Below are 144,179 nucleotides of genomic sequence, written 5' to 3' on the forward strand. Positions count from 1 at the left end.
CCAAAATACTTCCCAAAACCCTGCACCCCACTTCCTGGACAAGGTTTGGTAAAAAGCCTCACCAATTTGCCTAGGTGACTACAGACCCAGACCCTTGGATCTTAAGAACAATGAACAATCCTCCCAACACTTGCACCCCCCCTTTCCTGGGAAATGTTGGATAAAAAGCCTCACCAATTTGCATAGGTGACCACAGACCCAAACCCTTGGATCTGAGAACAATGGAAAAGCATTCAGTTTTTTACAAGAAAACTTTTAATAGAAAATAGAAGTAAATAGAAATAAAGAAATCCCCCCTGTAAAATCAGGATGGTAGATATCTTACAGGGTAATTAGATTAAAAAACATAGAGAACCCCTCTAGGCAAAACCTTAAGTTACAAAAAAGATACACAGACAGAAATAGTTATTCTATTCAGCACAATTCTTTTCTCAGCCATTTAAAGAAATCATAATCTAACGCATACCTAGCTAGATTACTTACTAAAAGTTCTAAGACTCCATTCCTGGTCTATCCCTGGCCAAGCACAGCATACAGACAGACACAGACCCTTTGTTTCTCTCCCTCCTCCCAGCTTTTGAAAGTATCTTGTCTCCTCATTGGTCATTTTGGTCAGGTGCCAGCGAGGTTACCTTTAGCTTCTTAACCCTTTACAGGTGAGAGGAGCTTTCCCCTGGCCAGGAGGAATTTCAAAGGGGTTTACCCTTCCCCTTATATTTATGACACGCCCCCCAAATCTCAGCTAGGGTGAAACACTGGCTGGGATTTCTTCCTGGAGCTCTAGGAAAAACAGAGTTAATAAGACACATGCATCTCTAAATATACTACCAAGTACATAAAGACTAACAATATTTTCCACATCTTAAGGACGATTTTAACCAGTTGATTCTGGGAAACTTTCACGGGAGAGTGCATCAGCCACTTTGTTAGAAGCTCCTGAGATGTGTTGGATGTCGAAATCAAAATCTTGGAGAGCTAAACTCCACCGAAGAAGTTTTTTGTTAGTTTCTTTGACGGTGTGAAGCCACTTCAGTGCAGCATGGTCGGTTTGCAGGTGGAAACGCCGTCCCCAAACATATGGGCGTAGCTTTTCCAGAGCGTAGACAATGGCATAACATTCTTTTTCAGTGACTGACCAGTTGCTTTCCCTCTCAGACAGTTTTTTGCTGAGAAACACTACAGGGTGGAATTCTTGATCAGGTCCTTTCTGCATTAAAACTGCTCCCACACCACGCTCGGATGCATCTGTGGTTACTAGGAACGGTTTGTCAAAGTCTGGGGCCCTTAGTACAGGGTCAGACATGAGTGTCGCTTTAAGCTTGTTAAAGGCCTTCTGACACTTTCCGGTCCACTGAACAGCATTTGGCTGTTTCTTTTTGGTTAGGTCTGTCAGTGGGGCAGCGATTTGGCTGTAGTGCGGTACAAATCGTCTGTAATAACCAGCCAAGCCTAAGAAGGATTGAACCTGTTTCTTTGACTTTGGGACAGGCCACTTTTGGATAGCATCCACTTTGGCCTGTAGGGGGCTGATAGTTCCTTGACCCACCTGGTGTCCAAGGTAAGTCACTCTGTTTAGGCCTATTTGACACTTCTTAGCCTTAACAGTTAGTCCTGCCTCCCTTATGCGCTCAAGGACTTTTTGTAGATGTTCCAGGTGGTCTGCCCAGGAATCCGAAAATATGGCCACATCATCAAGGTAGGCGACTGCATATTCTCCTAATCCCGCTAGGAGACCATCTACAAGTCTTTGGAAAGTGGCGGGTGCATTTCGCAGCCCGAAAGGGAGTACATTAAATTCATACAGCCCGAGATGTGTGATGAAGGCTGACCTTTCCTTGGCAGATTCATCTAGCGGTACCTGCCAGTACCCCTTTGTTAAGTCCAAGGTAGAGATGAACTGGGCCCGTCCCAGTTTCTCTAACAGTTCATCTGTGCGTGGCATTGGATAGTTGTCTGGGCGAGTTACAGCATTTAGCTTACGGTAGTCCACGCAAAAACGTATTTCCCCATCTGGTTTGGGAACTAGAACCACTGGAGATGCCCATGCACTTTCAGAGGGGCGGATTACACCCATCTGTAACATATCCTGGATCTCCCGTTCTATAGCAGTTTTAGCTTGAGGAGACACCCGGTAAGGTTGGACCCTAATTGGGTGAGCATTACCTGTGTCAATGGAGTGGTATGCCCGTTCAGTCAGTCCTGGGGTGGCTGAGAACGTTGGCGCGTAGCTAGTGCACAGCTCCTGGATCTGCTGTCGCTGCATACGCCCAAGGGTCATGGAGAGGTTCACCTCTTCCACACCACCAGCACATTTCCCTTCGTAGTAGACACCTTCAGGCCACTCAGCATCATCTTCTCCCTGGGCTGTAAACTGACAAACCTTTAATTCTCTGGAATAAAAGGGCTTTAGAGAATTAATATGGTACACCTTAGGCTTTCGGTTGGAGGTGGGGAATGCTATGAGATAATTAACAGCTCCCAGGCGCTCCTGGACCGTGAATGGCCCTTCCCACGATGCTTCCATTTTATGGGCCTGGAGCGCCCTTAAGACCATGACCTGGTCTCCTACTTTGAAGGAACGCTCTCTGGCATGTTTATCATACCAGGCTTTTTGCTCTTTTTGAGCATCCTGTAAGTTTTCTTTAGCAAGGGCTAAAGAGGTTCGGAGGGTGTTTTGTAGGTTGGTTACAAAGTCCAGAATGTTAGTTCCTGGAGAAGGTGTAAATCCCTCCCATTGCTGCTTCACCAACTGCAATGGCCCCTTAACCTCACGGCCATATACAAGTTCAAATGGGGAAAACCCTAAACTGGGATGTGGTACAGCTCTGTAGGCAAAGAGCAACTGCTGCAACACTAGGTCCCAATCATTGGAGTGCTCATTTACGAATTTACGTATCATGGCCCCCAAAGTTCCATTAAACTTCTCCACCATGCCATTTGTTTGATGGTGGTAAGGAGTGGCAACCAAGTGATTTACCCCATGAGCTTCCCAAAGGTTTTTCATAGTTCCTGCCAGGAAATTAGTCCCTGCATCTGTGAGGATGTCGGAGGGCCAACCTACCCTGGCAAAAATGTCTGCTAGTGCCTGGCATACACTTTTAGCCCTGGTGTTGCTTAGAGCTACTGCTTCCGGCCATCGGGTGGCAAAATCCATGAAAGTCAGTATGTACTGCTTTCCTCTGGCTGTCTTTTTCGGAAAAGGACCCAGAATATCCACAGCTACTCGCTGAAATGGAACTTCAATGATGGGGAGTGGTTGTAGAGGGGCTTTGACCTGGTCTTGGGGTTTTCCCACTCTTTGGCACACCTCACAAGACTGGACATAGGTAGAAACATCCTTGCCCATTCCCTCCCAGTGGAATGACCCCCCCAAACGGTCTTTGGTCCTGTTCACCCCAGCATGGCCACTAGGGTGATCGTGGGCTAAGCTCAAGAGCTTGGCCCGGTATTTAGTTGGAACTACCAACTGTCTCTGAGGATGCCAGTCTTCCTGGTGTCCACCAGAAAGAGTTTCCTTGTATAAAAGTCCTCTTTCTACAACAAACCTGGATCGATTAGAAGAGCTGAGAGGCGGTGGGTTGCTCCGTGCCGCTGTCCAAGCTCTCTGGAGGCTTTCATCTGCTTCCTGTTCGGTCTGGAACTGTTCCCTTGATGCTGGAGACATCAGTCCCTCATTGGATTGTGGACCTAGGCTTGGTCCCTCTGGAAGCAATATAGGGGATGGAGCTGTTTCTGTTGACTGTGAACCGCTCTCCGCTGGTGCACTATGTTGGGATTCAGGCTCCGGCTGAGCCTCTTGTGTAGGGTTATCGGCTGCTGCCAGTTCAGGTTCAGTGGGGCCCTCTGGTGTTGAGGTTGCAAGTACTGGATTCAGTGCTGACACAGGGTCTGGTGTTGGTTGTTCGGCTGGTTCCGGTTCTGGGACTGGTTCCGTCTGGGTCTCTGGGACTGGATCCACTACTGCTGTTGCAGACATTGGCCTAAGGTCCAGGTCCATCACCTCTGACTGGGTCCTGATAGCAGTTTCCGGAACAGAGCTAGGCCTCACGGCTTGTTTAGCCTGGCTGCGGGTGACCGTTCCCACCCTCTTGGCCTGCTTCACATGATTGGCCAAGTCTTCCCCCAACAGCATGGGGATGGGATAATCATCATAGACTGCAAAAGTCCACATTCCTGACCAGCCCTTGTACTGGACAGGCAACTTGGCTGTAGGCAAATTGAAAGAGTTGGACTTGAAGGGTTGAATCGTCACTTGGATCTCTGGGTTGATTAAATTGGGGTCCACTAAGGAAGCATGGATAGCTGACACTTGTGCTCCGGTGTCCCTCCACGCGGTGACCTTCTTCCCGCCCACACTCACAGTTTCCCTCCGCTCTAAGGGTATCTGGGAAGTATCTGGGCCTGTGGACCTCTGGTGTGATTCCGGTGCAATGAACTGTAATCTGTTGGGGTTCTTGGGGCAGTTGGCCTTTACATGCCCCAGCTCGTTACATTTAAAACATCGTCCAGCTGACGGGTCACTGGGGCGAGGAGGGTTGCTGGAGAACGGGGTGGCAGGACGATAAGGGGTCTGGAGGGTTCTTTGGGAGGTAGGTGGGGCCTTGGGCGGCCCCCGGTAATAGGGTGTGGTCTGGGGTGGTCCCTTCTGGTCTCCGCTCCAACTGCGACCAGTTTTCTTCTTCTCTGCCACCTCCACCCATCTGGCTCCAATCTCTCCTGCCTCGATTACAGTTTTGGGTTTCCCATCTAGGATGTATCTTTCTATTTCCTCAGGAACACCCTCTAAGAACTGTTCCATTTGCATTAGGAAGGGCAAATTTACTGGAGATTCAACACTTGCTCCTGATATCCAGGCATCCCAATGTTTCACAATGTGGTAGGCATGTCGGGTAAATGACATGTCTGGTTTCCACCTTAGGGCTCTGAACCTCCGACGAGACTGCTCGGGTGTTATCCCCATTCTGACTCTCGCCTTAGATTTAAACAGTTCATACTTGTTCATGTGTTCTTTAGGCATTTCAGCTGCCACCTCAGCTAAGGGTCCACTGAGCTGCGGCCTCAGCTCTACCATGTACTGGTCAGTAGAGAGGTTGTATCCAAGGCAGGCCCTTTCGAAGTTTTCTAGGAAGGCCTCAGTATCATCGCCTGCCTTGTAGGTGGGGAACTTTCTGGGATGGGAAGTGGTACTTGGAGAAGGATTACTAGGGTTTGTTGGGATATTCTGCTGAGCCTTTATCTTCTCCATCTCCTCCACATACTTCCTCTCTTTTTCCTTCTCCTCCAGTTCTTTGTCCCTCGCTTCCATAGCTCTCCTGTGAGCAGCCGCTTGGTGTTGTTCTGCCTCCCTTTCTTGTTCCTTCTTCAGCCGCATGAGTTCTATCTGTCTTTCATGTTCCCTTTGTCTTTCCTCAGCCTGAAATTTGGCTAATTCCAGCTGTAGTCGAGCTGAGGATTTGGTCATTCTAACCTCTCTGTTTTTAACTAACTTTACACCCGAGGTTTAGAAATAAACAAACAAAACTTGGCTGTAAAATTTTGCTGTGCTGGAATAGAATACCTATTCTCTGATAGTGATTGTCAGCCTACAGAAAAAGACAATTCCCTTGTCTCTGTTCTGGGCCCAACTTAAAGCAAAAAACCTCCAAACTACTTGGAAACCTGCTTACCCAGCCCAAAGAAAAAGCAAATGGGTAGAACACACACCCCCTATTTACTTTTAGGAAGAAAAGAAAAAAAAAAACCTCTGGGTTGGAAGACTGTGAATTTCCCTGCAGGAGTTAAGTACCCTGCCTCCAGGCAAAGAAAACCTGCAATTCACAAGATAATCCCCTTTTGTCTCTGCTTGGCCACAAAGCAGGGAAAACCCAAGATGCTTTCAGTTTCAAAGCTGCTTCAAAGCCACAGGAAAAAAAAATTCCTTTTTAAAATCTGTATTTCTAGTTCAAAAAATCTCAACTGGATCTCAAAATGATTTCAGGTTAATCCCACCACTATGCCACCATGTCAAGGTTCCTCCCCCACTCTGAACTCTAGGGTACAGATGTGGGGACCTGCATGAAAAACCTCCTAAGCTTATCTTTACCAGCTTAGGTCAAAACTTCCCCAAGGTACAAAGTATTCCACCCGTGGTCCTTGGAATGGCCGCTACCACCACCAAACTAATACTGGTTACTGGGGAAGAGCTGTTTGGACGCGTCTTTCCCCCCAAAATACTTCCCAAAACCCTGCACCCCACTTCCTGGACAAGGTTTGGTAAAAAGCCTCACCAATTTGCCTAGGTGACTACAGACCCAGACCCTTGGATCTTAAGAACAATGAACAATCCTCCCAACACTTGCACCCCCCCTTTCCTGGGAAATGTTGGATAAAAAGCCTCACCAATTTGCATAGGTGACCACAGACCCAAACCCTTGGATCTGAGAACAATGGAAAAGCATTCAGTTTTTTACAAGAAAACTTTTAATAGAAAATAGAAGTAAATAGAAATAAAGAAATCCCCCCTGTAAAATCAGGATGGTAGATATCTTACAGGGTAATTAGATTAAAAAACATAGAGAACCCCTCTAGGCAAAACCTTAAGTTACAAAAAAGATACACAGACAGAAATAGTTATTCTATTCAGCACAATTCTTTTCTCAGCCATTTAAAGAAATCATAATCTACCGCATACCTAGCTAGATTACTTACTAAAAGTTCTAAGACTCCATTCCTGGTCTATCCCTGGCCAAGCACAGCATACAGACAGACACAGACCCTTTGTTTCTCTCCCTCCTCCCAGCTTTTGAAAGTATCTTGTCTCCTCATTGGTCATTTTGGTCAGGTGCCAGCGAGGTTACCTTTAGCTTCTTAACCCTTTACAGGTGAGAGGAGCTTTCCCCTGGCCAGGAGGAATTTCAAAGGGGTTTACCCTTCCCCTTATATTTATGACACCTGGCTTTTGCAGATGTGATGTGAATGGTATGGTACATGCACCTATTCTTCTGTTTATCCTTCCTCTTTTCTTTAAATTACTACATGGTTCTGTCTTTCTAACCCTCTCCCAGTGTAGAGAGGAATGGAGTTTTCTTCCCACCTGTTCCCTAGGGGCATTCCAGATGACAGAGTGGTTCATTGTAGCCACAGCTCAGCAAAAGCTAATAGGAAAAGTTAGCATTTCCCAGTGAAAAGAGAAAGCCCCATATTCATTTGTATTTCTCCTTTTTTTCAGCCCAGGGATGGAGAAACTACTGTACTTGGTGAGGAAATAGCAGTGGCTTCTTCTCCCCATCTTGATTCAGAGAATCTGGAGCTGGTCTTCAGCCACTCTCTAAAAATGACTGGGATTAGGTGAGAACCAACCCAGCTGTAGCTTGTGTGAAGAGTAACAGGTACAGCAACAGCCAACCAAGTGGACCTGAGAGGGCTCGGGAAGTCTGCTGCATAAAACAGACTTATAGCAACAACCTAGGGTCCATCTCAAGCAGGAAAAAGGACAGGTTGTGGGGAAAGTACCAGTAAAGCCTTAGGAGCTGAAGTTACAGCTGTTACCTGTTACACAAGCAAGCAGCAAAAATCTGAAGTAACTGTACTGAAATCAGTGGTGTTATTGCAGATTTACACTGGTGTACAGAGATCAGACTCTGGTCCTGGTTATACTCTGAATTGCGGAAAGCTATAATCCGTCATTATTGTATTTTCCTGTTCATGAATGTTTGCCTTGTATACCTCACCTCGACTTGCTCCGAGCTATCTCTTTGCAAGCTTCCTCCATTGTCTTGCCTGGTAACGCTGACTGCTTACCCATTCTTCTCTGATTGCACAAGTTCCTTGTGCTGACCATGCAGGAAGGGTTTCCTGAGGTAGTGTTTCCTGATGACTTCTTGACTAACTTGTGAGGAAAATCAGCCTAGAGAGTGTGAGGATGACTCTTTCTTTTTTTTAAATCTTTTTAAAAATTCTCCTTTCTACTATTTTTGTTCTTCAAAAAACTAATCATGATAGAAATGTGTTTTCTTTTAAAGGCTGCAAATTTGGGTTCTCCCTTTTTTGAGGAGAGAGTAATATACATCAAAAACCCCTATTTGTTTTCTGCTGGGCTGATATTCGCCTTTTAAAAAGTTTTATTTGCCAATGTTCAGCATCTTGTGTTTTGGGGGTTTTTTATTATTAATTAATTTATTATTATTATTATTATTTGAACAAGGGTTTTGATTATTAGAAATATGGATAGTTAGGTTTGTGATGACCGGGAGAAACACATTGTGAATTGCTTGGTGGGTGTGAAGGTTGTGGAGCTCTCGAGACATCTAAACAAACTTATGTGCTGTGCCGGGGGCGGAGCCAGTGGATGTGGTACATATAGATCCCAGTGACATAGGGAAAAGTAGGAGAGAGGTCCTGGAGGCCAAATTTAGGTGGCTAGGTAAGAGATTAAAGTCTTAGGACCTCCATGATAGCATTAACTGAAATGGTTCCAGTTCCAGGTGCAGGACCAGTTAGACAGGCAGAACTGCAGGGTCTCAATTTGTGGATGAGATGATGGTGTAGGGAGGAGGGCTTTAGATTTATTAGGAACTAAAGAACCTTTTGGGAAAGAAGGAGACTATACAGGAAGGTTGGGGTCCACTTAAACCAAAAGAGAACCAGATTGCTGGCATGTAAAATTAAAAAAGTTTGTAGAAGAGTTATTTAACTAAGGGCTGGAGGAAAGCTGACAGGTGCAGAGGAGCACATGGGGAGGATCTATTAATGGGGATTCTCTGTATCCTAAACAGGAGAGGATAGAAGCAGATAAAGTACAGGTAAGAGTTAAAGAGAAACTGTCAAGTGAAAAAGAGTCCCATTCAATTACATCACATGGGGGTTAGACTAGGTGACCCTTGTGGTCCCTTCTGACCCTATGATTCTATGAAGGCAGACAGCTAAATACTGACAAATTTTGTAAGTACTTGTGTAGAAATGCAAGAAGTATAAATACTTGAGTCTCTGGTATTAAATGAGGCTATTGATATAATAGGCATCACAGAATCTTGGTGGAACCGTGATAATCAATGGGACATGAGAATACCAGGGTATAAAATATATAGGAATGAAAGAGTAGGTCGTACTGGTGAGGGTGTGGCACTATATGTGAAAGAAAGCACAGTGTCAAATATAGTAAAAATCTTAAATGACTCAAACTGTACCAGAGAATCTCCAAGGATAGAAACTGCATGCTTGAATAATAAGGATATAGCAATAGGAATATACTACTGGCCACCTGACCAGGATGATGATAGTGATTGTGAAATGTTCAGGGAGATTAGAGAGGCTACAAAAACAGAAAACCCTGGAATAATGGGGGATTTCTACTATTCTCATATTGACTGGGAACATGTCACCTCAGAATGGGATGCAGAGATAAAATTTCTAGACTCCATTAATGACTTCTTCTTGGAGCAGCTAGTCCTGGAACCCACAAGGGAAGAGGCAATTCTTGATTTAGTCCTAAGTGGTGCACAGGATCTGGTCCAAGACGTGAATATAGCTGAACTGCTCAGTAATAGCAATCAGAATGGAATTAAATTTAACATTCTTGTAGGGTGAAAATAAAAGAAACCCACCACAGTAGCATTTAACTTCAAAAAGGGGAACTACACAAAAATGAGGAGGCTAGTTAAACAGAAATTAAAAGGAACAGTCACAAGACTTAAATGCCTGCAGGCTTCTTTAAAACACCATAATAGAGGCTCAAACTCCATGTATACCTCAAATTTAAAAAAAAGTAACAGGACCAAAAAACACCACCATAGCTAAACAACAGAGTAAAAGAGGCAGTTAGAGACAAAAAGGCATCTTTAAAATTGGAAGTCAAATCCTACTGAAGAAAACTGAAAGGAGCTTAAACGCTGGCAAGTCAAGTGTAAACATATAATTAGGCAGGCCAAAAAAGAATTTGAAGCACAACTAGCAAAGGACACAAAAGCTAACAAAAATTTTTTTAAAAGTAGATCAGGTGCAGGAAGCCTGCCAAACAATCAGTGGGGCCATTGCTTGATTGAGGTGCTGAAGAAGCACTCAAGGAAGACAAAGCTATTGCAGAGAAGCCACATTGATTATTTGTATCAGTCTTCACTGCAGAGGATGTGAGGGAGATTCCCACACCCGAGCCAGTCTTTTGAGGTGACAAATCTGAGGAACGGTCCCAGATTGAGATGTCAATAGAGGTGGTTTTGGAAAAAAAATGATAAATTAAAGTCACCAGGACCAGATGGTATTCACCCAAGAATTCTGAAGGAACTCAAATATGAAATTTTAGAACTACTAACTGTGATATGTAACCTATTGCTCTCTACCAGGTGAGTGGTGGAAAGCTAATATAATGACAAAGTTTAAAAAAGGCTCCAGAGGTAAGCCTGGCAATTACAGGCAGATAAGCCTAACTTCAGCACCAGGCAAATTAGCTGAAACTAGTAAAGAACAGAATTATCACACACATAAATGAACATAATATGTTGGGGAAGAGTCAACACAGCTTTTGCAAAGGGAAATCATGCCTAACTCATCCGCTGGAATACTTTGAGAGTGTCAACAAACATGTGCTCACGGGTGATCCAGTGGATATAGTGTACTTGGATTTTCAGAAAGCCTTTAACAAGGTCTCTCACCAAAGGCTCTTCAGCAACATAGGCAGTCATGAGATAAAAGAGAAGGTCCTCTCATGGATCAGTAAAAGATAGGAAACAAAGGGGAGGAATAAATCGTCAATTTTCACAGCATAGACATAAACAGCCTGGTCCCCAGAGTATCTGTACCAGGGCCAATGCTGTTCAACATCGTCATAAATGATCTAGAAAAAGGGGAAAACAGTGAGGCAAAGTTTGCAATGTTGATAAATGCAAAGTAATGCGCACTGGAAACATAACCCCAACTATTCATACAAAATGATGGGGTGCAAATTAGCTGTTACCACTCAAATAAAGAGATCACGGCCTCAGTTATGGAGAGCTCTCTGAAAATATCTGCTCAACATGCAGTGGCAGTCAAAAAAACCTAACAGAATGTTAGGAACCATTAGCAAAGGAAGAGTTAATAAGACAGAAAATATCCTAATGTCACTGCATAAATCCATGCACACACCTTCAATACTGCATGCAGTTCTGGTCGCCCCATCTCAAGACAGATATTAGAATTGAAAAAGTACAGAGAAGGGCAAAAAAGAAAATCATTAGGAGTATGGAACAAATTCCATATGAGGCGAAGTTAAAAAGACAAGGATTGTTTAGCTTAGAAAAGAGCCCACGAAAGGGCGATATGCTAGAGCAGGGATGGGGAACCTTTTTTCTATCGGGGCGATTGACCCACAGGAAAATCAATTGCAGGCCACACACAGCCCCGTGGCGGGGGCGGGCATGGAGGCTCGGGGCTTCCCCCTGCAGCGGGGCAAGCAGGCGCTCATGGCTCCGTGCAGAGGCTCAGGGCTTCTCCTAGGCTCTGGGGTGGGGCCAGAAATGAGGGTTTCAGGGTGTGGAAGGGGGCTCTGGGCTGGGGCAGAGGGGTTTGAAGTGTGGAAGTGGGCTCAGGGCTGTGAGTTGGGGGCTGAGGTGTAGAAGGGGGTTGGGGTGCAGCAGGGGGTGCGGGAACCGGGAGGGAGTTAGGGTGTGGGAGGGGGTTCCGACTTGGGGCAGAGGGTTGGAAGGCAGGAGGGGGTTCAGGGTGTGGGCTCCGGCCGGGCTGTGCTTACCTCAGGTGGCTCCCGGTCGGCGGTGCAGTGGGGCTAAGGCAGGCTCCCTGCCTGCCCTGACTCTGCACTGTTCCCGGAAGCAGCCGGCATGTCTGGCCCCTGGGTGGAGGGGACAGGCCGCGGTTCCTGGCCAATGGGAGCTGCAGAGCTGGCGCTGCGGGCAGCATGCAGAGCTTCTCTGATTGCCCCTTTGCCTAGGAGCCTCAGGGACATGCTGGCGAGCTGGCCCTTGTGGCTCTAGCCCGATGGGGGGTGGGGACACTGAGACTTGGGGCTTTCAGCCCATGGTGTGGAGACTTGCTGTGGGCCAGATGAAATGAAGCAGTGTGCCAGATTCGGCCCTCAGACTGGAGGTTCCCTACCCCTGTGCTAGAGGTCTATACAATCATGGAAGGTTTTGAGAACCTGAATAAGAAAATACTATTTACTTCTTCACATAACCAGGGATCACTCAAAGAAATAGGCAGTAGGTTTAAAACAAACATAAGGAAGTACTTTGCCCAATGCACAGTTAACCTATGGAACTCATTGCCAGGGGATGGTGTGAAGGCAAAAGTATAACTGGGTAAAAAAGAATTGGATAAATTCATTAATATAGATCCATCAATGGCTATTAACCAAGATTGTCAGGAACACATCCCCATGGTTCTTGGTGCCCCAAAACCTCTTGGACTACCAGAAGCTGCAAGTGGACAACAGGGGATGGATCATTTAATAGTTGGCCTTTTCTGTTCATTCCATCTGAAGCATCTGGCACTCGTCTCTGTTGGAAGACAGGATACTGGGCTTGATGTACCATTGGTCTGACCTGGCATTTTTATGTTCTTACTAAGCTGAAAGAACATTTTCTAAGAGGCTAGTATTTTTTTAAATACTCTGTTTAGAGGAGCAGGATACTTGTTTAATAGGCTATTTCATATTTAGGATGCCAGCTTGAATCCTTCCCAGATTGGTAGTAGCCAAAGTAATTACAACAGTGTCTCCTGAAATTCAGTAAATCACAAAAACCATTTCTGATTAACTACAATGATTAACTGGAAAAATATGATAACAACAATAATGAACTAAGCGAGGTCCTTATTTACAAGCTATACCCAGCCACCTCCATTCTTGGGTTCAGGGTCCAAAAGTACCTGCAACTGCTGCCAAGTGACAACTCTTTCAAACTCTGACCCACAGAATTTTCCAGAGCTTAAAGGGACAGTGACCTCCTCAGAATATCCAAAGCTCCATAGATCACAAAGTCTATGTGAATTCTGGTGAGTGCTGTGCGAACTGTGTTGTTAGTCTCTCCAGTTCCCAGTGGATAAGTATTCATGTAACAAAAAAAATATAAACCCCATGACCACAAATGATGCCCTAGTTGCAAATCTCAGCAGACAGGTCAAGAATTAAATGGAATCAAACCGATTCACTTCTTGTCGCTAGAGCTGGGCTCTCCGGTTGGCCCAGAGGTCCACTGGTGGGACAGTGGAGGGAAATCGCACATTGCTGTATTTCTGCTCTAGATAAAAGGAGAGCTCAGATAAAATATTCAAAAGTACTTAGTGATGTGTGGGGCTTCAGTTCCCAACCTGAGGCACCATAAAGCAGCCCAGTTTTCAGAGGGCGGATGTGCAGCACTTCTGAAAATTGAGACATTTTAAGATGTGTCAGTTTGGTAATCCAGGCATGGCGACACCCCAAAATCACAGGTCCCCTTGGAAAACCTTGGCTCTTCTGTCCCTAAAATGGCTAGTCTGGTATCCTTCCAAACATTACATTGACTTGATTTTTTTTTTTGTCAAATGGAGCCCAAAAACATAAAGGTCCCAGAGATTTTATGATTCTCTATATCCCTCAGTTCTCCATTTCTGTCCCGGGAAACAGTCTGTCCCAGACTGTGCAAAGGGTTGTGCAGAGGGCCAGTCCTGAACTTTGGTCTAACAATCTGGTGTCAAAAGCTGTGTTTGCCTGCTGGCAACTCCTCCAGCATGGGCAGGTTGCCTTGCGTGCTGCCTTAATTGGATGCTTGGTCATTTCCATGGCCCTATCATTTTCCAGAGAACAGCTGTATTCTGCAAGAAGTGTCCTCTCACCGTGAAAGCTGCATAGCCAGCAAGCAAAGCAGCTTTCTTGCTAGGTCTCTATTTTTTTTCCTGCAGGAGAGGAAAGATGAAGTTGTGCAGTGTAGGTCTCCTTCATCACTACCTGCTGTTCTCATAGGGAAGGAGGTTATACTAAAATAATAATACTACCCTCTGTAGACTGTGCTTACAATAAGCAAGTGCTACCTTTTTCCAACCAGGAGTTGAATATATCTCTGAATTAATCCTCCCTCCCCCAACACATTTCATTTGTACAATCTTGAATATATGCAAAAGGCTACATCAAGTCCATTGAAACCTATTAATAGTCACCTGTTGGACAAGTATATTTCTAGCAGTTTTACTAGGTGGTTTTTTTTTTTATTGTTGTACAGTATGATTAATTTACCAATTACTTTCCCAAGCACTTAGATTTTACTAGCTTTCACAATGGTAACTCATTCATATTTTCTGACTATTAGCACAGATCTTGCTGTCAAATCTTAAAGGAAATCAAAATTTCAAAGTAAAAAAAGAACAGTAAATTCAAGGCTCTGTTGTTCAGCGTTTGCTCCTGTTTTACACCACATCCCTGTAATCAGCTCCCCAGTTGAAACATGGGTTGCAGCATTACCAGACTTCTTTTTTTAAATGTCTTGATACTGAGACACACACAGATGGATTCCCCTAAATATGACTCCGCAACAGATCTTCTATACTGTCTGTTCTGAATAACTGGCAGGGCTGCTTTGGACTCTCTTTGAAAAAGAAAGCTTATCTTAGGACTTGTCAAAACAGTTTTTGTGGTGCTTTAGCTATACTGGTGTGAAACTGGTGTAGTTACATTGGTACAATGCTGAGTGTGGACACAGTTATAGGGGAATAAGCTGTAGCAATATAAGGCACCTTTATACTGTTATAACTGCACCCACTCTAGGGGCTGTACTGATGTTTATTTATTTATTTTATTACTGAAATAGTTACAACAAATAAAAAAATCACAGCCCTAACATGAAAATAGTTAAATCAGTACAAAAACTGTGTGTTGAGAAAGCCTTTGGATTCAGTTCTTCAAAGTGAAGAGGAAAAACTGTTTCGTAATAAATCAGTGAAGGGGGATAAAGCATTTCCAGGCAAGTCATAGCATCTCCACCTTTTTGCTTGTAATATGACATTGGATGCGCATGGGAATGGAGAAAGGTTTGCACTGTGCAAAAATAACCTGGATTTGATAACCCAGCAGTTCACTGTGCGTCTTTGTTCTTCAGCAGATTTGTAATGGATGTTTTGGAACTGCAAAAATGTCGGTAAAGAAAGGTGGCTAATCTTTACCAGATCATTGTATAAATCCAGCCGTGTGAGACCTTTTGATCTGTGACTAGCAATCAACTTCTCTCTGCGTCACTTATCACCACTGACTATGTACAGTAGGTAGTACGTTCCTGGGTTAATAAATAGTTTCTGGAGTTTGGTACCAGCCCAACAGCACATTTCTCCTAATGTTTAGTCATTAGATTCAAATTCAGAGATGTTTAAGGCCAGAAGAGCCCATTAGATTATCTAGTCTGCCCTGCTGGGTAACACAGACCAGAGAATGTCACCAATTACCCCCTTATGGGGCCCAATAAATTCAGTTTGATAACTGTTTAGATCACTCCTTGGCACGCGTACCTGAGTTTTCATCAACATCACTCTCAGCTCTAATAGTCCATGACTCTTATCAACAGCAGAATGGGTATCTAGCAAGGACCTACAGTTCTCAAAATAACAGGAGCTCTAAGTAGCCAGTAAAATATTTTCCAAACCTTCTCATCATTTGTGAATATCTAAAAGGGATCCTAATGTTGGGACGCTTGGACTTATCTTGTTTTGGCCTCAGTGCTCCTCAGATATGTATGTTACAATGGTCCCAATCTTGCCAGCATTTTGTGTGTGGAAATCCCATTAAAAACAACAGGAGTGCTGAGCGTCGATCGATTGCAAGATTAGCCCAAATAATAACCACACTTTCTATTTAGGCCCAGATCCAGCAAAGCATATGCTTCACTTTAACTTCAAAGCATTTACAAGCAGTTAATTTGTGTGCGCAACACCCCTGTTTGGTCAGTATTATTCACATGTTAAAGGTGCAGGAACTGAGGCCGAGAGGCTATGGCCCAGAGCCTCAAAGGTATTTGGGCACCTAACACCCACTGAAATCAATAGGAATTAAAGGTATTTAAGTGCTTAACTCCCACTGATTTCAGTGGGAGTTAGCTGCCTAAATAACATTGAGGATCTGGGCCAAAGTGACCTACCCACGGTCACCAAGAGAAGTCAGTGCTGGAGCCAGGATTAGACCGAGGACCTACCCACCACCATTTCTGCCTCTCTCTTTCCCAAACCACCCGCAAATGATACTTCTTATAAGTTGTTGCACAAAATCAGTTTGCAGACAGAAGATGCATAAATGGAATTTACCATGAACCTTTCACATGCTAACAGGAAGAAAGAGTATTTAAGAGAATGAATAAAAAAAGTGGAAGGGGGATATTTCTCTGAGCAGTCTAGATAATCAAAATCACTAAAGATCAAGATTAAATTTTATCTTAGTTTATTAGAAAAAAAGGAACACAGTTTAATGTGCAAATATATACAACAAACATCACAATGAAACAGCAGGAAGACAGAGTCGCTCTCCTCTGTTTAATGACTTTTAATCCTTCATACCAGAGATGACTGTTTTAATGCTTTCCCAAAGATTTACATATACAAAGTGTAATGCTTTGTTTGCACAAGACTTCATTTATTTATTTATTTTTATTTGAACAACAAATACCCTGGCTTTGAAATTGAAAAAAGTCTGTTATTTTGGTGACTTTTTTTTTTTTTAACCTGAGGAATTCTGCAGAACAGGGGAACAAAGAAAAGGCATTGCCCTGCACTTCATTCTGATCACAGCATCTGATGGTCTTTTAATTCCTAAGCCACTGAATTATTTAAAATGAATGCAGTCCCCAAACCCACATCTATTACAGCACTAGAAACAGTGAAAAGAAGGAGCTCTACCCCTGGCTGAAGTGAACTGATTGAAAACACTGGTCTTGAGTTAGAAACATGTTGAGATTTTTCAGTTATAATGCAATCATTTCTGCTTCTAATGTAATTAATGCTGCTGCATGTGATGGTGGCCTTAGAAATAAGTGAAAAATATATTTTATCCTTCTGAGCAAAAGGGTCCTGGGGTCCTGCAAATCCTTGCTCAAATCATATAGACTGCAGAATATGGCTTAAGCCCCACACAGGAAAGAATCTGAGCATGTGCTTAATTTTAAGCAAGCACTTAAATCCCTCCCTGCTCAGCAAAGGCCTTAAGCATGTGATTAAACTGGGGCTCAAGTGCTTTGTTGAATGAGCACCGTATTGTATTGTAGCATACAAGGGATGTCTATGCTGCAGCTGGGAGGTGTGATTCCCAGCAAAGGCAGACAGACCTGTGCTAGCTCAGCTTGAGCCAGCATGCTAAAAATAGCAGCGTGGATGTTGCGGCATGGGCAGCAGCTTGGGCTAGCTGCCCAAGTCCAAGCCCATTTGCCCCAGGGTTCTGAGTTCAGATGGCTAGCCGGAGCCGCTGTCAGTTTCACACTGCTATTTTAGCGAGCTAGCGTGAGTCTGTCTGCCCACACTAAGAATCCCACCTCCCAGCTGCAGTGCGGACATACTCACAGAAATTGAGAAACAATAGTTCAAATCTGCTGTCTGTACTGAGGTCAGCAGAAGTTCTGCCTGAGTAAAAACAGCGGGGTTTGGCCCAAATTAAGGAGTTAGAATTGTATGGTCCATCCTGTATCAGCCTGCTATTCACAGAGGCAGATCAGCTTACGCTAACAAAGATTTACAAATGGGATGGCAGATTCTTCAGAGCACCGTGTGGTTGATTAGAAGGGATCCTGCCTCGTTAAGGGATAGCACTCTCAGGCAAAGGAAGACACTGGGGGAAACAGTTTTCCTTTTTCTGATGAGTAGACATTAATGCTCTCGCTCATAAACCTGCTGTGTCCAATTGCTTGGAAAAATACAACTGATCAACATAACATTCCAACCACGTGGATCTCTCATGAGAAGCACATGGACTAAAACCACTTTGCTTGTTTACTTTTCACTTTGCCATGCTACTGAACTTCATCTGAATGCTATATTGAACCAAGCTACATTTATAATTAAACAAAAGTCTAATGCTCCCCTCTGGCTTAAATAAAAAAAAAAAAAGTGGTTGGATAAGGCACTGCTGAAGGACATGTGCCGGACCATGCCTTCAGCAGATTCCCCCCAAAAGACAATTCAAAAAGAAACTACAGCCCCAGCTGTTGTTAGCTAGATTGCCCCACCGAGGGCCACACCTCCCTCTTCATCTGTGTTCTTAATTTTTTTAAAATAAATAAATAAAAATAACGAAATAATAAAGAATTAGCCCCTAGTCAAGGAAGGGTGCATTCTGTGCTTCAGTAAGCTGCGGTTTGGCTGATTCCATAACTAGTACTAAAGAAGGATTCTCAGACTAGGTAATATTTTCAGATGTGTCACTGTTAAAAGCTAAACCCATTTCCAGGTGCTTTTCGCTTCCCTCTCTTCTTTGGCTGAGGGTCAGTGATGAGAGTGTTAAAGTAAATACGGGCTCCTGCTTTCACTGTAATACCTTTTTCTCCTGCCGTTAGGTCATAGTGATGCCAAGAGTTCTGATGGCACAATAACACACTGTAATGCCATAGTAATTACAACTACCTAACAGGTGGAATAGCTGATCTACAAGGGGGCGCAACTGTATTCAGATTGGAACCTTGAACAATAGCAGGTTAATACACAAGTGTACTGGAAAATAACGCTGTTACTCTAGTTTGTCACATTGTGGAATTCTCCGTTTGAGTAAGAAGGAAACACCCAGTTGTTTGCAAAAACACGTTTCATTGTGATCAAGGTGCGGTCAGCATTGCTTTTAACTTTCATCAAAACCCAAACTCAGTTGCTTTCCCCACATTATACCCACATGTTAATGCCGATGAGAGTTACCACATATATCAGAGGGAAATGGATTGCTACACTGGATCATGGGGGGAAAAGTTACTTTCTGGATAAAAAGTGAAGGTTAAAAGCAGCACGGCCTTGCAGGGTCAGGTGTGGTGCCAGTGGCAGGCAGGAGGTACTAGATATAGACACTAGATATAGACCCACGTTCAGGGATATTCAGATCCAGGTTTATGGTTGGGGCCCATCTCTCAGAAACATTGATGGAAAAAAGAACAGGAGTGCTTGTGGCACCTTAGAGACTAACAAATTTTTTAGAGCATAAGCTTTCATGGGCTTCAGCCCACTTCATCGGATGCATAGAATGGAACATATAGTAAGAAGATACTGTATATATACACATACAGAGAAGGTGGAAGTTGCCATACAAACTGTAAGAGGCTAATTAATTAAGATGAGCTATTATCAGCAGGAGAAAAAATCTTTTGTAGCGATAATCAAGATAGCCCATTTCGACAGTTGACAAGAAGGTGTGAGGATACTTAACATGGGGAAATAGATTCAATATGTGTAATGACCCAGCTACTCCCAGTCTCGATTCAAACCCAAGTTAATGGTATCTAGTCTGCATATTAATTCAAGCTCAGCAGTTTCTCGTTGGAGTCTGTTTCTGAAGCTTTTCTGTTGCAAAATTGCCACCCTTAAGTCTTTTACTGAGTGGCCAGAGAGGTTGAAGTGTTCTCCTACCGGTTTTTGAATGTTATGATTCCTGATGTCAGATTTGTGTCCATTTATTCTTTTGCGTAGAGACTGTCAGGTTCGGCCAATGTACATAGCAGAGGGGCATTGCTGACACATGATGGCATATATCACATTGGAAGATGTGCAGGTGAACGAGCCCCTCATGGTGTGGCTAATGTGATTAGGTCCTATGATGGTGTCACTTGAATAAATATGTGGACAGAGTTTGCATTGGGCTTTTTTGCAAGGATAGGTTCCTGGGTTAGTGTTTTTGTTGTGTGGTGTGTGGTTGATGGAGAGTATTTGCTTCAGGTTGGGGGGCTGTCTGTAAGTGAGGACTGGTCTGTTTCCCAAGATCTGTGAGAGTGAGGGATCATTTTTCTGGGTAGGTTGCAGATCTTTGATGATGCGCTGGAGAGGTTTTAGTTGGGGGCTGAAGGTGACCACTAGTGGCGTTCTGTTATTTTCTTTGTTGGGCCTGTCCTGTAGTAGGTGACTTCTGGGTACTTTTCTGGCTCTGTCAATCTGTTTTTTCACTTCAGCAGGTGGGTATTGTAGTTTTAAGAATGCTTGATAGAGATCTTGTAGGTGTTTGTCTCTGTCTGAGGGATTGGAGCAAATGCAGTTGTATCTTAGAGCTTCGCTGTAGACAATGGATCGTGTGGTGTGGTCTGGATGAAAGTTGGAGGCATGTAGGTAAGTATAGCGGTCAGTAGGTTTCCGGTATAGGGTGGTGTTTATGTGACCATCGCTTATTAGCACAGTAGAGTCCAGGAAATGGACCGCTTGTGTGGATTGGTCTAGGCTGAAGTTTATGGTGGGATGGAAGTTTTTTTCTCCTGCTGATAACAGCTCATCTTAATTAATGAGCCTCTTACAGTTTGTATAGCAACTTCCACCTTCTCTGTATGTGTGTGTATATCTATATATCTATATCTATATCTATCTTCTTACTATATATTCCATTCTATGCAGCCGATGAAGTGGGCTGTAGCCCATGAAAGCTTATGCTCTAATAAATTTGTTAGTCTCCAAGGTGCCACAAGTACTCCTGTTCTTTTTTCAGATGCAGACTAACACGGCTGCTACTCTGAAAATTGACAGAAAAGACACTTTCTAGACTCCTCAGTGACCCTTCAGTGCATCTGCCAAAGTTTAAATATTTCAAAGAAGTAAGAATAGTGGGGGAAAACATCCCCTTCTATTTTTCTTTAAAACTTTTGACTTTGTATTTTTCTGCTCCAGAGTATTTTTCTTACATCATGGAAGAACATATTCCAGTAAAACACAGAATGGTTTTTATTAAAGTTTTACTTTAAAATGACTGAGAAGCTATCTCGCTATCACTAAGCATTTGGGGACCAAGGCAGTGTAATGCAATTTCATTCCCCCACTTCTAGGGTAGCACCTACTTTGATTTGTACCTCTCACTGCTCCTAAGCGTGCTGCTCTCTTGCTGTAAAGCTCACCTTGTCTTGTGTTTCCTTGTCAGTACTTCAGTATGCACAAAGCACATTCAGCGACTGACCATTTGCATAGCCCAGTGTTTCCCGAGGGACGTACCGGCCGCTGCTTCCCACAGCCCCCATTGGCCTGGAGCGGCAAACCGCGGCCAGTGGGAGCCGCGATCGGCCGAACCTGCAGACACAGCAGGTAAACAAACCGGCCTGGCCCGCCAGGGGCTTTCCCTGAACAAGCGGTGTCCCAAGTTTGGGAAACACTGGCATAGCCCAATAGACACAGGCCTACCTCCTCAAAATAAAGGGAATGCTTTTGGGCAGGAAGGCAAACCTCTTTGTAGGTGTGGTACTTCGGATCCGTGCCAGCCTCCACAGAGGTGTGCTCTGTACCACTGAGCACAGGCAGGCTCCCTGAATCCTGCCTCTCATGCAGCAAAACTGCATCCAGGATAAAGCTGGTTGAAGATTTCCCTCTTTCTAACCTGTTTATCAACAGAAAATTGGTTTTTCAACAAAATTAAAATTTTCACTAGACGCGTGCTTTCTGCAGAAAATATTGAGTTTTTGTCTATATCTTTCTGGCCAAAATTGGCATTTTTCAGCCAATTTTTTTTTTTTTGGACAAAAAGTCAACCTTTTCTGCAGAAGGCAGAAACACCCCATTTTCCAGTCAGCTCTAATCCATTACACTTGGTGCCTGCAGACTGGGGTGTGTGATTTGCCTCCGAGTCAATAAATGCACAGGTAAACCCTGTCATTCTCACTAGCAAAACTGAACAAACATTCATCGCAGAGTCACAAATGTGTTTTGCTCTGATGAAGCAGCAAGAACTGCAAACACTTCAGCTATCTTGAGGTAGGAGAAAATGATGTTTCCATCAACTAAGCTGCCCTCTACTAGCGGTACAGTGAGAATCAGGTAGTCATCGCTTTCAACCTTCCTATGGGCCCAAATGCGTGACAATAATACAAAATGCATGAAACGTATGACAGAAGCTTGAAAGGACATCAGAGTCATTTCTTTGACATAAACAACATTTTTTCTAATCCCAGTTTGGTAATTCAGCATTTTTTGGATGTCAATAATTTACAGTAACATAGTGTGATATCAGCAGGTATGAGGAGGAGGAATGTGGGTTTGGATCCAGCATGAAGGAAAATCCTTCATAAAGCTCCTGATTCTGAGGTCCTTGCTCACAAGAGTGGTCCCAGTAAAACCAGTGGGATCTCTTGCATAAGTAAAGACTTCAAGACTGAACCCAATGAGATAACTGAAGGGTGCTGCACTTTCTTGATTTGAACTGCCTGTGCACATCTTGAAATAAGGATTTTAAGCAAACTAATAAAGTTAAATACATTATAAAACATATACTTATCTGATCCTGAGATTGTCCCCATAAGAAATACTAAAGAAAATAAGCTTCCTGAATACAGGTCTTCACATCACTGAAGTGTATTAAGTGGCTGTTTTACAAGGCAGAGTTGCTCGCCTAACAATGCTCCTTCCCTCATTATTACCTGAGTGCCCGACTAAGACTGTGTTTCCTAATTACCTCTTTTGCTAGGATGAGGCTAACAAAATGCTCAGGTCGATCACCGTTATCAGGAATTTTGTTTGCATTTCTTCTTTTGCAGTTCAGACAAAAACATGCTTGATATTTTGCCAACCTTTCCAAGGCTTGTAGAAACAGGCTCACGCACAGCTTCCTTTTTTTTATTTTTTGGCCAGCGAAGAATTGTGTGTCAGCAGTTTCCTGTCAGAGGAGCTGCCGTGTTGTGCTGAAGAAAGTCCTCACACCAGAGCGAAAACATCGGGAGCAATTGGATGGAAACGGTGATGACATGAACCGCAACAGAAAGAAGAAATTCAATATGATGAACGTCAGTCGGGGTGCTGACTACCACGCATTCCAGTTCCATCAGTGCAAAGACCTATTTATAGTCTCTAACAGTGTCACTCAAAGTCAGACATTATATCTGGGGGAAAAATATTCTCCAAAACTCTGTTTGCTTAAGCACTCTCTCTCTCTCTCTATATATATATATATTAAAAAGTTCTGCTTTTATTATTTCAGTATTTTAGCCCTTGGTCGATTAGTCACCAACACCTGTCCGATACCAGAAGCTATAAGCAGCCTTAGCACCTGCATATTTGTAGAATATCAAAAAACAGCCTTAGCAACAAGGAGTTACATAATACAGGGAGAAGGCGGGGTTAAATAGATAAATGCAACATGTAGTGGCATTTGTTACCATTAAATGTGTGGCTCCCGCAATCAGGCCATAAAACTGTACCATGTAACTTGCTTGCAAGGGGTGGCAAAGAAGATTAATGTGTTACTTTAATAATCCTATAAACCACTCATTCAACATACTATTTCCAGCTGAACTTGAAGGTTTTCCCTTAAAAATGTGATTCCTGTAGAGACCACCAGGTTCTTACACTCTGTCTGCCTTTGAACTCTGCTGTTACAGCTGTTTGGTTAACAATGTTGTTCCAGTGCAAAAAACCAAACCCCAATCCTTCCTCCTTTAAACTTTAGATTGCCTCACATCTGTCCATTCCTGTTTAGTGTTCTGTAGGGCTTGAGTCTTCTGTTCATCTACCTGGACATAGTCTACTCTCTGCTCTTCCGAGAGAAAAGGTTTCTGTAGGACAGAGGAAGAACAATTGTCTTATATTAGAGAGAACATGGATGCTAGTAAAACTGGTTTTGTTTTCTATTCCTCCTTTTCTTTCTTTCCTGGTTGTTTCATTTCACCTTGAAGTTACAGTGACATCAGCTGACAAGAGCATTGCTTTGCAGTTTGCTTTACATAGAATAATCCATCTGTCACCTTGTCACCCTGCCCAGCATAGTGAGATATGGAAACACGCTGTATGGGCTAACTCCATCCCAGAGCAAGGATAATTATTCTCTTGCCTTTAGTAAGATCCTGCTACACTGATGACCTGCATGGATTTTAACCATAAGAGAGTTTAAATTAAAGGAGGCCTAGAAACCTCAAGTCAATCCCCCCAAAGGAATATTAACAAAACTGATGGTTAAAATGATGTAAAACAAAAACTCAGCAAACTATCAAGTCTATACACTTTATAGTAAATTTATTTGCTTTTCATTGTATTCTTTCTTTGTCCATCATTGTCTATTTAAATTGTAAGTTCTTTGGAGCAGGGATCTTATCTTCGGACTGTGTCTAAAGAATCTAAGACACTTCTATAATGACATAGATAATATTAATAAATATTTTTGCCTTGTTACAAGATCTCATATCATGTCTTCCTGTGACCCTGCTCATACTCACGTCACAGAAAGTTACTGCAGATGTGATTTGTGGGAAAATTGGCAGGAAAGTTTTGTGGGAAACTGTCTCTTTTGAGAATGAAAAAAGAGCTTGCAGAATTCCTGCAAGCACCTACAAATTTGCCCACATGTTCTTACTCCTGTACATTCCATTGGAGCCATTATGCCTAATGTGAATGGAATCACATTAAGGCATGATACTGGTACCACTGTCATAACTTTAATTGTGGTTTTATCACGTTACCAGTATGTTCATGTTGAGCCTGTTATGAATGCAATCAGCTGGAAAAGCATGATGGATTTCATTGTATTGAGGATACTCAGAAGTGAGAATCTCTGTCTGTTTGCCTCCATCAGAGAGAGACACCAGGATGTACAAAAAAGGGTGGTATTTGCATAAATGATTCTTACCTTCTGTACAGGGGATGGGGAAGCGGAATTAAAATCCAATGCTAAGTAATCAAGGTTGGACTTCCTTGACCATGGGAAAGCACCACTGCATGGAGATGTTGCCTGGCTGTGCTCCTGTTGTGGAATGAGAGAAACTTTTAATGAGTAATTCAAAACCCTTAAATCATGATCCTAAAAGGAAAAAGACCAGACTGTTTAGTATTATTCCTAATCCAGCAGTAAGCAAAGAAAGAGAGCTCTGGCCCACATCATTTGTATAGTATGTCAGGGGATGCATGCATCAACTAATTGCAAGATCCTAACAATGTCTAATTATGTGACTGTTCAAAGAAATTCAGGAACTCTGATTTGGGGTAATTACAGTAATATGGGCAAAATGGGGCGGGGGTGATTTTCATTCAGGTTTAGCAAAACATCAGTAAGGATTTTGTTTTGCAAAACCAAAACCTGGGATGTTTTAACATCTGGATCCCATTTCATCTAAGCCATCAAAGGTCTGGGGGTATGGATAAATGGTTCTGGTTCATCTCTCGCAATTGAATATCAAAATGGAGAGTTGCAGACGATCACAAACATGTTAAAGGTTTTAGCTTTTTGAACAATACAATTGGAGTGTGATTAGGACTAGAGCTGAGCTGAGTAGCTATTGTGTAGGTTCAGATCAGCTTCAGGTTTAATCTGGAGCGAGGGGGTAAGATTTCTGTTTGGAGCAGCCAACCGTGTAAACTCTTTGTGCAATCATTCCCAAACTGGAAGTGGAAAGCTGGCCCCTTCGGGCTTTGGATTTGGAACCAAATCTGCCAGAGCTGGCTCAGATCTAGGCATCCTAGATCAATCCCCATCTGAAATTCGAAGGGGATTAGGTTCTGGCCTATTTCTAGACATGGCCAAAGAATGAATGAAGAAAAGGAAGCCACAATGTTTTTGTTTTATGTAATGGGAAGTAGGGTTAATGCAACTAAGACTTTAATAGGCGTTCTCGTTCTATACAACCTTGTGTGTGTTCCTTTAGGAAGTGCACTGAAGATTGTCTGTCATTTCCCAGGAGATTCTGCAGGGGGCCCTTGTAAAAGGTGAAAGGACTTAGTTGTCCTTTGCCTTTAATGAGCTCTCATGTAAGTATGCCTGATCCCAGTGATCTCTTGCAACTGCTTGGCAACATTTGTGGGGGAACAGCTGAGATCTGCACAGCAGAAAAAAGGCTTCCCTTATCTCTTTGTAAATCAGACCCAGTGTCTTTAGTTTAAAACCATTTGATTTTTTTTAAAAAGAGGGCAAAGGACAAACCTGCTGAACATTTTTCTTAGAAAATGAACTTGGGAATTCTCAGGGCATGTGACAGAGCAGAACAGAGCAAAGGATAGCTGTGTGAAAATGAAGATTACCATTTGAATGTAACTTTCTTCCTCTTCTCCGGAAACGGAATTGGCAAATATTCTTGCTGAATTAATACCGTCTCTATCTGGAGAGATAAAGCTTGTTCGATTGCTAGGAAGAAAAACACAGGAGAGGTTAGGGAAGCAAATAACAGATGCTCTGAAAAGACGCCAAAGTCTGACATGGCCCATATGGCGAATAAACTCACCCTAATTCTGAAGCCTTAATGGAGTGGCCATCCAAAAATGGTTTTTAGCTATAAAGCATGTTACAGTTACATCAATAACATCTCTGGTGGATTTTCTGGGATTTATCTTGACACTATAAAAGTTTGCCAGCTATGGCATGACAGAAAGCAGGAGATATCAGAGCAATTCTCCAGCAAGGAACGCAAATGAAGGCAGACATTCATCTGTGTAATCTGTGCTGATGGAGCAGTTACTTTGTTGTATGGGTACCACCATTTCTGAGATTGAAATGAATTAATCAGCTACTGTAGTTGCCTGCAAAGCAACTTGGCTGGCTCTGAATGCAGTACAAACACATGTTATCTGTGCTTTGGAGTTGTCTGCAACTCAGTTCTTTTAAAAGAAAAATGTAGCTGCTAATCTAACTGTCAGAAGCAGTCCTTATAATGTAATTCAAACCTACTGCAAATCATCACTAAATTACTGCATCTTGGCCAGTACGACTAGTTAACCAGAGATTAGCTGTGTACTTCACACAGCATAAACAATTTAATCCAAACAGGTATCCCTTTGGGTTTCACTTTATTTGTTCTGAGCACATTCGGTCATTTAAACTTGTTTGGTTTGTTTAGTATCAAAAAACTTGTTATTTAGTTGACAATGAATGAACTCCTCAATGCTCCTCTTCCCTGCAGACCTTGTATAGCAGTTGAATGTGTCAGAGTTCATTAACCATGGCACGCTAGCAGGGATGTTCATGCGGCAGCACTGAATTTGTGGGATTGTCGAATATGCCAAATACAAAGCACCTCAGGGGTTAGCCAGATTTTAACTGCTAACCTGGAAGCCTGAGGAAGATTCTGATTGCTGGCACCAGATTACCTGGCCCTGACAGACTGTGTCAGCTTCTCCCAGATAGCAAGCCCTTCCTCTGAGTACCTGCCATGTTAGCGAAAAAGGCAGTGTTTGGCATGCCACTGTTAAAGTGCCAGGCACTAAAAGGATCCACACAGGAAGGCTTGTGAGAATTCTCTGCTCACTCAGGTATTTTCAAGGGGAAACTGGCAAATCCCTTCAAACTTTCCCCATCAGCTCTGAGAACTTACTGTCACCATTCCCCATGCCAGCATGCTTCATCCCACATCACTGCTTTGATCATACCAGCTAAGAATTCCTGCCTGTGACTCACTTTGAGGCCCACTGATATTTCATCATCATTTGGGGAGAGAGATCCGAGGCATTCCCTCCACCCCACAACTGGTTTGCCGTGATATTAAATAAGGAGCAGGAATCAAGTCTCCATTTTGTCATGGCAGCACAGAACGTTAGCCCCAGATCATCAGGCCAGCCAGGCCTTTAAATTGGGTTTGTTTTCCCTTTGCCACATTAATCTTCTAGAACAAAGATGTCTGCTCTCCTCTGGAAAAATATGAGAAGTCATGAGGGCTAACATTATGGCAGCTGTACCAGAGAACAGAGTAGCTCCAGCCTTCTAAAAAGTTACATAAGGAGGCTTCACAAGAGACAATTTAGGCTTTGAGGTAGTGCTAATTTGCAAGAGATTCAAACCACAGAATTTCTCACAGCACAGTCTGAAGGGAGTGCACTGTGTCTGTCTTTAAAAGAAGCCCTTTTTTTATGGCAGCAAAAGCCTGTAAAATGCTGGAAGGAGTCCCATGGAATTTGCATAGCATGTTTGTTTATAGACTTTGCCAACAAACTATTTCTTGCGGAATGTGATAAGTTATTTATAACTCCATTTCACAATGCTTATGCTTCAGGAGGTTTCAATGTCAGGATTCTCATCCACTTACTAAGGCACAGTCCACATCCTGGTCAAGGTAGCGTGTTCCCGAATGGTGGAGAGGTTTCTCAGATCCAGCGGAGGGGGTCGTGCTGCAGATGGGTACAACAGGAATTTTAAAAGCAGGATTTATTAATGGCTCTAATAACATAAATAAATGGGAGACACCTCCCTCAACTCTGGGGGGGCCAGAAGCCAGGTGGTGACCCTCCTCCCCTCAATGTGGCCTTGGTGAAAAAACTGCAGAGAGGAACCAGACAGAAACTCCAGCTGGTAGGGGCCGAAGCAGCCAAAGCAGGAACCTTCAGATGCTCAGAGAACTTTCCACATTTATGACTGGACCTACTCTGCCTTGTGCTGAATGGTTGTTTGCTCCAGCTCCCTCAGTCTCTTCACCTCAGCTTCACTCCAGACCTGCCCTTCTTACCCTCTTCTGCCCTGTCCCGTTCCCTTCATCTCCCTTCCTTTCCTATTTAGCTGGTCACCTCCTAACTAAACTCTCCATTCCACCCGCCAAAAAGTCCTGGAACTAACATGCCGTTTGCTGCCATCACATTGTTCACTTTGCTTGTGTGCTCTACCCCTTCACCGCCTTACATCTGTGTTGTGTGTTTAGACATTAAGCTCTTCAAGCAGTGACAGTTTACTCCTGTGTTTGTACAGTGCTTAGCACAATGAGGCCCTATTCTTGGCTGGCACCTAGGCACTATTGTAACAAACGAGGTTATACAGCCTAGCATTTGTGCGAGATTATACGCAGGAAATCTTGAGGAATAAATGGACCGTTTAAATCTGCCCTAGAGACTAAAGTCCTCTGTGGATCCTAAAACGAGCAGCTAAATACGATGGGCAGCTAGAGAGCAGACTTTCCAGAATGACCGTGAACACGCCTGAACCCTGGTCTGCAAGTGATGCCTCCACAGGGGAGGGACTACTTCAGTCTCCAGGTCCAGCCAGCCCTTGGCCTGTCTTCTGAGATGGTTGCTGACCATTGGGGTGCCAAGTGTGATGGTGCTTTGTGTGACGTGAACATCTCTCCATGGGGAAATGGATTGCGGCCTTCAACTCATTTCATCTAGGTCACTGAGCAACTCCCAGGCAGTAACAAATTTCTATCAACAGCAGCCTGGGCTGCATTTGAACCAGCAACCAGAAGTTAAAGTCATAGCTTTTACCTTTCCCCTGAGCCATCCTCTCCCATTTCACCAGGTTTCTCTACATTTTGCACGTGGTAACAAAATCTAACACTTTTTCTATGATAATGCCAAGTATTTCACAACACTCCCGCACACTGAGGGAGAGATGGAAGAGTTCCCCACTGGAATTTAGTTTATCCCTGGGTGCTATCTCAGGAAGGAGTATAAAATACTTCAGTACACTCCAGAACATCACACAAATCCTGTGGTGTTCCAACAAGGAGGCATAAGACTCGAGTGTGTGCATATTAAGCATCTTAATGCAGCTGCGTGAAATAAAAATATCACATATTTTGGAACCCTGTGGCATAGGCTGAGGAAGGCTGTGGGAACAGAAATGGATTTTTCCTCTTCTCTTGTCTACTTAATGGGCCAAATCCTGCTCATCCTATCATGAAAGCAGGCCCATAAGAATACTTGTGTGAGTAAGGCAAGCAGGATTTTGCCCAATACATAAACCACTTGTAGTCTAAGGAGCTCAGTGCCCCCAAACTCCCCTCTGGTTCTGATAGGGGATGTAAGCTTGCACTTGCTGATCCCAGGTTGAGGGTATGTGGAAATGGGAAGTGCCACTTCCACAGTATGCTCCTCCCCCCCCACCCAGTGGAAGCCCCTCTCTATGGGTTCTCCGTTGGGGTTCCGCTCCATTTGTGGGAAGAGGGAGTGAGCCTGTTGGTCTCCACCAGATTCTCCACCTTCCTCCCCAGCCCACATGGCAAAGGAGTGTAACCTGCAGTGCTTTCCCATCAGTGCTGTAGAATTCTCTCCTTAGCCGAGGGTCATTCCAGGGGCAGCTTAGTTCCTCCAGGAGCCCCCAGGGAGCTAGAAGGTCCATGGGGCTGTGCAGAGACAGAGGGCTTCTGCAAAGATGGATCTTGTCTCCAGGTGGATCCTCCAGATGTGTATGAATCACAGAGGATTTGGACGTGGCATGGGGAAAAAATTCTCCCTTTCACCAAACCACTGGAAGGAAATTACTCCTATCCACCTCCCCACCTCACCCCGGGGAACTGCGGTCAGGATCCGGAGCTGGGAGTGGGGCCATGGGGGGCCAGGTCCAGGGCTGTGGTTGGGACTGGGGCTGGAGCTGTGGGTGGGCCAGGAGCCAGGGGCTGAGGCCAGGTCCAGGAGCAGAGCTGCGGCCAACCTGGGAGCCAGGAGCCAAGGCTGAGGCCACAGCTGGGGGTGGGGCTGGACCTGGAGCAGAGCTGGGGACAGAGTGAGTCCTGCCGTGTCCCCCTCCCTCCCCCAAAGTGGGGGCGTGCTCCATAGTTTGGGGGCCACTGGATTAAAGCATATCATTCAGGATGCCCTAAATTTAACACAGCCAATACATAGCAGGTTATTGCACTAAGATCTTTCTCCTAGGATCTTCAGCATCCCAGCAGAGTGATACCACCTTGGTTCTTTTAAATTCCATGGCACTTTTAATGATATAAGAGGTTTGCCCAAGTGATCTTGGCCAAAAACGTTTTCCCCTCAAGGCCATTGTCTACCACCTTCCACCCTAGAGCTGGCTGCATCTGTAATGTGTGAAGTGCCTTGTGATGCCCTGGGATGCCACGTACCATAGAAATGGAAGTTAGTGGTCAGTGATAGCAATGTACCTTAGCTTTGAATTGCTTACTAGGTTGGTATAATGCCTTACATTTCCTACGGGGCTTGAGATCTCGATTCACTGGAGGTGGTTCCAGGTCTGTGGGAAGTTCCGGCAGTGGACTGGAGAGTTTGTCATTGTTGACTACAGGAAAGGTAAAGGTCGCTGAGCTTGGGCTCATGGGAGTGTAGCCATCGGGTGAGCAATCTGATCCTGGGATGGGCGGAGAGGTGCTGGGGTGCATAGGTACATAACTGTCCTCCGTATTGTCCGATGCTGAAGAGTAGAGTGGGGTGAATCGACATGGCTTCCGAAAGGAGAAGGAAAAGAAAGAGCATTCCAGTCAGCTGAACAACTCCAATAATCAAGCAAGGTTGCACACTGCTACAAATTAGCCTGAACTAAACCCCACGCTTGAACACCCCCATCTTTGAACTTTTGGGGTGGCCTATCTCTGGAATGGCAGGAGTCAAAACTACCAAGACAGACATCCATGCCAACTTTGGAAAAGTTCAGATCTGAACTTGGCAGCTCAGGCCCATGATTGCTGCAAACATGGGCATAAATGAATTGTTGGCATAAGCAGGTTCAAATCTACTGACTTCCAAGGAAGAGCACTTGCCTACACCAGCAGCAAATCGGAGCCACAAAATGACAGGAGGCTTATAATGTAAGGAGCACTTTCACGTGTCCATCATCTAACGGATAACATCTGGTGAGTTATTCCTTCGCAAAGGTGAAAGCTCTCAGCACAGAGACACATGCACAGGGATTACATTTGATAGCTGAGGATTAACCCTGGCGATTCATGTCATGCAGGTTAATGCTGGTTGCATATCAAGAGGCATTGACTACAAATTGGGTAAGATCAATTTCACATGTGAGAAAAACATGGCGTCTGTCAAAGACAACTAAAGGCAGCAGAGGGCCTTCCCATTTGGGAAAATCCAGTTCTGGCTCTCAGGCTCCCCGGACTGATGAGGCAGAGGCAGCATGCTCAGGCCTTGGAGGCAGGGAACACCTGGCAGGAACGTCACTGCCTAATGTGTTTTCACAGCAACACTGACCAGCATCAGCTAATTCTCTGCAGTCAAAAACTGGATCACCACATTACAGGGGATTTTGAGGGTCGGGACAGTTAACAAGCCCCAAAAAGGAGGTAACCCGCATGACTCCAAAGTGATACAGAAACTTTCAACGCATGGGCTCCATTCTCGGTTGTGACCTATCCCCTTAACCCTAGGAAACACCCCTTCATGCAAGGGCCTCTGTGAAGAGCTGACCTACATGTTCTGCTCTGCTCTGTCTCCAGGCCTGCAGCATAGGGGATGTGTGATCGGAGAGAAGAGGTATTCTAGGAGTGTCAGGAGGGGGACTGCCCAGCGTGCTAAGAGGGACCCCGTAAGGGGCTATGAAAAACCTTAGTACCAGGGCACCTGTGAGGCTTCTCTAATTTATAGCAGGGGCTGGACAAGCCTCCACATACTCCAGATGTAGGAGGTGCAAATGTGATATAAAGCCACCGGTGCCCTCCTCTTCCATTCCTGTGCTGAGCATAGGAGAGGAGTAACAGAGCATCAGGTCACAAGACAACTAACGTGCTTTAGTCTGTTTTGTGCCAGTGTTTAAATATATGCAAATAGAGTACTTACCAAATTCAAACTAAGCCTCTTATCTCGACTTCTGAGAGAGCTTCCTTCCATGTTGGCTGAAAAAAAAATACCCTCCAGTGATTAACAATGTAATTAGCAAAAGGGAATGGAAGCTGAAGGATATAATTCTGGAGCAAGGCATACGGCATTAAAATAATTATGACTTTCTAAAGCTCATGAAATATCTTGCTAGTCTTCGTGAAATGGGAAAACTTGACGAAATACGAGATAAAAAATAACTCTCTATAATTCTATGAGTGGGCAATTTATAATGCTATATTAGTTTTAAGCACATTGAAAAGAAGAAACAGTCAGCACACACCTATAAACCTATTCTGAGTTTTCTCTAATCACATCTAGATAAAGAGTAAGATCCTTGTCTATGAGAAAAGAAGTCAGGAGATTTGAGATTTAATTCCTGTTCTGTCAGCAACTTGTTGTATAACCTTTGGACTTTTCTATATCTCAACTTCCCCATCTGTAAAATGGGGACAATTATACCACAAAGAGGTGCTGGGAAGCTTAATTCATTATTGCTTGTAAAGTGCTCTGAGATCCTCAGACCTAAGGCACTAGGGAAGTGCAAATTATTTATAGATGGAATTCATGATAGTATGCACTATGAGAGGAGAAGTATGTGTTAACGATCAACGATCATAGCACAGAAGTGGTTTAGAATAAATCCACCTCACCAACAAGTGAAAAGGTCTCTGTCACAATGCCTGCTAGTGCAAATTTGGCTTATGACACTTATTGTGTTTTCTTTTTGGTTCTTAATATGTTTTCTTTTCAAAACAGAGGTAAAAGAGGTTGTAAAATGTGTTTAGTGTTGATCAGCAGCTGGACAGAACTCGTGTGATTGTTTCCAGTGCATGGTGGACAGAGGTAGTGCGTCTGTGGAGCAGCAGCAGGACTGGGTGGCAGATTCTGTTAGCTTGGTAAGATTTTGCTCTAAATCTATGGCTGTATATTGCCATTTGCTTTTGGGGAGTTTGTTGACAGAAAAAAAAGGTAACTCGGGAGAGTGGGAGGGCAAATGGCTGCCTCTTTCCACTCAAACCCTTATTTTTCTCCCTATGCTTAAACTGTCCATCCATTTCCCTTTATAGAAAATATCTATAAATGGAGAAATGGGCCATTTCCCCACTGAGATTCTGTAGAGCTTTTCTCTGGAATACCATAAAAAAATTCCATGAGGGTAAATAGTATATAATGGAGTATGATACAATCTGCCTGATGTAGAGTTCTATCCTGTAGTGGAAGTGGGGTTTTTTTGTTTTTGTTTTTGTTTTTTGTAGTGATAACAGTGTAATAGACAATATAAAGATGACAAGACAGAAAGAAACTATCATTGGTACCCAAAATAAACAGCTTTCTAGACAGCTGTTATTAGCTACTTGTACTTTCTCAGTTACACACAGATTTTGGACTTCTGTAAGCGTGTTGATCAGGGGAGTGATTTTTTACCAAAATAGTTACACTGCTACAAGCTATAGTGTGCATACCATTTTAGCACTATAAAAGTGCCTTAGACCAGCATAGATTAGTCCCCTGCGCATAAGCTACACCGATATAAAGCATCTTTATACCTGTACAACTGAGTTCACACTGGGGGGCTGTACTGCTTTACCTATATATTGGGATAGTTAAAGCAGTATGACTTGTATGTGTAGATAAAGCCTATGTACAGACAACTCACCAGGGGTGTGCTCACCTCACCATCTCAACTGGTGAGAAGCTGCTGGGCCATTTGTATGTCTATTGCATGTCTCAATTTTGATTCACACTTTTTATATTTTAAAGTCAGAAACAGCTTCAGCTGCAGTTGGGGTAAAAAAATAAGAAGCAATGCTTATTAATTCATTGCTGCCCCCTGTCAGGCAGAGATAACCTTGCAGCACGTTCACAGAATATGACATTTTGGCACTTAATCCTCTGAAATGCACTTCAGTGTCAATTAGAACGGAGAAATATTAACTATCTCCAGCCAGATTGTGTGTGTGTGTGAGACACGCACACCCCCCCATAAGTACCGAGAACATTTCACAGGCAGCTTTCAGTCATAACTGATTATTAAGAATACTATTTCCAGCTATGGGTGTTTCTTCTAAAAGCTTCCAAGAATTGCTTGAACACTGATAAACAGGGTGGGCAAAACTCTCCACGCTTTGGCTTTTATAAGAGCTAAACACCCTGGCTCTGCACAATGCACGAGTGACAGTTTAAACTGCAGAATAAAGGAAGCCAATCAATAATGCTGAATATAAATACCTGTTGTTGCCTCCACTTAGAAAGTTATGGCTCCTGTACAATACATTTGAGTTTCCAACTAGATATTTTATCTGCTCATTCTGTTCTAAGACGCTGCAGAATACAACTGTATTTGTGTCACACTGTACCATGGCTCACACTTTCTTTCTTGTTTTTTTTCCTTTTCTTTTTAAACAATGTCTCAAGAGCGGGTGAAATTGTCCCGCTCAGCTCCAATGCAGCATAGCATCCTGCTTTATCCCCAGTTTTCCAGGTAGGCTTTATTGAGATGCAGGGACATCAACTGATTCACTTAATATCACACTGGGCATCACTGGTTCATCTGGGATTATGTCCCATTGCCAGCTTCTTCCTGTCTTCCAGTCCTTTGCTCTCTACGTGCTAAGAAACATCCTTCTTCCATGGAGTGTACTACCTGCCGCAGCAGCAGAGGTATTGCACTTAAAGGGGCACTTAACTCGAGAAAGCCTGAATTTTGACTCACCTAAGGATGAAAAAAATTCCAAGAGCCACGTTAAGTGGAAGTTTGAGCTTGGAATTGATTGACATGTAGGCCTAGTTTGGGGGGGGGTGTGTGTGTTAAAAATTAACAACAACACACAAAATCACAAATTGTCACATTCGGGGAGATCACAGCTGTCTGACTGGTACTTACCCTGTTAATTCCACATACAGGAGCAGGTGCTGCTGTATGTAGCTGAGGGATACCACTTCTGACCCCATGTTGCCATGGTACTTGGCATTTATAAATCACCTGTCAGTAACTGACTGAGCTGCACAGTGGCCCTAGAAGTTGGGGATACTAAGGCACAGAAGGGCCCGACTTTCAAAAGTTCTCAGTTCCTATTTAGGTACTTGAATGCAATGGCAAGATTTTCGAAAGTGCTTAGCACCCAGGTCTCAAGGAGAGCTGAAAACCTGGCCACTGCATTCAGGGCTCACCCAGGGTGACTCAGGAGGTCACAGAACCAGGAGGAGAACACATAAGTTTTGCCTCCCACTCCTTCACTCTCACTGGGCAGCACAACCTCTAACCACTGCCACTCGGATCCCACTTCATGCAGAGCAGGAGCCTGTGCACACTCACAAAGGCGTTAGCTTGGCTTTAGGCACAAGAACCTCTTTAGAGGTGATCACACTGTCACGGCACAGTAGCTCAGGAGGGGAAGAGAAGAGTTACCTTTCCAGTGCCGCACGTTATCCAAACTGGACAAGGAGATTCTTCTCGGCACCAAGGCAATCTGAGCCCCGCAGATCCCACCGTGTCCATTCTGAAGAGCCCCGTTGGATGGCTCCTCCCCGCTCCGGTCTGAGAAATGGGTTGGTTTGGGTGGCCGGGGTGGTGGCGTGTTAGACAAAATATCCAGTTCAGTTACGCCATAGGGCAGTGCGGCTTGGCTTTTATCAATCTGAAAGGTTGGTGTTAAAGGAGGCCCTGAGAGCGGAGAGGAGGAGGAGACGTCACTGAACGGCCCGCTAACGTCTATGCTTCTGGGTAGAATCCCATGATTCGCTGGCTGGCCCCCATCCTGGTGCACCACGCCGTTGCCAGATGGCTGTACGTGAAGGGAGGGTTGAGACTGCAAGGCATCAACAAAAACGTCATCTGATGAGGCCTGCTCCAGGGATCTGTCGGAATTTGACCAGCTGTCACATCTGGATAGAAGACAAAGACCAAATTCTGTATCTTCGTTCTACCACTATTGCAAGTGAACTAGTATTTACTCCAGTGAGTTCACACGATACGAGAGGTATACATACATGCCCACTGGTCCACAATAACACAACCAACCCAAGGCTTCATCTGCTTCATACAATTTTCTTTTCTGTGTTTTTAAATTCAAAATCCAGTCTCACCAGATTTAAGACAGTTCTTGAGACCAGCCTCATGCTTTTCTATCCCACTTTTGAAACTGCATATTGATCATTTAATTTCATTCACCCATTGTAAGCACCCACCATGGGAGTGCTGTGTGTATTTGTCTTTACTAATTACTGCAGGAGCCGTTTTCCACAAAGGGTCCAATCCATCGAGTGGCAGATTCAGCCCAATTCTCTCTTTACAAAGGATGTGGTGCTGTACAGAGAGGGGGCATTGGACGTAAGGGGGCCATGCAGCGGGCTCACACACTGTGTGGTGTAGAAACCTGGTCTGATTGAACTCAGCGTGTGGCAGCATGTTGGGGAAACCAGGGCGGAACCAGAAGATCCACTGCTGTGAGGAACCTCCCTTCCACCTTTATCAGGGTAGGGGAGATTACATGAGGCATTTTGTATAGTCTACCCCAGACATCTTCCTGGCACCTGGGCTGGGGTTCTGGGCTTTGGATGTATGCCAAAAGTCTTAAGTGATGTTATGTACATGCTCATCGAGGGGACAGTGTGCACCTTGGGGGTACAGCTCAGAGTAACCTCTGTCATTCACTTTTCCTTCCTATTTATTAAATCCTTGTTCACCAGCCAGATAACAGTCTATAGTAGCAGCCATGATACCAAGTAGAGTCTGATCCTGTTCCCACTGAAGTCAATGGGAATTTTGACCTTTCTGTCAAAGTGACTGGTAGCGTACGTGAAAAGGGAAGACAACTCTTGGGTCACGTTGCTATTGGAGTTTCAACCTCAACATCGTAGCCAAAGAGGATCTACGCACCCAGACTATGGATAAATGGCCTCCACAGCATTATTTCAATAAGTCAAGCAGCATTTCTTGTTGCAGATGCTCCAACCCAAACTGTGGGAGGATTGAGAATATGGTCTTTGGCTAGGGCCTGTACCACCTTTCACTGCATAGCGGATGCTGATGGCAGAATGATGCTACCTAACCAAAAGCTCATTATGGGCTAAATCCTGCCCTCTCCTCCGGGGGTATGGAGAGGCCCCCGCTGCCAGAGAACAGAGGAGGTTCCACTTGGAAGATATTGGGGGCAGGATGAGGGGACTCAGCACAGTGATAATTCTGCAGGGGCTCCTTGCACCCCAGCACACAGAGAGGTTTGGGAGCAGGCTGTGGGCAGCCAATGGATCCCCAGATACAGGGGTCCGCCAGGCTTTTAGCATGTGAAGGGGTAACATGCCAGACACCACGACTACTGCTGCTACTCTGAGGCCTGGGGTAGGAGGCTTTCTCCTCCACGGCCCCCAAGGAGAAGCACAGCCGTTAGTGCTTCCTGCAGGACTGGAGATTGGGTATCTGTATTTGACGTATCTATACATAGGAATGATGTCACCCACCACTGAAGAGTAACCATTTCCAGGGAGACATGCAGCGTGTTTAACGCCACATAGCAACAGTGCCCAGCAGTTAGGACCATGTCAATCAGAGAGGCAAGTTAAGGGGAAGGAATGTTCTTACCTCACCTATAGTGTGTCCTGGACGCTGAGGTTAACAACCGAACTCTGGAAAAGTGCCCAGCCCTTAAAAGCCATTGACCGTCAGAACCCCAGTTTTAAATCCTGTGATCCTGAGAGATGGCACCTCTAGGAGCATCTGGTCCTCTAGCTGCACCCGCCTGGGCCTTGCTTCAGTACAGGCTCAAGGGGGACAGCAAACCCTCAGTACCATTTCCTGAAGCCCAGCCCTTCCTAATGCCATGCTGGGGTGTTGCACCCAGAAGGGGCAGAACGAGCTGAGCTTTTCTTGGTTCTTTAAGATTTCATTCAACCATTTAGAGGAGGGGGACAAAGGGACTAAGGACAAGCCATTTGCTGGGAATACAAACCCTGGAGCATATTTCTGGATGTGCAGCAGCCCCTGCATGCTGCTCTGAGGATGTAAAAGGGCTGTAACCAGCCCCCAGGGAATTTCTTTGGCACAAGAGGGCATGGGGGTGCAGAGCCAGTGCTAAAGCCCCACTCCTCACCCTCTTGCAGCTCACAAGGGGGATGTTGGGAGGAAAGGGTCATGGCTGGAATATGCTGCATATACTATCCAGCTAGTCTCACCTGCAGAAAGGCCCCTATAGAGCTGTGGTAGCCCAGTGCAAGTTAAATCAGCCTCAGGGCTGCTCTAACCTGTGCTTGGGGCTGCACAGGGCCATGGCAACATGAATACGGAAGGCACAAGGGTGGAATAAAGCCGCTTTGCCCCCATCTCTGCTTCCTGTGTCCAGCGCAGGAATGGAGGATGTGGCTCATTGGCAGAGGGACATATCAACTGTAAAATGGCTTTAGCGCACCGCATGCGGTTTACCTGATATGATTGAACTTGCCCGTCTCGCAGTTTGATAGGAAGAGGTAATCGGGCAGGAAGACTGACTCCGACTCACTCCTGGTCTCTTCGGAAGCAGAGGCGTCCGTGGTGGCACTGCCTACAGAGGAGGAGGGGTCTGCGACCCTTGAGGTATGGGTGGAGACGGCTGGCGAGGGCTGGAGGGACGAGGTGGTGTGAGACAGGCTCTCCACAGAATCTGCAATGTAATAGGATTGCACCTTGTGATGGGTTTGCACAGCCGTCCTCCCGCGAGAACGCTGTGCACCCACCCATTCCTTAAGAGCACTGGGCAGTCACAGATCACACCAGGTGTTGATACTGACTGGGAACGCTGCTTCCCTACCCCATAAACAGTATCTGGGGGAGGAGGCCAAGACATTAACTTATGCAACATTCTAGGACGTGCAGTATTTACCCAGTAAGAGACCTTAGGGTCCAAAAAATCAGCGCCAAAACACTCTTCCCACAAACACTCTGCATGGACATTCACTAGAAAGAGTGAACAGGACTAGCGAGCAGGGGATTCCAGGCCAGGGCACAGACCCCAACATCTGTGCTGAAAGGCAGCCCTAAAACACATGCATGTTTGTGCCCATAACAAACAGAATTCAGCAGGTGCCTGCGGCATTTGGAAATCCCTGAGCAAAATGCCGTGTCTCTGCCTCTTGGCAGCCTCACTGTCATTACCACAGTGGTTCCTGAGCTTGGACCCGGTGCTCCCTGTACAGACCGTACAGAGGAGGAGAGCGCTCACGTTCTAACTGTACCGTGCATTACATGTAAGTCACCCCATCCTAACAAGCGATCCTAACAGCCATTTCACAGAATCCATGTGAATGCAGATCCTTCCTCGGCCAGCCCCTGAAGATCCTTTTTATTCCAGGAAAGCATGGTCTTAAACTAGAGGTTAGCCTAAAACAAAACCTCAGATCTAAACTACCCCTGAAACCCTGGGGATATTTGGATCCAAACTTTCTGGCTTCCCCTCACTCTGAATGGCCTGAACCAGAACCCTAGATCAAAACCTTGCTGAACTACAGAACACTGGGGATCCATCCAAATCTTGTGGCTTGGAGCCATCTCTCCTTGAAATCCTTGAATGCTCCCTTTCTAATAGTCTCGGTGCTGCACTCCTCTCTCAGGTCAGGAAGAAAACAAATCGCTTCCTCTGAGGAAAGCACCTAGATGGAGGAGTCGGTTTTATCAAGTATGTTTTTGAACTTCTCTAGCAGAAATAAAGAACCATAAGACCTATTTGAAATTAATGGAGACAAGAGGGGGTTTTCTTCCCACTCGCCAAACCTCTGAGGATGAAACTGATCTTTACTTTCTGCTTGCAGAATATCCAGATTTGTTGCACTGCGGAATTTGTTTGCAGTCTTCTTGTGTCTCTTAATGTTGGACAAAGTCTACATGAGCCAGAGATGTGTTGCAATATGATCAACACAGTTAGGGGCTCAGCAACGTAGCCTACTGACACAGCAGAGATACGCTCTTTTTTCCATGAGCCTCAAGGTATTTGGGAAGTGGGGATTACCAGCACAAGACCTGACGCTTGCATGTGGCAGTCACCTGAACGTACAACGTGCCCAATGCTCTTTAAAATTTTGTATGGAAAAAATCCTAGGCTCCAAAGGGTTAAAGCCAAATCTAAATCACTCAAAAACTGTGGCTAGAGGTAAATAAAAAAAGTCACCCTCCATGAGGACCTACAATTCCCCTAGGGCCCTGATGGGGCAGTATTTGCAGTGCAGCACCCCTAGGAAAATGAAAACCTGGCACCCCCAGGTTGATGATGACTTCTCTTTTCATTGGGCGCTGTGACTTTTTCAGTCTGCCCATGTGATGTGCTTGTGAGCCCCCTGACTGCTCCTCTTATAGAGCCTGATCCTGCACCCATTGAAGCCAATAACAAAGCTTGCGTTGGGCTCAATTCTCCCAGTGCCTGAGCTCTACTTGGGACAGGGGCAGAAACATCAAGGAGACCCTTAGTGGGTGCTACCTGGCCCCAGCATTAGTTAGGGACTCTTGAAAGACTGGGTGCCACAGGCTGACAGATGCCACACCCCTAATGGCAGGGTTGATGCAGAAGCAGCTTCCACAAACTTTATACCAGCACTGGGTTTCCATCCACCACGAAAATTCTCAGCAGGCTGATTATGGCCAGGATCTGGCCACTTTATGCAGCACCAAACAGCCAGAGCAGAAAGTGTGGCCCCTTGATTTCAAAGGGGCAGGATCAGGGCTAGAGTCTCTCCTTCATGCACAGTGTCCTTTGTGTTTTAACCCTTTGGGTACGTTTGAAAATGGAAGTAAATAGCTTAGTGATCGAAGAAGAATGGAGAACAACATAAAGCCGGGTGTGAACCACAACCTAGATACGGCCTCCATCCTCCCCAAACTTTGGGGGAGTTTCGATCTGAATCTGACTCCCGCAATTTGCAGTTTGGGCCCATTTGTAGCTGAGCAGCTTTGGAACAGTCACTGTGAGTTCCCTGTGGAATTTGAACACAATTCCCTCGAGGTTCTGGCATAATTCCTCCTCCCCCTCCCAACAGGCTGTTCTAGAAGATCAGATACATGGGAACTGCTGAAAGTGTCTGAGAAAAAGCCTGAGAGAAACTACAAAAGCTGCCAAAGAGAGAATTATCCTTTTTCCTATCGGGTTTTGAATGTAATCCAGAAATAAGATTTCTGAGTAACTGGTGAGCAATGGAAATCTGAAATTAATTCCAATGATACTGCACTACCCCATAATGGCCACCAGATGGTGTGCATCTTGTTCCAGGACCAATTGTTTTTCTATTATTAGTAGAAAGAAAAGGAGTACTTGTGGCACCTTAGAGACTAACGAATTTATTTGAGCATGAGCTTTCGTGAGCTACAGCTCACTTCATCAGATGCATACCGTGGAAACTGCAGCAGACTCTATATATACACAGAGAATATGAAACAATACCTCCTCCCACCCATTAGTGTTACTCTGATGTTATCAGCAGGTATTTACCATCCAGGACAAAGCACATGTCTCAAAAAACTTACACATTTCATAAATCAGAGCAGCTGTATTCCACCAAAAACCCAGCAACTGATAAATACAGAACGCCACAAGTATGCTTTCAGGGTCCTAAGTATTACTACATCAAGATTCAGTGGTAGCAAGCTTGTCAATTTCTTCGAAGTCCCAATTTCAGGGGCTGCCTGTCAGAAATCCTGAAGACATCTCATTGTGAACAGACATTAAAAGGTGGGCCATCTCCTACTTTGTGGGCTAGATCCTGAGGTCCTTACTCAGATTTTACTCAGTCCTTCGCTGGACACAATTCCAACTGACAACAATATTCTTGTGACATATTTGATTAACGCGTATAGCTTTTAATCTTGCATGCCCCTGGAAAGCTGTTGACAGATGCAGTGTATAAGTGTAAACAAATCAATAAGGACAGAATAAGGATTTGGCCCTGTATACCTTGATGTTCGATAACCTCCGCTCTCCCCCTCACCCCCCCCACACAAACAAACAAAACCCCTGCCATATAATTAGCACAGAAGTACGCTTCCCCCGTGGCAGACTCTGGACCAGCTCCTCAACTGGCGTAAATGCAGCATAGCTCCATTGACTATCTAGTCTAAGAGTACAAAAACCCATTTAGAGCTGCATTTTGCCAGCCTAATACAGAATAGTACCATACTCTATTGAATTCAATGAGACTAAGGAAGTAAGGTAATACTCATACTCAATATCAGTAATGCCAGCAAAATCTGGCCCACAGCAATCAAACAACTACTTACCAATGGCCCCAGTACTGGTACCTTTATATAAAGTTCAGCAATGGAGTTACTGGGGATTTGTGTTTTTCTTTTCAATATTGTGTCTGACAACTATTTCTTCTTGCCGGATTAGGGCCCAATACTATGCACAATTAGGCCCAGACTCAGCAAAGCATTTAAGCATGTGCTTAAATCTATGCCTTTCACATTCACTTGAAATTTAGACACATGCTTAAGTGCTTTCCTGAATCTTGCATCGAATGATTTCGATAGCACTGTTCACAGTACTAAGGGATTACATCTGAAAGTAAGTGTTTCCACGATCAGGCTCTTAAAGCGTATTACATCTGCTGGGTGGTGTTGATGGCCCAAAGCATTACAAACAAGCTAAAGAACTTTTCCAGAAGTTTTACCACCAAGACTCTCTCTACAGGCTCAAATGGTGAACTGAGCTATTCAGACTTTGAATTCTTAGAGGTACATCCTAAACTGTGGCAACTCAAATATATACTGAGCTAATTCTGTGGGAATCTCAGGAAAACGTGTTCATGTCACCATCTGACTGCATCTAAAAAACTGCACAACAAGGAGAAATCAGTGGCTCTCTGGATTAATAATACAAACTCAGAATTGACAGGCACTAATTCCATCTGCAATTCACTACCTTTAGCATCAGAGTTATCCCACTGGTAAAGACTCTTAGGTCTGGAGTACATTGTAGTCACAGTCAACTGCATTGATGGGGGGAACATGGCTGTGCCCTTTCGTAACTTTCGGGTTGTTCTGACATCTGTAGTGAGCTCCCAAGAGACGAGGTCAGCTCTGCAGGCTTTGCTGGTAATAGAATCGGTGTGCATTAAAGTTACACTGCAGCAGCCAGGGAGAAAAAATTACGCATGGCCATTTTCTACAGAAAGAATGCAGAGAATAAGCTTTATGCCGTTTTGCCTCCTCCCACCCCACCCCAACAAGACAGCGAGCTGACTCTGCTGCCAAAGTAATTGCTTCATTTAGTGCTAATTGCCCCAAAGAAGAGCTGGGGAGTGGGCAGCGGGGTGGTTGTGTGTTTTGAATGTAGCACCATCCAGTTTGGATTTGGGCTCTGTATATTACTAAGAGGTAACAGAGCAGCACCGTTTTGCAGAGGAGTTCATTTGCAACTTAAGTGATGGCAAGGACTAAAAACCCAACCTCTGCAGTGCAGTAGATCCTGGAGGACTGATCTCTCCATTGCACGCTTAGCTGGGTGATCGCCCTTCAACATATGTGCATAACTCACCTCAGTGGAGGTTCTTTGCCCTTCATTTGCTGGTTCAAATCCTGTCTAGAGACTGAAAGTCATTACCACTTGACGGCTGTTTGGGGATGGAGGTGAAATGACTTCAGCGTTTCAGGCAGGTGTCCCCATCACAGCACACACCCAGCCAGGTTCCATGTTGGCCGCATCAGCAGAAAAGTCAAGGAGATGAAAATACCCTCCCACAATTTGTGGCAATGGACCAGACCATGGCATTAAAGAGGCCCCGGGTCATGCTGCCCCCAGGTGAGCTCAGGGAGGGATTAGTCCCTTCCAGCGGGAGTAGTCCCTGCGTTCTCCAGTAAGCACTGCGAGGTGCCTTGACAATTCCCCTCGTGCCCACACAAGGACCAGAGCCATCTAGTCCGATGGGGGTAAGCTGGTTGTGCTGCTGCCTATACCATCCCATGCTGGTTGGCGGGGGGAGGGGAGGGCTGTTTTGTGGGGCACCCATTTTGCATGAGCACTAAATTCACATGGAGAAAAAGGAAAATAAGGATCCCTCCCACGGAGATGAAACCTACCCCTGCCCTGACACACACACAAAGGGAAGAACAACCCCTTTGGGGAGGTGTCTTCAACAACAAGGTGTTAGGCTGGAGCCTGAGAGGTTCTGTGTAACCCACCCTTCTCTGTCAATGGAGGTTGTAGGTTCTCAGCCCCGCTCAGGAACTGCCCCTGCCTGACTATTCTGTGTTTTAACCAGAGAGAAGTGACTGCTACCACAACAGCTGCATTGCCAAGGCACTTGTCAGAGTTACAAGAACAAACCACACACAGATACAGCGGGGAGCTGCACACCAGACAGGTTTATATTTTTCAAGGAAAGGATGGAAGTTCCCAGGCTGAGTCTGCAGTCAAAGCAAGAGCGGGTGGGGCCAGAAGGCACTTCAGAGGCACTAATTAGCTAGTCCTCATCACACCCTAACGAGTATCATTTCCGCTGCACAGAGGGGAACCTGAGGCAGAGAGGTTACTTGCCCAAGCATTCAGATACTCACCGTCAGAGTTCCTGGCTCCCAGTCCTCTGCTCTCACTGCTCACTTCTCAAGTCTGACTTGCTCATTTCACTAGTTTTTCACTATTTTACTAGTTACCTGCCACAAACGTCATGTCTCAGCAGCACCCACAATGGAAATGTAGTATATACTTTATTAGCTGGAATAAAATAATTCCTCCTAATATCCTGATGATCAATCGCTAGCTAAAGGGAGCTGAGGACAAATATATTTATTCGCTAGAAGTCAATTATTCAGCTTGGCCAGCATGATTTCAGAAATCAAAATGTGACAGCAGGGATCCCTCAGGGTTTGCTCTCTTATGGAAGCCAGGGGCTTCTCCCTGGATGGCCCATATGGAGGACCTGGGTATCAGCCCTTTGCCTCCGGAAAGGACGGTATGAATCCAGCAGATATTTCTGACTTGTTCTGGCTGGCTTTCCATTAGCATTAAGCCTTTTCGTTCAAGCATGTTCCATTGCACTTCCATTTCCAGATTGACTCTCTTCTGTGTACTTGGGCTACCCCACTTTCTCCTATTTACAGATAATTTACTGTACAATTTCCCCAATAAACTCCAAGCATGACTTCAAAAAGATAGAAAGACTGTATCCCCAGACACTTTCTAATAATGGCTCCTTGAGTCATTATTAATTGGCTGGTTTTTTGTAGGAATTGCGGCAGGTCTGAAAGAGGAGTGCATAGCACCTTATGGATCACTTCAGGGAGGGTGTTCCATGCCTGGAGGGGTGTCCTGGAAGGAGGCACAGAAATGTCTTTGTGAGGAGCTAAGAAGGGGGCTGATGAGGCTGGCATCATCTGCAGACCAGAGGAGGTGGGGGCAGGGCAATAAGACACAGGAGCACACAAATAGGGAGGTAAACGTTATGAACGATAAAATTACACACAAAAAATTCGAATTGTTTTTTTCAGGGGGTCATGGTGGCTAGCCAGCTGGATATGAGCTCCCATGAGCTAATGCAAACCTTGGATGTATAACAGGGAATGTAGAGTAGGAGTACAGAGGTTATTTTACCTCTGTATTTGGCACTAGTGAGACTGCGGCTGGAATACTGTGTCCAGTTATGGTGCCCACAATTCAAGAAGGATGCTGATAAACTGGAGAAGGTTCAGAGAGACAAACCCTAAGAATGGTCAAAGGATTAGAAAACATGCCTTATAGTGAGAGACTCAAAGAACTCAGTCTATTTAGCTTAATGAAGAGAAGGTTATGGGGTGACTTGATTACAGTCTGTAAGCACCTGCATGGAGGAATATTTTGAAATACTTTGAGCTCACCTGTGCAAGGCAGCAAGCCCAGGGATTTCACTTATGGGGTGGGGAGTAACACAGCGATTGCCAGGTGATTGCCTTTGTAAGCAAGGAGCAGATTAGTCACACTCAATGTGAAATGTTACCAGGGGCACATGGAGGAATTTGAAGAGAGAATTCAAGATGAAAGGTCCCTCCTGGGCTGAGGAGCTCCCTGCCAAGATGCAGCCTGGAGGAGTTTTTATTGCAGAGTTATAATCTTTGAAAGTACGGCTTGGTAATGGGAAACCCTAAACAACCTTAACAGGTTCTCCGATGAAATCCTGTTAGATTGTATTGCTCCAGTTAACCATCCTTTCAGCATGCATGCCACATGGGGCATGTTGTGCTTCTCTGCTGCCTGGTCCCCTCTTCCTCCTCTCTTCTTGCATGGGCTTTTCTGCTCCTTGGTTCCTTTCTTTCCTGGACATGCTGCCCAGCCACGTGGTCCTTTACTTCTTTTGCTTCCCTGGATGCCTTCCTTGTGTAAGCAGCAAGGCTGGCTCCTGCTTGTTCCCATCTGATTTTGTAGTTCTTCTTTGCCTGGCAGCCTGTAAAAGCTGCTGGGAACAAAGATGAGAGCCAGCACCACATGGCCAATCAGCAGTGAATTTATGGGTCACCAGCAGGTGCTTTGTGGACCACAGTTTGCAAACACCTGGTGTACAGCAAAAGGGTGACTCAGCAGCAAGTGGGGTTAGAGTCCTCTCTCTGGGAATGGATCCTGCCCTTCACGGTGATGGGACTTGATGACCTGATAGGTTTTCTGTGTTCCTACACACTGGTACCAGCGTACCCTATCCATGCTGTACCAGCACAGGCATCTGTGGCCTGTGATAGGGAAACAAGGCTTGTATAATCTGTCTGTTTAGGTTTTTATACTGTGCCCACCACTGTGGTAATGCCTTAATTATTTCTCCCTGGCCCATTGTAGGCAGTATAGGCAGAAGTGCTTCCAAGGGAGTTCTGTCCTGTGCTTCTCAGCTATTCCGGGCTGGGAGCAGGCTGTTAAAGAGAGGGAGTAGGGAAATACTGGTGTGGAGTCTCGCAACTCCAGCTGGATTCTGCTAGAGCAGAAAAGGGTGCAAAGCAGAAACACGATGGAGGATTGCACAGTTCCTTCTCTAGCTGCCATTTCCTAGTGTAACCAGTAAGTGGCATGGTTTCTTGGGTTACTCAAATGTTGCAGCCTGAACACCCTTGCCTGGTAAACCCTTCCCGACAGCTATGCACACAGGTGCTTCCTGACATCTATTTGGAACTTGCATTTCTCTTCGCTTACTCTTTGCTGTCCCTCTCTGTGTTGACCGAAAACAGCTACTTGCGGTGGACCCTGTGTAGGGCTCTCAAACTGTAATTCGTGTCTGTCCCATCTTGGCTGTAGAAATGCCAGATTAGTGGCTCTTTGATCATATGAGCCTGGCTATTAACCCCAACTCTTCTCCATCTGAAGGGGCTAATTCGAAGCACAAGAGCGCTGGGCATATGGCTTAGTCACTGGGTAAACCTGCCACTACCCTTTTGCACCCATCATGCACAAGGAATCTGAAATTAGATTCTGGCCTGACAGTCACAAACAAATGAAAAAGGTACATGGATTAAGAATGATCGGTTAGCTACATAATATTGGCTTGGATATTAATTTTTAATGCACTGAAAAGCTTATTAGAATTTCCCACAATTGACTTATCTTTGATATGATGATTCACTCCTGGGAATATTTTTACACACAAGACTTCAAGTCATAAAAGCACATGGCATTTCACAGCTCTGTTCTCTTCTTATATTCATGTTTAATGGTAATTTGTTGAAATTTACAGACACTTTGGGGATTTAGATGCTTCTAGTAAGCATGAGTAATCAGCAGCTGTTTAAAAGTTGATGTACAACCTATGCAACTTTATAGACTTGGTGGCAAACTGGACCAGAATATAACCCTGAATCCACCCCTTCCCCAATCTTCATCAGACCACCAGATGTTTCACGATAAATCAGATATGGTCCTAATGACTCTGGAGATAATGACTGCCCTTAAAAATCTGAATAAGGGTGAAGACTCCTATAGTATAGTGTGGTAGCAAGACTCAGGGCTTGTCTATATTAGGGGTAACTACAGGGGTAACTACAGATTCAGTAATTGAATTAAACAACATGGATGTTTTAAGGCTTGTCTATATTAGGGGTAACTACAGGGGTAACTACAGATTCAGTAATTGAATTAAACAACATGGATGTTTTAAGGCTTTTTTAAACCATTTTAAGAGTGCTCATACAAAGAAGCTGAACCAAATTAATCAGTTTCTAAAGCAATTTAGGCCTTGCATACAACTATATTGGCATAGTTAAACTAGCAAAACGATCTAGTGAGGACACAGTATTATTAGTATTAAAGTGCTTATACGGGTTCCCTTGGCATAAATTATATCAGCATATTAGCCTCTAAGGTTAGGTCTACACTACACTTCTGCTGGCATAGCTGTGTCACTCAGGGTTGTGAAGAGACGTTATCCCTGACCAACATAGTCCCTAGTGCAGGCTCTAGTTATGCCAATAAAACTTCCAAGGGTACATGAAGCCTTAGACTGGAGCACAAACTGTGAGAAGATAAGGCCTGAACATTGCTTGAGCACTAGCTCTGAAGGTATCCTGACTTCAGGCAAACACTTACTGCCTTTATAAAAGGATCACTTCAAATCAAATTGGAGAGGCCCTTTGAGCGAAATACAGCCCAGACCTAGTCAACTGGGCCTCACTGAAACAAACCTTCATCTATCCTGTTTTGGTTTTTCATGACTTTACTTCTTTGTCCCACAGGAGAAGGACACTTTTTCTCTTTAGCTTCATAGGGACAGCCTTACCCTCATTTTAGACATTCTGATGAAATTGTACATAAAGTAATTACAACAATGCAGCAACAACCCCCCCCAAACCTTACAAGTTCAGCAAGGTTAAGAGAGTTTGTGTCTGAACCATCCTCATATTTCATTCAAGCTCAGGTGAGCGAGTGATTCCAGCCCTCTCAAGGCTCCTAGCTCATGCTGCCTGTGTCTAAGTCCTACTTTGCTACTTGCAGTTACGGCTATACATTGGCACATACCAAACATTACACCAAGTTTCCCTGATGGACTCTAAATTGAATGTGAAAATGGCAGCTATCGGGGTTATAATGGGAACTCTGCCAAATCTCCCGAGTCCCTTCCATTCCCACTCTGAGCATACTAATGAAGAGAAGATTAAACAATGCATGAACTGTAATAGAGGAAATTAAAGCATCCCAGCATGGTCTTCTGTCTCCTTTCAAATATATGAGATTAAAAGTGCTATTATCCCTTTTAATGAGACAAATCTTTCAGTGAGTTCCCCCAGCACCATCCACTTCTGTTGTTGCAATGGCCTTCTTCGTGACCATGAGACTCAATCTGATTTATTTCCTCTGCTGCTTTCAAATCACTGCTGTATCTGTTCCTTGGAAATGTTGGGAAAAATACAGTTTGCATTTATCTGAGGCTGAATGGCTCATTTTAAAAAAATCGAGCTAATGATACAGGTTCCTGTCTTAATTAATGGCCAGATTCAACCTGTAGTGGCTAATTCTAGGAGCAGCTCCAACAAATTCACTGTAATGAACTATCTTATGGTATCTTTCTATATATGGGTGGAGGCCTTGACAAAATACTTTGTCTTCATTTTCACCAGCAGGAACATATCTTGGATCTAGACACACATTCCTACCACGCTCCTGGAGCATTTGATTCTCTGCCTCTTTTTTCTGCCTTTTCTTCTCTTTACAAGAGTAAGAGGGCTTTACAGCTTTAGCATTAAGATTTATAGATCACATCTTATAATGCCTGAGACAATGTGAACTTTCTAGAACACTTTCTCTCTCTCTCTGAGATGGGTGACTGATGTTAAGTCAAACTAAATAAATACAGAGCACGTAATGAAATATAAAGTCCCATTGGATAATGTTCAATCAATATTATACATAAACAATATCTTCTTTTATAAAAAAATCTGTTGGTTTATTCAAAAAGGAGTTAGTTCACAGAAATGAGACCAAAACCAATTGGTTATTATTTATACCCAGCAGAACTGATATCTTTGATAGTTTTAAGCAATCTTTCAAAAATCAAACCAATTACCACAGGTACTATTATGTTTCCCAGCGGGATAAGTCTCCACTCCCCTCTGGCCACTGTGCTGCCTGAGGGAGATTCCAGCTCCAGATTATTTCCACAGAGCTTGAGCCATGATTCCATTCCTACCTGTGCCATCTTCCAAGTGTCCGAAGTTACAGATCTGGCTGATGTTGTGAACCCATAACTGCATTTCCTCCTCCGTTTTGGCCACCAAATAAAAGGAGCGGTAGGTAGTTTTCACGATGAAGACGAAGTTATTCTGAAATTCTTTCTTGATGAAGTTGGGCCCTGAATGCTTCAGCACTTCACACTCATTAAGGTCTATGATCCGAATGGGTTTCTTGGAATGGTTGTTTCTGTAGTACTCCAGAACGTCCGGGTTCCCACTCATGCGGCCCCTGCGGAGCACAAACCACCGTTTCCGCCATGCCTGCAGGAGACACAATTGGACACATGTCACAGATGGGGAATTTGTTTCCTGCTTTAGCCTTCAAACTGGTTGTCACATTTTGTCAACAGACGTAAATATGCATATTTTCTTTAGATTCTATGCTTATCTTAATCACCAGGCTGAACTGTGACTGGTGATTTGAAATCCATCCCCATAGGGCGCGTCTACTCTAAGAAGAAAGGTGGGTAGTTGTAATTTTAACATGAGTTTGCAGGGCAAGGTAAGCTATAGGCTTCTCCATAGTCTCTACCTCAGTCTAGTACCATGTGTTAAAGCTACAAATGGCCTTGTCTTCACTAGGATTTTAGTGGCCAGGTTAGCTAACATGAAGTAAGAACACATCTTTTATCTTGGTGAAGACAAGGCATGCCTAGGATTTTATCCTGTGTTAGGCCTGGTCTACACTTGAAATTTAGGTCAACATAGCTACAGTATTCAGGGGTGGGGAAAAATCTATGCCCCTGAGGGATGTAGCTATGCTGACCTAATCCCCAGTGTAGATGTGGCTAGGTTGACAAAAGAATGGTTCCCCTGAGCTAGCTACCGTCGCTAGGGGAGGTGGTGTTTCTATAGCAACAACAACAACCTCCATCACTCTAAGCTGTGTCTGCACTATTGGGTCATGCCAGGATAATTACAGTGCTATAGCTATGCTGCTACAGTCCCCACACTGTAGACATGGCCTTACTTACCATGTGTTAGCTAACACCTGGTAGAAAACACCTCTTCTCCTGGTGAAGACAAGGCCTTAAGATGAACCCAGCATGTTTCCATCAGATGTTTTTTTGCGCTAATAAAGAGCTGTTAATGAGCTGACAGTTACTTATGCAAATTAAGAAGAACAGATCTTGAGGGGGTTGCAGTGCTAAAAAGTTAAACAGATGACTTCAGAAAGCTACAAAATCCTGTATATCACACATAACGGCTTGTTTAACTCTCTCTGCCCAGAACTGTAAATTAATAAATATTTATCTCTTTTTGGCCCAAATGATTAATAGCCTGGACTTCACACAGGGTTAAGTAAAGGCACATATAGATTAAGACACCATATGATTTTATAAAGCTGTATGCAGTATTTGGGGTGGGGGGGGGGAAGAAAGACATCTGTTTTTTTCCTCCATTTCACCAGCTGTTTCAGTTCACGTACAGTGCTGTGTTGGTTACAGCTGTCACCAATATACTTACTACAAGACCCAGAAGTGACCCCACTCCATATGTCCCATTCCATGGATAAATATTAAATTAAGAAATTAGGAGTTCTTCACCGACTGAATTTTTATAAAGAATGTGATTGGATAAAATCAGGTCACATGATCAAAAATAAAACAATGCTGTTTGTCTTTGATGGCTGGCCGAGGGAAATAGGACATGTCCCCGTGATATGACCAACCTTAGAGCTGTTTCCTACCTTCACAGAACTTCTAGTACACTGTATAATTATTATTACACTGGCCACCTAAGAACATCTGTTACCACTACCCTGCACACTTGGTCAGCTGGAACTTCACAGTGATAGCAGAGACAAAACTAGATTCCTTTGCTCCAAAAGCATTTGAATGAAAGGAGCATCTTCACTGGCTGCAAGCAGTGTATAGCTATGACTCTTAGATGAGCAATTCTGATTCCACCCACTAGAGAGCAGTGGAGCACACACACACTTTAGCCAGTTCACTACATCTGCTAAATGGCCATTGGCTTCATAAAATTCAAAAGGGACAGCAAGAAAAACAATTTGAACAACAGAAGAAATGATCTCCTTGCCTGAATCTTACTCAACTCCTGCTTGCAAAATGACTAGTCATCATAACACAAAACTGAGCAGTTGTCTGTCATTTGAGAAATCTTAGTGTGAGTATGATCATACCCGTTTTGTGGTAGGAGGCTATTTTTAAGCTGGCAAACAGGTCCTGCATCTCTCGAGACCAAGCAATTGGTTGCAAAATGTTTTAGCTGCTATGTAAAAATCCTTTTTTATATACCTTAAAAGTCAATACAATTACTACAGTTTTTGCTGATTCTCAAATCCAATGGGTACAACGGCCACTAAAATATGGAGGAAACCCCCCCCCTATGGACTACATTACTCGAGAAGGAAATGTAACATGACCCCAAATTAGCTGCCTGACAGTGAAGGCTTTGAAGCTGATTTCTGTTATTCTCATATTTTTTTGATGCAAATAAACTGAACGTGAAGGGTCTCCAGTCCTCTTGGTCAGGACACATCAAAGCTTTGGGAGTCTACCATCAGAGATGTACACGGAATAAATACTCCAATAAAATATTCATTGACTTGCTTACTTAAAAGCATGTCCATTCAACCAGCAATACCACGACCTACTTCTAAAGTGCAAGGCTGTCCAAACCAGGGGCAGAGACTAAAGTAATATGTTAAAGAAGGATTTTGCAAGCCTGAACCATCATTTGTCAGCCTATGTGGAAAAGTGGGTTTTGAGAAGGGACTTGAATGAGGCATGGTGGGCCAGGTCAGGAAGGGGGTGTAGGTGTAGGGTGGAGAGCACAAGCATCGGCAATGCAAGCTTCCCTCCCCCCCCCCACCCCGCATACTGCCCACTATGGTATACTCTTGATCTTTTGACCTTTAGAAGTCAGAGGGTGATTTGATCTCTTTGCCCATTGGCCCTCCTGTTGCATCTTCCAACCAGGTTATTAGCTAGCATGGTTGTGGTTTTTGAGATGTGGAATCCTGTCCTCTTGAAAATGGACAGAGGCCATCAAGGACCGTTTCTCACAAGGCCTGGAGATTCAATCTCTTTTAAGGACAAATTGTGAAATTTCATACCTTGAAAACATTATTACGCAAATACAAACACTGTAAAGATTTTGGTTAATGATTAGGTCTGTAAAACAGGACAGGTCCTGACAGCATGTCAAGATTTAAACATCTGTTTCTTTGTTTGTGGAGAAACTCAGAGCACCTTCGGGAGAACACCAGCAGTTTTTGAAGTGGTGAGGTGTATATTATACCCACAGAATACATACATCTCTCTCCTAACCAACTTCTGGGCTTCTCCACCTATCACGCACAGTTCCTGAGTTGGGAGTTGATTGGACAGACATGTCACTAGCCTCAGTGAAGAAGCACAGTTATATATTTTTTTCCACTCTCTCTTTCAAGCTACGTGCTTTAATGAAAAAAGAATACGGCTATGTAATATTTGCCCTTCTCTCCCAAAGCGCCCGATTAATTGCTTTCAAACGCTGGCACTTAGGATATGCCACATAGCTGTGGATTTTTATGCAACTTTTTGAAAATACCATAGAACCTCAGAGTTACAAACACCAGAGTTACAAACTGACTGGTCAACCACACACCTCATTTGGAATTGGAAGTACGCAGTCAGGCAGCAGAGACAGCAACAAAAAAAAGCAAATACAAGAAGAAAGGTGGGTAGTTGTAATTTTAACATGAGTTTGAAGGGCAAGGTAAGCTATAGGCTTCTCCACAGTCTCTACATCGGCCTAGTACCATGTGTTAAAGCTACAAATGGCCTTGTCTTCACTAGGATTTTAGTGGCCAGGTTAGCTAACATGAAGTAAGAACACATCTTTTATCTTAGTGAAGACAAGGCATGCCTAGGATTTTATCCTGTGTTAGGCCTGGTCTACACTTGAAATTTAGGTCAACATATTCAGGAGTGGGAAAAAAATCTAAAAAACACTACTGTTTTAAATGTAAACTACTAAAAAAATAAAGGGAAAGTTGAAAAAAAGATTTGACAAGATAAGGAAACTGTTCGTGCACTTGTTTCATTTAAATTCAGATGGTTGAAAGCAGCATTTTTCTTCTGCATAGTTGTATTAAGTCAATGTTCAATTGTAAACTTTTGACAGAACAACCATAATATTTTGTTCAGCATTACAAACAACCTCCATTCCTGAAGTGTTCATAACGCTGAGGTTCTACTGCAATTACCGTTTATGTGGGGGAATGCCCAGAAGCTTCAGATGTGTCTGATCTCATTAGAGCCAAGGAATTTATGGACAAAACCCAAGAGAATGCTGCTTCACAATTTAAAAAGTGTGACATTTGCTGAATAACCTAGCAGGGAATAGCCCAATACTCAATAAAATATCATGCTTGTATCATTAACAGTCCATCACAAAACAAAATATATAAGGCTTGATTCTTTGATATAATTCTGGCTCTAAATGATCAGCAGATAATGCCTATTGAACTCCCTGCTGGCATAAACCCAGAGGAAGCACTCCTGTGCCAGCTGCTCTGATTCCCCCAGGGTAGCTACTCTAGGCTGTTCTAATCAATGCTGGAGCTGGGCTGGCACAGAATCAGGGAACTGTAAGCAGCTTCCTCCACCCCCTCCATGCTGAGAATCAAGCACACAATCTGAGACATAACATTCCTAAGGAGTTCAAGGTACAGTGCAGGACAGCCCTATGTCTCAGTTTGTTTAGACTTTATGCTTTGCTGAATCTAAAGTCTGTAGGATCTCAATCACAATTCTAGAAGCCAGGCTACAGCACAGTATCATCAGCTGGAACAGAATTCTGTACAAAGTATTTCAAATCTGCCATTTCAAAACTTTGGGCCAGATTCTCCACTATTGTAAAATGATTGTAACTGCATTGGTTTCACTTCCACACCATTGTGGCCATACAACTTGCTTTATTTTTTTTTTTAATTTTTTTACAAATGTGTGATAAAATTATATTATTCTTAGCTCTATTATAAAGATTGTATGTCAGGAACTGCTGGAGAGGGGTGGACAGTTAAGCATGCAAGACCCAACTTCAATGGAGGTCTGGGTGTGCAAGGAACGCCAGGTAAAGGCTCAGGGTGAAATGCTGAATTATGTAGGGTGACACAAATGAAAGCAGTCACATACTTAGCAGTAATGTAGATTTCAAGCAGAAGACTCAGTTTCTCTCTTCACTGCACAATGTCTCTTAAGACCACAGATGACTCCAAACCTAGTCATATAATCCACCAGCAATTTACCCTTCCTTACCAAATCTATAAAGAAAACCGAGCTGAAAGGGAGATAAAACATTGTAGGGCCTTTGGTTCTTGCTAATCCCAGTCCTGACATTCAAAAAGATGACTAAATTTCTAATGTGCTTCAATAGAGCATTTGGAGTAAACAACCGTAGCAGAAGGCAGTTTCTACCACTACACAATTTCTTTTTCTCTGTAATCAAATTCTTGGGGCTAGTAAGATGCTCTGTGGTTTCTAATGATAAAGAAAATGAGTAATAGAACATGTGTCAAAAAATGCCACTGCCTTTGTCCATGTCAGCAGACATAGCCAGTCACATATCTGCTACAGAGCCCACGCAGCGGAGACACCCCTAGATTCCACAGAAACCCACAGAAGACCTCCATGGAGATGAGTGGGGTTAGCATCAGGCCCTACAACCCATGACCAGGAGTCAGGGCCCTTGGGTTCTATTCCTAGTTCTGGCTCACCATTTTAGCCTGGGGAAGTGGCTGAACTGTTCAGTGCCTCAGTTTACCCATCAATAAAGTAAGGTAAGACCTGCCTCACGCGGGTGATGTCACACTTAATTCATTAGTGATTGTAAAAATACTAGCACTGTGATCCTTAGATAAAGAGCATTACAGTACATCTACCTTCCTTAGTGTTTAGATGGCCTTTATTACCATAGGTATCTAAGCACCTCCCAAACTTGAATGTATTTATCCACACAACAGCCCTGCAAAGCAGGGAAGTGCTGTTATCTCCATTGCACAGACCAGGAACAGTCACAGAGAAACTAAATGACTTGCCCAAGGTGCTGGAGTAGGGACTTGAATGCAGGTCTCCTAAATCCTAGGATAATTCCTAATCACTTGGCCAACCCTCCTCTTTATAAGTGACAGGTAGTGTCATTTATTTTCAACTGACATTACTACTTTCCAGTTGACACAAGGGCCCACAACATGGCATGTCTCAATTCTCTGGGGAAAGGCAAAGTCAGGCTTTTACTTGTATCCGGGTTTTATTTGGTTAGTGAGCCTGCTTTTTACCTCTTTTCCCTGTTTAAACTTTCATCATACCACCATATCCTGGTACAGTTAACAGCTACTGTAGAACAGGTTATTTCCATTTTAAAAAGCTTTCTACATTTTTATGCCTCTGATCTGCAAAAAATATTTTTACCCTAAAAAGCTTTTGCACATTCAACTATGCTAAATGCATTATGTGCTGAGAGTTTTAAGCGCCCAGGGACTGCATTGCAAAACTCATCTGAAATGATTACACATTTGCCAATATGTGACATTCATGCAGTTCTATGAGATATGCAAATCTGGCTGACTTTGTATGCATACTGAAGAAAGCCACACATGCTATCACCTTTATCTGCAAGCAACTACAGAGGTCAAACTTTCTCTGCCTTTTCTTGGGGTGTGTTTACAGATGGTTAAAAGACTCTCCTATTGCAGTGTAACTGGGATCCAGGGATTGTCTGAATTCATTCCTCGCAATCCACTCAAAAAGCTGCTCATCGAGCTACCAGAGTTGCAGGATCACTTTGAAATAAAGTTGTGTCACTGTCTCAGCAACAGTTTCTGTTGCTGCTCCGGTTTGTCAACACAAAACTAGCAAGTGACTGGCATTTTGAGGGCAGGGCAATATTGTGAATGCTGATCATGCTGAGCTTCACGGACACTTCAAAAACTAGCAAAACCAGAAGTGGGAGCGTGGACATGGGGATAGTTTGGTTTCATCTGATCAGAACCGGTAGAGTTTGGAAAGAGGATTGTTTTGTTTACATGCTCAAAACTAAACACAGTATCAAATCTACAGGGGAGTTTAGCTCAACTCCAGTGGGAGAAGGGCTGGGATCTCTCCAGGAAAAAAAATTCCCCAGTTTGCATTTAGTTTTGCTATTGTAATGTAGACAGTCTTCAGAAGAAATATTACATTTATTTTGGTGCCTTAAGAAATTGCTGAGGACTTCACTGTATGTTTATATAGCTTCAGAAGTTTGCCATAGTTGGCACTAGAAAGCCATCTTCGTCAGAAAACCACAACTATTAGATAAGAGGGAACAAATTAATAATCATTTTCATCTGTCCTTCACACGTGGAATGGTCCATTGCCAATGAAAGGAGAGGTTTTAGAGCAGCGTTGGTCTGATGCCCAGGTGTTGCTGTATGCAACACAAGACATCAGTATTTTCTGCTTGCCTCTGAGTTTTTAATGTCAAGAATCTCCACAGACACTTCTAAAGGAATACCTCTGTCTTTATTACTACAGTAGCAGTCTTCCATAAATGACTGCCGCTCCCACAGACCAATATCTTCATACATGCCAAATAAGTGGTGTGAGGTGTGATGTTGGTGTGAGCTATAAAAGTCAGGTAAGACAAGCCACAAACAAAAACAATAATGTACAGAAAAACAGCCAGAGCACTAGTAAACAAGGATTGTGTGTCAACCGAAGAGCATTTTGTTTGGTGAACATATTTTCATTTGTAAATACTCATGTGCAAAATACATACTGGCAGGTAAGCATATATGAGAACACATACTAGCTATGTGATATAACGTTAGTATAAAAGTATGCAGTTCTTACTTTCTATTTTTTAATCACAACCCCTTTCATCCAAAGACCTAAATGGTCTTCATCAGGGTGGATAAAAACCAATGATTTAAAAAAAAAACCTTAAAAAATCGGATTTTTTGATAAAATGGTTTTTGAGGAAAAAACCTATCTAAAAATAGTTTTAATTAAGACACATTATAGCTCAAAGATATCTCATCGTGGAACAGGGATTATCAATTCTAATTCTATAGTATGAGACAATATATTCATATTCATGTAAATGTTTAAGAAAAGTTTTGTAAATGAGTTCCAATAGTTCATGGATTAGAGACCCAATCTTACCAGGTTCCAGGGGTTTATGTATAGATTATTTAGGTTAATCTTTCTATCCACCCAATGGGACTCAGTGCTCAGTTTAGAAGATACCATCAGTGATGCTTAGTTTTGCAGTTCTCAAACCTCTATATATCATTTATTTATTTAATTTAAAACATTTTTGCTGTTAACAAGCATGTTATCTCTGGAGACACAAATCCACAGTTTGAGAACTGCAAAACTAAGCATCTCTGATGGTATCTTCTAAACTGAGCACTGAATCCCATTGGGTGGATAGAAAGATTAACCGAAATAATCTATACATAAACCCCTGGAACCTGGTAAGATTGGGTCTCTAATCCATGAACTATAGGAACTCATTTACAAAACTTTTCTTAAACATTTACATGAATATATTGTCTCATACTATAGAATCAGAATTTATAATCCCTGTTCCATGATGAGATATCTTTGAGCTATAATGTATTGTGACGGGGCAAGGCCAGATGGCTATAGAAAAGTAGTGGGAGATAGATATATTAGCTCCAGGCTAAACAAATCCCTGGTACCAGGTTAAGTGAAATGGAAGCTGCTCCAGGTCAATTAAGACACCTGGGGCCAATTAAAAACTTTCCAGAAGGCAGGGAGAAGGCTAGTTTGATTGGGACACCTGAAGCCAATCAGGGGCTGGCTGAAACTAGTTAAAAGCCTCCCAGTCAGTCAGGTGGGTGTGCATGTCAGGAGCTGTGGGAGGAAGTTGCGCTGTTGGAGAGGCTTAGTACACACCATATCAGGCACAAGGAAGGAGGCCCTGAGGTAAGGGTGAAGTGGAGTCTGAGGAAGTGAGGGCTGCTGTGGGGGAAGCAGCCCAGGGAATTGTACATGTCATGTTTCTAAAAGGTCAGCTATCATAGCTGATACTATTAGGGTCCCTGGGCTGGAGCCTGGAGTAGAGGGTGGGCCTGGGCTGCCCCCGCCGACCTTTGCCCTCCTGATTAATCACGGAGACAACAGAGACTGTGCAAGGAGGGATAACTTCTCCTCACCTCCCTTGCTGGCTTATGATGAAAATGGCTCAGTAGACTGTGACCCTTGTCTCTAGAGAAAGAAGGGTTACATGGAGGGTCACAGTGAGCCTCTGAGGCTAGCGAAATCCGCCAGGAAATGCGGGACCCACGGAGGCAAGGACAGAGCTTTGTCACAGTATCTATCTTTAGATTGGCTTTTTCCTCAAAAAAAACCCAAAACACTTCATCACAAAAATCTAATTTAAATAAAAAAAATCCAATTAAAAATTTTTTTTTTAAATAATTGATTTTTATCCACCCTGTCCCTGACACTTCCTTTAACGAAAGCGCTCAGTTGGGGCCCCGGGGGTGCTAGCCTATATTCACATGGGTAAGGGCCTCCGAACCAGGCCGCAAGCCAGGAAAAGTAGTAGCAAGATCGCTTATGCGGTCCTAACCTGAGTCCTCTGAAACGTCCTGCAAGCCAGAAATTCCAAATTTCAGCTAGCTTTAGTCCCGAGTGCTGGTCCTGGTGAATGGTCCAGGCACCTCACCAATGTAATAACATATCTCTGAGGGTGCCAGGCTCCAAATAAAACAGCAGTAAAGCCACTTGTGTCTCACCTTCCATGCCACGTCCTCAGAAGCTTTTGCCAATGCCAGCTCCAGCTGGGTTACTTTCTGCTTTCATTTCACTAAACGGACTGCCAAGCCCTTTCTGTTAGTGAGACAGCTTCACAAGATACCTGACATTCTGCTACCCTGGTTACCCAGCCTAACTGTCACTGTGTTTACACAACGCAACTGCTGCCAATGCTATCTCCCTTCCCTCTCCTCACCACTCTGCAGTTAGGTTTTTGATGCTCCTGCTGTCACCATCCACCCCAAGGCTAGTGCCCATTTAGGAACAAAGTGAGCATCAAGTTACAAAGCTAACTTTGTGCTGAGACCACCAAGAATGGTGCTGCTCATCTTACTGCAAATGACTGAGCTGTGATCATTTTAGGATAGACTAATGTCTAATCTCATTGCATTGCCATCTGCTGAGAAGTGAATCATTTACTCAGTTTCAATACGATTCTGAAATGACCTTATTTCAGGAAAGCCAGCAACAATCTTGCTCTGAGGACCTACTAAGTTTCTACCGGCACAGTCAGAGGGGAAATACCTTGTTCCTTTCATGGTGATACACATATATTTAATTGACTGAAAGCATTCGTCTGAAAATTTCCTGCACCACAGTGTGTGATGAATGCATTATAATAAAGCATCTGAGATGACGTCTTCATGAACCAGCAAGATTTTCTCTGTTTCTGTAATGCACAGAAAGAAGCCTATGGTTTGCACAGAAAGAGAAGATTGCCATAAACTGAATAAAACCAGAGCAAAATGTTGCCTGCTTCCCCAAACAGATTCCCATCATATATTCCACATCCTAATCCATAATATTTATGGTACTTTATATATACGAACATCTGCAACTGAGTGAGTCACTGCTATTTAATAAACATGCAAATTCTTTGTAAAGCTAATGTTCCTTTGGGCATGCAGGGTCAAAGTCAAAGTGACCTGAAAGCTCTGGAATTTCATTACTTAAAAAGTCCATTGAGAAGATTTCAAATCAAGCTCTTAAAGTAGAAAAAATGTGTTTAGATCTAGATAGATTTTTGTGGGGAGGGCAAATGCAGATGTTTGATTAAATCATCATTTAAGTGTCATTTTAGTCAAGAGTGAGCAAAGAAACAGCAGTCATCACAGTTTACACAAAATTGTTAATCAGGGACTTTCTTGTAGGGTGTTGCCAGGAAAAGAGATGGTCTCCTTCCTTCTCATGCAAGTACTGCAAGCAGAGATTTCCCATTAGGAACATCCTGGACAACAGAAAGCAGTTCTGGTAACTGCCTCTTTCACTTTGTTTTCAGTTACATCTTAGGACCTTCCTGAAGACAAGCTGTGTACAGCAAGAGGCTCTCCAGTAAATAAAAAATGTGAATGTTATTGGCACAGGGATGGGGTAAAAGTGTCTCCAATCTTTAAAATGAAGGATATTGACTGGACAGGTGATTCCAGAATAAAATAACTTCCTACAATACAAGGCTCCTATGTTGTTGAGCCCAATGCCAGTAAGTTTTATGCCAGGTCTAAATCTGTTTTAACACTGCACAGAATCAGGCCCTGTCCTTTTACAGTATATTCAGTGCTTGCAATATATCATGAGTGCTATCAGAGAGGAGTTTCATTCTTTGGTGACTTTCAGAGTTAAATGCAAGCCAGCCTCTGATGGTGCAAAACTACTGAACATGCGTCCAGTCTCGTAAACCTTTACAGAAGTAGGCTCATCCAAATCCCTGGGGACGAGACACATAAGTAAGGGACTGCAGGACTAGACCCATTTAATTGTGCTCACTTAACAATGAAGTCCAAATATGGGTCATAAATAAGCAATGCTACTAGTGGTCATCCCAAAGTAGGGTTTCCTTTACCTTCCTGGAGCAATGATGAAATCTTGGAGCTCTTCTGCCAATAAATGCCTGCGAATATCTGAAGGCTCCTTTTAATTCATTTACTGAAAGTGTAAATGTGACTCATTACTAAAAGGTACATGTTTAGTGTGTTGGGTCCTATTTATTATAAGCCCAAAGTCTGAGTCCCTATGAAAATTTTCCTAATGGTTGCTGGTCTTTGGAGCTGATCTGGGGGGGTTTTGTTCTGTGCTCGTCTTCCAAGCTTCAGTAGAAAAGGTACAAGATAATAACCATATAAAATGACATCTTTCAAGCACAGTCTGGATATTATTTTACTATGACTAATGTAGAGTGGAAACAGATTCAGGTGACAATGTTCTGAGAAAAGTAACAGTGATTGTCTTGATTGAGTGTCATTTTAAAAGCAAAGCCTGCAAGGATCTGCACACTGTCAAAAACTCAGTCTGAGAACAATCAAGCGAACCTTTGAGTGAAATCTGCCGAAGCACAGGGCACATCCATCCTTTTTAAGGTATCACGTGGAATTCCTGTGAGGATGGCAATCTCAATTACTTTAAACTGCTCACTTACTGCAGGCTTGACTAAGGTGCCCTGAACGCTACAGGATTCTTTTCTTTTTTAATCGGGGTGTAAAGTAGATACTGGTTCAATAGGCAGATCCCAAAGGCAGGAGAAACAAGTCGAAACAACTGGATACAAGGGAACTGGGTTTAAGCCATTTGATGGTCTCCCATCACCCTTGGGTGCATTCCTCTTCTCTTCCCCCCTAATGGAGCACCCTCTTCTCTTTCCTTCCCTTCCAGGGTTTGCACACTGAAAAAACTACTTCTCTCTGGTCCTCTCAAATTGCACCTTCTGAATGCTGCTGAATTCTCCCAGGCGTCTGAGCTTGCTGACAGTGAAGACTTACAGGCAAGGCTCTTTATGTGAGGATGTTTACAGATAAGCCAGCTAGCCAAGGGTTTTAGTTCCATTCCCCTTTTCCCATCAACCGCATATTTATGTGTAATATCTAAGATGACATGATTGTAACTTAGATTCCTATATTTTCTTTCACCCAAAAATCCTAAAGTACTCGACAAATTGTACATGCTGATTACAATTTACATATGCAATGACTAGTTCACTCATCACTGAAATGCATCCACCTCTGGATGATGAACTCCGATGAAAATCAGGCCACTTATTTAAGTGACCAAATATGGATGTATGTGCTGAAACTGTATGCGCATCCAAATGTGAACACTTTGATCTTCATCTCCATGTGGCTCAGTTTCTCCATCTGTACAATGGGGATAATTAAACATACCCACCTGTGTAAGGTGGTTTGAGAGCTATGGATGAAAAAACACTAGAAACATGCAAAGGACTAGTGTTCCTATTCTGTTCAGTTAGGATCTCATTCTGTTTGACCTGAAGTTGAAGATAAAGTAAAACTTCCACTAATTTCAAAGGAGGCTGGACTAGGCCCTTTACGTAAACTGATTAAGAAACAGGAAAATGTATGAAAGAACCAATACATTTTTCCCATGGTGATCATGGATTTAGCAGTGTAGCCGTCATTCACAATTGTGCCAGTGACGATTTCTCCTGCAACACCGTCATTTTTGTAAAATGACATGGGTACATTGGAGATTTCTCCAATTAATTTACAAATGGTTTATTAATTATCAATAAAGCAGTAAGACAATTTAATACTGAAGAGAGTATAGGTTAATCCCTATTGCCTATTAGGGAATCCTTATTAGTCCCATCTCTGAAATTCCTATGGAATCTAAAGTGATTTTTTGGATGTACCCCGAGAGCTTCATAAAAATTGCAGTTACTCTGTTTTGTTTATTCGCCCATGTAATTTAAAAGGACAACAGCAATGAAATGCACACATCTGGGGACAAATTCTCTGCTGGTGTAATGCAACTCAAGTAAATGGAGAATTAACTTCTTATTCTGAGGGTTGGGTGGGAAGTGGCTTGTATTAAGGGAACTGAACTTTTGAGAAATTTTGAGTAAGGCTGCTAAACTAATTGCTTTTATGGAAAGACTCCAACGCTGCTTTGCTGAGGGAAAAAAGAAACAGAGTGGGGGGCTAATGCCCTTTCTTGTAGCATGTAAGCTTACTGTAAATACAGATGTGCAAAGCAGTTAAAGGCTGAAAAAACTGCAGGTGTCTAGAGCCTGTAGATTATGTTGTGTCTTGAGCTATCTGAAGTCTCTCTTTTTCCTTTACCTAGAACTGGCCGTTTTCTCAGTACATTCTATAGAAACAGAACAAATTTTGCTGTTTCACCTTAACTGAGCATGTGGTATGAGGTCAGCAACAGTCATGCAGCCTATCTTTAACTGTCTGAACTCACATGATGCTCTAGTTCTGAAGAGAAGGAACATAAACAGGAAATTGGGCAAAGTGACTCTGGTAGCAGGAGCCCCACAATGCTGTTAAATAAACCCAACTCTTCAGCAATAGTAACATTTTGTATTTAATTACCAAGGTAACTAGAACAGTGGGAGTTCAGAAAAAGCCACAAAGGTCTGTGCTGTGATGGTGATGGCTGATACTAACAATGCTGCTCAACAAGAATGTAAATAAAGGATTGACTGCCAAGATTTCATTTGAGAGGTTTTAGGAAATTCTCGCAGCTTGATTCATAGTAGAATAAAAAGATGACAGATCGAATATATTTTCTAAACAAATCTGGATGATTTTACTCACACCTTACTGCCTTCACTAGTACTACTTGTACAGTAAGGTGAGCAGGATTTGTCTTTGCATCCTGTTTCCCACTGCAAATTGCATGGAGAAAGAAAGATTCATCCAAGTGATAAGGGGAAGATCTCTATAAATAACTCCTTTGGGAGGTGATCAAATCTGGAAATATTTGTGTTGTTCTGAGATTTCTTCAGGAAGCTTCAGCACTCTCCCTGTCATAAATGACTAGGGTGTCCAGAGCAGATTTGTCCTAGAGATTACGCCAAAAAGATGCTGAAAAGAAGAACTAACATTCCCAACATATACACAAAGAAAGGAAGATGGAAATAGTAATATATCATCACTAGGCTCCAATCCAGCGAAGCACTTGAGCATGTGCTTACTGTTAAGCCCCTGAGTAGTCTCGTAGACTACAAATGGGACTCCCTCCCATGCTGAAAAATTATGCAGACACTTAAGTGCTTCGCTGGATTGGGGGCAGCGTAGTCAACATCTTGAAGGGCTGAGTCCTGTAGGAAATACCCAGTCTTACTGGGTGAAATCCTGGCTCCACTGAAGTCAGTGACAAATCTCCCGCTGACTTCAATGGGTGCAAGATTTCATCCCTCAGACCTGTGTAAGCAGTGTCAGGATGAGCTCCACCCTGACATCTGGTGGTGAGGTGTGGCAAGTTGTGGAAAAGAACTTCAGGGGCCGATCTCATTTGCATAGGCACACCCACACCGCCTAGAATGAGGCCATAGCTGCCCAAATGGTCACTTTGGCTGCTGTGGGATCCCCAGTGTCTCTGATATTGGGGCAGGAAGAATAAATTGTTATTACCCTGATTATGGGAACTGTGCTTGGAACTGTACTTGGCCTTTTGTTATGATGGAGGAACTCACCATCAACTAAGTAGAACTCGCTAGGCAATTGTCATGGGTTCCAAAACTCTGTGAATTGAGAGAGGCTGGGGACAAGTATTAATACTTGGTGGCATGGGCCCTTTAGTGAGGGCCTTACATGCTAATTGCACTTCCTCCTCTCTCCACTGTGGAATATCAGAGCTAATTTTGATTCCGTTAGGAGTCTAGTTACAAGCTGCTGAGCTCACTTTGGGCTAATGGTGCACCAGCACTGAGGCTCCCCTACTACAAGCTGAATTCACCAAAGAGCTGAACTGACTAAGAGCTGAAATTACTGAGCGTTGTGTTAAGTAGTGGGGGAGCCTGAAGATATATGGTGGAGCAGTTTGCGGGAGGGCTGGAGTGCCTTGTGGACAGGCTGGTGGAGCAGTTCATAGGCTGGCAGGAGCTGCTTGTGGGATGCGGAGCGGAGCAGTTCGTGGGATGGCGGGAGCTGCTTGTGGGCCGCAGAGCGGAGCCAAGCAAAGCAGTTCGTGGGGCGGCGAGCGGAGCCAAGGCCTATAGAGCTTCAGATCATGTAAGGTGCCCCTTACCTCTCTCCGCCCCCCCCCCCATCTCCACCCAGGTTGGGAGGTAAAGCTCTGCAGATAAACTTTCGAACTCTGGGGCTGCCCTGACCAGGGACAGAGACGTTTGGGCCAGTGGACTTTTGGGACTTTGGGTGATTTCGGGTTGCTGGACTCAAGAACCCAAGGGAAAGGACACGCCCTAATTTGCTTGGGGTGGGTTTTTGCTCATGGGTTGTGTTATGAATCCTGTTGGTGGTGTTTCCCCAACATAATGCCACATTGTTTCTCTCTGTTATTAAAAGGCTTTTTTGCTACACTCAGACTCCGTGCTTGCGAGAGGGGAAGTATTGCCTCTTGCAGGCGCCCAGCGGGGGTGGTATATATTTGTCCCAGGTCACTGGGTGGGGGCTCGAGCCAGTTTTGCATTGTGTTATTGGAATGGAACCCCTAGATACTGAACCCGGCCCTTGTTGATGCCAACTCTGATGGGCAGAAGGGTTACACCTGTAAAAGCGGGATAGAAATCTCATGGGAAGAGGTCTTCTGGTCAGATTCCTGCCACTTCATGCTTCAGGGCAGACTGGGAAGGGAACCTCCAGGATGAAATCCTGGCCAAACTCCACTGGACTTCAGGATTTCACTCCATGTTTTGAACAATTCCAATACCAGTTGGAACTGAGAAGTGATGGGATGCACCCACTGAAGCCAACAGAAGCTTCTTCTACTCATGTCAGTAGGGCAAACATACTCTTAATGAATATTACCTAACTTCACAAATAGCCCTGTAGATTTCAATGGGGTCACTTGTGGACTAAGACATTAATTGGACCAGGAGTGGTTCTTGTGTTTAATCTACAAATATTTGCATCTTGGCCTCAGTTCAAGTTTTGGGAAATGATTGCTTTCCCATCTGAACTGGCTTGCACACCCCTGTTGTTATTCAGCTATATTGTCTGTATCTGTCTATAGCTTTATAAATAGCTCTGGATGATGTCGATACACCAGTCTATAACATACAGAAGAGCGGTATGCATACACATAACACTGCATGCTATTTTCCCGAAGTATTTGTTTTAATTTTCATATGAATTCCTGTCAGCTGAATTTATTCCTCATTCTCTGAAGATTCTAGCCCACAAGTTTACTGATAAAGGGGTTGTAGAAATAGCAACATTTAAGCCAATACTGGAAAAAGATATAATGGGAAGGCAGTAGGTTTTCATTTATGTGTGGACAGTGCCTGGCACATTGTGGGCACCACCAGGGCAAAAGTGATAAATAAATAATTAACACATTTTAAATTTGTAAATATGAGTATTTGCCCTGGAAACTTGATTCTACTATTCATGCTGATCCAATCAGTGAACAGAAACACACCATGTGATTTGTGCATCCAGTCAAAACTAACCATCATAGCTCAAATTTCAATAATTGAATACTTACAAAAAAACGACATTTGAACAACTTACAGATCAAGACCTATTTCCCAGAATTATTCAGTCAATAATTCTAAGCATGAACTCACCCAAGAAAATACTTAGCTGCTTGCAGGCAATTCACAAACAAAACCAAACAAGACAAAGTGGTGACATTTGTTGAATAAATTATTTGCTCAGATTGCACATACATGTATATTACTGGTATGGATAATACATTCCACATACATACACCACTACCCCATCCACTCACCCAGGATGGGCCTGAACACTGCACAACAGTTAAGGGAGTTTGGATTTGGATCTGAACTCCATTGTTGGGCCCATCTGTATTTTGTATATTGGCTTTATTTGAAAAACACTGACGATCAAGCAATAACAATAGGAACCTCTGAATAGTTGATATACACAAGACTACTTAATTCAGAGTACACTACTAGGATAATTACAGAGGAATTAAAAAAGGAATTAAAAAAGCTGTTTTATTCTCATCTCTATTGTTTTTAACTGGATTTTTACTACCTAAGATGTGTTATTTTTCCTTTCTGTATCTGATTAAGTATAGTTTAGTTCTAAGAACTTATTTTTTCTCTTCTTTAAAAGCTACTCAATTATTCTTCCCTGATTTTACATTTCATAGGAGCTGGATTTCTGGACTTTTTCTTTTTAGAATTACTTTTTGACCTTATTTAGTTTGTGGAAACATGCTGATCATTCATAGGGCTGTCTAGGATAACGCATCAACATTTGTCTGCCTTTTTAATTTCAAAGTACATAAATCTAATACAAAATAAAAACAAAACTCTATATGCCACTTTTGACTATGTAATTAACTTATTTTTAAGAATTCCTTGTGAGTTGTTGGTTGTGTGGTTTTTTTATTTCTTTTCTTTTTTTCTTTTCCTGCATTATCTGGCTCTTGCAAACAAGCAGCATTCTGAGTGGAAATACAGGTTTAAAAATTCATATTTTCATTCCCTATATGAAAAAAAAACTACTTTCCTTTGAAATCTAGCTACCATTTCTAGTTGTATTCTGCACATGGGTAAAGTCGGCTCAAGCATCTAAGCATTTATTACTTAAACTTCTCATGCTCATGAGATAAGCCTGTGTGAAGTTCCACGCTCTGGTGTGGAGAGGGAACACTGGATGTGAAATTCCACAGACAAGTGCTTTGTTTCTCAGCGTATCAATTTCACCCTCTACCTACCCTATACTAGCGCACATGTTAAAAGAGTAAATTGGAATTGGAACTTAGGGCCTGATCCAAAGCCCATGGAAGTCAATGGGAGTCTTTTTGTTGCCATCAGAGGGCTTTGGAATGGATCAGAGAGGACTGAGCTCTTCACTCACACACGAGGTTCACATACAGGTTAAGTCTTTTTAATATTGTCTGCTAATATTGGTGTGCATTACGTCTTTTAGTTAGACAATGTGTCACTGACTTGTATACTTTGCATAATGTTGCTTTTAATTTATGGACTGTGACTTATCTAAGGTAACGGAATGTCATAAGACTAAATCAAATACTAACTAGGGTGTATTTGTTGTTTGTTTTAAATTACATTACTCTCAAACTTCCCTTGCTTAACCAAACGATGAAATCACAGCGCTCAAAACTATTAAATCATTTCCTCACCATCAGAATATAATGGGTCAGACATGGAAAATAATTAAAATTGGCACATTGCACACTGAACCTTCTTAGAACTGTGAATTATACATTTCCCTTTATATTTCTGATTTATACAACGTTACGGTCCTATCACAATACTATTGTGAGCTAACGTGTCCCTCAATCTATTTCTTTGGAATTCTCAGTTCTTCCCTTCATGGTCCGACTCTTCTAGGCACAGCAAAAATGCAATTTCCTAAACTACAGGCAGACAGAACTGTATTCCCAAACAGGTGCTTTCTCTTTGGCGTTACCCTATGCAACTTGTTCGCACTTTTTAAGGCAGGCTTTTGCCAATGCAGCAGAAGTAAAACTCCATGTAAAACTCTACAATTAATAAAACAATTGGGGGCGGGGGGGGGGGAAATGCTTTGGAAAGAAAAGTTCAGAGACTATAGCTTGATCTGTTGGGAACAATGGGCAATTAAATATGCTCAGCGATACCTTAAATATATGTAATGTGGGAGAGGAGTAATAGGTCCCTTTACATCATTCCACAAACTGTCATAATGCTAATATTTGAAACAGGGCGAAATTCTCAACTGGTATAAACGGGCATAATTCCACTTAAAGTCAATGGAGCTATGCTGATTTTACACCCATTTTGGATCGGGGTCTTAATCTTTTCTCAGTAATCAGCGTCGATGATAAAAATGTGTGTTTGTGGAATGGTTACTTGAGTTCACCTTTACAAAAGTGCTGATAACAAACCAACAGGGTTTTTCCACAATCATTTTCAGAACTGCAGCACTTATTTCTGCTTTTCTGTAACGTCTCTCTCACGATCTACTCCTTCGTCTCGTCTCCGTCCCTTCTTTCACTGAAGTCCCACAGTGACATGGTTTTCACTTTCTGAAGTACACCAGTGACTGAAGTCACAGATTAACTGTAAAGCCTCAAATCCCAGTTGGCTAAGCATTTTCTGGTGGCTTTGCATGTGCCTTCTGGTTGGCTTGATCCCAGCCACCTATCTCCCACTGATCCTGTGCGTGCACCTGACTAGGGATAGAGCAATGGTGATCACCTGGGGACAGAAATAGAGAGCAATGCTGAACATTTGGTGGACCGGGGCTTTTAATAGCATTTATTATTTGTATTGCTGTGGCGTGTCGACGCCAGGGCCCCATTGTGCTAGGCACTGTACAAAAAATATAACAGACAGTTCAGTGTTTTTCAGATGTGTTTTTTAAGTGGGGTGTTGATATGGGGGCTGATTTTCTGACGTGCTCTGCCCCCATTGTGTTGCACAAGCTGTGTACAGGGAGCAGAGACTAATCTGAAACCCCTATCTGAAGTGACCCCTCGTGCTGGGGAGACCTCAGCTGGTGTGATGCTGGAAAATCTGACTACTATGCATCTTCTGGCACAGGGAGTAGGATGGGGCAAGCTTGGAAGCTGCTCTAACCTATACGCAGGGCTGGGAGCAGGCAGAGAATAAGGCAGCCATCACCAGCTACCTGTCAAAGCTGTTTACAGACAGAAAACTGGGTTTATTTTTTTCAGAAAGCATCTGCTTTTGTTGGTGACACGGATGTCCTAGAAGTATGTCTAAACCGGCGTTACCTTGAGTGTCTTACTCAAAGGGAAAGTTAATGAGAGGGTTAGGGCCAAACTGAAATATGAAGGGAAACACGTAGAGCCCCAGCCTAGGAAAGCATCAATGCCACTTTATGAAGGATGGGAGTGGGTGGAACAGGAAAGCTGGCTCAAGAGGGAGCAGAATACAGGAGTCAGTGAGCATGTGGAGAGATGACTGGGTTCTTCAGAAGCACCGGAAGACTTTTTCCTTTTATTGGGTCAGTCAGAGAAGCCCATTCCCAAGGGGGTTCAAGGCTCATCAAGGTTAGGAAGAGCTCTATGCAGAAAGGAGACTCCTGCCGAGGGGAGTAAGGCACCAGAAGTTACTGTGATGGCTTCAGTCTTGCTGCTATACAGCTCTGTCCAGCTCCAACGTCAGTGCTTAAGGGTCTTAATATCCCTCCCAACCCTCCGTTTCCGTCAGAGCACAATTGTGACCACAGAAACATGGCTGCTTTTCAAAATCAGATCCTCAGTCTTTCTGGTGGGTGGAGCAACCCCAACTCACACAGAGCAGAAGTAGGGAGAAGGCAGCTACTTAAATCGTATTAGATTTTTCTGGCATGACAGTTCATTGAAACCTGCATCTTCATCTGGATTGTGAGGACATTTAAAAAAAATAATGTGATGTTGATGGATACTAAGGGATTGGGGGGTAGTTTGAACGTAATGCCACCAGAATGTCATCCCATTAAAGAAATCCTACAGGACAAGGAATCCAAGGAGCTTTAGAAACCTCATTGCAATAGGAGGCTTTCCTTATGCAGAATGGCTTGGCTAGCATGCCGGGACTGAAAGGTAAAAACTAAGCAGGAGTCATCTTAAGAGAACTAGACTACATATTGCGCTGAGAGGATGGGGATGTGGCTAAGAGCCAATATTAATTTGCTAGGCAAGAAAATATTAGAGTCCTGAGGGACAATGGGCCTCATGGAGCTTGAAGAGATCTGCTTTGGTAATTTGGCTGTTATATTTTCTTCTTCACTCTCCCAGGGCTGACTGACTAAGCTTCCATAGTCCATTCTGAGCCCCCACTCACCTTTACTTCCTTTGGGAGCTTGTGACCCACTGGGAGCTGGAGTCCAGGCATGTCAGGATGAGAGTGAGCAGAAGGCTGGCAGTCACCAGGACATGATTGCTTGCTACACGCTCCCTTCTGTTCTGCTCTGCAGTTGCTGCTGCGACTGCTAGGGCTGATATTGCTGGCAGAGCTGCAGCCTGGTGTTTTTTGACCTTTTACTCTTCCAGAGATAGAAATGGGATTTGTCTGAGGCTTGGAATAACTTCCTGTGATTGTGCTGGAGAGGGCTAGTCTGACTGGCTAGATAGCTATGTCTGTCGGGCCTGCTTAGGAAAGGAGAAAGCTGTCGCTGTGTGACTAACTGGAGAAAGATATAAAAGATCCTGAAGAGGCCACAAGTGTATTAAGAGAAAAGTGAGCTGATAGAATTGTACAAGGGCTCAGTTACCCCACCCTGCCATGTTAGGGCAGCAATGCTTTGCACTGCCATTGAGCCAGTAATGCAGAACTACTGACAACTCTTAAAACTGACCTCTTGCCTGTATTCTTTATAGCTATTCCTCCGAGGCTCACTTCAACATCCTTTTTGGAGCAGTGAGGGGCATGTGTTTGGGCATGCGTGCGTGTGTGAGAATGAGAAAGGGAAAATCAATCCTTTGAGATTCTAGGAGCATATAATTGTTGTATCGCCGCCCACACCAGCTCTCCCTTGTTCCCAACTACGGTCAGAACAAGGCACTGACACCAGATAGAAGCTGAGGATCAGGGGAGGCAGGGTTGCTCTATCTGCATCAAACATTTTACAGTGGGGCCTCTATTATTTCTCAGATTTGTCCCCCACACTGGAGATTCCTCCTGCACAACTCTCAAGCAGAAGAGATCTGGGTATGGGTCTGGGAGGCGGTGACTCCTTTGTTGTCATTCTGGCTCTGAGGCTGACTCCCTGTGTGGCCCGGAGAAAGTCACTTGAGCTCTCTGTGCCCAATTGTTACCTCTGTAAAATAGGGCTCCTCATATTTACCTGACAGGGGACGATTAGTATCTGAACAACACTTTGAAAGTGCAAAGAGCCATGTACCATTGTTATTATTTGTATTACCATAGTGGCCAGGCATGGCCCAGAACCTCATTGTGCTAGGCTCTGTACAAACACAACAGGCATTGCCCCAAGGAGTGTACCGTCATAAGCATTGCACTACAAGTACTAAGTGTTATTAGCAAGAGTTCCTGTCCCTCTCATAGGGAGATTAGTGCCACAGTCACATATTCCAGCCTGGGAAACCAGACCATGCTCCCTCTGGAGCCCAGAGAACAGCTTTTACCTAACAGCTGCTTAGCTGGACAGTTATCACGGTTTTCGTTTGTTTGTTTTTTAAAGCGTCATCTCTGATATTCTCAGCCATTTGCTGGCACAGTGAACGAGGAACCAAGTGGGGGACCAAATTCTGGATGCTCACCTGTTGGCAGGCAGAGTTGCTGGGAGCCCCTCGTGAAGTGAGGGAGCACATATTTTAAATAATGGCTTTTAAAGCGAAGTCTTAGGCTGTATTGTGTCAGATAAATTAGTTTCTAATACTGTCCTGATCAGCAGGCAAATGACTGAGTGCAAGTCATATGTGCTGGCATTTTCCTCGGTGACTCACCCTGCAGACTGACTGATTCTGATATCCTCAGTATAGACAGACCCTTAGTCAGATTTGCCTCTGAATTTAACAATATATCTGTAGAGTTTGGCTCCTTGACACAAGAAGTCAGGATTTTCCCTGTTTTTGCATCCAAAGCTCCTGGATGCACTAAAAACAACACAATGGACTGGGGATATATGCACATATCACAGTGTGACGTTTTTGTGTGATTCTTCTTCATCATTGTGATAGTCTCATGACTCACTGAGCAAATTCTGTTTCAGCAGCAGAAAGTAACACTGTCCTTTTACACTTCTTTTCAAGGGGATCTCAAAGCCCTGTGCGAACAACAGTCTAGAGGTTGGATACAGAGCAGATAGCCACCCCGTATACAAATATACATCACCACAAAGATTTTTGCTGGATCAGATGTTCACAGCAGTAAAATACCCATACCAAGCTTACGTTAAATAACAAAATTATAGACTATCCCAAGACTGTCACTCATATAGCATTGCAGTTTCAAAACAAACTGGACCTTTTTTGCTACCAGAATAAAATGGTTTAAAGCCTTAGCATTGCACAAAGGTCCAATCTTGCAAAGATTTGGTCAGGTGCCTAACATGCACTGTGAGCAACCCCACTGAAGTCACTAGGGCAAAAGATAATCATCAAAAATACATCTGAAACGGTTATTGGGGCTTTCACTGAAGTTTGGAATAGGGTACACAGGAAACAATATGGTTCCAACACACTCTTCACCAAGTGCCATCCCTTTCAAATGCAGGTTTGTTCCAAACAGTATTGTATGGTGTACAGTTCTAATAATGCAACACTGCTTCCTCCTATGCCCACCCTGTCTCCAGTGGATGAAAACAGCATGTACGTGTCACATGTATTTGCAATTTTTTAAAAAGTAAGTTGTGGTAAAAGAAGCCAAGTGAATCTTCATGCAAAGATTTTTACACTGCAAGCCTACTTACTTAAAACCACAAAAATCTTTTGCATGCATCAGTCTTTCTGAGCAGATTAAAACAAAAATAAGAAAAAAGTTCACTGTAATAGGTTAGAAAAAAATAAAAATAAAATCAGTTGCATCCTTTCTCTTTTCCCCTTCCAGATTTACACACACACACACACACACACACGTGCATACACACACACACACACAAATGTTTTCTGGGTAGATTTCCTTTTGGTGCAACTGCATGTTTAGAAATAACTGCCTACATTTTCAAAATTGACTAATGATTTTGGGGGCTTCTAGTTTTCAGACAAAATCAGGCCCATTAAGGTGTCTCAAGCTGAGCATGCAAAACCAAGTAGTCACCCAAAATCACCAGTCACTTTTGAAAATGGAGGCCATTAGTTCCAATAATTCAACAATTATTTGCTTTTGTAATTTGATCTAATTCCAACTCTGGCCACAGAACGGGAAGCTATGCTAATCAAGCATGTTGTGCTGTGGTACCTGTAGCTTCACGTTAACAACAAAACTCAAAACACAATCTGCAAAATGTATAGAATGCACCACACAAAGAGCATGTCAGAACCTACAAGAGGAAGTGTGAAGTTCACTGTGACCAATTTTGCTAGCTGAATCACAGAAAAAGCGATGTGAGAAAAGGGTTGTTTTAAGTACAGAATAAAAAACAAACATGAGTCTTTTGATCCTTAAATCTCAATAGAGTTAATGCTATTTAAAAAGTATGATCTTTAAAGCTAAAGGGAATAAATTCAGGATTCAACCACCCAGATAGAAATCTGAAGAGAAACGATTCCTCTTTGGTTAAAGGCAGTTTTCTGTGAGTACCAAAGAAACCATTTAGCCAGTACATTTGTCATCAAAATGTAGACTTCAATCTCAGACAGTACTTAAGCATATGCTTAACATTAAGCACATGAGTAGTCAATCTTCACTGGCAATAGTTATGTGTTTAAAGCTCAACATGTGCTTATATACCTGCTGGAATTGGGACATTAATGTGCCTGGGCCACTAGCTGAGTTCTTTGCTCTGTTTTCATTGTTTGACGTCGGAGTGTTGGAGTAAAGATTGAGTGAGAATGTCCTAAGGATCTTAGGATTTGGGTCCAAGAAACTGAATTGCTCATATTTAACAGTTCTTCTTAACGTAGAGATAGGATAGGAAGGTTTTCTTTCTGAATGAATGAGCCTAACTCACACTAGTTACACTAAACATGATCGAGCACTACTAAGGCAAAAGAGAAAATCCTGTGAAGTAAATTCCAGGGGAAAACATGCACCAGATGGAAATGCATGTGTGAGTGACTTATATATACACTGAACTAAAGCCTCATTTCCGTATTCAAGACTTGAGTGGGAGTTCGAAAGGGTTGTCTAAAAATGATGGGCCCAATCAACTGCTCCTGTGGGAAGTAGACACCACCAGGGAGGAAAATGTCTGTGAAGGTCTCTTCACAGAGATTTCTCCCTAGATGCTCCAGTGAGGGTTGGAATGGGGTTTACCCATCCACAGGACAAGTCATGGATCCAGCCCCAGAGTATGTCTTGGGATCCACATGCATCGAAAGGCGTCAGGGGAAGGAAGAGTACCCTGTGCGTTTGGACGTAGGGGTATGTTTGCCCTCTAAGGACCTTGGGATGACCTTTGACATGTGTAGCCTACGATACACATGTCAAACTGGAGACCAAATGTCCAAGGGGAAGGCTCTCGTCACTCCTACACCAACGCAAACTCTCTTCTGTCTCAAAGGCCACCAGGACTATGACTCATGCCCACAGCCATCACATTATTAAATTTATTCCTGCTAGTTATTTCTGGCATTGGGCAGCCAAAATATTTAGTACTTCCAGTGTAACTATAGAAGTGACAACAACAAACACTAGTGGACTGACCCTGGGTCAGGAGAAAAACAAGATCTGAAGAACTCTAATTTTTTTGCCTATCGTGATGTAAACGAGAGGAGAGTGAATTTAAGCCTAGATGACAATACTATACATTTACCAGCTACCTGGAAGATGCTTACCAGAGTTAAGGAACATGAGAATACTGGTTATTTCCCTATTAGGTAACGCATAGGCCCAGTCCAGCTACTACTGATGTTAATGGCCATTCCTCAATGAGAGCAGGAGCAGGCATTTTTTGTATTGTGGACTGTATGTGTGTTATGTATTGATAGTTGTCTCTTTCTCACACATGTTTCTGCATATTCTGGATAGTATGTGTGTTGGCTTTCAGTTTCTTAAGTCCTGTGAAAATTTCTGTCCAGTTTCCAGCCTCCCTTGAGTCATACAGTCTTCCACACACCATCTGTAGATGTCATAAGAAGTCAGTGCATAATCAGTTGCAAAAATAAACAGATCCCTGGATTCCAGGAAGGGAGCTCTTCCAGGGGGAGCCACTGTACAGGAAAGTTGATTTTTGATTCCAAAACATTCACTGACATTTCAAACCAAAACGTGTGATTTTGACTTGTCTTTCTGCTTTATGCCAATAGATTTCTACAATTATTCTCCCTAAAAGGGGTCACAGTTAAAATGTTTCTATGAATTTTTTGGGGGTGGGGGGTTTGATTTATGGTATGACAAAGAAAGCAGCTCAGGAGCCAAATACTTTCCAGATATGCAAGTCACAGGCTATAGTGACATGGGAACCATAATAATAATCACAGCAGCAGAACAAAAAATTCTGCTGATTTGAATTCCTACAAAATATAAATTACCAGCCTGATTTCCAGAGGTGCTGAGCGCTACAGCTCCTCTGGTTCAAATAGAGTTGTGGGTGCCCACCATCTCCTAAAATAAGACTAATACATATTATATAATAAGACTACATATTATAAGTCAGAACTAATTAAGAAATTAAGCTTATGAAGGAACAATTCCAACTACTGTAAAATACTGAACTAACTACTCAGTGATCTTTTTGCTGCATTACACATTGCTATAGTTGTTCCTTGCAGAATCAATTCTGAAGTATATCTCTACAAAAAATAAAATGGATGGTTATACAGAGGAGAGAGATTGTTGTGATCCATTAATAAGGCACAAGAGAATACTCCCAGCTAGGGACACAGGACTCTCGTAGTGGGGCATGGAGCAGTGACAGTCCCAAATGGAGTCGAGCTAATCCTGTGAAGCCTTCCATTTCACCAACATGATAAATTCAATTCAATTTAGCAATTAGGGCCTCAAAGGTTTGGAGGATAAGAGGAAAATATAATGAAGTTGTATTTTCCTTCTGATTTGCACTGAAAAACATCAATGTAAAAGCTGCCTAGAGCCTTTGGACTAGAGCTGTCACTACCAGATGGAAATTCCATTTTACAAAGGATTTTGAGATTCGCAATAAAATACAAAATAAAAATGTTTCAAAACAAAACACACACACACACAAAATCATTTCAAAAATTCATTTGACAGTGTCAAAAAATGTTTTTCCTGGGTTTGTTCCAAAATGAAATTCCAGTGAAATTGACCCAGTCTTGCAAGGAACTTTGATTTCAAAAGAACTGCATATTCCAAAGAAACATAGTTCTCTCAAAGTGTCTGTCAGTGACTGAGTCATGGGTGGTCTTGCCTAATGGTTGGAGCAACAGGGCGCCTGAACAGAGCTGAATCCAGCCAGACAGGGTCCTGGAGCAAATCCAGAGCCGGGATCAGAAAGCAAAGCCTAAGCTGAAGTCCTAGTCAGAAGGCAGAGCCAAGATCCAGAAGCCAAAGCATTAACCAGAGTCAAAGTCAGGAGGCATAGCTGCGGGTCAGAGCAGGAAGTCAGAAGCCAGGAGGGAACAGGATGCTGGGACAGGGGCAGGGAGTGGCTGGAGCTGGAGCAGGAGCCAGGAACAGGACCACGCACAGCTGCAGGCAAGGAGCACACTGAGCAGCTGGTGGATGGCAGCTGCTGCTACTGAGCTTAAGTATCAACCTGTTGGACTCCCACGGCCAACCAGGTAGCTCAAACAAACAATCAGACAATGTCTATCAAGGTCAGCTGCGCTCATTAGGTTAGGAAACTTCAGGGTGGCAGGTGGGCGTCTAAAGCCTTCTCCCCCTGAACTTCAGGCTGTCCCCTGACAGATTCTCTGACTAGCTCTCCTGAGTCTCTAAGGTGCCACGAGTACTCCTTTTCTTTCTACTTAGGAGAGTAAATTAAGACACTCATTGGAAAGTCTTGGCCAGAGGGGCTAGCAAAGAAGGCGTTGGTCACTCAACAGTGTGCTGCTCAGCAACTTGTAAAAATGGCCCTTAAAGGAACATTGCCACTTCTGTCTGAAATTTTGTTGTAAATAATCGTTACCTGTAACAACCCCACTGGTGGTAACCGAATGAAACGAGTGAAAGATCATTTTTCTCTCTTTTTGAGTTTGTTTGCTTAGTGTATGGGACAAAACTTTATGCAAAGCCCATTGCCCTGCTTCCCCTGCATAGTCAATTTCCCCTGTTTGTTTGGATGTATCACACAGCAACAGGGGTGAGAACAGCATTAAAAAAAAAAAACAATAGGAAATGTGTTTGTAAAACCAAGATTGGCAGGGGAATTCAGGGACGATCAAAGTACCTGAAACTACCCTCACTTCAGTTTTCTAAAATGAACTAGATTTTAGGTTAGATAGTGTCCCATTAAAGAACAAAGCCCCCCCGATGGTGCTTTGAATAACAAATAATTTATGTTTTATAGTGAAATAGGCACTTTTCTTATTGTCTCATTTCCAGAGCCCTAACTCATTTTCATACAATTGATATTAGCAGCTCTCTTTCCGGCAAAAACAACAACACAACTACAAAAACTTCTCCCCCCACCCTAATCGACACCCATCGAATTTTTTTTTTTTTAAAGGTAAAAACCAATCCCCAACCACACAGGCACAAGAGATTTATCTGAAAGGAAAGGTTGTACACAGAAAGCACAGGCTGCTTTCCTTTTTTAGGCCTCATGACTTATTTGTTTAAACCACAGAGAAACATTTGCAGGCTACCCATTTCTGGGCAGATGGAAAAAACAAAACAAAAAAAAGGCAAAAGCAAATATCACCCAGCTGTTTACTTTCACGGTTAATTTTAATCTATGCGCCACTTTAGTAAAGAGCCACCCGTAGAAAATAACATTTTGTAAGGACGTAGAGTTATCACAAGATTCCTTTTCAGAGCAATGTGGAAAGAAACAACAGGGCTCCAATTATTAGCTCTTTCTTATTTGAACTTACATCCCACACTTGATACAAATTTAGATGTGAACACTGAATTCCTCCTACTCTTCTCCTTTGCGTATGACTTTTTCAGTGAAGTGGTTTCTGAGAGTGTGTGTGAAGGACACTGTGTAAAAAATAAAATATATTGTGTGCAACAAACAAAAAGGGATTAGATGAAGAGCTGCACTCACATGTGGCTGTTAAGTGCTTAAACCCAGCAACTAGAATGGAAAGGAGCAAAATATAAAGCAAACATCAATTACTAATGAAAATAATTAAAATAGTATATATCTAATTTGCCATATTAGCCAGAGGGAAGTGGGTTTTTAAAAATTAAATGGTAATGTTAAGGAACCCAACCAATGGATGGGAATATAATTGAGGTAATGATCATATAGAGCAGTGGTCTCCAAACTTTTTGGCTCGCGAACCCCCAGAGTGACCTGCCGCAGATGCCCCGCCACCGGAAGAAGACTGGAAGACCTGCCACAGGCGCTCCGCCGCTGGAAAGAGACTGGAAGACCTGCCGTAGGCGCGCTGCCGGAGGGCAACACCAGCCGTGGACGTGCTGAGCTGCCGCCAAAGGAAAAAAACGGCGGAGTGCCGTCCGGCGATGCTATTACTGCTGCACACCCCCGGGATCATCTCGCACACCCCAGTTTGGAGACCGCTGATAGAGAGGACTGTGGTATGACTCTGATGGCTTCAAGATACTTTCAATCGAGTCTAAAGGATAGGAAACACACCAATGACCTTGCAGTGAAAAAAGACAAGCAGAATACAATTTAGAGGCAAGACTGGGAGGGGAGATGCTGGTAACATATTTGAAAATAAATTCAATAGCAAAATGTCCATGGACTGCAACAGGGCCAACATTTTGCTGTATTACAGTTAACCAAGGGAAAAGCAAGAATAATCAGGAACATACAAACAGCAGATCTTCTATGCAAAGGAAGGATCAGCAAGACCATGCAACCACCTCAAAGAACGAATTATGAAATTACTTTGGTGGGTTTGCTTTATAGAGAGCCAATGACATGTCTTAAAATTGAAGGAAATTTAAGAAATACATAAGGCCAAGTGAAATGTTTGCAGCAAAAGTTATAACCAAGTAAACTGCATCTGCTAGGGGGGTTTCAATTCAAGCACAAGAACCAGCCAAGAAACCGTGGGCCACTTATGCTTTGCACCAAAAACCGTGTGAAATTTGTGGTTTCAAATCGTTTCAATACACAACCAGGTAAAACTCAGCAGTAGTTTTGCTTTGAGTTTAAGCCAGAAACTCAGAGGGCTGTGAAGCCCACACAGTGTGGAATTGAAGGAAATATTCACAGAGACACCCTGTCTCAACTAAATGATTGTGTTTGGCGGAGCGCTCCACCTAATATGGGCAGGTACTCTGACTGGTGCACAGAGAAGGACCTTTAAGTAGAGAACTGTCTGATGAGAAGGACCCTGCTGCGAAGGGCTTAAAATCTAAACAGATGATGCACAAATAAAAACTTGGGATGGGATGGAACACCACAAAGCAGTATGATTGACAATACTCAGCTTTAGATGTCAATACCACATCAGCTGTACTTCCAAGATGTTTAAAAAGAGAAAAAGCAAACAAAATTAACAACAACGCCACGGATTCCACTGTCACCCCAACTCTTGTTGTGTAAGGCTTAGTCTACACTACAGCCTATGTCAGCAAAATTTATGACGCTCAGGGATATGAATACTCCAACTGTGACAGGTTCCCCGGGGTCCAGCCTGGGACCGTGGGACTGCTGTCTCTCTCTCCAACCTGGGCTGTCTCTCACAATGCCTTGCTAGTGACCAGCAGCAAGCCCCTCCAGGTGCTGTGATCACTCACCACAACTGCATGTGGAGCCCCACACCCCCAGCTAGATTGCATGAATGCTCCCAGAGCCACTCATGAATCCCACAGAGAAAGGCACCAGAGCCAAATCCTCCCCAGCTCCCAGCACTGTACCTCAGGAATATACCATCTTGCACTGCTCAAGATGGGCAATGCAAATTTATTAATTGGTTAACCACTTCATCAGTGGAAAGTGGATATACACCAGCCTTTGCAAACCTGAGCAGTTTTGCCACACACTTCATACAAACTCACTGGTAAAGATAAACAGTTAAACAAATTGATTGACTACAAAAGATAGATTTTAAGTGATATTAAGTGACAGGCAAAAAGCCATTAGTTACCAAAACAAAATAAAATATAAGCACGCAGTCTAAACTCTCAACCCGAGTAGACCGGGCAACATCTAAATTAAGCAGTTTTTCTCACCCCACTGGATATTGCAGTTCATAGTACACAGATTTCACCTTTGAAATATGGGCCAGTCTCCTCTGCTGGAGTCTTAAATCTTCTCAGTGTCCTCGTTGCTTGCAGTATAGGTAGGGGCAGGAGAAAGGCCAAGCATGTGGCCGCTGTCTTCTGTTTTATACTCTCAGTCCCACGTGCTTGGGGAGCACAAGTCCAGGCATGTTTGGGGGCATTGCTGAGTCTCCAGGCAAGGTTGAGCAATTCCCCTGGTGTGGCCTCATGCAGGTGAGTCATTGAATTGTAGCTCCTTTGCTGGACAATGGTTGTTGATGGGTTGTTTGACACCCCGCCCGGATGTTGGTTACTTTCCTTCCTGTTGCCTCTGGGGAGCTAATATCTGGCTGATTCCCCAAGTTACAGCATATTTTAGTGACAGCCATACAACACATTTCTCATAACTTCATATGCATTAATGATATCCATATATGGACAGAGAAATGGTTTTCAGCAGATCATAACCTTTCCCCTGACATCTTACAAGGCACGCTTTATGTGTAAGATCACAATTATACAAAAATGAGGAATACGGGGGTTACAGGATGCTTCCCCCAAGGTACAGAATGTCACACCAACCCCCCCAAGTGACATAAGTTATACAGATATAAGAGTTTGTGTGCACAGCGCTGGGAGAGCTTCTCCCGCCGACACAGCTTATGCTGCTCGCAGAGGTGGTTTTTGTATGCCAGCAGGAGAACTCTCTCCAGTCAGCATAGACTTAGAGAGTGTCTTCTCCACACATACTGCAGTAGTTCACATAGACATGGCCTTAAAAGGAACAGTCACAGGGGAGTGGAGTAATTTAAATCAAAATAATTTAACTCGCTGATTTTAATAACGATTTAAATCAGCAAGCAGGAAACTTTCATTTAAATCATTGATTGGTTTGCATTGGTTTGCATTTGTACTTTTAAGTTATTTTCCTAAAGAAAGGTTGATTCTCATTAGTTGGTATAATTTCATACTTCTTTTTACTAACCAGGAGGAAATATCTATACACATTTATTTAAGCAATTATATAGCTAACATACATTTATTCAGATTGTTAATTTTTATTTTTATTATGTTAGAAAATGGTGAATGACACATTTCTTATTTACTAGATAATGAATTTTTAACTTTTGTTTTGTGTAAAGCTGCATTTGGATGGAAACTAGAATTCAATTAAAAATGAACAAAACCAGGATTTTAAAATCAATTATTATTATTTAAATAAAACTACCTCAAATGTGCTGGATACATAAGAAAAAAGTATGTTTATCAATGCCTGTTTTGCTTTTAAAACCAACTGATTCATTAAACAAAAGAAGTATTATCATGAGTAGCTAATTAATGGAACGGACTGTTTCTGGTCACCATGTCCTTCAAGATTTTAAAAGTAGTAGGTCTCCTCTTTTCTCAATTCATTTTTATTCATAGTTTGGAAAACTTTCCTGCTTTTTCAACTCCCACTCGGTTTCTCAACTTTGAATGAACTAATCATTGCACTGAACTAGTTCAATAAACTGAAATGAAGGAAATATTCTCTGCACCTGCAGAAGAGGCTACTGCTGTCAAAAGTGGTTTAGCACTTTAACAAACTCTAGTTCCAGATGCTTAGCCAGTGGCTTCCACATGCTTAGTGGTTTAAACTTCAGCAGCAAATATGTACTGAATGATATTTTTTACTTAATTTAAATTATTTTAATGGATGTAGTATAAGGTTAGTCCTTAACATTGTAACAACCTATGTCAATTTTACTTTTAAATAGGTTTATTATAAAAAAGAAAACTGAATTAAAGTAATTTAAAAAAACCTGATTTCTCTCCACCTTGAGTCAGAGTGCCATTAAACAACTTTTATGTCAGTGGAAGGGGTTAGCAGACATTTTTCAAAAATCCTTGTTTGTCAGCACTGATTTCACTATCTTTGAAATCCAGATTTGAACTTTATTATGGGACTGAGCTGGCCTCAGAAGGAACAGCAGGGAGAACAAATCTGAATGCCACTGGCATAACAGTGATCGTTCAAAGTATAACACCTAAAAATAGATGCCAAGAGGAACATATATTCAGGCCATGTTCCTTATATTTTGTATATGAGTCAGTTTATATTTGAAAATGGTTTGGGGGCAAACAGTAACATACGTAGCATATTTAGATTGGCCTTGAAATGAGCACGAAGATGGAGAAACATTCTGTCTCCACGGGGCAATCACAGATTCATCTTCACTAAAGAAGAAGTACAGTAGTGACCCTACAATGTCATAAAAAGAAAAGGAGTACTTGTGGCACCTTAGAGACTAACAAATTTATTTGAGCATAAGCTTTCGTGAGCTACAGCTACAGTGGACTGAATGCATCTGATGAAGTGAGCTGTAGCTCACGAAAGCTTATGCTCAAATAAATTTTTTAGTCTCTAAGGTGCCACAAGTACTCCTTTTCTTTTTGCGAATACAGATTAACACAGAAACCTACAATGTCATGGCTCTGAAGGCCTTAATATCCCCTTTCATGGTAAAAAGCAGCATGCCAAATGTCCTGATGTGTGCAAGAAACCAATGCAACGCAGTATAGCGAGTCATACTGTAGCATTTTATGAGATTCTGCAGAAAAAACACGGACCTGTAAGCCAAACACCATAACACTCAGATATTTATTTATGAAGATTTAAACTAATGCTTGTATCCACCGATCTCCCAGTGCTTCATAACTACAGCAGTGATTATTTAATCCTAAATTTGCATGTGAGAGAGCTATTATTAATTCCATTTTACAGATGGAGTAACTGAGGGAAGCTAAGTGACTTGCCCATGGCCACACAATGAATTTGTGGCAGTTAGGTAAAGGCCCTTTGATACTCACTCCTATATCTTATCCACAAGGCTATCCATAAGGGTGGAGGGCCAGAGGGAATTGCAAAAAACCATTTCTTTAGAGATGTGAGAGGGCTAGTGAGTGTATAGTAGGGCCCGATTTTCAAAGATATTTAGACACCCAAAGAGTGGAGGGGAGCCTAGTGGGACGTTCAAAAGCACCCAAGCAGGTTAGGTGCCTAACTCCCATTACCACCAATTGGAGTTAGGCATCTAAATGGCTTGGGCACTTCTGAAAATCCCACTAGGCTCCTATCTGCATCTGAGGGCACAAAACTATCTTTGAAAAATCTGGCCCTTAATAACTAAAAATTGATCAGAAAGTTAATCTCAGGAATATTTTCACCAGCATTGCTCAGAAGGGCCATCTACAAATCAAATTGGCTAGTAATTGGCAGTCAACTAGCAATGTCATACTCATCGTATCATCTTGGCTCTGCTTTCAAAAGATAAAATATGGATCACTCTCCCCACTCCCCCTGGAAAAAAGACAAGCTCAGAATGCATCTTCCCAATAATTTATTCATGTAATATAATCAACCATGGAATCTGAGCAAGTTTGGCAGAGACATGATTTTCAGATCTGCTGTGGCTTTTGCTTGTAAGCATATTTACATATAGTGATCGTCTGCTTGGAATTTCACCACATAAAGAGTTTTCAGTTTGCTTCTTTCAATCAACATCAAAATATGGAGGGGTTCGGTCACAGAGACCCCCTTGGGACTGTCACCTGATATGCTGAAATCACCTCTGAGCCCATTTTCCGTTGCCGCCTTGGGACTCCCAAACCCTGCCTTGTTGAGCCAGACACGCTAGCCTGCTGCAACACAGACCCAGGTCTGGTCCACGCATGCCCCTAGAGCTGCAGACTTTAACTAAAAACTGCTCAGCAAGTTACCTCTCTCCAGGACCCAGACACCCAGCTCCCAGTGGAATCCAAACCCCAAATAAATCTGTTTTACTCTGTATAAAGCTTATACAGGGTAAACTCATGAATTGTCCACCCTCTATAACACTGATAGAGGGATATGCACAGCTGTCTGCTCCCCCAGGTATTAATCACTTACACGGGGTTAATTAATAAACAAAAGTGATTTTATTAAGTATAAAAAGTAGGATTTAAGTGGTTTCAAGTAATAACAGACAGAACAAAGTAAGTTACCAAGTAAAATAAAACAAAACACGCATGTCTAAGCCTAATACATTAAAAAACTGATTACAGGTAAATCTCACCCTCAGAGACGTTCCAATAAGCTTCTTTCACAGACTAGATTCCTTCCTAGTCTGGGCCCAATCCTTTCCCCTAGTACAGTTCTTGTTAGTTCCAGTTCAAGTGGTAACTACAGGATTTCAAATGACTGGCCACCTTTGTTCTGTTACACCCCCTTTTATAACTTTGGCACAAGGTGAGAATCTTTTGTCTCTCTGGGTCCCCACCACTCCTTCAAAATGGAAAAGCCCCAGGTTTAAGATGGATTCCAATATCAGGTGACACGATCACATGTCACTGTAAGACCTCATTCTCCATTCTTTCAGGGTTGGCCTGCACGTACTCAGGAAGGTTTGCGAGTAAACAGAGCCAATCACAACCAATTGTCCTAGTTAATGGGAGCCATCAAGATTCCAACCCACCATTAATGGCCCACATTTTGCTTAGTTACAATAGGACTTCAGAGTAATACTTCATATGCCTAGCTTCAGATACAAGAATGATACATTCATACAAATAGGATGAACACACTCAGCAGATTATAAGCTTTGTAATGATACCTTACAAGAGACCTTTTGCATAAAGCATATTCCAATTACATTATATTTACACTCATAAGCATATTTCCATAAACATATGGAGTGCAATGTCACAGGAGGATTTTTTTTTTTAAAAAGCGTAAAATTAGTTGCAAAACCACTTACAAGTTTTTTGGTATTTTTTTTCAAATTAAATTAAGCGTTAGGGGCTTTTAATGGGAGTTCACTGTTTCAATATCTAACTTCCTGGCCAAAGACAGGCAACCATCTTGCTTGTCTCATAGTCTATAAGTAGAGGAACAAATGCAAGAAATGCTTGGAAGTGCTTGCACAAGATCTCCTCTGATTTACTGGAAACAATCCACAAAACATTAAAAAATTACTTGGAGAACATTAACTTGGCAACTTTTAGAGCTTCTGGCCTCATTGATAGTGCGGTCTCGCTTTTTTAAAGAAAAAAAAACACATATGAGACCATTTAATTCCATGAGTTTGTTATTTATACAGACTGAGGCATATGCATTATAAGAGGACTGACGGCTAAGGCAGCACTATTACAGTTATGAATGTATCCCATATATTGCACCAACAGAGAAATATTTAAAACAAAAAACAAAACACATTTCAAGGAGCGTTTTTAGCCTATCTGGGGGCAGGAGTTTAAGAATGTGTCTACTTCATTGGCTTCTTCTCAGTCACCAGATCCAGCACAAACTTATCCCACTAGTATTCAAAACACTCCATGGGATGATTTTATCCTACTTCTCCGATCTCCAGCTACCACTGCACCTGCTTACTTCGTCTCCTGTCATCTTGGAGCCCAATTCTCCTCTCACTTGCGGCCCTATTAAAGTCAATGGGAGTGTTTCTAGGTAAGACTCTTACACACTTTGAGCCTGATGCAACTCCACTAGGGCAGATCCTCAGGGCATTTACACCAGGTGATAACCTACCCCATTGTTTTCTAAAGTAGTTACGCCAGTGAGAGGAGAATCAAGCTCTTGGGCTCCCCACTTTTGCCTCTCCATGATCTGATGTGGGGCTATAAGTCACTCTTTGACTTGTGTTGCTCCTCCCTTTCTTTCTCCCTAGGAGGCACTGAATCCTCTCTCTAAATCTCATCTGAAAACCCATCTACTCTCTTTACCTTTTGACGGACTCTCTAAAGCATTTTTAAACCTAGTGAAAGCTATATACAAATCAAAGCCAAGATAGTGTATAAAATATCACCAGTTGGATGGCTAGCTGTCTGATTTGCATCTGCAAAACCGGAGGCCAAATCTTTGAAAGTTTAGCTCAGAATAGGTTGCATATCTTTCTTCATATTTATACTATGTTCCTCATCATGTACAAGAGCATCTATAACAGAAAACTTGCACTGTGAAACAGCTAGAAAAAAAAGTCCAGAGCACTCTATATTCCTACACTACAAGTAACAGAAGGCCAGATTCTGCTGTCCATTATGCAGGTGTAAATCTGGAGTGACTCTAATGGAGTTAGGCTTATACTGGAGTATATCACCGCTGAATGTACTAGTGTAGATGAGAACAGAATCCAGAGCAGCAATAAAAACAAATCAGAGCACTCAACAGATATTCCTGTCTGTTCCACTGCTGATGGGGAGTTTTTAAATGGTGACATGCTGCAGACATGGTTCAGATCACACAACGTTCTGGCTCCTAATTGTATGAGATTAAATTCAGGGCAAGGTAAATAACTGACCTATTTGAATTTTACTAAAGAATTCAGAATATAAACTAAAAGATCAGATTAAGAGGATGGTGCAAGAGCATTCAATACTTTAAACCATCAGTACCAAGAATTTTTAAATCAATGTGGTTCTATTGAATGTCAGTACAGGAACTTATCAGAAGTAATATCCAGCCTGATCCAGTTCAAGGGAAGTCAGTGGGGGTTGAATCAGACCCCTACTGCACTCTTGGAGCATGAGAATAATGTAAAGATGTGAAATTCTCCCCTGTGCAGGCCAGCAAAAGGCCTATCCATCACTTAAGTCCACCTTAAATTTTGTTTGGAGCACTGAACTAATACATAGAGCTTGTACGGCCCCTCTGCACAGAGGTGAATTTCACCTCTGCTGTCTGCCACATTCTGGATGTGCAGCATCAGAGGCGAAGTGCTCAGGTGCTCTGGAAAACGGTGACAATATAACTGCCAAAACAACCACATGCAGAAGCAGCTCAAACCCTTTGCTGCTGTGCCGTGGTTTCACCCTGACAATATTGTGTAAATGGCAAGAAGACTGCACGAGTAAGCCTGAGGTGTAGCAGAATAACCTCTCCGCAAGGCATGCTCGCCAACGGGCTGATCACGGAGATAAGGAATATTGCCAAGCATTGTTCATAACCTTTAACTTACAAGTAATGGAACCACAAGTGAATCAGTAAAGATCATCAGTAAAGATTGCATATGTTCCTGTGTCGTCAAGTCTTTCCTCTCACCATCTCAATTTGCATGGTAGACAAATGAAGCACGGCGCTGTCATTTTGAACTTAGACATACAAATTGACCAAACCCAGGGAATAGAGACATAGTATTATATATTGCCAACCATGTGACAAGATGTGCAGGCTTCCTATTCATCAGTATGAGGAACTTGCATTAGATCTTGTCTGACAATTAAAGAATCAGTAGAGACAGGATAAACCGGTTATGCTAACCTAACTTACCTAGTTCGTTTTCTTAACTTGAACTAATATTTTTCCTTAATCTTTGCTTATGAAAGGGCAAAGATCTGTATGTGCGTGGGAGGGGGGAAGCTATGCACACACACGTGCTTCAGAGGTAGAAAATGGTCCTGTTAAAAGTCCAAATCCTACTCTCCTTTGTCCTTACTCTCATGAGTTTCTCTGAATAAAGACTGCAAAATTGGGCCCAAGCAGACAGGCTTTATTTTCTACTAATTAAGCCAATACCATGATGGATGAAACATTACAAATCATATGAAAACTGTTCCAAACTAAAGCAACGGATTATATTTACGTGTCAGTCTTAATGAGCACAGGTTACCCTTACTGCAACATCATTTTAGTTGCATGTTTCTGTAGAGTGCAAATTCTGCAAATCTTACTCCAACGGAGTCTCACTTCCTCATTTAAGTAGTCCCATTGAAGAAAATGGAACTACTCATACAAGGGTTACTCACATTGAGTAAGTGTGTCTTCACTAGAGAAAAGGGTGTGTTTTTACTTTGTGTTAACTAACGAATGGTGATATCCTAGTGAAGACAAAGCAGTTGGTAGTTTTCACGTTGCTTGGAGGGATGGATTAACTACAGCGACAGAAAAACCTCTTCTGTTGCCACAGGAAGTATCTCAGTAGTGCCTATAGTGTAAAACATGGCCTGAACCATAAGTATTCTACATCTCCTATGGATCTAGGGGCCAGGAAATGGCAGCAGGATTTATTTCAGGCTTAAAGGCCCCATTCTGGAATCCCCATTCCAAGATGTAGTAGAAAGGAATGGAATTGAATGGATAGAAACTGCAAAAACACCAGCTGATGTTTGTTTGCCATTTATTCTGCCTGTGGTCGTTTGGCCTTTTCCATGGGGATTGGGGTTGGTAGCTCCCATGCTTCCTGCAGCCTAGAGAAGGCTAAGGCTGCAGTTGTGTGAATTTTTAGGTTTTAACCACTAAAATAACTGAAAGCAGCATGCAAGGTGAAGGAGGCTGGTTGGTGGATGCCAAAAGAAGCAAAACTACAGGCCTAGAAGTGGGATGGAGCTAGGATCATTTACATTAGCTAAGGATCTGCCCCAAAGCATCCAGCCCTCACGTGAGATCAGAACTTAGTTATGGCCAGATGCTGTGAGGACAAGAGTTTTCCAACAAAACTGTGTTCAGTAAGGGGGAATTATTACTTGAATTTACATAAGAGTCAAGCCACTATTTCTATATAATAATAGACTCCTTCCAGTCCCACTGAATTGATTCTCTAAACCATGGAATCTGCACTACATAGCATGACAAACTGATTGAAAAGCTGAGCAAGCCCTGAAGTTATTGACAGCTGAATGTATCATATAGTTTAATAGGGGTGTGACAAAGTCAGACCTCACAGCTGTAAGAGAGTCGTCTTACAGGTTTCCGGAAAGTGGGCAGGCACAAGCCCACCCACAGCTACAGGCCCCTCCCCCAGCCTAAGTGGAGGAGCTACTGAGCCTGGGACTCAAATAGATATGGGAGACAACAACAACAGGGACAGGTGTGAGGGTCAAAGGTCAAAAATAGGGAACACCGAGCAGAGAACCCCAGACAGTGCCCACTGCTCCTCAAAGATGTCAAGGGAGTCAGTGGATGCAGCCCAGATTAACTCTGCCTGGATACGTGAACAGAGAGGAACGGAAATAGGCCCCAAAGTCACAGGGAACCCCCTCAGTCAACATCCTTTCCCTGGTATTATAAATGGGCCAATTTGGCCACCACTAGGAAGAGGCTGATGAGGAGGTCTCACAACTTCGTGGGGCCATGGATGGGGTGTGCATAGATTAGAAGGTGCAGGGAGAAGTGTAGCCAGAACCATTAGACTAGGTTCAGGAGGAGCCAGAAATGTAAGAGAATGGTAGAAGGCAAGTATGTCAGCCCTAGAATGGTAAAGGCCCTTTGCCCCATGAGTTGAAAAGAGGTAACCTCAAGCCAGCTAGGGACATCTGAGTCAATTAAGGACTGCCTGTAATCTTTAAAAACCCCTCTCTCATGGGAGGAAAGGAGGAGAGGCAAGCTGCAGCAGGGCTAGTAGCAGCAGGTTGAAAAGGCTTCTCCAGGGTGGAAGGTTGCTCCCCTCCCTATCGGGGAAGCAACCAAGCTAATTGCCTGTTTGAGGAAGGAGTGGCACCCTGGGGCCTGCATACCTGAGCAGTACCCCAAAGAGGGGACAGGTAAAGATACTCCTTTTTTGTGCATTATGAATTTGCTTTTTTGGTTTGGCTGAAGAGTACTCCTTGGGCCTACCCTGAGGCCCACCTTGTGAATATTGAAAAATAAAACCCAACTGAGAAATAAAAACTCTCCAGAGTGGGACTGATTTACCCCAGCCCCCCACACCCCAACCCATAGCCTGGCGCGGTGGAGGAGGTGCCTTGCCACAGGAATTTCCAAAGAGTGGTGGGATAGAGCCATAAAGGTCTTGTGAAGGCCCAGTAAGCTATGTAACTCTCTGATATCTCACCTCTTCGCCCCACACAGCTAATAGATACTGCAGTCTTATCATACTTGTGGTCTTGAAAACAAATTAGATGCTAAGCACTAGAAGAAAGTTGTCATTACCAGTTCTTTGCTAGAAGTTCAGCAAGTCAACATTCTTGTTGAATAACTGGATCATTAGTGAACGTTTCCCCCTTTCTCTTTCACTGACTCCCTGAAGTGCGGCTCTGGTATTTGCTGACTAATTAAGAGTGCTCCGTAGCATGTTTTCCAAAGCAGAGAAGCACAATGCACGGCTCAGCATTTTTAATCTGAAGACAAAAAAGTAACACACTTTATTAATCATCGGATAGATAGCAACTTGAAATGGAACGGGTTTTTAAAATGTTAGAGGAATACTTGTAAAAACAAAACCAAACCCAAACCACGCCCCTTGTCCGCTGTCCCCCCCAGAGACAGGGACTCTCCCCCCATGCACAAATCACTGGTACTGGTCCTGCCCCCTTTGATGTCAATAGCAAAAAATGCATTTTTCAGTTGAATTCAATGGGAGCAAGATGAAGCCTTTGGATATAGCGCTGGGAGACATTTTTCTTGGCTGAAATTTTACTGAAATTTATATCACTAAAGACTATTCATATGAGTAAAAGGTCACAGGCCAGGATCCTTCATTTGTCTCATACTCGGTGGAAGGAATTATCAGATTGCCTGTAGTGGGACCCGTATATGCAGAACCATCCCTTGGGTAGGGCGAATTGGGGTGACCACTCCGGGCCCCGCACTTTGGTGGGCACCGTGGGCCGGTGTCATTGGCCGGTGCGGTTGGTCCCGGAAGAGACGAATCCGTCACTTCTGTCCCGGGTCCCACATCCCTTAGGGACGGCCCTGCATATATGTTCTGCATTATGAGGCCAGCTCTGAAGAGGTCTCATACACCTTTTAACTGAAACATTTTGGGTGTGTTCCTGCTGTTTTCATGGGGTATGTCTACACTGAAATGCAAGTCCAGGGTTTGAACTCGGGCTCAACCCTAACCCAGGACTTGGACCCAGGGCCCCACATGGGTGGAGAGTCTGAGCCTGAGTCAAGCTAGGACCCCAGCATTCAAACCCTATTGCTTTGTGTTGTAGACACAGCTCCACAGAGCTCGAGCTCTGGAGGTATGTCTTCACTTCATTAACACATCCACAGCTGGCCTCTATCAGAGAACTCAGGATTCTGGGGTTTGGGCTGTGGGGCTATAAAATTGCAGCGTAGATGAGCCAGAGCCCTGTCTCCAGTCCAAGCCCAAATGTTTACGCTGCAATTGTATAGCCCCGCAGCCTAAACCCCGCAAGACTGAGTCAGCTGATGGAGGCCAGCTGCGGATGTTTTAATGCAGTGTAGGCATACCCTAGGAATCCGCCAAAAGCATCCCACAATCCCACGGGCCAACTTCCTTTGTCATCTGGACAGTCAAGTTTGGGGGACAGTCAAGTTTTCCCACACTGCACCAAAAACAAAGGGTTAGAATAGCCACACTTTGGGAGGGCGCTAGGAAGTCTGGGATATGGCTGGCTGGAAGTGCCCCTGGACAGTGCACTGTAGACGTTGGAGCCCCAGGTTGAGACTCAGGTTTCAATAATTCCTAACCTGTGGTGAGTATAGAGTCTCAAACCCTAAATAAACAAACCCGGGGTCTACTAACGTGAGTTCTAAAAACCCTGGGCTTACACTGGCGTGCAGACATGTCCATGGAGGCAAAAGTCACATTCAGATCAATGGGAATTTTGACTGAGTGAGGACTGCAGGCCTAGGCCCACTGAGAGAAATTGATATTACCACAAAATAAGAACAATGCCAAACAAGATCATCTGAACGGAACATGTTTCCTACTGTTGACAGTTCTATTTGGCTGTGTACAGCAACAACAGTTTTAGGTTCCTTAAAAGTGACTAGCCTGATTGCTGGACTTGTTGAACCATGTAATTTTCCAGATGGTCACCAGTACTTCAAGCTGTGGAAAAAAACCACAGTCAGATAGTTGCATTCTAACTATTCTACCTCACAGGTATGTTATGGAAGAAGACCCCATTTTAATTTCATGATGCATTTCATTATTTCTTATTTAATTGCTTTACTATAAAAATGTATGATGTCCTGAGGGTTCATCTTATTTATAATAAAATAATAAATTATAGTAATATATTTTAACGCACCTTTCTGCTTCCTCTCACTAGAACACTTGTATCAGAGGAGGTTTAATTCGCCATTTCCCTAGAACGGAACATTTCACTTCTACTCATAGCCCTGTAGCTTGAAAGACAGTTTGGGCAGCATTATATCAACTATTTTTCCCCAGACTTTAGTGGTTTTTGTCTATTGTATGTAAAGAACTTGCTTTAGGATGACAGTTAACATTACACCAAATTCTCTGACCAATATTTCCTCCAGAAGCACCAGAATGCATCACTCTCATTGCTTAGCGCCCATCAGCAGTACAACAAACAAATAGCACCATTAGCAGTGTCACTCACTCACATACCGCTTTATGGAAACCCTGCTGTCTGTGGGAGTTCATGGCTCAGGGGATGAATAGGACATTAACTAGCTAGGTAGTTAGTTCAAAGGCAAGCTAGAATGAAAATGACAGAAAGTGGCTACTACTGGACTATATGAAATGAGTTTGGTGGTCACGGTCCAGTTTCCATCAATACATTTGTTAGTCTCTAAGGTGCCACAAGTACTCCTTTTCTTTTTAATAGGCTAACCCAGGGGAGACATGAAAACTGAACTACCCTCTTAGGACCAGAGACGATGAGGCAGGCTGGCAGGACAGTGGGAGAAACATGGGCGCCACTGCCAGGCAGGGTGGGGCAACATGGCATCAGATCACCCCTCATACCATTCAGTTAAGCAGGGTTGTAAATCTTTTGTACACAGCCTCCCTATTTCCCTTAACAGTCTCATGTTCTCATGCAATATTCGGATACCTAACAACTCATCTGCTAGGCCATCTGCTGAGCTGTCTGCATTCTAAATTAGGAATGCAACTCTCTGTTCTGCATGCAGTCCTTAAATTTTACACCCTCCCATCTGGAAACCTTCTCCTTCCTGCTTGGCCTGTTATAGCCCCGCCTCTTCAGCTGGGATAGACTCCTGCATCTGCAGCTGCTTTTAGAGCTAGGCCACAGCTGCTCACTTCACATATTGCCCCGTAGAGGGGACGGGCAGTAAATACATAGACATGGCACACCTTGTTCTGCCCCATCAAATAAGCTCATTGTATCAAGTATACTATGAGAATTCTCCAGCTCACAGCCGGCATCTGCTTCTGAATTCTCTCTTTCTCAGTCCTCAGCAATAGGTACTGCTGCTGAGTGTGAGTCATACAAAACCCACACTATGCAAAGCAAAAATGGCTACTCTGTGTACAAATTTTGATCCCTCAGTTAGAAAGTGAGAGACTTTCCAAATAGTGACAGTTTGTTCTTTTAAAGAGATTAGTTTCTCTCCGACTGTTCTTCTTTATCACCAGAATCATATCCAAATCTAGTGGCTTTTGGTGGATACTGTTTGTATAAAGAATGCTGTTCAAAAGACAGATGAATTGTGCTATATTTTTCTTCACTATTGATAGATTCTTAGACATATTTTTTTTTTGTCTTCAGTTTCCACTACAATGCATCACAATTTCTATATCAATTACTATATTTCACAGGTACACGGAAGACACCAAAAGTTCTGGCCACGGCAGCACATTGGTACTTTCCTTTAGAAGACAGAGCACCCATGGACAATGGAGACAATTTTAAAAGCATATGGGGATGATTTTAAAAACGGACGCCAGTTACTGCAGGTAACTGGACTTTTAGTGTCCAGTCAGCAGTGCCCCTTTTTGACTGGACTTTCCGTTTGAAAACTGGATACCTGGCAGCCCTAACATAAACCAGTATGCAAGGAGCTCAAAAGTATGTAGATCAGGAGTTTCATAGCACCTGTAGAGACTAGTACTTAAGCAGCATAGTAGTGGTAAAGAAGCTAAATTACACATCTGCATAGATGCCACTATCCACCGCGCATAACTGATGACATCTTGACAGAACTTTCCAAAGTCAGAATCTTTACAGTCTGTGATATGAGAAACTGGTTTTTGCACATAAGCCTGGATAAAGAGTCCAGCATGCTGACAACCTTTGCAACACGATTTGTTTGCTACAGAGGGCTGTGCATGCCAGAGGGCATAAGCCCAGCACCAGAGGTGTTCCAAAGAACACTCACCCAAGGAGGGAAGAATTGCCTGAGGTGAAAATAATTGCAGATCATATTCTCACTTTAGGTGAAGGTGAATGATAGAAAACACCAATCTTTTCCAGAGCAATTCAGTGACAAAAAGAACGTAAAACATAACCCAGAAAAAATGTGACTCAAGCAGCATGAGGTGAGATACATTGGACATCGGCTCACAGGGGAGGGACTGAAAACAGATCCCAACAAAATCAAGGCAGTCAGAGACAGGCCAGCTCCAGTGGATGTGATAGGGGGTTCAGCACTTCATAGGAACGACAAATCTTCTGTTCAAGTTCTGTCCGCACCTGGCTGCAGCAGCAGAACCCCATCCTCAGCTCCCAAGGCAGGTTGTTGAGTGGGACCGGGCAGGTGCCCAACAGCAAGCATTTGACACACCGAAATAAATGAGAATGGATGCCCATGTCCTGAAGTACTGTCAGCCAGGAGAGCCACTGACATGCCAGTATGATACCTCAGAGAAAGGACTGGGTGTAGCTCTTTCGCAAGAGCAGCTGGCCGCTTTTGCCAGCAGACCCCTTTCAGTGACTGAACAAGGGTATGCCCAAACAGGAAAAAGCTTCTGGCTGTGGTATCTGGAGTGGACCGATTCCCTCAGTACATCTAGGGTCACCCAGCAATAGTGCAATCAGGCCACAAACCTCCAGAGACAATCATGGCAAAGCCCCTTCTTAGTGCTCCAAAGAGATTGCAGAGCATGTTGAGGCACCTCCAGTGCTATCACACAGAGATCAGATATTGTCCTGGATGATTACTGGTGTTGGCTCATATCTTGAGCAGGGCATACATACCCAGCATCAGCAAGTTGGGGGAAGGGGATCAAGACAGTATAGCATGGTAATGGATTCAATCTCCCAGTTTTAACAGCATAACTGACTGAAATCAAAGAGGCTACAGAAAAGGCAGTCAAGAGAGCAGTCCTAGCAGCTTGGCCAAAAGACAAAAGCCAAGTACCGTAGGAGCAGAACCATATTTTCAAATTAAAGGTGAGCTGAATATGCAGGATGGGATCACATTTTGAGAACACAGAGTTGTTATTCTTGCCTTGTTACAGAAGGATGTCATGCAAAAAAATATATGGCTCGCACCTGAACATTGACAGCTGTCTTAAAGGGACGCCAGAGTGTGGTTACTGGCTGGGAATAAAAACACAACTCCGCACTTTGACAGAAGAGTGACACCGACTGGTCATGTGATAACCACCAGTAGAAAGTGACTCTGTTACCACATGAGCTGCCCACCTGACCCTGAGAAAAGGTGGGAGTAGGATTATTTACTTTCAAAGAAAAGCAAACTTGATTACAGACAACTACTACTCAAATTTCTGGGAGGTCACGATACAAGAAGCAAGTCAATGACTGGCAAACTGAAGGCTCACTTTTCAAACTATGACAGGTTTCAGAGTAGCAGCCGTGTTAGTCTGTATCCACAAAAAGAACAGGAGTACTTGTGGCACCTTAGAGACTAACAAATTTATTAGAGCATAAGCTTTTGTGAGCTACAGCTCACTTCATCAGATGCATTCAGTGGAAAATACAGTGGGGAGATTTTATATACACAGAGAACATGAAACAATGGGTGTTACCATACCCACTGTAATGAGAGTGATCAGGTAAGGTGAGCTACTACCAGCAGGAGAGAAAAAAAACCTTTTGTAGTGATAATCAGCATGGCCTATTTCAAACAGTTGACAAGAACGTGTGAGGAACAGTGGGGAGGGGGGGAAGGAAATAAACATGCGGAAATAGTTTTACTTTGTGTAATGACACATCCACTCCCAGTCTTTATTCAAGCCTAATTTAATGGTGTCCAGTTTGCAAATTAATTCCAATTCAGCAGTCTCTCGTTGGAGTCTGTTTGTGAAGTTTTTTTGTTGAAGAATTGCCACTTTTAGGTCTGTAATCGAGTGACCAGAGAGATTGAAGTGTTCTCCAACTGGTTTTTGAATGTTACAATTCTTCACATTTGGGGACAATGTATACCTTCAAATCAGCAGCACTGCTATGGGTACCCACATGGCCCCACAGTATGACAACATTTTTATGGCTGACTTAGAACAACGCTTCCTCAGCTCTCGTCCCCTAATGCCCCTACTCTACTTGTGCTACACTGATAACATCTTCATCATCTGGACCCATGGAAAAGAAACCCTTGAGGAATTCCACCATGATTTCAACAATTTCCATCCCACCATCAACCTCAGCCTGGACGCATCAACAAGGATCTGCAACCTATCCTGAAGGACGACCCATCGCTCTCACAGATCTTGGGAGACAGGCCAGTCCTGGCTTACAGACAGCCCCCCAACCTGAAGCAAATACTCACCAGCAACCACACACCACACAACAGAACCATTAACCCAAGAACATATCCTGCGCTGGAGAGGTTTTAGTTGGGAGCTGAAGGTGATGGCTCGTGGCGTTCTGTTATTTTCTTTGTTGGGCCTGTCCTGTAGTAGGTGACTTCTGGGTACTCTTCTGGCTCTGTCAATCTGTTTCTTCACTTCAGCAGGTGGGTATTGTAGTTGTAAGAATGCTTGATAGAGATCTTGTAGGTGTTTGTCGCTGTCTGAGGGATTGGAGCAAATGCGGTTATATCGTAGAGCTTGGCTGTAGACAATGGATTGTGTGGTGTGGTCTGGATTAAAGCTGGAGGCAAGTAGGTAAGTATAGCAGTCAGTAGGTTTCCAGCATAGGGTAGTGATTATGTGACCATCGCTTATTAGCACCGTAGTGTCCAGGAAGCGGATCTCTTGTGTGGACTGGTCCAGGCTGAAGTTGATGGTGGGATGGAAATTGTTGAAATCATGGTAGAATTCCTCAAGGGTTTCTTTTCCATGGGTCCAGATGATGAAGATGTCATCAATGTAGCGTAAGTAAAGTAGGGGCATTAGGGGACGAGAGCTGAGGAATCGTTGTTCTAAATTAGCCATAAAAATGTTGGCATATTGTGGGGCCATACGGGTACCCATAGTAGTGCCGCTGATTTCAAGGTATACATTGTCCCCAAATGTGAAATAGTTATGGGTGAGGAAAAACTCACAAACTTCAGCCATCAGGTTAGCCGTGACATTATCGGGGATAGTGTTCTTGACGGCTTGTAGTCCATCTTTGTGTGGAATGTTGGTGTAGAGGGCTTCTACATCCATAGTGGCTAGGATGCTTTTTTCAGGAAGATCACCGATGGATTGTAGTTTCCTCAGGAAGTCAGTGGCGTCTCGAAGACAGCTAGGAGTGCTGGGAGCGTAGAGCCTGAGGAGGGAGTCTACATAGCCAGACAATCCTGCTGCCAGGGTGCCAATGCCTGAGACGATGGGGTGTCCAGGATTTCCAGGTACAGCCACCCATAGAGTAAGGGTGAGGTGGAATCAGCTGTAAAAACCACTAAGCGACTGTTATACAAATTCCTATTCCTTCTGGCTCAGACCCCTTGGTAGTATTTTTGACACACAGCAATACCCTATCACAGGGGTGCCAAAACAATCAGGTGCAAAACCTAATGGGATGAAGGACCAAAACCAGTGAGGTAAGAACTGTTGCAGCCAGAAGGATCAGGACACGGCTGAGAGGAGATGGCCAACAATCAGAGAATGCTGGCACTGGAGAACAATAGGTCAGCCAAGGACCTACCAGCCCTGGGGACAGGCTGTCCTGTGAGGATACAGCCATTACAGAGACATCAGGAGTGGACTAAAGGAGTCGAGAGTGACATCCAGGTCATATGAAGTGACCACAAAGAAGGACAAGTGATCCAAAGGAACAGGAGATGCTTACATACCACAAGACAACACGCAGAGTGAACCATCGGGGGCCAATCCCAAGGGGAGGGAGGAGATTCCACAGAGAAAAAGTTAGCTAAACTTGGAGACAGACGACAGAGATAAGTCGCTCCTGGCGTAGTTGCCTGGTGAGGAGACTATGGAACCACCTAAGTCTGTGGTAAAGAGGAGACTCCAACTTGGCTACGTACTAGTAATCTGTGGCTGAAGAAACACAGGGTGGGGTTCTGGGCATCAATTTGTTTTAATGTTTATATTTAAAATGTTTGTAAAATAGGGAAGATGTACTGTGATCAGTGGAACAGGAGTCAGAGGGCCAACATTCCCTGGATTCAGAGTAGCAGCCGTGTTAGTCTGTATCTGCAAAAAGAAAAGGAGGACTTAGTCTCTAAGGTGCCACAGTACTCCTTTTCTTTTAACGTTCCCTGGAGAGACAGTTATTGAAAAGTCACCAGAACAAAAACAGGCAACGCAGGGAGTCAGGTTGGAAGCAGCTCTGGCACAAGGACAGAGCAGCACACAGGGTCTACTAAAGTTCTGCTTGCTCAACTTCTCCTGCATTCAGCTTCACTTTGCCAATGAAACAGATACCAAAACCAATCACTCTTTAAAGAGAAAAAGCTGTAGCTAAGTTCTTACAATCAAGTCAATTTTTAACTCATGAAGACAAGTATTAGTGATCATAAACTACAGTCAGAAGCAAGGAACAAGTAGAGCAAATATAAATATTGCCCACAAATTTTAGTAACGTAAAGATCCCAAAAGGCTAAGACTTGAGGAGACTCTGGCTTATCTGGGTTCTCCTCAGGCTCCTCCTACCTTTCTAGTTTCCTCCTCCTCCTACCTTTCAGCATGAGATTACATTTGTTTTTCAGAATATGTTACCTGGATATTGTACATTATTTAAATAAGCATGGAGACCCCACATGAAATCCTTACTAACAAGGACAAAAAGGTATTTTGCAGAGGTGTGTGAACCAATGGATCCAAACTAAAAACTCTGAAACTGGATGCAGTTTGACTCCGGAGCTGAACTTCATGACCCGAGCTAGCACATTGTTATGTTTAATTCTATCAGTTAACGAGAGAAGCTGTCTGCGTTCCTTGAGATCATTGCTTTATTATTTGCAATGGAGACGCTCCCAGTCAGAGTGCTGACTCAGCCAATGCTCAGGCCCTGCCCCTCCATAGCCACTTGCTGGTGTGGGTGTATCGCTGAAACCTGCCACCTTTTGTCCTGACACCATGACCATAATGACTCTGCCCTGCTGCCAAGTCTATCCAGGATTTTATTTAAGATGACTCCACAATGCCATGTTCCCAAGCACTGTTCACAGCAGCAACTGGAGGTGACAAGCAGCTTGATATATTCTGCCACAAACGGATCCCTGGCACAAGACAGATACTGGAGTTTGCTTTCATCTACTGCACATTTATTTCTAAGGGTGTCTGAATTTTTTAAAAATGTGCTCTCTCCAATGACTACATTCTAACTCAAAGCAAATAATGATATTCTCATAGAGCACTGCTGGAACCAGGAAACCTATAGAAACGAGGCAAACTAAACCTTGCCCTGGGCTCACGATAAATTCTGTACTTGGGAGGAATAAGCTTGACACTGATCAAATATTTATATCATTCAGGGCACTATAATGTGTGCAAACTGTCCGCAGTTGATGCTGAGACACGTCGCTTGGATGTGAATTTTCACAAAGTTCAGATCCACAGTTTAGTTCGGTAACTGATTCTCCCTCCTAGCTACTCTCCTAAAAGGATTATGGATATTTGCAACTTCAAGAAAGCTCTCTCCATTTCCCCACTTCTTTACCTTGCTGCACCTGCACTTCCGCAGCGTGTTTAAGTCTAAACAACCTGAACCGAGGACAAAGTTAGAGAACACGTTAGAGCAGGGGTGGGAAAATTACGGCCCGCGGGTCACATCCGGCCCGCGGGACCGTCCTGCCCAGCCCAGCCCCTGAGCTCCAGGCCGGGGAGGGAGCCACGCTGTCCCCCCTCCACCGCAGCCTCAGCATGGCTGGCACCTGCCCACCTCCCAGGCTTTCAAATAAGCCTGTCCTGCCGCTCTAAGATGCCTGGTAAGGGTAAGGGGATGGGGGGAGGGCAGGAGGTCCCATGGAACAGTCAGGGGACAGGGGGCGGTTGGATGGGGAAGAGATTTGCGGGGGTGGGCGGAAGAGATTTGCGGGGGTGGGGGAAGAGATTTGGCGGTTGGATAGGGGGTGGAGTTCAGGGGGGACAGGGAGAAGGGGGATAGATAGGAGGTGGGGTCCGGGGAGCAGGAAGAGAAGGATGGATGGGTCCAGGGTCCCAGGGGGCCTATCGGGGTGGGGGTATGGATAGGGGTTGGGGCAGTCAGGGGACAGGGAGCAGGGCGAGTTCGATAGGGTGTGGGGTCCCAGGGGAACAGTTGGGGTGGGGGGTCCCGGGAGGGGGCAGTCAGGGGACAAGGAGCGGGGCGGGAATTGGATGGGTCGGGGTTCTGAGGGGGTCACTCAGAGGGCGGGGGCCAGGCTGTTTGAGGAGGTACAGCCTTCCGTACCCGGCTCTCCGTACCATTTCGCAACCCCAATGTGGCCCTTGGGCCAAAAAGTTTTCTCACCCCTGTGTTACAGTGTTCTACAGTTCACAACCCTGACTGTGGTGCCATGTAGTGCCCTAACTCAGTATAAAATTCACACCTACAATTAAACCAGTACAGCTCTGTGTATAGACCAGACCTTAAACAGCAGAGGCCAGTGAGCTTAGTCCATATCGATCAGTCTCATCCCTCTAGCAGGAAGGTTTGACAAATTATATCAGATCAAATGTGTATTTTATATATAGACCAGGGCTATTGGCTCTCATGCAAGATCAGCGGTGCCAAAACAAAGGCGACAGGCATGACAAGAATGCACCATCAAGTAAGCAATACACTCATACAGGCACGAGACAGTCTGCTTTGGGGATACAGGTATTTAACAAGAGTTTTGTGGCTAGATGAGTGTAGTGTAGAAATGTTCAGCAAGTGGGATAATACTTGAGTAACAAATGAGTTTGGAGCCAAAGGGCATTCACCATAAGCAATACCAGGCCTACATCTGCTCCCATTGACACAAATGAAGGCAGGATCAGGCTCACATTCTGGGAGATGAAATGACTTCAGAACTTCAGCAGTGATAAGTCGTTCATTCTGAAAGCACAAGGCACCCATGACTTGCCTGGTTTAAAGTTTTGCTACAAACTCTAAACTTGCCTCAGCCTCACTGGTTTATCTGTTATTTGTATAACACAAGGGTGGGCAACTACAGCCCAGGGACCACATCCGGCCCTTCAAATATTTTAATCTGGCTCTCAAGATCCTGCCAGGGAGCAGGGGCTGGGGCTTGCCCAGCTCCATCGGCTCCTGGAAGCAGCAGCATGTCCCCCCTCCAGCTCCTTTGCATGGGGGCAGCCAGGGGTCTCCGCACAGTGCCTCTACCCCAAGTGCCACCCCCGCAGCTCCCACTGGCCAGGAACCACAGCCAATGAGAGCTGCAGAGGCGACTGCCCCTATGCGTAGGACCTAGAGGGGGAACATGCTGCTTTCAGGAGCTGCTTGAGGTAACCGCCGCCCGGAGCCTGAACCTCTGAGCCTCTCCTATGTCCCAACTCCCTACCCCAGCCCTGATCCCCCTCTTGCCCTCTGATAGCCTCGGCCCCAGCCCAAAGCACCCTCCTGCACTCCCAACCCCCCCCATTTTCAACCCCACCCCAGAGCCCGCACCGCCAGCTAGAGCCCTCACCCCAACCCCCAGCCCCAGTCCAGAGCCCCTTCCCACACCCTGAACTCTTAATTTCTGGCCCCACCCCAGAGCCCTCACCCCCTCCCACACCCCAACCCCCAATTTTGTGAGCATTCATGGCCTGCCATACAATTTCCATACCCAGATGTGGCCCTTGGGCCAAAAAGTTGCCCACCCCGGTATAATAGTAGCACCAAGGTCCTTTTGTTCTAGGCATTGTACACATAGAGAAAGGGATAGTCCCTGCCATGAAAAGCTTACAAAATGAACAGATGATAAGGGTAAAGGAAGTAGAATTACCCATTATATGGATGAGAACTGCCACAACGAGAAATTTAGAGGCCAGATTTATAAAGGTATTTAGGCACCTAAAGATGCAGACAGGCAACCAGTGGGATTCACAAAATCATCTAAGCAGGTTAGGTGCCTAACTCCCATTGAAAGTCATTGACATTTAGGCACCTAACTCACTTTGGCACCTAGTGAAATTTACAACAGTGCCTCTTGTAAGGCACCTAAATACTTTTGTAAATCTGGCATTGGGCCACACAGGGAGTCTGTGGCAGAGCCAGAAAGCAAGCCCCCATTCATGAATCTCAGTCTGGCACCTTAACCACAGGACCATCCTCCCTTCAAGTCTACGCTATTCATCAATGTTACTGTCCGAGCAAACCAACTTGAGCTGCATTTTTTGGACAATCCCCCTCCCCAGAGGCTCCTGGGAGGGGCTTATTCTCTGTTTAAGAAGCATGCACAACTCAGTAATTTTGCCAGAGTTTCCTTTGCAGTTTTGGACTGGAATCTGAAACAAACAAAACAGAACACACCAAAGTGACCTCTTGGGGCACCAGAGACCCAAAGCCACTGGGGTTCGCGCATCACCCACTTGTGCCCAGAAACACACTGGTGATTTCTTGCAGAGCAGTCTGGGGTGAAGAAGCAGAAGAGCGGGATAGGAAGGAAAAGTAATAATGATATATATTTTTTCCCCAACGTCACCTCTGACCTGGCTTTCTATTTTTGGCATGGACTAAACTCCCTTTATTTATTTAGCAGCCTACACACTATTACAGTAACATAGCAACAGTATTTTCAGATGTCAGTTTAAAAAAAAAAAAAAAAAACACTCAACATGTTTTTCATAAGAAAAGTCTGTTAAAGAATTTCAGTGTAATAACCCTCTAATAATGGTTTCATTTTCCTTTTAAAAGCCAGGATTACCGTGTTTCCAGTTTGGGCAAATACTCAAAGTACAGAGAGCTGCAGATGGAGTCACAACAGAAAAGCCATCGTGGTGACTGTTCCCATAATAAACCTCTTACCTTCCCCCCTCCAATCTTTATTTTACAAACGTGTGAGCATATTTAGCATGGTTCCAAGGCAAAGGAGAGTGATTTTTGGAGGGAGGGGAGGGGGAATAGTTTGCATTAATAATGCAACTTAGTAGAGGAAAAAGTGTTCCCCCCCCCCCTTTCAAATATTTGACCATCTATAGTTCCAGAACAATGTGATCTAAGAAGCTCATTGTCTCGGAGTAAAATGTTTAAAAGTGTCTGCGAGCTAGATCCACAAAGGGATTTAGGCATCCGTCAATTTATGTGCCTAAGCCCAAAGTTCAGATCCCCAGTTCCACCTCTCAACTGCCTTTAACCCTGTATGTCCTAAAATCCCTAGGAGTTTCTGCTGATATAAGTCCCCGAAATATCTAAAAATCACCAGTGAGCATGTACAGGTCACCTAAGTCCTGACACCAACTGCCTAGCTCACACCTAAGTCCCGGTGGGGCCCTCAATTTAGGCAGTCCCCTGCCTATCTCACCTGCAGGGCCTGATCCGATATGTGTTCTCACAGGCTGCCGAACAGATTGTGCCCGGGGCAAAGCTGCTGGAGGGGATGCCACTGATTTCTTTATAATCTTTAGTCCACTGGTTAGAGCATTCACCACTGATGTGGGATTTGGACACAGGTCTTCCACTTCTGCCTGATTTGGAGCAAGCTTTGGAAGGGCTCAGGAGATTACCCCAAAATATTCTGGAGAGTGTTATCCTTCGGTCTCTCCTTCTGAAGCTGTTCCACTGTGCATAAATAATTAAATATTCATTGGGCCAAAGGAAGAGTGAAAATGGCTCTAGAGCCAGTAGTTAGGGCACTTACCTGGGAGGTGGGAGGCCCAAGTCTTTAGCCCAATGCAATGGCTTCAACTTGAGAGAGATTGAGAAAGTCCCACCCCAGAACATCCTATAGCTCAGTAGTTAGGATATTCCCTTGAGAGGTAGGTCCAAATCGCTGCTCCAGATCAGGCAGCTGGAGGATCTGAACCCATACTTCCTGGGTGAGTACTCTAACCACTGTGCCAAAGGTTATACAGCAGGTCTTTTGCAACAAAGGGTTTAGGCATCTGAATCCAGGAGAGGCTGTGCATCCCAAGTGGAGAGAGGAGCAGACTGCAGCATCTAACTCCCTTTAAGGGATGGGGCTTAGGCCATACTGCTCTCCTTGGCATTTCCTATTGGCTAACTTAGGTGGCTTTCCATTCACCTGGATGGCTTTTGTAGAACCTATTCTTAGGCGCCTAGTCGCCACGTGCATTTTATAGGGCGCTTGGACATCTGACTCATGGCTGTGGATTCAGTCAGGCCACAGGGCACCTCAGTTAGGTGTTGCAATGCTGAGCCGAAGTGCCATTTGGGGAAATAACCCGAAGTAATTTAAGTGCCAAAGTCCCATTTTCAAAAGGCATTTCGTAGTCTAAATCCCATTGACTTTCAATGAAAGTAAGTCTCTTGAAGTGCTTAAATCACTTTAAAAAAAAAATGGGACTAAGTCACTTAAACACTTTTGAAAAGTTTGCCCTAGATTTCAGTGCGAATTCAGACACTTATGATATTAGGTTTCGGTAATTAAAAGCAAAACTACTTACGGTGCGGAAGCACCGAGCGACTGCTGTCCACATCGTTCCATAATATACGGATTAGTAGGGTTAATTCTGCTGTCGTGAATTAGGGTATGAGGTCTTGAAAAACTGTCTCTTTGCTGCCACTGAAAATGTAATTGCCATCTCGGTGCTTGTTTCTCTGCTCATACCTATTATATTAGCGCACAACCTTTATGGACCCCACGGCTTCTCTGTGGAATTTGCAGCGGATCCTCGAAATGATGTTTCATACCCTTTATAAATGTTTGGCTTTTGCAAAGTTTAAAAGTTTGTGATCTCAGGAATAACTAACTCAAAGCCTTTATTAACTCAGTTGCTTTCTCTGAAGAGTTTTGAATGGCTGCAAGTATAAAGATAGCTAGTTCATGACCACTATGAATTGTTGGTTTCTCTTTGGCACGTGCAGATGTAAAAGCAGCTGGTTCATGAGCTAGATACTCTGCTGAGTTTACAACAGCTATGACTCTAACGGTCCACTTATGACCATTACAAAGTCTGTCCGAAGAGTTTATATAATCCACAATAACCGAAACATGGGATTCACAGAATTTATGTCTGCCATTTACAGAGTTTATGGTAACCATCAATTTTAGACCATACATTTTAAAAGTTAATTGTGAGACTTTATAATATTACTTTAAGGGTTCAGGTCAACTCCCATTTAAATTAGGCCCTTGATTAATTCAATTTTAAATCTGTTCTACTAATGACAAATATTGTACTGTTTGCAATGTTATTTTTGCAGTCTTGGTCCCAGGATAATATAAAGCCAAGGTGGGTGAGCTGATATCTTTAATTGGACCAATTTCTGTTGGTGAAAGAAACAAGCTTTCGAGCCATGAAGAGCTCTTCTTCAGGTCTGGAAAAAGTACTTAGTGAGCCACAGCTAAATACAAGGTAAAACAAATTGTTTAACATAAGTAATTAACACAATGTCAGCCACCCTGGACGAGGGTGGTCTAACCTAGCGATTGGAGCAGGTATCAGGCCCCAAAGACTAGGGTCATAGCCAGAATTGGGAGCCATATCCAAGGGTCAAACTGGAGGGCAGAAACTGGATACCAGAGCTGCGGGTGAAGCCGGAGTAAGCACTCAGGAGCCAAAGCCAAGGTCAAACTGGAGGGCTGGAATGGAGTGAGCACGTTTATCAGGCAAGGAGAGGTTTAAGTCAGGGGCAGGACAGAGGCAAGGCTGTGGGCTAGGCAGGAGCAACAGGAACTAGATAACACAGGGGCAGGCACAGCAGCAGGCAAGAACATTTAAGACAGCAGCACCTGGCTGCAGGGCCGCCCAGAGGATTCAGAGGGCCTGGGGTCTTCGGCAGCGGAGGTCCTTCCGCTCTGGGTCTTCGGGGCATGGACCACCCACTGCCGAATTGCCGCTGAAGACCCGGAGTGGAAGAAGCGGTGGTGGGTCCTTCACTCTGGGTGTGTTCGGCAGCACTGAAGGACCCCCTGCCCCCAAAGTGCCACCGAAAACTCTCGTGGGGGCGCAGCCGGGGGAAAATTGCCCCACTTGCCCCCCTTCCCTGCCTCCCTGGGCAGCCCTGCCTTGCTGGCTGCTCAAAGCCAGTCTCCTGGTTCCTGCTGATAATCAGGTGACATGGCCGATCATGCAGCCTGCTGCAGGCCACCTGTACCGATGAGGCTGCCTGGAGATTAGCTCTAAGGAACCATTCAAGGTGAATGGTCCATTAATCCCAGTCCCAGTGTTTTAATCCTTCTTCATCTGGAAGCAGTTCCATACCCCAATCATTTTTGTTGCCCTTCTCTATACTTTTTCCAATTCTAATATATCTTGAGATAGGGGAACCAGATCTGCATGCGGTATTCAAGGCGTGGATGTACCATGGATTTACACAGTGGCATTACAATATTTTGTGTCTTAACTATCCCTGTCCCAATGGTTCCTAACACTGTTAGCTTTTTGGACTGCCACTGCACTTTGAGCAGATGTTTTCTGAGTACTATCTCCGATGAGTCCAAGATCTCTTGTCTTGAGTGGTAACAGCTAATTTGGACCCGATTTTTCTGTACATATAGTTGGAATTATGTTTTCCAATGTGCACTACTTTGCATTTATCAACATTGAATCTCATCTGCCATTTTCTTGCCCAGCCATCCAGTTTTGTAAGATCCCTTTGTAACTCTTTGCAGTCTGCTTTGGACTTAACTATCGTCACTAATTTTGTATCATTATCTGCAAACTTTGCAACCTCACTGTTTACCTCTTTTTCCGGATCATTTTATGAACAGCATTGGTCCCAGTACAGACCTTTGAGGGGCCCTGCTATTTACCTCTCCACTGTGAAAACTGACCACTTATTCCTACCCTTTGTTTCCTATCTTTTAACTACCCATCTATGACAGCACCTTCCCTCTTATCCCATAACTGCTCACTTTGATTAAGAGCCTTTGGTGAGGAACTCGGCCAAAGGCTTTCTGAAAATCCAGGTACACTATATCTGCTGGATCACCTTTGTCTACACATTTCTTGATACCCTCAAAAAATTCTAGCAGATTGGTGAGGCATGATTACCCGCTACAAAAGCCGTGTTGACTCTTCCCCAACATACTGTGTTCAACTATGTGTCTGATAATTCTGTTCTCTACTATATTTTTAACCAAGTGGCTTGGTACTGAAGTGAGGCCACTTCTGTCAGCAAAACTTAGGTCGCTCAGTTTGAAAAAAACAAACCCCCTCCTGAGCGACATACATTTCTCCGGCATAAGTAACAGTGTGCACAGAGCTACGTCAGTGGGAGAGCTTCTCCCGCTGACATAGCTACTGCCGCTCACTGGAGGTGGTTTAATTATGTCAACAGGAGAGCTCTTTCCCCGTCAGCATAGAGCAGCTACATGAGAGATCTTACAACGGCGCAGATGCAGCAGTACAGCTCTGGGCCAGGGGTGCAGGATGAGGTTCGGGGCGGGGGGGACGGGGACGGGGGACAGGGGATTGCGGCTCGGGTGCGGGCTTACCTCCAGCAGCTCCCGGTCAGTGGCACAGCGGGGCTAAGGCAGGCTCCCTGCCTGTCCTGGCTCTGCGCTGCGCCCCAGAAGCAGCCAGCAGCAGGTCTGGCTCCTAGGAGGGGGTGCCAGGAGTCTCCGCACACTGCCCTCAACAGCAGGCACCGCCCTCCCCAGCTCCCATTGGCTGCGGTTCCTAGCCAATAGGAGTGCAGAGCTGGTGCTCGGGCTGGGGGCAGCATGAGGAGCCCTGCGGCCCCCCTGACTAGGGGACAGATCTGCTGGCTGCTTGCGGGGTGCAGTGCGATGCCCCAGGACAGGTAGCCTACCTTAGACCCACAGCACTGCCGACTAGACTTTTAACAGCCCGGTCAGCGGTGCTGACTGGAGCCACCAGAGTCCCTTTTTGACTGGGCGTTAATCCTCAGATTTGTCACCAGAAAAGATTACTGCAGGTGTGGGGATCTTCCTCACATCCTCTGCGGTGAAGACTCATGCAAAGAATTAATTTAGCTTCTCCCCATGGGACATTTATATCTTGAGTGCTCCTTTTATCACCTTCATTGTCCAGTGACCCCAATGATTAGAAGCAGGAAACCTGCCAAACAATATACTCAACTTTTTTTTTCTGTTAGTTATTGTGTCTTTTACCAGTTGCTCTTCAAATTCTTTTTTGGCCTTCCTAATTATACTTTTACTTGCTTGCCAGAGTTTATGCTCCTTTCTATTTTTCTCAGTAGGATTTGACTTCCAATTTTTAGCAGCTGATTGGTTCCGTGGCCCCAGGGCTGGCTACCGATGTGGCTGGTGGATGCTGAGCACCCACTATTTTTTCCCCGTGAGTGCTTGAGCCCTGGAGCACCCACGGAGTTGGCACTTATTCCCCTATTGTAAGTTAAATGCTACTATGTTAGGTTTCTTTGGTATTCCCCCCCCCACAAGAATGTTAAATTTAATTACATTATGGTTACTGTTACCGAGTGGTTCAGCTATATTCACCTCTTGGACCACTTAGTGCTCTACTTAGTATTAAATCTAGAATTGTCTCTCCCTTTGTGGGTTTTAGGATTATCTGCTCCAAGAAGGAAGTTCCTCTTTACACAGCACACAGTCAATCTGTGGAACTCCTTGACTGAGGAGGTTGTGAAGGCTAGGACTGTAACAGGGTTTAAAAGAGAACTGGATAAATTCATGGAGGTTAAGTCCATTAATGGCTATTGGCCAGGATGGGTAAGGTATGGTGTCCCTAGTCTCTGTTTGTCAGAGGGTGGAGATGGATAGCAGGAGAGAGATCACTTGATCATTACCTGTTAGGTTCACTCCCTCTGGGGCACCTGGCATTGGCTGGATGGACCTTTGATCTGATCCAGTATGGCCATTCTTATGTTCTTAAGAAGCAGTCATTAATGGAGTCTAGAAATTTTATCTCTGCATCCCATCCCAAGGTGACATGTTCCCAGTCAATATGGGGTTAGCTGAAATCCTCCATTATTCTTGGCCTTTCTGTTGTTTTAGATTCTTTAATCTTCCTGAGCATTTCACAATCACTGTCACCATCCTGGTTGGGTGGTTAGTACTATATTCCTGCTGCTATACTCTTATTATTCAAGCATGGAATTTCTCTCCATAGAGATTCTATGATACTATATTGACTCTATGCTTTTTTCCCCACTTCCCCCACCTGGACAATTTATAGTTATTCCTGTGTGTTTTGTACCCTGGTATTACGGTGTCCCATTGATCATCATCATTTCACCAAGTATCTAGCAAAGTTACGAATTTAAGCTCCCACATCTTTTGAAGGTAATGTGCAGGTTTCCTTTGAGGAGGAGAACTGAGAGGTCAGATATACAGTGATTGTTTTGTGAAAAGTGTTTGCCTATTAACCTGCAGAGGTTTAACTTGCACTTTACCTTGAATGGTCCCTTAGAATATATGTTGACTACATATGCTAAACAATCTTTTCCACCTTATATTTAGCTGTAATACTCTATCTTTCCCACACCTGAAGAAGAGATTTGTGTAGCTCGAAAGCACAAAGAGAAGTATTTTGCTGGATTTCTAGAAGACAAACAATAGCAAAGTAACAAAAATTAAAATATGAAGTGATAAGTGTTTAATTCTTTAACAAGGACGTGAACTTGCATTCATAGATGTAACATTAACATTATTCTTCTGCATGTTGCCTTCTGCAGGAAGGGAGCCCCAGAAGAACAAGGACCCATGTAGTCTGGACCTTAATCAGGGGCCTAAACTGTAGTTTTTCCTGCAGCAAACTAGACATTCTGTTGCACATTCTGGTAAATTTTAGAATACAGGTTTTTAGTGAATTAAAGCTTCAGTAAATCAGCTATTTCTCATGCTATTTGATATTGAATTGAATTTTACATTGCTTCTATATTTTCAGTTTTCACAGTGCTTTGGTATTTGCCATGAAAATGCAGAACTGCACTGTACAAGTTGTTGGGAGGGAAGCTGGAGGTAATTGTGACAGTCCAGGGCAGCTGGGGCTGTCGACAGCCAGATTGTTATTGAAAAAACAAATGAGGCATCCTTTTGCCACCTTAGAGACTAACAAATTTATTTGGGCAGAAGCTTTCGTGGGCTAAAACCCACTTCATCAGATGCATGGAGTAAAAAAAAACAGTAGGCAGGTATATATATTACAGCACATGAAAAGATGGGAGTTACCTTACCAAGTGGGGGGGAAGGGGTGTCAGTGCTAATGGGGCCAATTCAATCAAGGTGGAAGTGGCCTAGTCCCAATTGAATTGGCCCCGTTAGCGCTGACCCCCCACTTGGTAAGGCAACTCCCATCTTTTCATGTGCTGTAATATATATACCTGCCTACTGTATTTTTCAATCCATGCATCTGATGAGGTGGGTTTTAGCCCACGAAAGCTTATGCCAAAATAAATTTGGTAGTCTAAGGTGTCACAAGGACTCCTTGTTGTTTTTGCTGATACAGACTAACGTGGCTACCCCTCTGAAGACTGTTATTGGTAAGGGATGAATCTTTCCCCTGCCCCTCACCATTTTGGGAAGGGCAATGATTATTTTAAATGCTAAGTGAGAGGGCATTTTTGAAACCCTTATTTCAGCAACCTGTGATAGCAGTTAATTGCCCCCCTCCAGTGTCTGCCAATACATCCAGTAACAATGGTTAAGTATATTAGCTTGATGTTCCTGCTAAAATGACCAGCAGGGAATAACTAACAATGTTGACATTACCATTTGCCTTCACAATTCAACAGCCTGTTGACACAAATGAATGGGGAAGCTCACACCTATAAGAGCTATTGTTTCGGCTCTGTCTCTTTGCAAACTCAGGAAGATAACACTGTTCAGTCAGCCTTCAAAATGGTGAAGAGAGCACTTCTCCACCATCAAGGCTAGATTTATTTTTAACTGATAGCTCCAGAGCACAAACAAACACCCCATTAAAAAAAAATGGACTGCAAAAGTAAGTTATATACAGAGCCCTGCCTACCCCCTTATATTGTAAAGCAGGGCCCTTACCTTTGAGGCTGCAGGATCTTAACTATATTTCAACCTGATCCTACTTTCAGTGGGAACTTTACAACACTTTACCCTCTGTACCTTTAATGTCCAAATGTTACATAGTGCTGCCAGCGGTCATGATTTTATTGCAACTCTCATGATACTTGTTTTTCTTAAAGCTTCAACTCACAGAGTCATGTGACTATGAGACTCTCAGATCTAATTAAAAAAAAGAGTAAATTTCTAGCCCTCATGATCATCCTTGTGGAGAAAAGCTTAAAAACATGGACCCCACAGAGGCAAAAGTCAGAAGGCTTATAAAAAAAAAGGTTAATTCTTGTTAAAAGAATCTCATTCCTTTTTTGGGATGTGACTCATGACTTTTGAACGCTTGGGGTTGGTAATACTGTAACTTACACCACCCTTAACAGTACCTCTTAACCCATGTTACATATTAATTTTCTCTTGGTATATATATTTGGAAAGCCAGTTGTGTCCTGGTGCAAGTTGGGTGAAACAGAAAACCAAAAAAGGCAGATTTTAAAATACAATAAAACAAAAAGTTGAATTAAAGCATTTTATTCAATAGTCAAATAAGATCGAGCAAGTTTACATCATCTGCCTGGATGCACTGTTTTGACATGCAAATTTTATTTCTAATTTAGCAAGTGAGGATTTGGGGTTTTTTGCATGATCATATTACTAATTCACTTCCAACACAGATGAAAATCCTCTCTTCTAAAAAACTTTATAAGGGTAAATATGCTACATAATCTCCCTTCCTCCTTAAAACAAAAAAATATAAAACAAATTAGTATACAACAGATTAAAAGTGACAAATGCTCCGAGATGACCAATACAAAATATTTTTGCTCTATTGTAATATAATAATAATGGGTAGAAGTAACATTGTTAGGTGCCTTCCAATTTTCATAGGCTATAACAAAGAATCTACCACAGGGTCACTACTTTAACAGCTTTTTCCTCTAATGTATGTCTGATTGCATCACTAGATTAACTACCAGTAAATTAACATTTCCTTCTCCACTTAAGTTTGTGGAACACTGCTTTTTTTAAGTCCTTATTTTCAAATTTAAAGACTTGATAACTTCTGTGTTGCTGTTTTGAAAAGAAATCAATAGCTGGACATTCCAGGGCACTGAAAATATGTAGTCAAAGATTAAACAGGGACTTCAGAGCTCCACCCAAATTAATAGTCTGACGGAAATTTTGATATTCAGGGTGCCAAAAACAGCAGTGGTTATTTTTTTACAAATTTTTTCTTAGAATTAATCACCATGTCAGAAGAGTAAGCATTGTATCAAACCCCAAAACATGGTTAAAATAGAATAAAATTATCTAACACTCACCAAATTATGAACATTTAATACTAAAGAAGGAAACTCTACCCTAAAATAACTTCACTGTTATTTGCTCAGAGACATCAACTAGTGCTTTACAACAGAGGAAAACATGGTCCTTGCTCAAAAGTAACTTCCATTGCAACCCGTCTTCACCTGATACTGATTTTTCTGCCTCCTTCTCAGAAACTAGTAGCCTGATCAGAACACCAGCCAGCCAGACAATAGATTAGGTTTTATATCAACAGATAGAATAGACTACATAGCTGAAGAACACAGTTTATAGCAAGGAGACAGGCTCTATGACCTCCACATATTACAACAAAGAAACTTCAAAAACAGACTCCAACGAGAGACTGCTGAATTGGAATTAATTTGCGAACTGGACACCATTAAATTAGGCTTGAATAAAGACTGGGAGTGGATGTATCATTACACAAAGTAAAACTATTTCCCCTTGTTTACTTCCCCCCACCCTACTGTTCCTCACACATTCTTGTCAACTGCTGGAAATGGCCCACCTTGATTATCACTACTTTTTTTTCTCTCCTGCTGGTAATAGTTCACCTTACCTGATCACTCTCCTTACAGTGTTATGGTAACACCCATTGTTTCATGTTCTCTGTGTGTATAAAATTGCCCGACTGTATTTTCCACTGCATGCATCCGATGAAGTGGGCTGTAGCTCACGAAAGCTTATGCTCAAATAAATTTGTTAGTCTCTAAGGTGCCACAAGTACTCCTGTTCTTTTTATAAGGCCATAGGGTTTTTCTGTTGTCAACAGGAATTAACCTTTCATAAAGTGGTTGAGTCCAATCAGCTCTCTCACTGTGGCAAGTGCAGCTTGTTGACTTCACCAGAGCATAAAGGGTAGGGGGACCAGGGCAAAAATGGAAAGATTCTGCAGGAAATAAGTTGGCTTAGAGAGAAACTTAAGTTGAGGATTCTCTTCTGTTACTTTTCAAGAGCTACCAGTAAAGTCAAACCTTACTAATGGGGTTAATTTGACCTGTACCTAGAATGTGCAGACTTTGTTTCGAGCAGGGAGGAAGTGTCTCCTGCTGATATCAACTCAACTACTAGGGAATCAGACAACCTTCTGGATGATCTTTTACATCACAGCAGCCTCCAGAATTTTTGTGAGATTTTTGTTTCCATTGCTTGAACAAATTATTCCCATAATTAAATTTTTCTTGGTTTCTTCGGAGCTGCTAGCAGCTTCCTGTATGTTCTACTTACAAATACCAGAACTTCAGCAAAAAAATGGAGAAGTTGTTCAGAGGAAACAGTTAGCCATTTTCAGATCTTTTTTAAAGCCTAGCATTCAGTGTCAAACCATGTATGTGGATCATGAAGCTTCGGATATCTGGAACTGATGTTGTTTACCACAACCTAGCCTAGCCACTTAGCTAAACCATCAAATCTAAAGCAAGCTTCAATTCATGACGCTTCTAATACAGAAGCTCCAAGAAGGGTTATGGTGAGAAATGCAAGTCAATGTCTACTTACATGGGACTCATTTTAGTCTATATTTTCAAGCTCCAGATAAAGAATCTTGATTGTTGGTAGTGTTTGAAATATCCACTCACCCAAGTCAAGTGGTACCTTGGGCCTGGTGAGGAAGGGTACCTACCCCATCAATTTCTACAGTACTAAAGGTTAAAAACTAAGGGTCAGATTTTCATCTGTTGGTAATCTGTGCAACACTGACTTCAATGGAGCTACTACCCTGATTTACACCAGCTAAGAATCTGGCCTTAGAGTTTACAGTTTTTATGATTTTGGGGGGAATGGGGGAACAAAAAAGTATCTATAGGGCTGACCTTCTCACCAAGGTGCTCCTGGAGCTCAGTGGCACAGCTCTGGATCCTCCTCTTTTGTGTCTTTCTTGGCTAGTAGTAAATCTGGTAAATTTCACGCCCGGACTGACAATACCTCCTCTCTCTTCTAGGCCATGAAACAGTTTTGTTATTTTTCTCAACAGTGAGAGACTGGTGGTTGTTCCTAGCTACATCTACAACACTAAGGGTACCAAAAAGCTCCCTATTGTTCAGGGTTCATATTGTGTAACTGATTGTAGGTGGAACATCCCTGGCTGCTCTTCCTTTCTGAATGCTCACTGCCTTATCTACAAGTAGCGAGAGTCGACTTTGGCTGGAAAGATGCAGACTTAGGCCTTGTCTACACTGCCACTTTACAGCACTGCGGTGTGAAAATACACCCCCCCCCCCGAGCGATGCAAGTTTCAGCGCTGTAAAATGGCAGTGTAGACAGTGCACCAGTGTTGGTAGCTACTCCCCTCATGGGGACGGGTTTTTTATCAGTGCTGGGAGAGCTCTCTCTTAGCACTGGTCCCGTGACTACACAGCCAAGCAGAGCTTTAATGTTGGTAGTGAAGACATACCCATAGTTCATTCTACAATAAGTGCTCTTTCCTGTGAGATGTTAAAAGCTTAACTGAATTTGCTGGACTTGGTGGTGTTTATTAAGTGCTAATAGGGGGGATAAAAGCACCCCAACGAGAGACCTAAATATCCAGGGCCCATTCTCTGAACAAGCCCAGATAATCCTGTTTTATCCAGTAACTAATACTGGGCCCATTCAAGTCAATGACAAAAATCCTATTGACTTCAATGGGGTCAAGATTTCACCCAAAGTGCTGAAATATCAAAATTTAAAATATATCGAGTCTGATATTTAGAATTCTTAGCCTAAGAAACTATGGTCCCCACGTACTGTATAACCACTGCTTTCACGGTTACACCCCTCTCCAAACCCTGCACCAGCACCTTACAGAACCGTCCCCCAAAACCTACATAGATTAAACCAATGAGAAAAATCTACAATGGAACACAGTGGGGAAATGAGAGCTCAGCAGTTTGCAGGTCACATTTATGGGACAAAGAGCTGCAGCAAACACCAAATAGTCTCCAGGGAGATTCCTTGCACAGTTGAGCCTTTAGATAGGCTGATGAAAGATGAATGTTTCATGATAAGAGAGCAGTACAATACTGTATAGGACATTAGAGTATGGTTAAAATATTTCCTTATACAAAAATCAAGTGTCCTGTGTTTCTAATGAATTCTCTGCATTTAGCATTAGCCTGTTTTTACAGAAAGTTACATGTTGGTAATTAATCTCATGTTCATTTCCTGCACATGTAAGACAGCACCCTTTGTTAGGGAATGATAAGACACTTCTAAGAATAGTAATACTAAGAGTGTCAGCTTTGTGAGACATTACAGGAAAAATACAGACTCCAACACCTGCTTTTCAGTTTTCACAGGCTTCAAAATAATTGTATCCTTATTTACTGCCAAATTCAGACTTTGTTTATGCTCACAAAACCTAACTGAGTTCACAGGGTACAAGTGTGAGGCCATGTCTACGCTACGGGGGCTACAGTGGCAGAGCTACAGTGCTGTAGCTAGGTCGCTGTAGCTCCCATCCAGTCCTACAGCAACTGAAAGGGGTTTTCTGCCGTTGTAGGAACTCCATCTCCCTGAGTGACGGTAGCTAGGCCTAGCTGTGCTTACATGGGATTAGGTCGGCATAGCTACAGCACTCAGGGGTGTGAGATTCATACCTTTGAATGCCAGAGATACTTTGACCTAACTTTTAAATACAAACCAGGCCTCAGTGAAGGCAGGCGTTCGTTCACCTTTAGGTCCCAATCCTGCAAAGACATACAGTGTGTAAAATTAAGCATACATGTAAGTAGTCCCAGTGACTTCAGTGCGACTACTCACAATGCGTAACATTAAGCACCTGTAAGTCTTCACGGTGCCAGCACACTAAGGTGTAAGTTTGAAACTGAGGGTCTATTTCCTTCCCCTCAATATACCTTTGCTCCTTATCCCACTGAAATCACTGAGAATTTCCCAATGGCTGCAATGGATACAGGATTAGGAACCACTTGTGTGTATAACAGGGAGAGTACCTGATCCTCCTACATGGTACTCTCATCCTATACTCCGATCAGTATAAACTGGGAGCAACACCAAAGAATTCAGCTGAGTTACTCTAGTGTAAAACTGGTGCGAATGAGTGGCACATCAGACCCATGTGTTTACAATTTGCACATAATTTTTAAAATCTGTGAAAGATTCAGTACCAGAGTCTACATTCTGACAACTGGGCACAAAGAGCGGTGCAAATCTTTTGGATTAGTGTATGACTTCTGTCCACAATCACAGCATTTTGCAGTAAACACTTTATACTTATACCTACAGAGGCCAATTTAAATTAGTCACTCGTTTAGCAGCGTTTTTTTGTCTTTATATCAGAAAATTGTGGTGATGAAACCATAACAGACAACAATAATCTTCTAAAGTGCTTTGAGATCTATGGATGAAAAATGCTATAACTAGGTGTTATTATTATTACCAAAAATTACTTTACCACTCAGATTCCATTACCCACACTGTAAGCACTGGGATAAAAGAAAAGATGTTAATCTTTGCTGTACTTAGAGCAGATTTGCTTCTGCTTTACTGTGAACAAGACAGTAGTTTATCCCATTGACCAGAAAACAAACATTAATCAAGAGAGATCTAGCTAATCTAATGGCTCAGGTTTGAGGAATAATGTAGACTCAATTCCACTGGGGTTTGTAGTGCAAAATCTAGGGACAGCTTTTGCAGATTGCAGCTAGTTTTTTGAGCTGATCAGTGCCCCTGCTGTGACTATTATCTTGACTGTATAATGGGGGCTTTCAACTCCCAGCTTTGTCACATTCTGTTTTCTCTTCCTTGCCTTTTTATGAATATTGAGTCATCAAAAACAGTTTCACTGACAGAGTTTCTAATGCTACCAGCTGGATGAATCAGTGGCTTATACACCTCTGCAAAAGAATCTTAGTGTGCTATTTATTAAAGAAAATACTACAAAAACCACTAGATGTTCCTATTTATTTGCTGCTCTCTCAAGACAGACTTCATGGGTTATTTTAGTTAGAAAACGTTAACCGAACAAAGCAAATATCCAGCCATTTAAATGCACGATCGTGGTGTGAGAGGTGAAACTGATGCTTAGAATAAGTTTGATGTCAATTTTATCATCAGTAAATTACTTCTTTTCTAAAAGCAAACAAAAGAAGTCCATGGCAAAAGAGCTGTGATTTTATTCTTCATAAGACAGAGTGGTTCCCCATATTACTAGAAAAAAGCTAGCATCAGCAATCCAGAAAAAAAATGCCGATAAACCCACGCAAATATGACAAATGATGTAAGCCATGTAAATGGCTACAAAATTATGATAGAAACATATGGTGGCATCCTTCTAGTCTAGGGAAATGCTCGAGGGCAAGATAGATGGAAAGTGCACTACTTAAGTGAACATCACACAGTTCCAAAAAGACTGAACAAAAACACGCCTGAATAAGGATTTTCATAAACGTGCATGCAAAATGGCCCAAGATGGGTTTAAGTTTAGTGCTATTCCAAGCAATTTTTTTTTAAAAGGTCATTTATTTCTGCCTGGAATGCCTTCCTTTGCAGCCCTGCAGTGATACAGTTTCCTATGTTTGTACACACACCCTTCTTTTGCAGAAAAACAGGCAGACAGATAGAAAATGAAACAAGGGGGGCCCATTGCTCAGAATGCCCTTGCTACTATCCAGGCTTGGAAATCCTCGTTTGTTTTGTTCAGTCCATTTTACCTTTTGACCATTTGAAACTTTATAGCAAGGCATCTCCTGGCACTTCTTTATGACAGGCAAAAAGCGTAGCTGTGTAAATGCAACTGGAATGTTAATTTGGTCAACAAAAATATCCCAGGCATTGGTATTATCAAGTGTCATTGCCATTACATAGCGTCTTAGCAAAGCATGCCACCCTAATTCAAGCAAGGAGTTAACAACCTTGGGACAGGAGATTCTTCTCAGCTTCTGAACAAGGTACCCGAGTGACTGTTACAAAACTGTTATAGTTATGGCAACATTAACTGAAACCGAAATGTGGTTTAAACCTAAGCTCTGTTGCATAACATACAATTTAAGTATTCTGACCTTGTGAGCCTCAAAGGTTCCTTTACAAAGGCGCAAAAACATTACTGAAAATTAAATCGCTTAATAAGCGCATCGGTTTTTCTCTTACTGTTTTGGTCCCGACAAAAGCTTATATCCCTGACACATTTCAAAGCAAGAGTTAGACACGGAGCGGATGCAAAAATGCTCTTGGATGGAACAATATCAGGAGAGTCGCTTTACTTACATATCTCTTCAGCTTCTTCTCGGGGGGCGATTTAATGAGCCATCCAGTGCAAACAACGTCCCCCGAGCTCATCTTCCCCCCCTGTCAAAGAGAAGAGACCCGGAATCCAGGGTGTGCGCGCTTGTGTGTATTGTTCCTTCCCAGCCAATTTGAAACTAGCAGCAATCGGCTTCCTTCAGCTGCGTTTCCAATGCTGCTACAGCGCAAGGAGGAAGTCACAACATTGAGCACGGACACAGGCAGCTCCCCCCTCCCACGGACAACACAATGCAACACACAGAGCACGTGACGGGGCCGAGAGGACAGGGATAAACAAAAACAAGCGTGTGCAAAATACCCACACCCACCCTGCTAGCGACACGCCGCCGGTTATTCTCCCACGCCCACCCTGGTGCAATAGCGTCCCTTCGGTTTAATCAGCCTGGCTTGGGATTGGGCTAGGCAGGGCGCAGGCAAACACACACACACGCCGGGGGAAGCCGGTGCGGGCCGCCAGCACAACGTTCGGAGAAGGAACCTGCGGCGGCTCCGGGCGGGCCAGGGGGGCTCCGGCCGGGGCGCGGCTGCGAAATCCGCTGCACTGGTCCGCGCGCCAAGCAGGGTGTGGGCTGGAGACACAGCGAACACCGCCTCCCTCCCACGCCGCAGGGCACCGGCTGGCGACAAGCGGGGCGCTGGAAGCCCCCCGCCTTGCAACGAGCTGCCAGCCACGCTGGCCACAAGCCGCCGCCCGGAGCCCGGAGCTGTCACAGCGGACCGGAAGCGGGGGCGAGGGCTCTGTCTCTGTCTCTCTTTGCGTGACATGAAGGGTCGCACTCCAGGCTTCACTGCGGGAGTGGAAATGAAATAGTCATCTATCCGTTTAATAGCGACCATCCCCGTAGCCTCTGTGTGCTTTCCCCTATCAAATTAACTGGACTGATCAGCTATCTAGTGGACTTCAGCATAGGGGCTGGAACTAGGGGTGCTGCTGTACCCCCTGGCTTGGAGTGGTTTCCATCATATACAGGGTTTACAGTCTAGTTCAATGGCTCTCAGCAGTCCTGCTATAAAAATTGTTCCAACACCCCTGAGCTTCAGGAGTCTTCTGCTCTTCTCTGGTACAAAGGTTCCCAAGGGCAGTGGTTTTCAAAATTTTCAGGCTACCAGTACCCCTTTCCAAATAAAGCTGTCTACCGTGTACCCCCATCTGGTCATAATAGGCATGATTAGATTACCAAGTCTTACAAAATAAAATGTGTTGTCCCTCAGTACAGCATTTTTCTCGTGTACCCCTGGCGAGAACTTGAGTATCTCCATGGGTAGGCATACCCCAGTTTGAAAAAAACACTGCCCTAGGAGTATATTCATTCACACACATTCCCATGAGTTTGGCTATGGTGGGAAAGAGAGGAAGGGTCTGTGCACCCTGCCTTGAAACTAATCAGATGCTGGCTTAGTCTGAGCTCCTCTGGAAGCTCTCATCACTGCAGAGCCCATCCAGTTGGCAGCAATTTGTCCCCAGCTTTCAGATTCTTGGTTCTGGGTTTTGTGAGCAGAACTGACCCAGTGGCGTGTAGCTGCCTTGGCAAGTCATAGATGACATGTTGTCATTACATCCCGGTATTTGTAAATGTTGACCAGGGGAGACTGCTAGGAACAGCTGAACAAGTGAAGGTGAGGTGGAAGGTGAGCATCTTTTAAAGGAGGCAAACCCCTTTTTGATAGATTTGCCAACATGTGATCTGAATGTAGGGCATGAATCTGACACAACGGAGGAAGAAGTGAGACACGCAGTCCAGAGTTTGAAGAACAGTAAGGCAGCAGGACCTGATGAAGTGACGGCACACCTGGTGAAAGTCTTAGGCGAGAGAGGCATAAAATGAATGAGCAGAGTGATTAAGGCCACATGGCAAGACAAGAGAATTCCTGAAGACAAGTTCAAGTCTATGTTGGTCCCAATGCATAAGAAGGAATACCTAAAAAAGAGAAGCACCCATGAATGTAGAAACTATGGAGGGATAAAGCTAGTGTCACATGGAATGAATATATTGCAAGATATCTTAGATGCTAGGAGTGGGAGAATGGTAAAAGCCCTCCTTGAACAAGAACATTTTAGCTTTAGGAAAGGACAAGGAACCACAGCTGTGATGTTTGTAATTCAGAAAGTGATAGACAATGGCTGGAGTGCCCACAGGATAGCTTCTGGGCTTTTCCAGCCCCGGAAAAGACATACAACAAAGTGGATAGAAGGATGCTGATGCCAGTGCTGAGGAAATACAAAGTCTCTGAGAATGTAATAACTATGGTGACTGCACTATATAGATCACTTAAAACAGTGATCCAAACATGTTATGGAATTACAAGCACCTTCGAAGTCAAAGTCCGACTGCATCAAGGGTCAGCCTTCAGTCCGCTGCCGTTTATCATGCTGATGGACTACATCAGTAGGAAGGTCCCAATGGGAAAAGGTGAGAAGCTGCTATATGCAGGCGACAGTATGACGCTTTCCAGGGTTCCCAGGGTTGTAATGCACCTTTCTACTGCCTACCCTTAGTGTGAGCAAGCCTTGTCTGTGCCCACCAGGCGTCAGCTCCCCCAAACACAGGAAACATAAGCACTCCTCTTTCAGCCTACACAGGCTCTTCAGTCCTTTATCAAGGCTCTGCAGGCTGATCATAGGTGCACTCCTACCGCGGAGCACTCCGAGCCTCCCCCGGCGTGTCCAGCCCCTTTTCCACTGGACCATCACAGAATTCATAGATCTGCTACTCCAGAGGGACCATACACACCAGCCTATCAGTTTTACCTCAGGATCACAGCTCCACTCAACTCCCAGCATCTAGATTTGTTTATAGGGAAAACAAGGGCCTGCAACACACAGTCTCGATTTACTCGCTGCTTCCCTATGCAGAATAATTTTGCTGGCCATGATTTTGAAGCTATGATGACAATAGAGTAGAAGGCTCCCTTTCCTTCCATTACAGCAGTGGCAGAGTCCTGTAAGTAGTTGGTGATCTTGGCGGATAGACTCCAAACAGGTTTACACCAACCACATTCTAGTCTACTGCCTATCCACTTCATTCAGTATAGTTCATTTGTGAACCCCATTGATCTTTCCGGTCAGTTCAGGAGGGAGGCTTTCTCAGGGACAGGGCATTGGTGGCTGTGGTCACTGGGAAATTATAGTGTTTATGAGCAAGTAGAAGCCTTGTATGTGGGTAGTCGGCCTGCCTAAAGTGTGCTGAAAACATATGGGATGAAGGAGATCTTGGCTGACCCAGCTTTGTTGCTTCCTTTGCCCGGTAGAGGAAAAGGAAGGCCATAATCTTTGTCTGGATGAGTGTCCGTTGCTGTGTCCACACCCAGACTAAATGTCAGGTGCAGAGTGTGTCTAACTGAATAAGTGGGACTGGAGATGGTTTGCATGAATTCCACGGTTTTCATACACGGGAGGAGTTTGGAAATTATGGCATCCTTGTATTATCTACATGGAGGCTGCAGTCATCAGGAACAGTGAACCTGTGGGATTTTAGCACTGTGCTGCTCCATTAGTTTCTCTAGAAGTCTGCCAGGTCTTTGTCTGGAAATCTCTAAACCACTGAAAGCTCTAGATTTTTTGTCTTTAGTCTCCAACCACATTGATGCATTCAGAAGTTCTGGGCATGTCTCTGTGTGCTTTTACATCCCTCTTACACTCTGAAGTATTTTGAGTATCTTGTCTGTGGATACAGGGCCAAACCCTACTTGCCTTACCATAGTAGTAGTCTCACTGAGTTTAGTTAAGTATCAGAGGTGTAACCATGTTAGTCTGGATCTGTAAAAGCAGCAAAGAGTCCCGTGGCCCCTTTTAGACTAACAGACATATTGGAGCATATGCTTTCGTAGGTGAATGCCCACTTCATCAGATGCATGTAGTGGAAATTTCCAGAGCCAGGTATAAATATGCAAGCAAGAATCAGGCTAGGGATAAGGAGGTTAGTTCAATCAGGGAAGATGAAGCCCTCTTCTAGCAGTTGAGGTGTGAACACCAAGGGAGGAGAAACTGCTTTTCTAGCTGGCTATTCACAGTCTTTGTTTAATCCTGAGCTGATGGTGTCAAATTTGCAAATGAACTGAAGCTCAGCAGTTTCTCTTTGAAGTCTGGTCCTGAAGTTTTTTTGCTGCAGGATGGCTACCTTTAAATCTGCTATTGAGTGTCCAGGGAGGTTGAAGTGTTCTCCTACAGGTTTTTGTATATTGCCATTCCTAATATCTGATTTGTGCCCATTTATCCTTTTACGTAGGGACTGTCCAGTTTGGCCGACGTACATAGCAGAGGGGCATTTCTGGCACATGATGGCGTCTGTTACATTGGTGGACGTGCAGGTGAATGAACCGGTGATGGTGTGGCTGATCTGGTTAGGTCCTGTGATTGTGTCGCTGGTGTAAATATGTGGGCAGAGTTGGCATTGAGGTTTGTTGCATGGATTGGTTCCTGAGTTAGAGTTACTATGGTGCGGTGTGTAGTTGCTGGTGAGAATATGCTTCAGTTTGGCGGATTATCTGTGGGCGAGGACTGGCCTGCCTCCCAAGGCCTGTGAAAGTGAGGGATCATTGTCCAGGATGGGTTATAGATCACTGATGATGCGTTGGAGAGGTTTTAGCTGAGGACTGTATGTGATGGCCAGTGGAGTTCTGTTGGTTTCTTTCTTGGGCTTGTCTTGCAGCAGGGGGCTTCTGGGTACACGTCTGGCCCTGTTGATCGGTTTCCTTATTTCCTCGTGTGGGTATTGTAGTTTTGAGAATGCTTGGTGAAGATCTTGTAGATGTTGGTCTCTGTCTGAGGGGTTGGAGCAAATGCGGTTGTACCTCAGCGCTTGGCTGTAGACAATGGATCATGTGATGTGTCCGGGATGGAAGCTGGAGGCATGAAGATAGGCATAGCGGTTGGTGGGTTTTCAGTATAGGTGTTATAGGTGTTAACGTGACCGTCACTTATTTGCACCGTGGTGTCTAGGAAGTGGACTTCCCAGCCTAGATTGGTTCAGGCTGAGGTTGATGGTGGGGTGGAAGCTATTGAAATCATGGTGGAATTCTTCCAGGGTTTCCTTCCCATGGATCCAGATGATGAAGATGTCATCAATGTAGTGTAGGTAGAGAAGCGCGTGAGTGGACGAGAGCTGAGGAAGCGTTGTTCCAGGTCAGCCATAAAAATGTTGGCATATTGTGGGGCCATGCGGGTGCCCATAGCGGCGTCACTGGTCTGGAGGTATATATTGTCACCAAATTTGAAATAATTGTGCGTGAGGATAAAGTCACAGAGCTCAGCAACCAGTTGTGCTGTGGCATCATCAGGGATACTGTTCCTGACAGCTTGTATTCCATCTGTGTGTGGGATGTTTGTGTAGAGAGCCTCTACATCCATGGTGGCTAGGATGGTGTTTTCTGGAAGATCACCAATGCATTGTAGTTTTCTCAGGAAATCCGTGGTGTCACAGAGATAGCTGGGAGTGCTGGTGGCGTAGGGTCTGAGCAGAGAGTCCACATATCCGGACAGTCCTTCAGTGAGAGTGTCAATGCCCGAGATGATGGGGCGTCCAGGATTTGCGGGTTTGTGGATCTTGGGTAGTAGATAGAATAACCCCTGTTGGGGCTCTAAAGGTATGTTGATTTGTTCCTGTGTTAGTGTAGGGAGTGTCCTGAGGAGATGGTGCAGTTTCTTAGTGTATTCCTCAGTGGTATCTGAGGAAAGTGGCCTGTAGAATTTGGTATCGGAGAGTTGTCTGGCAGCCTCCCTTTGGTAGTCAGACCTGTTCATGATGACAACAGCACCTCCTTTTTTAGCCTCTTTGATTATTATTATATTATTTGATTATAATGTCAAGGGTTGTTTCTGAGGCTGTGGATGGCATTGCGTTCTGCATGACTTAGGTTATGAGGCAAGCGATGTTGTTTTTCCACAATTTCTGCCTGTGCATGTCGGCAGAAGCATCCTATGTATTGGTCCAGACTGTCATTTTGACCCTCAGGAGGAGTCCACGTGGAGTTCTTTTTCTTGTGCTGTTGGTGGGAGGGTATCTGTGTGTCAGTGTGCTGTTCAGTGTTATCTTGAAAGTATTCTTTGAGTCAGAGATGGCGAAAGTAGGCTTCCAGATCACCGCAGAACTATATCATGTTTGTGGGGGTGGCGGGGCAGAAAGAGTCCCCGAGATAGGACAGACTCTTCTGCAGGGCTAAGTGTGTAGCTGGATAGATTGACGATATTGCTGGGTGAGTTAGGGGTACCACTGATTTGGCCCCAGGTGGCAGGTAGGATTTTAGACAGCTTACACTCCTTTTTCCTTTGTAGAGAGGTGAAGTGTGTAATGTACATCTCCTGTCTTATTTTAGTAAAGTCTGTTTGTATGGAAGGTTGGTTATTGATGAGAGTCTCCAGGTTGGAAAGCTCTTTTTTGATGTTTTCCTGTTTGCTGTATAGGATGCTGATCGGGTGGTTCCTCAGTTTCTTTGATAGTGTGTGGCCTAATCTCTCACTGTGGTCTGCGCAGTATGTAGATAGTAATGGATTTTTCACCTTCAGTCCATTTGGTATGATGTCCATCCGTTTGCATTTGGAAAGGAAGATGATGTCTGTCTGTACTTGTGCAAGTTTCTTCATGAGGTTGACGTATTTCTACTCCATACGGCTCAATGCAGTGCCTTGCATGGTGTCAGGTATCAGAGGGGTAGCCGTGTCAGTCTGGATCTGTAAAAGCGGCAAAGACTCCTGTGGCACCTTACAGACTAACAGACGTATTGGAGCATAAGCTTCTGTGGGTGAATACCCACTTCCTTGGATATATGTCATAAGACATAGTTATATTTATCCATGTAGGTGTGTAATGTGGGTGATGGTGTGTGTGTGTGCAGCGAATTCAGCAATACTAGAGACCACATCAAGGGACAATCCTTAATAAACTTCTTCAGAAATTCCCATGCAGAACATTTTTGTTCAGTCTCAGTTAATTACTGATGGCCGACTTCTCAAATGTGACATAGGAGCCTAAGTCTCATGAGACTTAAGGGGAGGAAACACAAGAAAATAGGTCAAGGCTAAAACAAACCTAAAGCCACAGCACAATTATGGTGTTAAAGTTGCCTCACCTAATTCAGTTCCTTGCAACCCAGCCATGGCTTAAGCTCCTAAATCACTTAGGTGTTTTTGAGAATTTTGCCCTAAGAAACTAGTATTTGCTAGTGCCTTGCTAGTTGCTTGATGTGAGTTTCAGTATCATTCATCAGTGGTACAATGGCCAATTTTTTTTTAAACCACAATGATTTGCAGCAAGGGTGAAGTCCCTATAGCTGTTCAGTTATTCTGAAGGGGTGGGGGAGGGAAACAAGCCTCATTTCAACTAGAATACCTAAACAGTCTCCAGCGACATTATGTAAGCCTCGTTCTTGGAATCTACTAATGTGTAGGTAGGTGTGTGGAGGCATCAATACATTAAAAGAAAAGGAGTACTTGTGGCACCTTAGAGACTGTATGCATCCAATGAAGTGAGCTGTAGCCCACGAAAGCTTATGCTCAAATAAATTCGTTAGTCTCTAAGGTGCCACAAGTCCTCCTTTTCTTTTTGCGAATACAGACTAACACGGCTGCTCCTCTGAAACCTGTTGTACAGATGTGGCCAGCCATCACACCACTCACGAGAAAACTGGGCCAAAACTATGCATATGATTTTAAGAATGTCTTTCTATATTTTTGCTGACACTAGCCAGGATGAAAATGTGTCCTGTGCATGCAGGTTTCCTTTGAATTTTTGGTCTCAAGTTTATACATATGACTAAGTTCACTCAAGCGTGAAGTTTTACCTTACCTCACTTTTCCTGCTCCAAAGGAATCATACAGAAAGCTAGGGCCCATTGGGCCTTTGTCATAGGGCTTTTTTCCTCTTGTAGAGAAGTCAATAACTGAGTCAGAATGTTTTCAGTGCTGTTGGTGTTTTGGTCACTAACTTGAGTGGGCATTAGTAGATCTCACTAAATTGATTTACTGTAAATAGTACAATAACTCTTAATGTCACAGATATATTGTTTGGGGTAATGCTTCTTCAGCAGTGTTTCACAGCATTACTCTATTTTTACTTTTATGAAATGCATCAAGTATCAAGGTCTGAACCCATGAGCGTTGTTTTGAAGATGCTGACACCCACAGAACAAGACTCTTACCCAATTCCCCTTTCCACCAGTCACAGGCCTGAGAAAAAGAAACCACAATGGTCTGAAGAGTACCCTGACAGGAATCAGACTCTGACGGGGTGCCGTCAGATGTGGAGGGGAAGAAATGAATGCCTATTGAAGGGCCCTGTGTCAGAACATCCTTCCCAAAGCTCCTAGACATTCAAATCTGTGGACCTGTTGGCACAGATGGCTCAGTTGATCTCAGCTGCAGTAGGATTGCACAGATGTGGTCTCTCAGGTGACTATATAGGACTCCATAGATCAATATCTAACCCCTGGAACTGCACCAATGAGCAAATAGGAAACCAGTGCTGTTTTGAGAAAACAAATTCAGCTCATACCTCACTACAATTATTCTTATCTTTAACCCTACCTGAGTCTCAGAAATAACAGGCAAAGTCAGATTCAGCTCCTGTATCTGGAGTTGGAAAGCAGGCTGAGCCACCTTAGACATTCTCTCAATTCATGCTACATAGACCAAGTCTGGAGAGCCATGTGAGTCATTCAGTCAGATTAGTTACATAAACATGGGCTTTACCCATGATTTAATCATGGATGGAGGATACCTTATTAGCCACCCCAGCCCTATATTTAACATGAACAGATTCCCTGTCAGCCAACACCCACAGATTCAGAGAAAAGATCCATGGGGAGATTGTTTAAAACCAGGGCTCTAGCTGATAAGTGGCCTCACGGGTTTAGGAAGACAGGGCATGTGCCTATCACAACAAAAATGTGAGAAACCCAGCTGATAAGAACATTTTTGCTCCCACACCCTCAACTGCATCTTTCCATTGTCCTCCTCCTCCTTAACCTTCTTCATATCCCCAAGCTGCAGCATTGCTGTGTTATTCCAGCCTCTTAACTGACTAGGAAAGGACACAATGACCATAGCTGAGTGTCCAACGCAGGTACATTTCCCTAAAGGTCAATTATTAAAAATAAATACATAAATAAAATCCCATTTGGCAACATCTAGAAGTCATGTAGAGAATAAAGTGTTTTACAATAGCCATAATGTATCTGTCATATTCCATGTGTACAAATCTAAACTGAGCTGTATTGGAACAATTTTTGAAGTGTCTAATTACAAAGCTGCATCCTTGTTTAATTACTAACCCCCCCTCACTGGATAGAGGTAGGGAGGCATGCAGAAGACAGCCAGTGCCAGGCCTTTTTTGCTCATCTGGTGACTGATCCTTGTTTACATAAGGAGCTGGTGCCACACTTATTCAGCAAAATGTAACAAGCTTCTGCAGCATTCCCACAGTAAGCAGAAAAACCCAGTCTCACAAAAAAGAAATGATATACTATACATGTTCCAGCTGTTCCTGACAGTCACCACTTTAATCCCTCCTACAGACTAAATACTTCCCTTCTTTTCCATTTGAATGAGGAAAGTTAGAGGGGATGTTGTCAGCCCCTGTGCTTCCTGCTTCCTTGTAGTAGTACACCCCAGCCTTAGGAATCAGGTTTGTTAAAGGAAAGCATGCCGATTAAGAGCAGCAGGATTTATTTATTGCATAAACTGGAGTCTAACCCCCGTCTACTGGTGAGCACAGCAACACACAGCATATGTTTGCACCTCTCTGATGGGTTAGTGGGTGCATTCCTGAATGCACAAGGCCGGTGAGGAAGCATCCAGTCATTCTGTGCCAATGGCAGTGGAGCCAAATGGCCAGCTACCTGCTTTTGAAAGACGGAGCCACTGTAAAAATAAAAGATTAAAGCAGACACTTGAACTTATGTCCCCATTGTGTTTGTGCTGAGAGAAACACGTCAAGTTGGTGAGTAGCCTGTGGGTGGTGTCCATTGTTGACACAGACAGGGAAGAATCTCACTTTGCCAAAAGCTGGCTCATGCTATCATAATACAAAGGCATGATTTTGTCAGTTCCCCACCCCCAGCTCACAGAAGTGGGAAAGCCAGAACTATGCACTTAAATACCACTGACCCTCTGGAGAGTAGCAGCAGGTCTCCCAGGTCAGACTTCCCGTTGGGAACAGAAATTTGTGACAAAGTCGGCATTTCTTCATGTAATCGGTTTATTTTCAGATGCGTGAGTCCTGTTTTCTGAAGCAGGGGTGGTAACAAACAGCGCACAGGCAACCCCCTTTGACAAAAATCTCCGACCCGGCACTTCTGTCCTGTCCCAAGAGATCGCTCTGTCTCCTCCCTCTCCCCCAGGGCTCCTCAAGCCAGAAACTGTCTGCTTCTGCTTCTCTCCAGCTTCTGATTCCTCATGGCAACAGCTTAAACACACATGGAAACAGCTCCTCCCCTCTGCTGTAGCTGTATGGCTGGCCAGGAGAACCTGGGCCTCTAGCCTTAGAACAGTCCCTTAGGTTCCCTCGGTACTATACGTGTTTGTATGGGCTTGCCACTTTCTGTGGGGAGTTTTGCTCTGGAGTGACTATGTCAATGACCCTTAATGGGCAGCCATTACCCACTTTTATAGCAATACTGTGGTGTTGGAGACCAGAGGAGGTTTTTTAATAAAACTCTTCTTTGACTTGCCTTATTTTTCTTTCAGGTTTAGACATTAGATCCAAGGCTGGTTATGTCCCTCTAAATGGTAGATGGCAAGGGTGGTCTCAGTACAGTTCTCAGGGATCCACCAATAAACTATCACAGCTGGATTTAAGTAGCACCTTTGTCCGCAAAAGTACATTAGAGAAAGGAAAGAGATTAAGTAGGCCGTGGACAATGAACTGTTTCACCAGTTAACCAGGTCTGAGACATCACCAGATGTTTGTTAAAATGATTGGAAGCATCCTGAGTTTAACCTACATGCATTATACACTGTGCAACAAATGCTACAAAACAGAGGATCACCCCCATAATACTGTTATGTTGCGGGTTGGAGAAACCTTGTTGAAGCTGGCAGGCTTAACCGCCATCGTCCAGTCAGGCTAATTGAGGGAATAATTAAATGCCCCTTTGTTTAGAGATAGTTGAAACAATGGGAAACACCACGTAAAACAATGACCACAGGTAAAGCTGCTCAGAAATCGGACTTTGTGGGAAGAGAGGTTTCACAGTGGGCTGAATGGAAATACAGGGAGGGAAACTGATTTTGATTGCAGCCGTGTGTGTATGAGAGAAAGGGCATCTACATCACAGAAGCAGACAGAGAAGGAGCAAAGCCCCAAAGGACAGGTCTACACAGCCAAAGAAAAACAGCCAACTTGGCTTGTGGGGCTCGGGCTCAGGCTGCAGGGTGGGAGGGTCACAGAACTTGGGCTCCGGCCAGAGCCAGGAAGTCTACATAGCAGTGAAACAGCCTTCCCCACAGCCCAAGCCCCACAAATCTGAGTAAGGTAGCACATGTCAGCTGTGGGTATTTCTTTGCTGTGTAGACATACCCAGAAACTGCCAGAGAAGCTGAGAAAAAGCCTAGAAAAAATATTTGGGTAGAGTGAAAGCTGAAAGAGCCTTAGAAATGTGAGCAAAGAAACTGTTTCCTGCTGTTTGATTCCTCCTGTGTTTAGGGAAATATGACTTTGTACATTTTGTATAGAAAGGATTGCATCTAAGAAATAACTGACTCCATCATCAATTTCTCCTCCAAATGGAAACAACCTGCAAGACCCCCAAAATTAGCTAAATGTTTGGGTCAGAAAGAGGGTAACAGTTGTGATAAACCCAGGACAAACAGCTACAAAGGGGACAGAATAATCAGTCCCAGAAGGTTAAAAGGCCCCTCTCTATCCACTGAGGAGAGGTAAACACAGGTTAATAAGGTTCAGCTGAAAAGGGGTTGCTAGAGAACCAATTAGGTTCAGCTGACTCCAACTGCTTGAGACCTTTTTAAAACCTCCCCTGTGAGGAAAGAGGGGGGAATGAGAGAAGCTACTAGTAGGCTGGGTGTAGTAAGATACTGAATCCCTCCAGGAAGGGAGGCTGCATTCCCTCCCCAGAAGGGAAAGGAAAACAGGTACAAGGGACTGAGTGAGGAAAGGTCTAGCCTGACCTTGGGCCACCCAGAAGGACTGCCTTGCCCAAACCTGTGTTTCCAAGGCTAAAAAGAACTGAGTCTGCTGAGGTGGACAAGGTACTTTGCCACACAGTGTATTTAATACAAGCAATAGATACCAGAGAAGAGATCTAAGCAAGTGGTCAGATCATAACTTAAAGCTACAGAAGGAAAGTCCAAATCCTTACCTAGTATTGTTCATGACAGCAGGATTTCTAGTCTAGTCATCTTCCAGAACTGTTGTTTCTGGTCTCCCAGCCCCCTGGCATAAAGGTCAATTATTATTCTCCAGATTTTTTGTAAGGGAAGATTTCCATGCAAATTTTTATAAATTTTGGCAATACCTTGGAGCTGTAATTTCATTGACCTTTTCTATCTGGCTCTAGGCCTGAGATTGCTTGGAGACTGCACCAATAGATCTCCCTCTGCATCCTATTAGGCTCTCAGCTGCTTTGAGACAAAGAGAGCTTCCTGTGTCTTTATATATTTCTGTGGAGTTTGTGACCATTTCTTTTGGATATAATCTATGTCTGTGTTATCTTTGGACTAGACTTGGCAATGCACGCTGCTTGAAGTGACCATTACAAGCCCCTCAGTATGTCTTCACTGCAATTGGCCTGGGCTCTTACCCAGGTTTTGCCTCTAATTCCCCACCCATCCACACAATAGTTCTTAGCCTGAGCTGAAAGTCCACTAACTCTGGTATCTGGCACAAAGGTATACTGTAGGTTAGAACCCAAGTTCCACTTTCATTTGAAGTGGTAACCCACCCCCATTGCACTGAGGATGCAGGTGAAATCACTTGAGTGTTGATAGTCCTCAAGGCCTTCCCACAATTCCTTCATCTTCCAAGAAGGCCAGATAAGTTCTCCACAAATCACTGGGAAAGAATCATAGAGCAGCTCGGGTTACTGCTGCACAAAAAGTTGCAGGCTATGGTCCCAGAAGTCCAGTGACACATGGGGGAATAAGTATCAGAGGGGTGAAGAAGTGGGTGTTTTACCCACAAAAGCTTACGCCCAGATAAATCTGTTAGTCTTTAAGGTGCCACCGGATTCCTCGTGGTTTACATGGGGGAATGCAGGACCAATGAAGACACAGTAACTCTGGTAGTGCTTTGCAGTGTGCCTACTCACATTGGGCTAAGCGAACCTGGGTGCTGATCATCTGCAATAGTGTTGTAGTGAAGATAGACCCTCAGAAATCATCTGCTTTTACAGAAAGCAGTGGACCATTTACATAGCAGTACTTGTTGGGGACTGCTCTAGCTCCTGTTTTGTTCCCAGATACTATCCAAAGTGTTAGTTTTGATCTATCAACCTACTTACGGTTTAGGGCCTGTGTACTATATTTATAGGCCTCCTCATGGTTTAACTCCAGAGCGAGAGCCCTGGAACCGATAGTCCCTAGTTTTGTACAGATAAGTGTTGGGCCACAGCATTCAGTGGAAGGCCTCTTGAATCTGGAATTTGCTCACCCCTTGGTCCAAAACCCAAGGGCTTGTCTTCATGTACAGCGTTATGCTATTGTAGTGCTTCAGTGAAGACACTTCTATGCTGATGGAGAGCTTCTCCCGTTGGGGTAGTTAATCCACCCCACTGAGAGGTGGTAGCTGTATCAGTGGGAGAAGCTCTCTTGCTGACATAGTGCTGTCTACAGGGGAAGTATGATGGGGTGAACACCCCATCATATGTGCCTGAAAGGGTTAATGAAAACAAAGAGGGCTAATTAACCCAACAAGCCTCGCTGAGAGGAATCAGGTGGCTAAGTAATCCCCTGACTAAGTGAGGGAGCCAGCTGAGGAGAAACAAGGTGGGCTGGGGCTATTAAGGCAGGAAGTGCCCATCAGTGATTCCCTGGGAAGATGGGGGAGGAGGGTTTGGAGCTGGTACACTCAAACAAAGGGGGGAGATAACCAAGAGTTGTAGGAAGCAGTCCAGAGAAGGAGCAGTGGGTGGGCCCGGGTTCCCTTCCTAGCCACTGAAGAAGTGGCAGCTGAGGCAGTGAATAGGAAGACTGCCTAAGAAGAAAGGACTTTGATATACCCTGGAAGGAGGGAATGCTGAGTCACGAAGAAGATGCTGCAGTTCCTGGATTCAGAGAGGGGCTGCAGAGTAGTGAGAGAATGAAGTGATGGTGCTGCTTCCAGGCGTTGCCCTGATGAGCTAATCCCCAGAGTGGCCAGGAGGAGTTGCCAGACTAGCAATGAGTGGAGCACCCTGTGATGGGGGTTAGGTCAGTTAGCTGGACCGATGAAGTTGTGCTGTAGCACGTCTGGTGAAGAGGCACGCTCTCCTGTTAGCTTAATTACTCCACCCTGGTGAGAAGCAGAAGCTATGTAAGCAGGACAGCATCTCCCGCCAACATAGTGCTGGTGTGAAAGTTGCGTTGCTCGGTGGGGCGAGGAGGCTTTTTCACACCCCTGAGCGACAAATTATTTTGACTTAGGCAGTAGTGTAGACGTGCCCTGAGCGCTGACTGCAGTACTAGTTCATTTGCAGTCTATTTAGGTAAGCAATCTTTTCAGCAAGCTCTGGAGCTCAGCAGTTAAAACAGAGTTGAAGTATTGCAAATCACCACCACAAAGGCAGTTATAAAAGGGTTTACTTTGATATTAAGAAATGGACGTCATTCTTAGCATGAAACTGGGAGTTTTATATTTAGGACCAAGTAAATAGATTATAGTATGACACTGCTATCTAGTGGCAATTGAAAGAAATACTACACAGTGGTGGTCTTTAGCTAATATCGCAATGTGATAGAAAACTATGATGACCTAATCTGTTTCTGGTGATACATGTTAGCAAGCTGATGAAGGCTAATATGTCTGCACTTGGGAAGTTAAAACCACTTATTTTTGGTGCCTGCTTGAGGAAGGAGTTGAGCATCCACAGCTCTTGGACTTCTAAGGATGCTGCAGATGCTTAGCAATGCCTCAAATCAGAACTGTTTTGGGTGTCTAAAGTGGAGTTAGGTGCCTAATTTGGGGGTCCAAAGTTTGAAAATGTTGGCCCTAATGTACGGTTTTGCCAAATATTTTTTTGCAGTATGTACTATGTATGAGCAGAGTTAATGCATGGATTAAGATAGGATATGTGCAAGCTGCTGGGGAGTGGACAGCCTATCTAATGGGTGGAGCAGGACCTTGCCTAGTAGTTATGGGGCCAATTCAATGTAATGGTAGGCATAGATCCAGGAGTCAGGGACTGAGCTGAGGGTAAAGCCAGAGTCATCATGGAGGAGCCTGTAGTGGAATGCTAATCTGTATTATACTATTCAGCCACGTGGTGGCACTGTGCATAAGAAGTACATGACCGAGCCAAGCGAAAGATCAGGACTGGGAACACCACCCCAAAGGGTAAGCCAGAGTCAGGGTCAAGGAGCCAAGCCAATCATCAGAACCAATCATCAGAATCAGGAGCCGGGCAGGGTGCAAAGACTAGACTGGAGTAGACAGGAGTCAAGGCTGGAACGGAACTGGAAGCAGGATCAGGGCAAGCATAGCTGCAGGCATGGTATGCACTGGGGAGCCACTGTGCTGCTGTGGGTGCAAGGCTCAAGTAGTAGACTGCTGGCCCCTTTGCCCAATCAGGAGGCACAGCCATTTGGAGAAGGCACACTGGGCCCAGCTGAGCTTGCTGGGTTGCTTAACAATGAGGCTGGGAGCTAGCTGTGCTCCTGATAGTACAGACTACTGTTCACACTCAATCAGAAGTTCATTTTGTGGCACTGGGCTTCTTACCAGAGCATTGCTCCAGAGCCTTACTGGTGGAAGGGCCCCCTCAAATGTCATATCTGCTTCTGAGTAGTAGAGGTCTGGTACAGGCCTCTGCGGGGCTAACTCAGGTTAGCCCATAGAAAGAACACAGGGTTCCCTGCTGCCTCTAGAGTCCATGAGGAGGCACAGAACAGGGATACTGGCTTCTACAGAGCTAGCTCAATCAGTCCCACAGAGAATAGAGAACTCTTCACCGGCCCCATGCGTCTAGTCTTTCTCTCCCTCATTTAGAGGGGAATCTGATCTGGGGCTGAACCTGGTGTTAGCAGCCTGCAGAGAGTGCATCTTTGTGAGTTGGTGGTATCAGGTGGGAATGGGTTCAGAGGTGGGATGTTTCTGATGGGGAACTGTCAGGGGTAAGAAGTGAAAGGATTCTCAGCTTGGGGGCAGGGATACAGGGGTGTTTGAAAGGGTAGGTATTAGACAGGAAAAGGTAGGGAGATGAGGTTGCTTGGGGTGGTGGTAGTGGTTCTGAGCTGGGATAGGAATAGGTGGGGCTGAGTGTGTGTGTGTGTGTGAGAGAGAGAATGGTACTGACAGAGCTAGATTGGATGGGGAGAGGGTGGGACTCAGTACAGGAATAACAGAGGGACAATGACCATTTTCCTTTATTATAAAGTGTTCATTTAAAATCACCTCTTTGTTTCCACTTCCTGACTAGTCTTCCTTTTCCCCCAACCCCAGGAAAATGCTTCCCTCTGACAAAACCCAACCAGAATTCCAGTTTTTACACTTAAAATATGATCAGCCTGCAGGGAGCAAATCTTTCCAGTTGCAGCTCCACCACTTAGTTTGGGCATCAGCTGCCACTGGGTGAATGGGAAGGTGTGTATGGCATTTTTACATGTTCTGTGTGTGTGTGAGATAAAATCTTCCTACTGTATTTTCCATTGCATGCACCCAATGAAGTGGGGTTTAGCCCACGAAAGCTTATGCTCAAATAAATTGGTTAGTCTCTAAGGTGCCACAAGTAGTACTCATTCTTTTCACCAGAAGTAGTTTCTTGGAGTCCTCCCTTTTTCCCATCACATCCATCCACTCACAATCCTAGCTATCAGCATTGTGATTCCATTCGTCTGATGTACTTAGATCTCAGTACAGCCCCTCTCTACCAGTTAGGAGTACTTCCAAAGCAGGGAAGAACAGAATAAAGAGAATGGACAGCATACTCCAGCAGTGTTGCTTGGAGAAAAGGATGGTAAGATTAGATGAGAGGACGTTATATTTTCTGTAGGCAATCTTCACTTGTATGTTTGTCTGTCTGAAATCTGTCAGATGTCCCTTCTTGCAGTATATTAGGCTCAGAGTGCTAAGGTATCTCCTACTTCCTGTAATGGCTATCTGGTCCTCCTTTTGCACATTTATCTTCCCCTGTTAGACCTGATATATGTGCAGCGCTGTCCTTAGGATTTATAGGGCCCCACGCGGTATTATTAAACTGGTGCCCCTATGCCCAACAGCAGCCTGGGCTCACAGCCCAGGGGGAGGGGTGGGAGGGACGAGGCAGCAAAGGATACCGAGATGCCTCGCCCGCCTCATGGTGGCGGACAGAAAGCCCTGTACCCTCTCCCTCATGCAGAATGTGTGGCACCGATGCATTCAGCTCTGTGAATACAGCCCCTGCTTAAGACACTGCAGTGCGCACTGGGTGTGTGGGAGCCGACCCACTCTTACCTGCTGTCATGGGCGGTGGGTGAAGCTGCCGCTTGGGGAGGCTAGCTCCCCAGCCCACCTCTTCTGCCTGTGACCCCACTCATACTCCACTCCTGCCCCATATTCCCACCCAGGCCCTGCCCACTGTCTCCCTCCTCTCTTCCTTGCTCACTCCCTTCCAGCCAAATCCATGAACCCAAATTAAATTTGAAAAAAATACTCTCCTTCAATTTCTTTCTAAAGAAAATGGGCATGTTTTCCATTGCATGCCAGATGGTGAAGACTGGACATGCAGAAGGTACCTAATTAAAAGCACTAAACTTGGGAATAAAAAAATCAGTCACAGGTTTTTTGATATGCCCTGAAGTTTGTCAGATTTATTTGCAAAAACTTTGTAATAAGGGCGAGTCAGCTGTCTTCCTGAATAAAACATCAAATATTATGGAATACATGATGCAGCTCTTCTCTGTTTTACATTTTCTTAATCAGTATTTCTAAGCTGATTTTATATTTTAAATGTACTCTGAAGCCTTCATAAAGTAATCATTCCAGATTACTACATATTTAACTCTCTGAAACAAAGACATTATTTTAAATTAATCAGTCACAGAGGTTTAGTGTGTTCATAACAATGTTCATTGCTTTTAGAAAAAGGGAACACTAATTTACTTTGTGAGATCTCCATAACAATAGACATGTTTATGAAATTTCACCAACTTTAAAAAATGTTTCCAAAGATTTTAGGCATAACAAAAGATTTTATATCCTACTAGGTTCTGATTTTTCTGGAGGGCTCCCTTTAAAACTACTTCATCGGATAGAAGTAAAGAAAGGGAAACTCTCTATCCGGCTATCTGGAAGGAAAGGGGTGTTGTTCCTTTAAGAGATCTCTTAAAGCGGGTGGGTGGGTGTGTGAAGGGAGAAAGGGATGGACAGAAAGGACAGGAAGACTTTGGAAGCAAGTTTTTTTTGTTTTGTTTTTTAAACCTATAGTAATTAAAATTAACATGTGTATTTTAGATAAGGGTGGTCTTTTGAAGGATTTATTTAAAAAACTGTATGTCTGAAGATCCAAGCCTTTAAGGCTGAAGAGGATTGTGCCTCTAAAAATCTATGCAAGGATTTTTTAGAGATGTGATTTTATTATAATCACCAACTCACTAATGACATATTTTAAACTAAGGCCCTGTAGACTAACATGTTCTGAGTAAATATTACAGTAATGTGTAACTATTTTTGTCAGTAAATTCAGAAACTGACAGTATATACTTGGGGGTTGGCAAATGCTTGTTAAATGACTTCATTGCCACTTGAATGGCTCTTTAACAGTTTCAATGTTGTGCTAATAGGTCTGGTGGGCTGGAAGGGCTTTTTCACATTTAAGTTACTAGATTCCCTCTGGAGTAAGAGCACCAGGCTGCAGCAGCCAGCTGTGGTGGGAGCCTGCAGGAAGGGTCAGAACAGGGATAGGAAGAGCCGGAAGGGTGGACACTAAGACCCAGTGGTGCCCCACGCAGCCTTGTATGCTGCCTATGCCTAAGGATGGCCCTGTATATGTGGCCTCCATCTGCTGACCTGACCTGAGATCCAAGGAGGTATGCTGCCTGCCTGCATCTGAGATGCCACAGAAAGGTTGCTGAGGCTCATCTATCCTTCTGACCACTACCCCACGGTGCTCAATCATGTTGGTATTCAGGATGCTGCCCGGGTATTACCCTGAGCAGAGCTGTAGTGACCACAGGGCACTAGGAGCAAGGGTGAAGGAGTTGGGGGCATGGGCAGTGTTCTCATCCATCCTGCTGTTTTGAGGGTAGGGGCTCAGGTAGGAACAGACACGTCCTAGAGGTAAAGGAGAGCTTTGGCTTCCTTAACTATGAGATGAAGGAGGACTGCTGGGAAGAGATGGGGTCCACCTGACCAAGAAGGGGAACAGCATCTTGGGACAAAAAGAAAAGGAGTACTTGTGGCACCTTAGAGACTAACCAATTTATTTGAGCATAAGCTTTCGTGAGCTACAGCTCACTTCATTGGATGTATACTGTGGAAAATACAGAAGATGTTTGTTTTTATACACACAAACCATGAAAAAATGGGTGTTTATCACTACAAAAGGTTTTCTCTCCCCCCCCCCACCCCACTCTCCTGCTGGTAATAGCTTATCTAAAGTGATCACTCTCCTTACAATGTGTGTGATAATCAAGGTGGGCCATTTCCAGCACAAATCCAGGGTTTAACAAGAACGTCTGAGGAGGGGTGAGGGGTAGGAAAAAACAAGGGGAAATAGGTTACCTGGCATGAATGACTTCGCCACTCCCAGTCTCTATTCAAGCCTAAGTTAATTGTATCCAATTTGCAAATTAATTCCAATTCAGCAGTCTCTCGCTGGAGTCTGATTTTGAAGTTTTTCTGTTGTAATATCGCAACTTTCATGTCTGTAATCGCGTGACCAGCCCCCAACTAAAACCTCACCAACGCATTATCAAGGATCTACAACCTATCCTGAAGGATGACCCAACACTCTCACAAATCTTGGGAGACAGGCCACTCCTTGCCTACAGACAGCCCCCCAACCTGAAGCGAATACTCACCAGCAACCACATACCACACAACAGAACCACTAACCCAGGAACCTATCCTTGCAACAAAACCCGTTGCCAACTCTGTCCACTTATCTATTCAGGGGACACCATCACAGGGCCTAATAACATCAGCCACGCTATCAGATGCTCGTTCACCTGCACATCTACCAATGTGATATATGCCATCATGTGCCAGCAATGCCCCTCTGCCATGTACATTGGTCAAACTGGACAGTCTCTACGTAAAAGAATAAATGGACACAAATCAGATGTCAAGAATTATAACATTCAAAAACCAGTTGGAGAACACTTCAATCTCTCTGGTCACACAATTACAGACATGAAAGTTGCGATATTACAACAGAAAAACTTCAAAACCAGACTCCAGTGAGAGACTGCTGAAATGGAATTAATTTGCAAATTGGATACAATTAACTTAGGCTTGAATAGAGACTGGGAGTGGCTAAGTCATTATGCCAGGTAACCTATTTCCCCTTGTTTCCCCCCCCCCCCCATTATTCAGGCGTTCTTGTTAAACCCTGGATTTGTGCTGGAAATGGCCCACCTTGATTACCATACACATTGTAAGGAGAGTGATCACTTTAGATAAGCTATTCACCAGCAGGAGAGTGGGGTGGGGGGAGAGAAAACCTTTTGTAGTGATAAACACCCATTTTTTTCATGGTTTGTGTGTATAAAAACATCTTCTGTATTTTCCACAGTATGCATCCGATGAAGTGAGCTGTAGCTCACGAAAGATTACGCTCAAATAAATTGGTTAGTCTCTAAGGTGCCACAAGTACTCCTTTTCTTTTTGCAAATACAGACTAACACGGCTGTTACTCTGATACCGGTGATGGATCTCCTTCAAAGTCATCCTAATTACCTTTTGTTCCCGGAGGAACAAAGAGGACATGAAATTGTATAAAATATCCTTGGGTCCTGATTCTGTCATCTCAGATCTGCTTGAGACTTCACACAGGGGAAGCTTAGGCCATAAGGATTGAGATCCCAGTCCTAAACTGGAACACCCTGCAATGACCATTGGACTATAACTTATGAACTATTTCTGAAAACTCTTTGCACCTCTCTATGAATCTGAATCTTAAGAATTTAACTCACGTCTGCAGGTATATTGATCTTTTAACCATACTCTTTTTTGTTTTTTAATAAATTTTAGTTTAGTTAATAAGAATTGGCTGTAGGGTGTATTTGTGTAAGATCCGGAATATTCAATAACTTGGGGAATGTGTCCGATCCTTTGGGATTGGTATAACCTTTTCTTTTATATGATGAAATAAGATTTTCAGAAATCATCATATTTGACTTAGGTACCTGGATGTAGGCCTGAGGCTGGATCACTTTAAGGAACCTGTGTTAGGGCTTCTTTATTACCTTACTGGTTACTCAGAAGCTGTTTTATGCTGGCATGGTAAATCTAAGTATTGGAATATCCACCAGCTTTATGGGGATTGTCTGCCCCATTCTTTGCAGTTCACCCTAACTGAGTGACCACAACTGACCCACACTAGGACCCCGGTCACAGATTACAGTAGACCACCAAATTAGGTGGAAGAGTTGGATAGGTATTTCTAAACTAATAACAGAAATATCCAAAACACAAGATCTAGTTGCAGTAGGGGACCCTAACTACCCAGACATCTGTTGAAAAAGTAATACAGCAAAACACAATCTCCAATAAGTTCTTTGAATGTTTTGGAGACAACTTCTTATTTCAGAAGGTGGCGGAAGTAATCAGGGGACAACTATTTTAGACTTGATTCTGACTAATGGAAGAATTGATTGTGAATCTGAAGGTTGAGGGTAATGTGGGTAAAAGTGACCTGGAAATGATGATTTAATGATTCTAAGGAAAGGAAGGAATGAGAGCAGCAGAATAAAGATAATGGACTTTAAAAAAGCGGACTTAACAAACTTTGAGAACTGGGAGGTAAAGTCCCATGGGAAGAAAATTTAATGGAAAAAAGGAGTTAAGGAATCAATACTAAAGGCACAACTGCAAGCTATCCCAATGCAAAGGAAAGATAGGGAGAATAGTAAGACACTAATCTGGCTCCATTAGGAGCTCTTTAATGACCTGAAAATCATAAAAGGAATCCTGCAAAAAGTGGACAAATTGCTAAAGATGAGCACAAAAGGGCATGTAGGAACAAGGCTATAAAAGGCAGTAAGAAGAGGGTCTATAAATACGTTAGGAGCAAGAGAAAGATGGAGGAAAATATGGTCCTCTACTAAGTGGGGAAGGAGAGCTAATAATGGATGACATCAAGAAGGTTGAGGTGTTAATGCATATTTTGCTTCAGTCTTCATTTAAAAGGTTAATTGTGACCAGATACTCAGCACAATTAATATTAATAAACAAGGGTGAAGGAACACAAGCCATAATAGAGAAAGAACACTTAAAGAATAGTTAGATGTATTCAAGTCAGCAGGGCTGGATGAAGTTCATCCAAGGGTACTTAAGAAACTAGTTGGAGCAATCTTGGAACTGTTCGCAATTATCTTTGAGTACATTAGGTCCCAGAGGACTGAAGAAGGGTAAACATAGTACCTGTCTATAAAAAGGGAAACAAAGAGGGCCCGGGGATTTATAGACCAGTCAGCCTAACTTCGATACCTGGAAAGATACTGGAATAAATTATTAAACAATAAATTTGTAAGCACCTAGAGGATAGTAGGATAATAAGTAATAACGCACATGGATTTGTCAAGAACAAATCCTGCAAAACCAACCTAATTTCCTTCTTTAATCATGTTATTGGCCTAGTGGATGGGGAGAAGCTGTAGTTGTGATATATCTTGAGTTTAGTAAGACATTTGGCACATTTCAGAGTAGCAGCCTTGTTAATCTGTATCCGTAAAAAGAAAAGGAGTACTTGTGGCACCTTAGACACTAACAAATTTATAAGACCATAAGCTTTCGTGAGCTACAGCTCACTTCATCGGATGCACGCAGTGGAAAATATAGTGGGGAGATCTTATATGCACAGAGAACATAAAACAATGGGTGTCACCATACAGACTGTCACAAGAGTGATCAGGAAAGGTGAGCTATTAGCAGCGGGGGGTGTGGGGGGGTGAACCTTTTGAAGTGATGATCAAGGTGGCCCATTTCCAGCACTTTACAAGAACAGTAGGAGGGGAAA

At 43.7% G+C, this 144,179-nt stretch overlaps 1 protein-coding gene across 2 annotated transcripts; it reads right to left on the reverse strand.

Annotated features, from left to right (window-relative positions):
• Positions 1-20,591: 20,591 nt before the first annotated feature.
• Positions 20,592-121,196, reverse strand: GAB3 (GRB2 associated binding protein 3). 2 transcript variants are annotated; one of them, XM_077826266.1, is made up of 10 exons: positions 120,843-121,196; positions 50,623-50,926; positions 38,960-39,176; positions 35,951-36,426; positions 32,500-32,555; positions 30,899-31,154; positions 28,065-28,146; positions 26,071-26,173; positions 24,686-24,799; positions 20,592-23,618 (listed from the first exon to the last, which is right to left on the reverse strand). In XM_077826266.1, exons 1-10 carry the CDS (start codon positions 120,912-120,914, stop codon positions 23,502-23,504), a joined length of 1,797 nt encoding a protein of 598 aa, XP_077682392.1. In that variant the 5' UTR covers positions 120,915-121,196; the 3' UTR covers positions 20,592-23,501. The 2 variants fall into 2 exon arrangements, with proteins under 2 accessions (XP_077682392.1, XP_077682393.1); XM_077826267.1 differs by lacking the exons at positions 50,623-50,926; positions 120,843-121,196 and adding an exon at positions 43,416-43,533.
• Between the last annotated feature and the right edge of the window lie 22,983 nt (positions 121,197-144,179).

This window comes from Eretmochelys imbricata, chromosome 9, assembly GCF_965152235.1.
Source record: "Eretmochelys imbricata isolate rEreImb1 chromosome 9, rEreImb1.hap1, whole genome shotgun sequence".
NCBI lineage: Eukaryota > Metazoa > Chordata > Testudines > Cheloniidae > Eretmochelys > Eretmochelys imbricata.

Coding starts and splice junctions, on each gene's coding strand:
- GAB3 (XM_077826266.1), bottom strand. CDS start 120,914: ATGAGCTCGGGGGACGTTGTTTGCACTGGATGGCTCATTAAATCGCCC. Junction 36,427..38,959: donor GGCAAGTTCAATCATATCAG/GTAAACCGCATG, acceptor TCTTCTATCCAG/ATGTGACAGCTGGTCAAATT. Junction 23,619..24,685: donor CCCCATCCCCTGTACAGAAG/GTAAGAATCATT, acceptor TCTGTCCTACAG/AAACCTTTTCTCTCGGAAGA.